Genomic DNA, 144,179 nt, shown 5'->3' with positions numbered 1-144,179 from the left:
GGTCTTACATAAAATCAAATAAAGTACAAACAGTCAAAAGTCTAAGGATGCTACCATTTGATTTTATGGGGGAGGGGGGGAAGGATTGAATTAAAAATGTTGTTCTGCATTTTTTTTGTAATCATAGGTGGAGGGTGCATTATTTATTAGTCACAGAACAAAGACAAAAAGAAGATAAAACCCATTCGATTCAATCTACAAAACACTACACATATTTATGCACTCTAACATTCATCTAAATCAAAAAAAATATACTACATCTTTCTAGTATCTTTCTTCAACCTTTATCCTCACAGGTGTAGAAAATAAACGGGTGTCTTCTATTCCGTCCGCAATTTTTGGGAAAGTAAAGTCTATCTTTATAATTATGGTTAAAACTGAATCTACACATGTATGATATAAATAGAGCATGTTATGTTTGCTTTATCAAATTTAAATTTCGAAGGGATAGCAAAATTTGTTATTTTCTTTTGTTGTTCTTTTGTCCTGTTTGTGTATCTTTCCGAATTTTTTAATCAAATGCAATTCTAAAATAAATTAAAAAAAAAAAAAAGAAAGTGTGGTGTTATTGAAAGTGACAAGTGAAAATCTTTCTCTTCAAGTCTCACTTCAAGATTATTACTGAATTAGTGTTATCATTCTTTATAATAATAAGGGGTCCAAAAAATAATGTGAAACTTGTAACTGCCGTTCTTTTAACTAAAGGAACCAGTTGTATCTAATGTTCATAACCTCAGCTCTATTTCATCTCTCATGAGCCGTGGTTCTTTGAACACTAGTTTTATTTTTTAATTTTTAATTGTATATTTTTGAATCTGTCATGCTTTTAATTTCAACAGCTCCTATCTCAAATCAAAAATCAGGTGTCAACCATCCCTTAAACCATCGGTGGTAGTTTTTGAAAATTATAACACGAATGGCTTACTATAAATAATCAATTGAAATAAACTGACTGAATCATAATGACTCATAACCCAAAACAATTAAACATACAGGGAACACATAAGTTTGATCTAAAACACATTAAAATTACAACAATGAATAAACAAAAAATGTAGGAACAGTATTAGAAAGACAATTAAAACCTATGACAAAATATCGTTGAATAAAACAAACTTCTCCGGTAATCTTTAATATAATAATAATTTTGTTGTTACTTGTAGAAAAAGAAACATTGTTAGATAAATAATTCTATTATACTTCACATCGGAGGTAATTATGTTAAAGTCTTTATTCGTGACTTCCGCATCAAACTCAGGCATTGGAAATATTCGACAGACTAAATGCTTAAAAGATTTTAACCGTCAACCTCATTTTCATTGTATGGTTGGGGTCAAAGAACGTTGGGATTTGTGTTTTAGACTGGCACTATAAAAAGCTCGCACTTAAAATTTTGATAATGTAACGATCATGACTACCTAGATTAAATAAGTTCCATAATCCACTGGTCCAATTTAAGAATCTATAGGGATGATATTATCGATATTAAGATATACATAAGAAAGGACACATTTTTGTAGGTATAATAGCTCCTATGTAATACTCATTTAATACAAGATTTAGAATAAAAAAAAAGATCAGTAAAGAACCGAAAAAAATATCGAATTGTTAACATACTGTACAATAGAAATATGGTAGATCACTAAAAAAAAGATAAGTTAAATAAAAACAAAAACAATAACGTTTCAACCAAGCTTTAAAGTCATATGAAACGAGTGACCGGTGAAAAATGTTTTTATTAAAATTCTTGAATCAATGCATACACACATCATAAATTTCGTATAATCGTTATTTTTTTTCAACCAGTCAGTAATGTAGTGAAAATATGGCAAATAATTAAAGTTCGTGTTTGAAGCCGAAGTTTACCGATTGTCACCTGTTTGTCAACAATCAACTAAAAGCATGGATATTGAGCACGTGTTTAACATGAACAATCAGATAATAGTCTATTTTAAGGACATCCATTCGTATTGCGGTCAGCGGGTTTTTACGAGATGGGTCACACTGAGGTCGTACGGAAAAAATGTCGGGGAAAGAAGCAATTAAAATAAAGTAAACTTCTTCTAAATATGAACAAATTAAACAATTTCTTTAGAAAAAAGGATATGTACACCAGTTTTATAATGACAACTTTCAATTGAGTTGTAAGAAAAAGATATGCATTATTTTGTTTCTCATTTTGAGGTTTCTTATGACTTTAAGAGGTGATTACTTTAATTGTCAAAACATAAGATCATACACAAATATTTTAATTTGAATATATAAAGATCTTTCTGAATGCATTTTAACAATAGAAAATGAAATCCTCACAATAGTATCTGCACAGACTAAACATACTACAAACAGTAATACGATATTGTGCATATGTTGTCAGTACGTATCCGCATGCACTTTTTCAAGATTTGACTGTCTATTTTGTAACGATGTAAGTTGAATAACGTTACTATATATAATACTATATACGTCAATATACAGTCTCTATGATATTTCATATCACCACACATTAAAAAGATATACACATTAATCATTGATCATGTTGCCAAAAAACTAATAGTAGACTGGAGACTTTTCACAAATAAAATCTCTGGCATATGCACACTGAGCATCGTTCCAATTAAAACTAACTTGATATCCAAGCATAATACAATGCTGGTTCCCGTTCTTATTATCAGGCTGATTCGTTCTCCAGTCATGGAAAAGATTACTTCCGGGCAAGTTGACAGGAAGACCCGTATGTTCCCAAATAAATTCTCCTTCCGTAGCTAAGTCAGATCCTCCGATGAAGTAGTCATTTGTTGGTCCTGAAAAACAACTTTGATATAACTAATCGTTATTCTTGTTCAGTATTTCTACCTTATGAGGAAAATTGTTATTTCATATTTATTTATTTTTTAATACAAAGAAGATATTATAAATGATAAAAAGAATATTTGCGCCAGACGTGCGTATTATCTATAAAAGACTCATCAGGACGCTCAAATCTTAACCAGTTGAAAAGGCCAAATAATGTATGAAGTTGAAGATAATTGTGGAACAAGTATGACCAAATACAGCTAACCTAACTATATATGTGCCTGTCCCAAGTCAGGAGTGTGTTAATCAGTGGTTGTCGTTTGTTTATGTGTTACATATTTGTGTTTCGTTCTTTTTTTGTACATAAATAAGGCCGTTAGTTTTCGCGTTTGAATTATTTTACATTGTCATTTCGGGACCTTTTATAGCTGACTATGCGGTTACGAGGTTTGGTCATTGTTGAAGGCCGTACGGTGACCTATACTTGTTAATTTTTGTGTCATGATGGTCTATCATGGAGAGTTGTATAAAGGTATTCTATTTCTGAGGGTAGAAAAGTCTTAGTATTTAAAATTAAAAAGTTTTGTAAGCAATTAATTTATATATTTATTTATAGATATGCCAATATTAATGATAATTCATGTCAACACAAAACTGCTGAAAACTGGGCTGGCGATACCCTCGGGGAATGAAAAAAAAAAGACTTCAGTTTGACTTATAACACATACAAGATTGCAAACTTAAGACGAATCGAAAATATTTATAATATACGATTAAAACCCGTTAGATTTGTACAATGAAATGACAAAAAGTTAATTCTTCAAGTTTAACCCAATTAATAAAAAAAACAGAGAGCATATACAAAAGGAATGAAGTCAAAAAAAACAGACGAAAACATGGCCAACAAGTAACTATATTGAAATAATACTTTAAAATGCACAGGTTTTTCAAGGAAAGACTAAATGTATGTTATTCATGTTATGAATTATATATTTGATTGCAAGACGAATTTGTATCGGTTACTATAGCACTTATATAGTGATTTACTATAATATAATACTGCTGGATTCGCTAATTGTGCAATAAATATCCCCTCAAAAGCATCATCGGATATTTTATATGAAATAAGTACATTGTTGTTGCAACATGTTGAGCAGGATCTATCTACCCTTTCGGAACATTTGCGATCACCCCCAGTGTGTGGTGGGGTTCGTGTTGCTTAGTTTTCTATGTTGTGTCTTGTGTACTATTAATTGTGTGCTTGCCTTTTTCGTTTTTAGCCATGGCGTTGTCATATTTTCCAATCTATGAGTTTGATTGTCCCACTGGTATCTGTCGCCAAATTTTTCTTGCGATTTTGAGAAATTATCTTAGTATAAGTGTATGTACTATACACTTCAAAAATGAATTTCAGTTCAGAATACAATACTACTTATGGTACCAGTTTTGTAGTGGTACCAATTTATACTAGTAGCTGCTACAAATTCGAGCAGCCAAACATGTGTTCTATTGAAATAACAAGTAAGGACTTGAAACATAGATATAGTTAAAAAAAATTGAAATACTGACATACTGTAAACCAACTTATTTTTGCGAGCTATTTATTTTTGCGACATATATTTATAAGTAGAAAAATAACACAAATATTATCGTTGAGAACAATGAGAACTGCCTTATTAAGCTACCACTACAAACCATTAAAGTCTGAAATGGCCTATATCTGTACTCGACCGTACTGATTTTTACTCGACCAGTCTGAATTGGTCTGACTTTTACTTGACATTACTCGACCCCAGTCTGAGCCATACTCGACTGTACTGAATCGTACTTGACCCTTATCTGTGCCGTTGAAAATAGTCTGAACTATTACTCGACCAGTCTGAAACAGTCTTAACCCATTCTCGACATGTACTTGACCTATTTTTCAAGTCTAAATTATACTTAACCAAAGGTCTGAACAATACTCGACCAGTCTGAACCATACTAGACCAAAAAACCTCTACTTTTTTAACTGTTAAAATAAATTTCTTTTTAACTGACATATATAACAACAGCCAACAAAGTTTATAAAAGATTTTAACCTTATAAAAGAAATATATCTCTGATTGTATTTAGGATAAAAAAAATATATTATATATAACTTATATCAAAAAGGGATAAAATTAAATAAATAAATAAATAAAATTGTTTTTATGATTAGTGGTGAAATATAAAGTATAACCTCTGCTTGGGGGCAAACTCATGAATAAGACCACACCTGGTCAGAGGCATTAAATTCTAAATAACATTGATTAAAAATTGCAACATCCTGTTTAAATTAAATAACAAGGCCTTTCGAATATACATGTATGTACTAGATAAGTAATACACGAATTTAAGAGAATATGGCTTTCTTTTTACCTGTAAAACACACATGTACTGAGGTAATTAGAACATATGAAAGTGTTGTATGTATGCCATGTTAATTTGACAAAAAATACATAAATTAATTGAAAATTTTTTTTTACTGTTACTTTGGAATACATTCCCTTCTTAATAAGGTTATCAAGGATTGCAATGGAAATTCTATTATAATGATTATATTAAATTCTTGGTTTATTAAAACAAAACAATTAAGCTCTCATTTTTTTAAAATTTATTAAGTTGTTTTATATACTATTTTATATATATCTTAATAAAAAAACATTCACTGCATTATTACCTGAACTCAATTGACACCATAAATCTATACTAGGCTTAAGTTAATGGTGAAAAAAGTCCAGTTACCATCAGATACTTCCGAAATATTCATAAAATTTTGAATAATATTGAAAATATTAGTCACAATTCATTATTTTAGATTATTTGATCAGCTTGTTTTCTTTATATTTAAAAAATTGATATATATTATTATGTAAGTGTTGATTAATATTGAGTTGAAGTTATATTATGATTGATTATTGTGAAATTTAAATTTCATTACTGTATTGAATACATTTTTAATTTCAAGTTGTTGTTCAAATTTCATTTTTATTAAAACAATTCCTAAATTGATAAAATTCAGTTGATAGATACAAATAATGGGTCTAGTTTGGTTAAGACTTGGTCGAGTATGGTTCAGACTAGGTCGAGTATGGTTCAGACTAGGTCGAGTATGGTTCAGACTAGGTCGAGTACGGTTCAGACTCGTATAAAACGGTTAAGTACTGGTCAAGTACACATTCAGACTGTTAAGTATGGTTCAGACTATAGTCGAGTATTATCAAGTAAATCTCAGACGAATTCAGACTGGTCGAGTAAAAATCAGTACAGTCGAGTACAGATATAGGCCATTTCAGACTTTTAATGGTTTGTAGTGTACATCAAGTAAATTAGAAATTTACGAAATTAAAATAGCCGTGAAATGGACTATAAAGGGTTAAACGCGAAAGAAAATATCTGCGAAAATAAAAGGATTTACTGTTTAGTGTTTTTGTAATTTTACTTTTTACAGTTTCTAAAATTTTCCTTACCGTTTTATTATGTATTTTTGTTTATTCATTTATGTTCGTAGATTACAATTTTCGTGGATTAAGATACATGTGCAATGTTGAGGTTATTTCAGGTTGGGGTGTAAGCGTACCACACATTTTGTTTTGTTGGACGTTTAAATGGGGTTAAGCTATAACTACCATCACACGCAATAAAATTGTAAACATCAAAAACAATTGTAATAATGAGTAAACAGTAAAACAGCTTATAATTAATAATATGTGATTACCTATAACAGCTACATGATCCTTGATGAGAACATTTTCCTCAGTAGTTTCAATGATTGCAAGATAACCTCCATTGAAAGAACAAATGTCCTAATAAATAAAAATTAGAAAAATATACATGAAACAAACAAACAAAAAATGCAAAACAAGAACTTCTGGATTCTTGTCTAGTAATGCATATTTATGATTGGCGATGGTTTGTAATTGCGAAAACGTTTGGCACAAAATAAAACATTTAAAATGTTTATAAAATGTATGTAGCTTTTCATGGAATCTCAAAATGAATTACTGTTGTGTCTATTGTAAAAGAATTTATTTATGAATGCACCCACATATTTCTAAATTAACAGTGCATTGTCCAGATAGTTTGACTGCAGTAAATATTATAATGCTAAAAATAGTGCTTCCTCAAATTCTGGTACGTTTACTCCTTTGAGATTTTATGCAAGTTTGCATGAGTGGTTTGGAAGTGTTTTCAGCAAATGAAGCGCAGCGACATGAATGTCTGATACATTTTAATGATTATATAGCTGCAAGGACAATACAAGTCAACATTGTCATACTTGTTTTAAAATCTTTAACAAAAGTATTACTTTTTAATACTCAGACTCTTCCGAAAGCAATACAAATATGGTAATTTTTTGGTTTAAGATCAAAGTACAGAAAGCCGGGTTTGACAAACCACAAAACCAGGTTCAACGCAGCATTCATTCTTAAAATGTTCTATACCAAGTCAGAAAAGTGGCAATTGCTATATTGTAGTTCGTTTCTGTGTGTTATACATTTAAATGTGTTGTTTCTGTTGTGTCGTGTTCTCCTCTTATATTTGATGTGTTTCCCTCAGTTTTAGTTTGTAACCCGTATTTTTTTTTCTCAATCGATTTATGAGTTTCGAACATGGTGTACTACTGTTGCATTTATTTGTGGTCATTGAGTATCGAATGTTCATACATAACACAATGCTAACCTTAAATCCGATGAAATTCATAACGTACTTTTGTTTATTCATCATATTCTTTTTTATTCTATTGTTTATAGTTTAAGTCATAAATTTTGTATCAACTTACTTTCTTTTCGCAGTTTTAAATGTACAATGAATTACATTTATAATAAATTAATTTTAGTTGAAAATTTCAATCAACAGTTCAATTAGGTGCATGTTTTAATGAACATGGAACACATGTTGAATTTTTCAGGTTTATACAATGACTGTTTAAATAATACGTTACTAGAGTTTTAGACTGAAATATATTTAACAAGAATGAGTCCTCAGTACATAAATGCCCCATCCGCACTATCATTTTTATGTTCAGTGAACCGTGAAAATAGGGGGAAACTCTAATTTGACATTTAATTGGACAGATCATATCATAGGGAACGTGTGTACGAAGTTTCAATTTGATTGGACTGCAACTTCATCAAAAACTAACTCGACCAAAAACTTTAACCTGAAGCGGGACAGACGGACGGACAGACCAGAAAACATAATGCCCATAAATGGGGCATAAAAATGTGATCACATTTATAATGAATATATATACTTATGCTATGTACACCGGTATGTAAACAGTACCACGTGTGTTTGTTTATAGCTATACACATGTTGAAAGTATATAATAGAATATAACAATTAACACTCAGAAACGTGTCCCTCCCCCCAAACGTGTCCGATTCCCCCAAACGTGTCCACATCGACGTCATTGAACTGCAAAACATGTATGGGCGCCCAAACGTGTCCATTTTCAACTAACCCCTAAACGTGTTCAATCCCCAAAACGTGTCCATATCAAGCTTTATTTGGTTATTGCTATTTCATTAGTTTAATAATTTTACCATTTCATTAAAAATAAACATAAAGTCGTAAGGTCTTTTTTAAAACCGGCAGTATAAACTTGGTAAGAGTGGGGCGTCATTTCGGCTATGTCGTATGTAAATTGTAAGCAAACATTTTTATATAAACTGTGCATATACCTGCTCAAAATGTCATTTTCTCTGCGCATTAGAACTTTTATCTTCTCTCAAAATATGCATAAAACAATTGGACAATACGCAATCAACAGTCTAAAGTTAATTTATACACTAGAAATGTAAAATCATTAAAACTTGTATGTTCTCTCTAAATATGCATGAAATACTTGCAACTGGACAATACGCAATCAACAGTTTAAAGTTAATTTATACACTACAACTGTAAAAACATTAAAACATTAAAACTTGTATGTTGTCTCTAAATATGCATGAAATACTTGCAACTTGAAATACGCAATTAACAGACTAAAGTTAATAGATACAGTACAAATTTAATTTGCAATTAGTAAAAATACATTTTTATTGTGCCATACTTATCTAGTGTCTGTTTATTTGAAAACAGAAGTCTGTTATATCATCTTTTACCATGTAAAATGTGCCTCGTCTAGGACACTTATCTATTTGTATTACTACACCTCTTCGCTAGAAACCGCTACTTAAAACAGCAGTCCCTTTGTTCATAGCAGGATTGTTTCTGTAATCAACGATATCTCCTTTATTGTAATATTTGTAGCTGGTCATATCGTCCAGGGAGTTTTACTAAACAATTCCACAGGATATATTTGTTCACTATCAAAGTACTGCGTGATACCAGTTTTGACAAATGTGGATTGGCTCCCGGTATGATAATACATTTGTAGAACCTATCTTATCTTTTAACATGATGTCAATCAAATAATGCATGAAATATTTGGCACTTGACGTTAGGTTTAATCGTGTGTCTTAAGTGATGCTCGAAACCTAAAATTTATTAAAAAAAAAAAACTGAATAACAGTTTATGATTTGATGAGCTTTTAAAATATCAGAACTGTTGAATAAATGGAAGTAAACTTTGATGAACGATCGCCGTCGGATTGATATAAAAGACATCACCGGAGTTTATAATACACAAACAATTTACACAGTAAAAAGCTAATTCAACTACCTTCAATTTTTTGTATGTTCACCATTAATGAGCATGAAATACTTGCAACTGGACAATAAACAATTTCAGTCAAAATTTAATTAATATGATAAAGATTAAATTTGCAATTATGATAATCATTAACAACCGGCATTGAACAAACTAATGCTAATAAATGGCTACCTCATCAATTGCTTCCCTCTTAATAGAATTGCGGTAAACGTTATCGATTTCATTTAGGGCATACATGTTTTAGCGCTAAAAGACGTGAGACGTTCTGGCGTGTATAATAGTGGACACGTTTTTGCGAATAACAATTATCGGACACGTTTGGGGAATATTGAATATTAGGGACACGTTTGGGGAGAATAGACACGTTTGGGGGAATCGGACACGTTTGGGGGGAAGGACACGTTTGGGAGTATTACAAATATATATACTTATGCTATGTACACCGGTATGTAAACAGTACCACGTGTGTTTGTTTATAGCTATACACATGTTGAAAGTATATAACAGTCAGGGGCATTACTTAAACAAGTAACATTTAAAATTACCTATACAAGTAATGTTGAAAACGAGGCTATTTTAAATATAACTTATATAAGTAACTTTTCTAAATATTATTTTTATAGGTGTCCAACTACACAGATTTTACTAGTTTTAACAAATTTTCACGGTCATCTGGTTATTTTTCCCATGAATTATAAAATCTAATCTTTCTGAAACACTAATTACCTTTCTGACGCACTTATCTTTCATATCGACGCTTTTGGGTCAAAGATTGGTCCCTTGGGACTATTAAAATATCATTTTCCTCAAAAATCTTGAAGGTAGACAGATATAAATAGATAGAAACTTGTGAATTAATTAAGACTTGAAGTTATTTATAATTTGTAACCCAAAACAATTACATATGTTCCTTAAATAACTGTTATTACTAATTCTTTCAAAGATGTATAAAATAGATTATTCAAGTAATATTTTTGTCATTATTTTTAAAGTAACCCTTTATCTCTATACTCCTCCTAAATCTAATAAATTCTTCATTTTATGATATAAAATGTTGAAAAAATTATGAAAACTACATTTAGTCCATGTTTCTAATGAAATTTAAAATAACTGTATTGAGTAATTTTATATTTTTTTAAAACAAAAAGTAACTAAAAAAAATTACTTGTTTAAGTAATGCCCCTGACTGTATAATAGAATAATGTTTTTCATTGATCGAGATGAAACTGACCATAGTAGTTTTATCAGGTCTATTCAAATATTTTGTGCTATACTTTTGGCGGTTATGTAAATTTGAGATAATGTCATTCGAGGTTCGCTTTTTGTGCAGTAAAGTTTCCCACCCCGGCTCCCACTCGGCTTAATGTATTTTTCCTGTCTTATATTTAATTAATTTGAATAATAATGTGTGAAGGAACAGAATCTCTAATTTGTTTCATAATATGCATTTGCGAGAAAAATGAAAGTTGATTTTGTTTTTGTCGATTGGTGTTTGTGTTTGTGATCTGCAGCGGCCTAGGCAGACCGTAACAGATAAACAATTATTACATGGCATTTGTCTTTAATAAAATTAAAGCTTTGCTGCACACTTTCAGGCGAGCTGATCTCATACTAAGGTGTTGAGTTTATTTTGTAAATGATTTATAGATATAGGAAGATGTGGTGTGAGTGCTAATGAGACAGCTCTCCATCCAAATAACAATTTAAAAAAAGTAAACCATTATAGGTCAATGTACAGCCTTCAAAACGGAGCGTTTGCTCACACTGAACAACAAGCTATAAAGGGCCTCAAAATTACAAGTGTAAAACCATCCAAACGGGAAAACCAACAGTCTAATCTATAGAAAACTAAACAAAAAACGAAAAACGAGAAACACGTATAAATTACATAAACAAACGACAACTATTATACAACAGATTCCGTTCCCTTAAAGTAATGAATAAGAACATAATTAACACAACCATCTGTGTCGTTCGAATGGATAAGTGTAATTCGTTCTTAGTCTGCATCAGGTACAAACGTTATAAAGTATCATTCAACTGTGTTCAAATCTGTATGCAACGTCACCCGGTTTAATTTGGGTCTAACGTTGATATAGCAACAAGTTCGTTTGAACTTTGTAAATGAAAATCATGAAAATGTCACGAAGAGAACACAGCTAACTATTTGATTTTAATGTAACATTAACCTATGAACACAATTGATAGTCTATGTTTTGTTATGAATTATACATTAAATCAGCTTTCAATCAATTAAAATTTATAACTTTTGTCAAATTTGTGGTAAGGCATCAAGACACACGTTTTGATGACTGATTTGTTTAATTTGTTTATTGATTACAAGGTCAATCATAAGTTTGTTTTTATACACTACATTGGTACGTTTGATTGGACAAGCTTGATATAATTTTAAGCATGCACAGACATTGATACGTTTGATTGTACAAACCTTGGTATAATTTTAAGTATGCACAGACATTGATACGTTTGATTGTACAAACCTTGGTTTAATTTTAAGTATGCACAGACATTGATTAGAAGAAAAAAAATACGAACTAATAAGATAAGGTGGTGAACCTTGCATTCTGATGCATACAAATAACTCTATGAATACGCAATATTTTAATTTGTTCCGAATGAATAACATTGATAGTTTTTGAAAACGATATGGTTTTATGGAATTGAAACTGATTGTTGTGTCTTGACAATAAACTGGTATTTAAACTTTGAATTCTTATTTGGGTATTTATATACATTTGTTCCAAGTATTGGGACTTTTCCAATTGTTCATATATTGCAGTTTTATTTAGGTGCATTATTTAATTAAAACGGAATTTTTGTTTTGAAACATATGTTGAATTTCCCAGGTTCATTCAATGACTGTTCAAATATTATGTTTAAAGGGTCTTGTGTGTATGAATTGGTCTAGTATTATTGTGAAATAAATATAAAAAAAGTGGAATGATTTCTTAAGGAAATATAGATAATAAGATAAATCAAGGCAATAGTAGAATATCGTTGTTCAATGATGAAACTTTATAAGGTGGCTTTAATATGGGGAAAAAATTGCATTAATCAAACTATTGAAATTTAAAAAATAATTCTCAACTTGCGTTTGTTCTTCGAATCTGTATGTGGCATCCCCATGGTTACTAGAACTTGAAGCCACAAATGGAGATAGCTAAAAGTTCCATTAAGGGTTACAGAACACCTAGGAAAAAATAACTCTTACTCATGGTCTGATTCATTGCTACGTTTTAAAATCACGTGCAATATGCAAGCTTTTAAAAGATCATGATTAGAATGCTTACATTATTGCTAAGAGTAGCTGTACACCTATTGTTATTCCTTTAATCTTTTAATCCATATCAAATTACTCATTTTCCATGAATGAATCTTCAAAGAGACATAATAGGGAAATTTCATAGTGAAATAAATTGACCAAAAGAAAACCAGGACGTTAGAAAAGGAGGGAAACAGAAAGGTCAAAGGACCATAACTGTTTTCGTTTTTTACTTGCCAATGCCTAGGTCTTATATAAAATCAAATAAAGTACAACAGTCAAAAGTCTAAGGATGCTACCATTTGATTTTATAGGGGGGGAGGGATTGAATTAAAAATGTTGTCCTACATTTTTTTTGTAATCATAGGGGGAGGGGTTGGACTGGGATCTTTTTTTAAAGCTCAGGATTTCGGGATCCGGAAATTTTTTATCTAATTTCGGGATGTCGGGATTTAAATTCATTTAAACTCGGGATTTCGTGTTTTTTAAGCTCTGGATTTCAGGATCAGGACCCATCCTACAATGTACCCTCCCTTATCTGACATCATTGTCCTGTAGTTTTATTTTTCATTCTCTAGGGACCTGCAATTTTCATTACTTTATCCTGAAATTGTTTACATAAATATTAATCTGCTTGTTATGCCAAATTATTGTTCCTGCCTTTGTTTGCTCAAAAGCCAGTCTTGCCTTTTTCAAAATTCATCCAAGCCTCCCTCCCTCTAACAATAAAAGTTTAACCAAATAAAAAAATAAACCATCTACAATTATACAATGCTTCTGTTCGTAGATCTTCGTACCAAAATCAAAACTTAATTGACTCCACAATACTTTAAACGTGCAATAAGAAGATACCGAAGGGGATAATCAACCAACAGTGCATTATTTATTAGTCACCGAACAAAAACAAAAAGAAGAAAAAAACCCATTCGATTCAGTCTACAAAACACTACACATATGTATGTACTCTCACATTCATCTAAATAAAAAAATATACTACATCTTTCTAGTATCTTTTTCCAACCTTTATCCTGACAAGTGTAGAAAATAAACGGGTGTCTTCTATTCCGTCCGCAATTTTATGGAAAGTAAAGTCTATATTTAGAATCATGGTTAAAGCTGAAACTACACATGTATGATATAAATAGAGCATGTTAGTTTTGCTTTATTAAATTTAAATTTCGAATAGATAGCAAAATTTGTTATTTTCTTTTGTTGTGCTTTTGTCCTGTTTGTGTATCTATCCGAATTTTTTAATCAAATGCAATTCTGAAATAAATAAAAAAAAAAAAAAAAAAAAAAAACAGAAAGTGTGGTGTTATTGAAAGTGACAGATGAAAATCTTTCTTTCCAAGTCTCACTTCAAGATTATTAATAAGGAGCCCAAAAAATAATGTGAAACTTGTAACTGCCGTACTTTTAACTAAAGGAACCAGTTTTATCTAATGTTCATAACCTCTGCAGAAATACTAAAAAAAATGTTTAACCATGTTAACGGACTTGATTTCACAGTATAAGGATTTTGCACAGTCAGCTCTATTTCATCTCTCATGAGCCGTGGTTCTTTGCACAATAGTTTTGTTCTTTAATTTTTAATTGTATATTTTTAAATCTGTCATGCTTTTAATTTCAACAGCTCCTATCTCAAAACAAAAATCAGTTACATCCTTTTTTCCCTCCTGGATTCCTAGTAAGTTTTTACTTTGCTGTCTGTTTAGTAGTTAAGTATGTACTCTGCGCTTCAATAGAAACTATTCCTTTTTCAAACTATTGTATGTGACTACATGTCCATTATGTATTCCGTGTGGATGGAATGGGTTGACATGTCATAAAATGTGTCTATATTGTTGTATGGTTGATTGAAGCTTGTGTAATATGATTTTCTTTTAAATTGACATGAATTCATAACTACATAAAAGTCATTGCCCGTACAAGTGTTTCTTACCAAAAAAACACAATTATCGTCCTCGAGGTCAAAGTTCAAGGTCACATGAAGGTCAAATTTTAAGAAGGCACACCACCTCATGATGATACATCGACATGCCAGAGATGTACGGCCTAGTCAGAGCTCCAGATAAGCTGCGTATTTGCGTGATCACGCAATAAAAATAATTAAAAACCCAATGCAAGTGCCATTGCAGGGTTCAATAACCAATGAATTCAAAGGAAAACCAAACTATATGCCAAAACCATGAGTTCTTAATGCTTTTACTCGCTTTCGTTTGCGTTATTTACCCTTATCTGATTACGGTCGTAGCGTAAATCTATTTTAGAATATTTATAATTGGAAATGTCCTATCGTTCTGAAAATAAAGTAGCTGAAATGGGTCCCTGTTGGAATATTTCGTTGCTCAACAGGTAAACGTAAATACGAAAACATTTCGATCTTCTCGGCATTAATCCAATTAGCGTGTGTCATGTTGTCATATTTTTTCGAATTGGTCGGGACTAATCATAAAATTGAGAATGGAAATGGGGAATGTGCCAAAGAGACAACAACCCGACAATAGAAAAAAAAAAACAACAGCAGGTCACCAACAGGTCTTCAATGTAGCGAGAAATTCCCGCACCGGAGGCGTCCTTCAGCTGGCCCCTAAACAATTATATACTAGTTCAGTGATAATGAACGCCATACTAATTTCCAAATTGTACACAAGAAACTAAAATTAAAATAATACAAGACTAACAAAGGCCAGAGGCACATGACTTGGGACAGGCGCAAAAATGCGGCGGGGTTAAACATGTTTGTGAGATCTCAACCCTCCCCTATACCTCTAGTCAAACAATACGCACATTAAAATTCAGTCCAAGAGAAGTCCGAGTCTGATGTCAGAAGATGTAACCAAAGAAAAAAAAAACAAAATGACAATAATACATAAATAACAACAGACTACTAGCAGTTAACTGACATGCCAGCTCCAAACTTCAATTAAACTGACTGAAAGATTATGATTTCATCATATGAACATCAGGCACAATCCTTCCCGTTAGGGGTTTAGTATCATACCATCATAACATATATGAGAAGAACATAACCCGTGTCAATAGCATACAATGATTTAAAACGAAAGTTAATGTCCGCATGTTTTCATCTTCTTTCTTTTTGATAGCTTAGGGAAAGTTATGATAATAACAAAACTCAGCTAGTGTTTTGATGAAGCATCAATCAAACGCACGTGCGTGTTTGCATACCTTAACGAGAACATTTCTAGAAAGATAAGCACGGGGTTACGTCAAAAATGAAATCAGTTGGAAAAAGTGAAAGGTATATCTCAAATCTGGGAACTACTTATTATTTATTTTTTTTGATAGTAGGTCTGGCAAATAGGTGAAAGTACTGGCAAAACTTTCTTACAGCACCTAAATTTCACATAAAAATCTAAACACTTAGCCGGCCCACGCCTAACCCGATTAAACTGTAGGGTGATCATTTGGGATTTACAAAGGTAATTAGTTACTGTCCAACTAGTGACACCAGCTGCAGTTTATATAAGTTGTGAGAAAATAAAAAACTGCACGGAAGAACGTTTAAAACGGGACATAAATAAATTGTACAATTGCTCGTCAGTGAATAAACTAAACAAAACAGCTAGCACATAATGAATATGGAAAAACATCTAAGGTTGATATAATGTGATTGTAACATGCCTGAATATTCAATATTGTGTTCACAGGCACTTGCCTCAGAAAAATTTTTCCTATATACTTTAATAAAGGTATGTAGGGGGGAAAATCTGAGACGAGTGCCTGTGATTGTGTTGATGGAAAAACTCAATACATAAAGGAGCTTAGTGGTTAAAAACCCAATTTGATATTTGCTTGATGGGTGAACTGAAATTGATAAAGCAATTAAAAATCTTTATCACCCAATTACGTTAAAAAGTGGTGGGTAAAAACCCCAATTTGTGAATTCTTATCTGGAGCTCTGAAGAAGTTGTGGCCTACATGGTTGTGTTTTTTTTGGGGGGGGGGGAAACAACATAAAGCTGACCTTGAGGTCACATTTGAAGGTAAAAAAAAGTCATCATGATGCAAGATACTTAAAGTCGTGATGATTCGTCCACTTGCCAAATATCTAAGGCCTAGTTCAAACGACGAAAACAAATATGGCCATTATGTACTTTTTGAATAGATTTTGCTCTTATTTAATGAACCAATTTGAGGATGGGGCGTATTTTAAACTTTAAATACCAAAAAATCTGATTTTTAAATTTTAAAAAGATTTTGCGAGAACAACCGACTAGTATAGCACTCAAAATGCTTATTTTTGTTGAAAAAAATAAACGACACATTTAAAAAAAAATTAAAATTCTTCAAATACCAGAAGCACAGCATTCAATTTTCGGGGCTGATTCTGATACCCCCTAATAAAGTTCTGGCAAAATTTTAAATCCGTCATAACAAAAAACTTACAAGAAAAGGGTATCAGTGAACTAATATTCACCTCAGCTATCATTATTAGCTATGCTTTAGGATTAGCTTTATTTTTTTAACCTATTTAACCCTATACTCATCAAACTAACGACAATTTTGTTTTGTTCGGCCTGTTATTATATAATATGTTTCACATATTACGACGCATATGTTTCAATTGTCCCAAATCGAGTCCTTTTTTCTAGAATGTGACTCAAACAAACTGGATCCCATGGATCAATGTCCACGTTTTAGTAACACTATTCTGTGTTTTGAAATTTGTTGTTTATCTATTTGTCGGCTTTAGTGTTAGCTACGGTGCTGTTAGTTTGATTTTGTATGACTTGAGAGTTATTACCTTAAAATTACCTTAAACAAAACAGAAACAGAAGGCCTAAAACGAACCCTGTCAAAAAATATGATTATTGTCTCGAAAGGGAAGGCTCATAAATGCACGATATGACGACAGCGTAATTGTATTTGACGAGTATAATCTTATTAAGAATCTTACCTTAGCATCTAAACACATGTGTCGTGATTTCCTAGTGTAAATTGATAACATATTACCTTAGCATCTAGCCACAACTGTCGTGTGCCACCTAGTGTAAATTGATAACATCTTACCTTAACATCTAACCACATCAGTCGTGAGCCCCCTAGTGTAAATTTAAAACATTTTACCTTAGCATCTAGCCACATTTTTCGTGATCCACCTAGTGTAAATTGATAACATCCGGTACCTAACATCAACCACCCAATGTCACACTCTACTGTCAGAGTCGACATGTCACCAGTGGTCGTTTCCAATGAAGTATCTATTTGTTTCGAAGTCTGTTCTTCAGCAGTAGTTGCATCCTCAGTGGTCATTTTCAATGTAGTATCAATATATTTTGAAGTTAGCTCTTCTGCAGTTTGGTCCTGGGTGGTTCCCTTCACTACAAATTCTGATAAAAAAAAACATATAACATATAACATGTAACAAATGGTTAATGTTTGTCATATTTGTTTTTCGTACACGGTTGTGTTATAAATTATGTCGTTAGTTTTCTCAATTGCACTGTGTTTTTTTTTCTTGTTAAAAGCAAACATTAAAAGTTAGTACATCAGTAAAATCACTAAAAAAATAAAATGTGTTAATGATTAGAATTCTATCAACAGGCATTTCATTCTACCTTTCTAATTTGAAGATGTTTTTTTCGTATTATACTGTCTATTAAAGAGTAATAATCAAAACTTGATTTTAATCAAAAGACAAAGGTCTACATTATCTTATATCATTTTTTTGTTTAATCTATAAAATGTAATTTGTATGGAATGTTTAGTGTCGTATAAGTAAACAAAAGAACCATACTAAGCAGTAAAGAAAAAAATGTTATTGGAAAAAGAGTCGGATTTTCGTGATAATGATAAGAACTACAAATTTATCTTTGCTATCACTGCATTGATGTCTTTTAGAAGTCACTTGCAAGTATACATATTAAAAAAAAAAATAACATAAATAATTAATGTCAAAATGGGCGCAAGTTGTGATGCAATTCTGACGATCGCTACTATTTTATGAAAAAAAATTAAGAAGATATGGCTAACTCGTCAATCATATAGTAATGTGGTCACATTGTTAACGCAGACATCGTTTGCATAGATCAATTTAATGTGTTTTTACATTCTTTTGGTAAACTTTGAGATATCTGTTAACCAAAAGTCATTATCAGAACACACAGAAAAGACACACTGATTATTCCAAACACCCAAATAAAACAGACAGATTCCTAAGAATTTTAGAAAAAAAACATGTTTTAAAACTCACTCTTCGACACATAACACAAGGTGTTATGAGAGCTGACACAGAGTGTAGTATTGTAAATAATAACACTGTTTAACTGACAATGTCTATCTCTGTTGACGAAAAACAAAACACAGTTGTCATTAAGAGCACACAGTTTAGCACATTGTAGTGTTGATGTTTGGTTATAGACCACGAGTAGTCCGTCGGCACATAGTTTGTTAATGATACTTTTGTTTTGTGTGAAACTACGTGTTTGCTTCACAAGTATATCGCAGTTAACACTAAGAAACACCTGAAGTAATAGTTGAAGTTTCCAATAATTGAACATTGTAATAACCAATTTGAATACAATTACTTCTTAGTAGAACATATTGAATGAATATGAAGATATACTGTATCCCATCATATCAAATACAAACGTGAAGCGAATAAGATCTTAATTTTAAATGTAATTCTTTTCAAGCCGTAAAATCCATACAGCTGACCTTGATCTGCTTTAAAAAGATCTGAAGTGTTGAAATTACACTTAAACTTGAATTTTAAGAAGGATAATTAAATTACTCGTAGAAGTCGTTCAAGTAATTGATTTTAAAATTATTTAACTCAAATTTGTAAATTGAAAGTTGATTCAAGCGTCGTGTAATACGTATAGTTTATGAAGATCACATGTGTTGCATCAATAAAACGTAACAAATTCTCATATAGGATGCCTATGGTTTCTAATACATATTATGATTATATAATGTATTCTGTGATTTTAATTATTGATTGGTTGGTGTTAAGCGTCAAATGGCAAATATTATGTTTATGTTCAAAACGAGAAAATACAATTTGCATGTCCCCGAAAAGAGGACACCATGTATTAAGGTCGGTTATATTGAATGTCATCTTAAAAGAGTATATATTGGAAACGAACAGACATTTATTTACCTTGCAACTTGTTAAGTCGGTCCCTTCAAATAGCTAGTCCAAGACGTTTTAACGTGCAGAGAGAGTTCAACATCTCTACACAAAGCATCTAGTTCAACGTACACAGTCATCAGCAATATACAAGACGTTTTAACGTGCAGAGAGAGTGCAATATCTCTACACAAAGCATCTAGTTCAACGTACACATTCATTAGCAATATACAGCAGAGAGAGAGTGCAATATCTCTACACAAGGCATCTAGTTCAACGTACACAGTCATCAGCAATATACAGCAGAGAGAGTGCAATATCTCTACACAAGGCATCTAGTTCAACGTACACAGTCATCAGCAATATACAGCAGAGAGAGTGCAATATCTCTACACAAGGCATCTAGTTCAACGTACACAGTCATCAGCAATAAACAGCAGAGAGAGTACAATATCTCTACACGAGGCATCTAGTTCAACGTACACAGTCATCAGCAATATACAGCAGAGAGAGTACAATATCTCTACACAAGGCATCTAGTTCAACGTACACAGTCATCAGCAATATACTGGTATCTGTTCAATACGATGAACATAGTAAGATTTTATGAACAGAAAAATACAAAATCAAAAATGAGTAAACAACAGGAGAATCTGACTTTAGACAGTCAAATTGGCATGCATATTGGTTTTTTCTTACCAGCAAATACAAACCATTCATAACTTGAAGCTAACATAAACTGAGAAGAAACTATTTCAACTTCCAAGTGATCACAATTGGGCTCTACTATGGTTAAAATTCTTCATCTGGATCAGACGTGTGTAGTTCTGATGTTCCTAAAATATTTAGTAGAATCAAATACGAGAGCTCCATCATTTTCTTTTTAAATGTAGACCCCGAACGAACACCCGAAACTGTTAGACGATACACATATTAGCAAAAGTACTCGGAATGCTGAAGAAATGAATAATAAGCCAAACCACTCTTATAAGACCAAACTATTTTAGTTTGAAGTATTTCCTTCTTTCCATCGATATGCAATATACGTGTTTTCCTTCTGTATATTGAAGTTTAAAAATTGAACTCTGGTTTTATAGCTACTGCAGTACTGAAATAATTATTTATAAAATAAAATCTTAATACATGTAATAGTTAGATAAATATTTGCATGTTGTTTTGTGTATTCTTCAATGACTTTATAATTGAAACCATCATTATTAGCTTTACAAAATAATAAGACGGAAGTGTGGCATATGTTACATGCCTTAAAATTTATTTGATGTGAACCATTTCATATTTCTTAGAGGATTCGACATCCAATATTTATCCAATAAAAACACAAAAAAAATCTTTTTGCAAAAATTACATAGAAGCATAAATACATGTTTTCCCTCACTCCCGAAATTCTATTCAAAGACACAAATATCCGTGCGATCTCATTACAAAAAGAACTTGTGTATATAAAAAAGAAGATGTGCTAAAATTGTATAGCCAATGAATTTAAACCTATAATTGGATGAAGTTTTAGCCGATTAAACTATCTTAAACTTATCTTGCAAGGTCCTCATGCCAGTCACACAGTTTTCATCTGACCTTATTTACATTTCATGACTCGGTGAACAAGATGAATCTTTGCCAGTCACACAATTTTCTGACCTTCACCACATTTCATGTCAGACTCAGTGAACAAGGTAAATGTTTCGTGGTCAAGTCCATATATCAGATACTATAACATGCATCAGCAATATGCCTTCAATATTTGGTGTATGGAATGATTGTAAGGTGTGCATGTCCAACTTACAGGTGTCATCTGACCGTGAAATCAATTGTCTTAAGGAATGTATGCAGACTTTGTCAAAACCATTAAACTAAATATCGACGAACAAACAAATTTCCCTCAAACATCGAAAATTGGTTACTATGAAAATAAATGAATCTACAGTATATATCCCAAAACTCCTATCATAATCACTGGGCTTGGTTCTGCTTTTATGATTTTCTTGATAGAGGGTTGTTGCTAAGAAGGAATCTATCAAAACAAGAGTTCCAAATGGTGAAGTTACAATCATCTCTTCGTAAATTTTACGGACGCCATTACAAGTTGGGTGACTGTTACTGAAAATGCGTTTATGCAGATGATATCGAATAGGTTCCTTGTGTCGTAACTACAATCCCGTTGTTCCCTTTTCACGAATGTGATTTAAAAACTAAGACGATTTACCGTTTTTTTAATGAGATGAATGACACGACGGATGCAACATGTGGAGCAGGATCTGCTGACCCTTCCGGAGCACCTTACATCACCCACTGTTTTGTATGGGTTCGTAAGTTTTCTGTTTTCTATCTTGTGACTTGATTTTTTTTTATTTGGCTGTTGCTTTTTCTAGCCATCAGTTTATTTTTTATCTATGAGTTTGAATGTTTATCTGGTGTCTTGCATCCTTCTTTTATATAAAATATTGCAAAATAAACATTTAATCTAATCAAAGCAGTAAACATTAAAATTTTATAAAATATCGAAGCCTTTCATAGCTGACTATGCGGTATGGGTTTTGCTCATTGTTGATCATTGCTGAAGGCCGTACGGTCACCTATAGTTGTTAATTTCTGTGTCATTTTGGTCTCTTGTGGTGAGTTGACTCATTTGGAATCATACTATATCTTCTATTTTTTAGTTAATTACTAGAAATCAAAATGCGTCATAAGATACAATCTGGAAAAGGACACCATAGTTTGAATACTAGATCATTAAACGATTATTAGTCGATTTAATCTTTTATCATACAGATCTTTGAACATGTGTCACATTTGAGTTGAATTACAAACATATTTTTCGGTCAACCACTTCGTCCACATCAAACGAATAAAAACACGGTCACATTCCTGACTTGATATACGCCTTACCGTATGTAGAAAAAAGCAGACAGTTTGGAATTCACACTCTGAGCATTTAATCATTGACTAGAGATTTCAATCAATTTGATGAAAACATCGAAAAGTCAAGAGTCAATTAAATCACATATATATCCTTTCATAAAGTCACTTAAGGTCTGTCCTCCTTTTTTCGTATGTGACTTATATGATTATACTTATGGTTAGTACTTACATAAGCAGCAAGCCAATTGTGCCTTCTATACTAGAGCACCTGAGACATCCCCAGTTTCAGCTGGTTTACGACTTGGGTATTTGTACATTCATTTGATTTGTTCAAAATATACATGTACAAATAAGACAAGTGTATTTCAACATATAAACGTTGGCAAAATCGGTGTTTTTTTTTTTAATTTATATTTGGAGAAGTTTCACTCCTTTGTCCGTAGTTTTGTAGACCGCCGATGTAAGTCATAGAGATATTCGAATTACATTGTTTACAATACATAACGTTTAATGATCTAATGATAAAACGACAGGTTCTGTATGTTATTATTTGAACAATGTAGTTGAGTAAATGAAAAAAAATAAAGTATAATAAAGTACATTTACAGTTCAATGATCATATTTCTAGACATTAAGATTGTTTATGTATTTATAATTGTCTACAATGTAACATATTGTGTCTGCAAACATAATCGAACGTTGTCGGAAGTGTAACACATGCTTAAAGATGTTTAACAATGATGTAATGCGCTACTAAAGTACAGCTACCAAAAACTTTTTATTTTTGTTATTTTAAGACAAATTTTATATGTACAAGTGTATGCTTTTTACTGTTACAATTTGTAAGAGAAGAAACTGAATAATAGCATTTTAAAAGTAAATCAGAAATATGATGTATGAATAATATAAATGGTGACATTTAAAGGAGTGATTTAATATTTTGGAAAACAAACAGTTAGTTTCAAAAAATGAAATGAAATAAAACACAGAAACGTAAAGAAAAGATTGTCAGACATATGCATTATACATGTGGGGATAAGTGAAGAATTGCCAATCATACGGATAATGCTGATGTCCCTTACCAACATCTATTCATATTCATCAGTAGACATAGAATGCATGAATAAGTAAATTGGATTGAAAAAAGATCGTCTATAAAACCAATGCGAAAGGTGATGAGCTATTAAACCCACTAGAAGTTGGTTAAACTTTGTCATACAGAAGTCTGCACACATGCAAAAAAAGTATTCGACTATCCGTAATGTCGAACATGTATAAAACGTTTAATCCCGCTGCAAATGTTTGCACCTGTCCTAAGTCAGGTATCTGATGTACAGTAGTTGTCATTTGTTTATGTTATTTATGCCTGTTTCTCGTTTCTCGTTTTTTTTATAAATATAAGACCGTTGGTTTTCCCGTTTGAATGATTTTACACTAGTAATGTTGGGGCTCTTTATAGCTTGTTGTACGGTGTGAACCAAGGTTATGTGTTGAAGGCCGTACCTTGACCTATAATGGTTTACTTTTATAAATTGTTATTCGGATGGAGAGTTGTCTCATTGGCACTCACACCACATCTTCCCATATCTATTACAGTACCTTAGACTGTGGGTGGTTAATGGTGTCTCCATGTGCACTTTTCCACCCATGTATTTATTTGAGTTAAAGATATGGTTAATAATAAAAACTTATCAGACATTCAAGATGTTTTCGAACGTGATTTAGGTCTTTTAGAATGCTAACTAAAAAACTATCTCAAGAGTGTTTATAAAGAGTAACTGTCATAAACAATAACTTTTATTTATCAGTGAATAAATGGGGTTTTCAACATTTGTTATAAGGGAATTTTCTGAAAATTTCATTAAAATTCATAAAGACTCTCATATGATAAGTGACATCTAGATACTTAAAACCTAGACTCTAACAAAATCTTAAGTTCAAAGTCAAAATTATTGGTTACAGTACTTGCAACCTTAGGCGTTACTGTTTGACGTGAACTTGACTGATCGGTGAATGATCGGTGACGGATGTTTGACTGATCGATGAGTGATCGGTGATCGGTGACCCATAGGATCCGTCAGATAGGTCAAATAACCTATGTGAGAGTTACCCTGACAACTGTCACCGATCGATCAGTAAATAAAATGTATGCACGGATCGGACGGATACGTATATATTTAAAATTCTTATGTAAACCGAACTCGACAGTGTTTACAATCGATAAACGCGGACCTCTACGAAAACACCTTAATTTACACGTTAATTTGTAATAAAATAAGTTGCAATAAAAAAAGTTAAAATAGTATAACAGAATAAGATGGTTAGAGCGTTAAATTGTTTGTGTTGATTAATAGTTTTGTTTTAAAGATTGTTAACATCAGAGACATATAATACATAATTATATTATATGACTCTGTTAACATAAACTTCTTCCTACGAAAACCGTAATTATTGACCGCCATTGGATTTTTGAACTTTTTATAGTTTCGAATAGGTTGTTTTTTGTGAAATTAAAATAATGTCAAAGAAATACTATTAAAATTTTGTTCACATTGTGTAGAATTACCAAAATAAATCTTCTTTTTATAAAAAATGATACTATTTTATTTGAAATCAGTTATTTTTACCATCTTGAGACAAGTCTGCTAATTAGAATTGAGATATACAATGTAATTAGAATTAAAATACTTACTTTTATTTTTGTGGAATAAAAATGCAGTTATTGATTTATTTTGATAGAAATTATTAACCATCATATGATTTCAGAACTTTTTGTACATCAAGATTGGCTATTCTTCATAAAATATGCTAACTTTAAGGAAAAAGATATCAAATTTTTGTACAAAAATGTATGCGCTGCCTAAAATGCAAATATTTCTTCATTTTACTGAAAATTATAGACCGCCATTGGATTTTTGTACTTTTTATAGTTTAGAATAGTTTTTTTTCATGAAATTAAAAGAGTGTCAGAGAAATCATACTTAAATTTTATTCACATTGTTTAAAATAACCAGAATTAGTCTTCTTTTTATTAAAAATGATGCTATTTTATTTGAAATTAGTTATTTTTAACATCTTGCATTCTTGAGACAAGTCTTTAAATTGGAATTGAGATATAATGAGAATTAAAATACTTAACCTTTTATTTTTGTGGAATAAGAATGTAGTTATTGATTTATTTTGATACAAATTATTAACCGTCGTATGATTTCAGTACTTTTTGTACATCAGGATTGGCTGTTTTTCATAAAATATGCTTACTTTGAGGAAAAAGATATTAAATTGTTGTACGCGTTGCCTAAAATGCAAATATTTCTTCATTTTACTGAAAATTTTTGACTGTCATTGGAATTTTGTACTTTTTATAGTTTAGAATAGCTTTTTTCCATAAAATTAAAAGAATGTCAGAAAAATCATACTAAAATTTTGTTCACATTGTTTAAAATAACCAAAATTCTTCTTCTTTTTATCAAAAATGATACTATTTTATTTGAAATCAGTTATTTTTACCATCTTGAGACAAGCCTTCTAATCAGAATTGAGATATAATGAGAATTAAAATACTTAAACTTTTATTTTTGTGGAATAAGAATGCTGTTATTGATTTATTTTGCTACAAATTATTAACCGTCATATGATTTCAGTACTTTTTATAAATCAAGATTGGCTGTTTTTCATAAAATATGCTTACTTTAAGGAAAAAGATATCAAATTTGTGTACCCGTTGCCTAAAATGCAAATATTTCTTCATTTTACTGAAAATTATTGACCGCCATTGGATTTTTGTACTTTTTATAGTTTAGAATAGTTTTTTTTTTGATGAAATTAAAAGAGTGTCAGAGAAATCATGTTGATATTTTGTTCACATTGTTTAAAATAACCAAAATTATTCTTCTTTTTCTCAAAAATGATACTATTTTATTTGAAATCAGTAATTTTTACCATCTCGAGACAAGTCTTCTAATCAGAATTGAGATATAATGAGAATTAAAATACTTAAAATTTTATTTTTGTGGAATAAGAATGCAGTTATTGATTTATTTTGATACAATTTATTAACCGTCATATGATTTCAGAACTTTTTGTACATCAAGATGGGCTGTTCTTCATAAAATATGCTTACTTTAAGGAAAAAGATATTAAATTCTGTACGCGTAGCCTGAAATGCAAATATTTCTTCATTTTACTGAAATTTTTTGACTGCCATTGCATTTTTGTACTTTTTATAGTTTAGGATAGTTTTTTTTTTCATGAAATTAAAAGAGTGTCAGAGAAAGCATACTTAAATTTTATTCGCATTGTTTAAAATAACCAGAATTAGTCTTCTTTTTATTAATAATGATGCTATTTTATTTGAAATCAGTTATTTTTACCATCTTGAGACAAGTCTTCTAATCAGAATTGAGATATAATGAGAATTAAAATACTTAAAATTTTATTTTTGTGGAATAAGAATGCAGTTATTGATTTATTTTGATACAAATTATTAACTGTCACATGATTTCAGTACTGTTTGGACATCAGGATTGGCTGTTCTTCATAAAATATGCATACTTTAAGGAAAAAGACATTAGATTTTTGTACGCGTAGCCTAAAATGCAAATATTTCTTCCATATTGGAAAATATAGTAATTTCAATTGCAATCAGTTGTTATAAAGGATTTTCATATGTTTTGTTGTAGAAAATGTTAATTATTGAAGAATTAATCTTCTGAAAATTATTTCTTTCTTTTTAAGGAATATATTTATGTTTACCACCATTGGATTGTTGTACTTTTTATTGTTTAGGAGTAGTTATTTTTTATTAAGGTTGAAAAAGACTATCTGAAAAATATAATGTAATATTGTATCCATTGTTTAAAATTATTCATATTTCTTGCTAAAAAAACAGCATTTACTTTTGTAATTTGTTATTTTAAAGGCTTCGATTGTGACAGGAATATAAAATCCGTCATTTTGATAAGTTGTTTTTAACGAATTTTATGATAAGGATACAAAAATTTAAAATATTGAAAAAAATACACTACATCTTTTAATAACTGATCTTTTCATTTTGTTTTTCTCGAGTATGTTTGGAAAAAAATTAAATCAAAATCGCGATGTAGACATCGTTTAAGAACTCGACGGGTTTGAAAATATAAAACAAAAAAGACCATTCTTTGATGATGATATTTTAATTTATGTTTTATCTGTACATTTCTTTTCATTTCAATTCATAAAACATTGCTAAATAATTAATAAACAAAATGTATCATTGAAAGTTCGATTTTCACGAGTCGCCATTTTTATTAAATTAAACGAAACTAAGATTCCATAATTTGTATTAGTTTATCATGTGACGTATTACAGTTCAATCCGTCATCAAGGTCGATCGGTTCTATCCGTCCGATCAGTCCGATCAGTCAATTACTTTTACTATAAGTCTGACGGATTGCTGACGTGAGTTTGACGCGAACTTGACTGATCGGTGACTGATCGATGACCGCTGATTGATCGCTGAAATAGTAACGCCTGAGGTTGCAAGTACTGTAACAAAATTCGGTTAACTTCTCTAGAATACTGCAGATGATAATCCCGGTTCGTGGTATCATGCGAGTTTCAAATGCAGTATTACGTTAATATAAGTAACTTCCCTCTCAGAACAATATCCTTGCAAAAAATCTAGCTGTGTCTACATTATTAAGTTTAAAAAGCTTAATTTGATGTTTAATGTTATATAATTCCATTCATGTTGCGTCAAGGACATCTTGTCATCATTTCGAAAAATCTAAATAAAAAATATTACCTATACAAACTACAAGTAATTGTTTTTAGGTTATATATGTCGAACACTTACTGAAAACAATTCCTTTTTTTTTATCTTAAAAATATAATTGTAATCATGGCACATACAAAAAGTACTAAGACTATTACTTACTGCATATTCTGTAGTTCACAGTGGTATATCAAAGGCACTGCATTATGTGTTGTGCTCTATGACGTTCACAGTAGTATATCAAAGACACGGCTTTGGGTTTTGTGCTATATAACGTTCACAGTGTTATATCAAAGGCACGGCTTTGGATTTGTGCTCTACAACGTTCACAGTGGCATATCAAGGACACGGCATTGGATTAGTGCTCCATGACGTTCACAGTGGTATATAAAAGGCACGACACTGGCTGTTGTGCTGTATGACGTTCACAGTGACATAACAATGGCACGACACTTGATGTTGTGTTGTATGACGTTTGCAGTGGTATATCAAAGGCACGGCACCGGTTGTTGTGCTGTATGACGTTCATGACATTGACCGATATATATCTATGGTTGTTGAAATTTTACCAGTCTATTTAATGTTTCGTATGCATAGTTGCTTGAATACTTAAAGACTATATTGACTTGCAGTGACGTCATGTATTTGACAAATTGTGTCATCCGCCAATATAACTATCAGACACTGGTTGCTGTAGAATCTACACAGATCTCATTCAGCTAGAAGAAGGATGATACATGAACATGAACTATTCATTTGATTATGTTTAAATTTGTATATACCAATATTTCATAAGTCATCCAGATATTATTGAACCTTATATATTAGAAAACAAGTAAGGTTAATGTAACTCCGGAATGTTTTTTATAGACTAAACGTTTTTTCACACAGTCTTAACAGCTCTACCACCATTTAAAAATCGATGAACATGTAATGTATAATACATGTTAAAATATTGTTCAAAACTAGCATCTTAAAAGTTAAAAATTGCTCTTTGTTGGGTATTGTTTTGTCGTTTTAAAAGATTCATTAATGAAAGATCAGTACAAACAAATATTTTGTAACTATAGTATTATTCCTTTGTTTCAAATATGATTAAATAAGAGTAGCTGTTTAATTCGCCTGCATCCAACTCTCTTTTTATTCATATTGATAATACAAAGCGTTACATGCAATTGTCCTCATCAGAAAAAAACTGACCGATTTGAATTGTAGCAATTAATTTTGTTTTGACCTTACATCATTTATCAGGTGTTAAATTCCATGATATAAAACAAAATTCATATTTTTAAACAACTTCTGTTAATACTAACATAATAAACATGTACATGTAATTTTAATTTTAACCATTACAGTGATGAAAGACATGCACTTTTGAGTTTTGTAAAAATTGATGTAAATATTTTCAATATTCGATTTTTGTATACAGCTGTCCATCATTACGTACATTGGTTAATCAGCTTGTGTTCATAACTTCTTCATTAAACTTTTGTATTTCATCGCTTTACCATTTTAAGTGTATCTGAGAACAGGTAATGTAATTATATATTTTTTAGGACATTGCTTTGCTGATTTTTTAAATTAAAAAATGTATTGTGGACATTTTCTCTTAGTTTTACCGAAGCTTTTAATTTTATTGTTTCTAACAAAGACGATTTTTTTTTAATAATTTAAGTTATCAAAGACCGTTTGAAAAGAAATAATAATCTGTTGATGCATTGGTTCAAGAACTTGCATATTTCATGCCGCAAAAGAGACCATCCTGGATTTTTTTGTATTTCTTTTTTTTATTTTAGACTGCATTTTTAGATCCTTCAAAAATGCTAATTATCAATTTCCCTAAAATCTATACGTAAAATTGAGAATGGAAATGGGGAATGTGTCAAAGAGACAACAACCCGCCCAAATAAAAAACAACAGCAGAGGGTCACCAACAGGTCTTCAATGTAGCGAGAAATTCCCGCACCCGGAGGCGTCCTTCAGCTGGCCCCTAAACAAATATATACTAGTCCAGTGATAATGAACGCCATACTAATTTCCAAATTGTACACAAGAAACTGAAATTAAAATAATACAAGACTAACAAAGGCCAGAGGCTCCTGACTTGGGACAGGCGCAAAAATGCGGCGGGGTTAAACATGTTTGTGAGATCTCAACCCTCCCCCTATACCTCTAACCAATGTAGTAAAGTAAACGCATAACAATACGCACATTAAAATTCAGTTCAAGAGAAATCCGAGTCTGATGTAAACTATATGAATGCAATGTTCAGCTTTTTTATCAATAAAGATAGTCTATGAATTTTGACCCATCATAAAATTACAACTGAATAATAATAAAACATTATGCAACACATTATCTTAATTCTAATAACTATCTGGAAAAAAAGAATAGGGTGAGGGGTCAATTTTCCATAACAAGGGGGTGGGTTCAGTTTATCATAGCGGTATTTTGATCCCAGGGACAATTTTCACTGTTATTAGAAATATTTTATGACAACGGGTAAAAATAAAAAATAAAATTCAAGGTCAGTAAACTTTTTTTAAACATGTATCAAACAATTTTGGAAGATTTGTTATCATAGAATTTATAGATTAACAAATATATAAAAATCGTATTAACGGTATTTTCAATTTTATTTTTAATAACTTATTTCGAAATTATTTTTCAAATCTTAAATCTGTTGTACAATTCAAACAAGAAAAAAATTAAAAAAATCAGAATTCCTGAGAAGCGACCATCTACTATTTATATGGACTTACATCATTTACAGATACACATACATACGTAATGTATTTGTCACATTCTTTATGTACAATAAAGATAAACGGTTTTACTAAAACACACGGTTGGTGTCAAACAAAAGAGTTGTCGTTTGATGGTCAAGCGCTAGTGATGTAAACACAAGAGTTGACAGTGTTAACTATAGCGCTGAAGACTTTACATAAAAAGGGCACGACTCTACATCTTCACCACTGGAATTTAGTGTAAGACTTTACATTTCAATTTATAGACTGTTAACATTCTACGCTAGAATTAGAAATTTCAGCGCTGGACTTTTTTCTACAGCGCTAGATTATAATTCATCAACGCTTATCCTGAAATCCTCAACACCAGACTATAACTCATCAACGCTAGACTTGAAATCAAATTTAGAATACGCTCCTTCAGTACTAGACTTTAATCTCTGGCTATAGACTTTAAATCTCCGGCTATAGTTTTTGAATCTCTGGCTATAGACTTTGAATCTCTGGCTATAGACGTTAAATCTCTGGCTATAGACTTTAAATCTCCGGCTATAGACTTTGAATCTCTGCCTATAGACTTTTAATCTCCGGCTATAGACTTTGAATCTCTGGCTATAAACTTTAAATCTCTGGCTATAGACTTTAAATCTCCGGCTATAGACTTTGCATCTCCGACTACAGACTTTAAATCTCCGACTATAGACTTTAAATCTCCAGAGATAGACTTTTAATTTCTGGCTACAAACTTTACTTTTCTAGTGCTACACTGTACACAGTGGTTGTGCTTTCGGTATTTTATTTTTACATAAATCAGACTGTTTTCTCATTTAAATTGATTAACATAATTTGTCATTTCATGGTCTTTTATGGTTGACTATGAGGTATGGGTTTTACTCATTTCGCAGGCCTATTGTTGTTTAGTTTTGGGCTTTTTTTTTTGTATCTTGTGGAGAGCTGTCTCATTGGCAATCATACCACATCTTTTTATTTTTATGTTATAAGTTCAATGTTTGATACCCTGATATCAATGTTAGACTAAATATAATATTGTAATTCATGTAATATTACTAATACTAATGACAATAATTCAGCACCATATCATGTCGAATTGTTGGCACGTGTGTATGTTTGCCCTCACTGTATACCATGTATCCAATGCAGGAAGTAAGTGACATTTTGTATATGACTGACCTTGTTGTTAACAGTGGTTACAGTACACCACAAAAATCAACATATACTTGATATACTTGGATGCTTAATAATAATGTGTTTACGACTAAAAACTTAAAATTGCATTTACATGCACTTCGGTCAAAAGTATATAATGTTTTACTGAGCTGATGTGAATTTTCCATCTATGAATATATTTATGTAATCTTTGGTCAAAACAAATACAATGTACATGTATATTAAATACACATATAAATATGTATCTATCATAATGATCTAATAATGAAATTTTATGCGACTATTATACAAGTGAGTGTAGACACATATTGAATACAATTATTTGCTCTTTTAAGAACTTACTCGTCAATGTGAGGCCTCGAATGGAAGATGCGGTGTGAAAACAGATTTAAGTTGTTATACCATTTTCGGTCCAGGATTTGTAAATAAAGGCAAATGCTGTAGTAATAGACCGTGTTGTGTATGTAAGTATGTAATAGCAATGTTATCTTATAAATGAAAGGATAAATGTGGGGCGTTGCCAACAAGTGTCATCGTTACATGTTATGTATGTGACTGTCTTTAGTCAGGAACCTGTAAATAAGAGATTGACGTTATTTGCTAATTATCATATTTTTTTTGCATTTATTCTGTTATCTGTAAAATCAAGCGTGTTTTTTTTCTCCCTTAAATTGTTTCATCTTTTATGATTTTGAGTCTTTTAACTGCTCGTTGTGCGATATGGGTTTTGTTCATTGTTGTAGTTGATTAAGTTGATGCTATTTCGTCCCTTGTAGAAACCGGTTTCAGTGACAATACTTTTAAATTTTCTTATTCCTTGAAATTACAAATGGACAATGTGATTCCAGTATATATCATTTGCATACGGCCACGTATTATCTACTTTGACACACAAAACAAATGGATACTGGATTTAATACAGATCAGATACTTAAATTAACAAGTTTTGATGTTCTTACAAAGAGGTTCGTATTTTACTCAGACGTCGATTTTTACCTTCAATAGTCTTTGGAGCTATTTATGTTTAATTACATTAATTAATTTATATGTCCTTTTATTTGTATAAAATGTAATCCATGCACTGTTTGTCACACTCTAAGATGTATGAACAAAGACAGCTTTTCGTCTCCATCTGCGACTATATTTCCCTGCATGACACTTAAATGCTTTCAGGAATGACAAAACTAGAAGACATAGGGCCGAAGAAATAGGGTCGACAAAAAACGTATGAAACACAAGGCTTATTAGGATTAATAAGCAGGCGCCTTTTTGTTTATACATTATTCATCACAGTTGTTTCACTTAATAAAACCAAATTTTCGACAACAGAGATGATGTCTGCATCCACATTGTTAACTTTCCATTTCTGTGTAGCAATATTACTGAAACGCCTATATATGAAGTATATATCACCTTGTCCTTGTTAAATAACTGCTACATACAGCATAGCTAGCTATTTATCACAGTGTTGAAGTTCAAATTATCCCTTCGTAAGTTTAACAAGAAAGGAACATATGGAATGAAAGTGTATTAATTATTTGTTAAAATAATATTTAGACTATGACTTTAATGTAAAGCTAATCTAAACGGTACATAAGTAGGATCTACTGCCACCTTTTCTTGCAAAAATGGGTATCGGTTACTTGGAAACAAGTTACTTACTTGTACTCGCAACGGGTGGAGTGAATTCATTCCTATATGATTTGGTACGAACTTAGTAAAACATATTATATTTTACGCAGTATAAACTATAAACCTTCACAAACAAAAAAAAAAAAAACATAAATTACTAACACTTAACTATATGTTAGTTCACGAAAGCTAACTGTCTGTGGTGTATCAACTATAATGAATATATGCATGTAAAACACGTATTAAGCTATATTAATATTTTCATTGAACAAATATTTCGTTAGTGCGCAAGTCACTTGCAAATTTAGGAAACACTGCTTAAATATTTTATGTCGTCATATACAAAAACATGTTGAAACGAGTTTTACTTTTGATCCTTTGAGTTTTTCTGAAAACACACAACATTTGCTCATATATTGTAAAACTAGTAAATAAAAACGAATTCAAGTCATTATCAAAAACAATAATCTTTCATATCTTGATTCTGTAGCAAGTGGAATTACTGTCGTAACACGCTTTGGTGGATCAAGATACAAATTCCTCCCTAGACTGATAAACTGGTCTACAGCAAAGGTATTCTTTTTATATATGTTAACCAACCACAATGGGAAAAGGGAGGGGGAGGGGGTAGTTGGGGTAGTATGATTGTATTTTGCTGACGAATTGGAGTTCCATCCCTGTAACAATAAGAATAATCTATTCTCCTATTATTTAAGTAAAAGAACAACATAGAGTCGAATCAGAGTCACAACTATGTGTTGTATATGCTGATATTTGTAGTCGTAAATTGTTCCTCATGTAGAACAGAATATGCTTACCCTTCCGGATCACCTGAGATTATCTCTAGTTTTTGGTGGGGTTCGTGTTGTTTATTCTTTATTTTTCTATGATATGTCATGTGTACTATTGTTGGTCTGTTTGTTTTGTTTTGTTTTTTTCATTTTTGGCCATGGCGTTGTCAGGTTATTTTCGATTTATGAGTTTGACTGTCCCTCTGGTATCTTTCGTCCTTTTTTTTTTATCTAGTGAACAGACACTTTACAACTTCCGGTCTTAATACATTAAGCAAAAAGTAAAATATCAAAAATCCCTATCTCCTTAGATTTTCTTAAAACTAAAATTCCATAATCAAACACATCAAATGCATGGATGACAACTGTAATATTTCTGATTTGGACCAGGCATTTTCTAATGTCGAAAATGGTGAAATAAACATATTTGTATACTCCGCTTAACATATCACTTATATGGTAGTGGCAAACGTTAGTTCTGCAATTTGTATTTCAAATATGATGATGTCTTTAATTTCAATAACCATGATTTTAATGCATGCATGAATATTATGCATCTCGGAGCTCTTAAGATTATTGACCTTGTTTAAGATCAGGTAAAGCATGTACAGGCCTGCTACTCATTTTTATTTTTTCACTCAACAAGGGAACAATGTCTTCAAATTATGATAAACATACTCCTTTATTTCCCATCTTGAAGCTGTAACATACCCTCTAGTCCATTGTATGAAGTTTACATATCTCAATTGACATAGAACGCTCGTGTTTCCAGTTTACACACTTAGTTATCATGGTTTACCTTACAAAAATACTCAGATAAAACACACAGGTACATTATCAGTCAACCAGTGTTGATTTCGATCGCACTTTCTGAAACTCAGAGTGACTCAAAATTCAAACTGTACACAATTATATCAATTAGGAATAGATACATCGTTGATTGTTTGATTTCCATCAACAAATAAAATATATTGATGGGTCTAGCTTTGAAATGAGGAGATAATCGAACTATTGATAATAATTACGTTTGCTTAGCTGAGTATTGTCTGCTCTAGGGTTATTGTAAATTTCAAGGCGGAAATCTGACAACAATTGAAACTAAGGAGGAAAATCATTTTTTTAAGATATGTAGCTACTTTGATAAAGACGACAGGAGAAATCAATCCAAGTAAATATTTTACAGCTCTGCAGGAAATCAATTAAAAGTTCTGTTATAAAAAAATTTTCATTGTTCATTGATTTTTTGTTTTTAAAAATTCAAAATGCTTTTGAGGTATAGCACAAAAGTTTATATTTGCAGATTGCTGTTTTCATTGAATTTAGCATACACAATGTGCATGACGGCTTTACGGCAATACACACAAACGTAAACAAAATTCAAAATCAAACAGTTTATTTTAATCGGTTATTCTCTTGTTACACAGGCAAAATTTGCTCACATGAATTTCACATGAATCTCGCATGAAATTCACATGAAAAATTTCACGTGAGATTCACCTCAATCGAGCTTATACATGAAACTCACGTGAACATTTCCATCTGAAGTGAAATTCTTCACATGAATTTCACGTGAAATTTACAATCTTTTTTTTATATTTTCTATGATTTTGATTAAATTTGAAAATTTAAATGTTATTTGAATAACTCTTTTTAAAAAATTCATGTGAATTTCACATTTAAAAAATTTACGTGATTTTCATGTGAAATTCATATGAGTTTCACATGAGAATCACGTGAAACTCACAAAAACTGATTTCACGTGAGTTTCACTTTCACGTGAGATTTACATGAATTTAAATTCACGTGAAATTCATTTTAGTGGAATTTGCCTGTGTAACATTAAAATAAAGGACATGAATTTTGATTTTTCTAGTCATAAGAAACATGAAAACTTCGCTAACAGAGATCATTGAAACCAACAGCACAATTCACTCGTTAACACATACATATAAACTGGAATAGACAGGCATATTTCACTCACATTAATTTCACGTGAATTTAAATTTCACCTCAACAAGCTGGTAAATGAATTTCACCTCAATCGAGTTTATACATGATTCTCACCTCAAACAAGCTTATACATGAAATTCACATGAAATTAGTTACAGTGATTTTCGCGTAATTCTCATGTGAAACTTGGGTGAATTCTGTTTGAAAATCAAATGTTTTTTTAATGTGAAATTCATCAAAGTACACAATGCATTTTAAGAGAGTTTCACGTGATTCTCATGTACACAATGCAGGTATTCGTAATACACTAATAGCGCTAGTTAAATTCATATCAATTGGTAATTCTGAAATTGTAATAGTTATTCTATGTATGTTATTCATTGAAATCATATTACTTTATAAGGAGAGACAAAGTGAATATGTAACTACTGGGGATGTATATTACATTACATTATTTATGAGTTTGACTGTCCCTTTGGTATCCTTCGTCCCTCTTTTACATACTTTACAAATTTTATATCTTCATACTAATCGTTTATCTTGTACTACTAATATAAGCAGTATTTATATAGTACTGATTTCTTTTATAAGCTGATTTCCATGTATAGTATTTATATGCATTGTAACGTTGATGTCTATATGAAGCGTATAATATAATGTGTAAGTGTCACATGCTTAAATTCATGACAATAATGAATATTTGACAGATTGTAAAACTGAACACTTTTTGAGGTAGTCGGGTGAAGCACTAATAGTCACTACATTGAATTCCTACTACATCAGATTGTTATCTCACCAAGAACGACTTTAAGTCGTTCAATTGGTGCATAGACATATGTGTTAATGCTTTCGTTCATATAACAAATGACTTTCGTGATTAATAGATATTTGTTTTTCCCATGAATAATATCTTGTCAAAAATTATGTTTAAAGAGCTATTGATGTTATTCCGAATTGGAAAATTACTACGATAAACAATCAATGTCAACTAATGATGATCGTATTGTTAGATCGATGGTGGATAGGTCTATCAGACGAAAAGATCGAAGGTTCATTTGAATGGATTTCGGGTCATCAACTATCATACACTGACTGGTATCAAGGTGGATCCAGACAACCAGATAATATTGATTCAACGAGGGGAACACTTAATGCAGATTGTGTTTCTTTATCTCCTCTTTACTCATTCCAATGGATGGACGAGGCGTGCTATCAGTTACTCAATGCATTTTGTGAAATTTGGTCAGTATTCATTCATATGCCTAAATAAGATATAACGTATACAGTTTTGACACCCTTGCATCCTTGAAATTCATTTCAGTTGTATCAAAATATTTCTTTTACAAGTTTATAAGCACTTCATAAAATGGTTGCTTTTTACACATTTTATTTTAAAAACGATATAAATATCACAAAAAACGTTTGATGTACAATTGGTTATGGTAAATATTTTCCATTACATACATTTTTCTGGGAATATGGAATAAAAAAAATAACTGTCTTTTATGTCGGTAAATATGTGGTTAAATTGACTTTTGACGAACTGATATTCACATTAACACCACATATATACTTCATAAAAAGGCAGTAATTGTATAATATTGATTTCATTTCACGTATTCATTCATTTAGTAATTTAAGTAAGTTTAACTTATTAAAAATATACTCATACATATATAAGCATTTTGTTTCTTTTGTAGATATCAGTAGCAGTCTTCGATTGAGATCATGACAGTCTAATTTGTTGTTTTAATAAATTTAATAAATCTATTAGCAAAGTCAATGTCGTGCATATCTGTTTCTTTTTTGTCTCCAGATATATTTATAGCTTATAAAACAAGATTAGTTTATACAGTTTCTACGGGATGTTCAGTATCCGAGTTTCAATTTACACAAAGGATGATACTTGCATTATCGGAGACATTAAACCTGTCTGACTCAATATTGAGTTCTCGCAATTTATTGAGATTTGTTTGCTTGCACATTCAATTTTTATTTGTTATCGATGTATGACCAGTAAGTTCTGACAATGAAGAAAGGAAAACAAGCATGAATACAAAACGTGTTATTTTGATGCTATCAGACAATAAGATGTGACATGAGTGCTAACGACACAACTATCCATCAAACTCACAATTTGTATAAGTAAACCATTCAAGGTCAGAGTACAGGGATTAGCAATTCTTTGTTTAAAAATATGGCTGATTTACTATGCAGCTATATAGATTTACAAAAGAAAGTGCAAATATGGTCAGTTTTTGGTTGATGCGGTCAAATAATTTTGTTGCACAACATATCTGATATATGTATGGTTGGTTTACGCATCGTTGTCAATATAATGGCATAATATGCAACTGTCACACAAGTTAGAGGTTAGCTAGCTCTAAAACCAGGTTCAATCCACCATTTTCTACATAAGAAAATGCCTGTACCAAGTTAAGAATATGACAGTTGTTATCCATTCGTGTTTGAACTTTTGATTTTCCAATTTGATTCACTGTAAAGTCAACAACAATGAGACAAACATATATCAGAAAGGTCATTAGGTAAAAAAATCTCAATCAAATGAGAAGATCAACATTAAACAAAATCTAAGATAAACCTCAATAAAAGATTGCAACTTGATAACTGACTTATAACTTTGAAATTCGAGAATTGTTTAAATGGCGTCAATTCACAGTATAATAAGGGAATATATAGAAATAAATTCATCATAGATACCAGGACTAAATTTAATATATACACCAGGCGCGCGTTTCGTCTACAAAAGACTCATCAGTGACGCTCGAATCCAAAAAATGTAAAAAAAAAAAACCAACTAAAGTACGAAGTTGAAGAGCATTGAGGACCAAAATTCCTAATAGTTTTTCCAAATACAGCTAAGGTAATCTATGTCTGAGGTAGAAGGCCTTAGTATTTCAAAAAAATTCAATATTTTGTAAACAGTAAATTTATAAATATAACCATATCAATGACAATTCATGTCAGCACAAAAAGTGCTGACTACTGGGCTTGTGATACCCTCGGGGAAATAAATTTCCACCAGCAATTGTATCGACCCAGTGGTTGTAACGAAAACCATCATAGATATGTAGATACCAGTCTTAACAGCTTTACCACCATTTAAAAATCGATGAACATGTAATGTATAATACATGTTTAAATATTGTTCAAAACTAGCACCTTCAAAGTTAAAAACTGCTCTTTGTTGGGTACTGTTTTGTCTTTTTAAAAGATTCATTAATGAAACATCAGTACAAACAAATATTTTGTAACTATAGTATTATTCCTTTATTTCAAATATGATTAAATTTTCTTATTCCTTGAAATTACAATTGGACAATGTGATTCCATTACATATCATTTGCATACGGCCAAGTATTATCTACTTTCACACACAAAACAAATGTGTAATGGATTAAATACAGATCAGATACTTAAATTAGCAAGTTTTGATGTTCTTACAAAGAGGTTCGTATTTTACTCAGACGTCGATTTTGACCTTCAACAGTCTTTGGAGCTTTATTTATGTTTAATTACATTAATTAATTTATATATCCTCCTATTTGTATAAAATGTAATCCATGCACTGTTTGTCACACTCTAAGATGTATGAACAAAGACAGTTTTTCGTCTCCATCTACGACTATCTTTCCCTGCATGACACTTAAATGCTTTCAGGAATGACAAAACTAAAAGACATAGGGCCGAAGAAATAGGGTCGACAAAAAACGTATAAAACATAAGGCTTATTAAGACAAATAAGCAGGCGCCTTTTTGTTTATACATTATTCATCACTGTTGTTTCACTTAATAAAACCAAAGTTTCGACAACAGAGATGATGTCTGCATCCACATTGTTTACTTTCCATTTCTGTGTAGCAATATTACTGAAACGCCTATATATGAAGTATATATCACCTTGTCCTTGTTAGAGAACTGCTACATACAGCATAGCTAGCTATTTATCACAGTGTTGAAGTTCAAATTATCCCTTCTAAACAAGAAAGGAACATATGGAATGAAAGTGTATTATTTATTTGTTAAAATAATATTTAGACTATGACTTAAATATATTATTGCAGTTGAATGTGAGGATTTACAGATTGAATACGGGAAAGCTAATCTAAACGGTACAGGAGTAGGATCTACTGCCACCTTTTCTTGCAAAACTGGGTATCGATTACTTGGAAACAAGTTACTTACTTGTACTCGCAACGGGTGGAGTGAATTCATTCCTATATGCTTTGGTACCAACTTAGTAAAACATATTATATTTTACGCAGTATAAACTATAAACCTTCACAAACAAAAAAAAAAAAAACAAAAATAAATTACTAAAACTTAACTATATGTTAGTTCACGAAAGCTAACTGTCTGTGGTGTATCAACTATAATGAATATATGCATGTAAAACACGTATTAAGCTATATTAATATTTTCATTGAACAAATGTTTCGTTAGTGCGCAAGTCACTTGCAAATTTAAGAAACACTGCTTAAATATTTTATGTCGTCATATACAAAAACATGTTGAAAAGATTTTTGCTTTTGATCATTTGAGTTTCTCTGAAAACACACAACATTTGCTCATATATTGTTAAAACTAGTAAATAAAAACGAATTCAAGTCATTGCCAAAAACAATAATCTGTCATATCTTGATTCTGTAGCAAGTGGAATTACTGTCGTTACACGCTTTGGTGGATCAAGATACAAATTCCTCCCTGGATGGATAAACTGGTCTACAGCAGAGGTATTCTTTTTATATATGTTAACCAACCACAATGGGAAAATGGACAGGGGGAGTAATTGGGGTAGTATGATGGTATTTGGCTGACGAATTGGCGTTCCATCCCTGTAACAATAAGAATAATCGGTTCTCCTATTATTTAAGTAAAAGAACAACATAGAATCGAATCAGAGTCACAACTATGTGTTGTATATGCTGATATTTGTAGTCGTAAATTGTTCCGCAAGTAGAGCAGAATATGCTTACCCTTCCGGATCACCTGAGATCATCTCTAGCTTTTGGTGAGGTTCGTGTTGTTTATTCTTTAGTTTTCTATGTTATGTCATGTGTACTTTTGTTTGTCTGTTTGTCTTTTTCATGGCTTTGTCAGGTTATTTTCGATTTATGAGATTGACTGTCCCTCTGGTAACTTTTGTCCCTTTTTTTTTTGATCTAGTGAATAGGCACTTTACAACTTCCGGTCTTAATACATTAAGCAAAAAGTAAAATATCAAAAATCCCGATCTCCTTAGATTTTTTTAAAACTAAAAGTCCATAATCAAACACATCAAATGCATGGATGACAACTGTAATATTTCTGATTTGGAACAGGCATTTTCTAATGTCGAAAATGGTGAAATAAACATATTTGTATACTCCGCTTAACATATCACTTGTATGGTAGTGGCAAACGTTAGTTCTTCAATTTGTGTTTCAAATATGATGATGTCTTTAATTCAATAACCATGATTTTAATGCATGCATGAATCTTATGCATCTCGGAGCTCTTTAGATTATTGATCTTGTTTAAGATCAGGTAAAGCATGTACAGGCCTGCTACACATTTTCATTTTTTTCACTCAACAAGGGAACAATGTCTTCAAATTATGATAAACATACTCCTTTATTTCCCATCTTGAAGCTGTAACATACCCTCTGGTCCATTGTATGAAGTTTACATATCTCAATTGACACAGAACGCTCGTGTTTCCAGTTTACACACTTAATTAGCATGGTTTACCTTACAAAAATACTCAGATAAAACACACAAGTACAGTATCAGTCAACCAAGGTTTGTTGATGACCATCAAACATGATTTGTGTTGATTTCAGTCGCACTTTCCGATATCCAAGAGTGACTCAAAATTCAAACTGTACACAATTATATCAATTAGGAATAGATACATCGTTGATTGTTTGATTTCCATCAACAAATTAAATGTTATGATGTGTCTAGCTTTGAAATGAGGAGATAATCGAACATTGTATGAAAATAGAAATACGAATGTGAACTATTTACAAAAACATAAACACATTGTTTTAAAATATGTTTGTTCTCGAATATATCAAGTACAAAACCATAGTTTTATAATAATGATATTATAAATATATTCATATATATAAACTATTGATAATAATGACGTTTGCTTAGCTGAGTATTGTCTACTCTAGGGTTATTGTAAATTTCAAGGCGGAAATCTGACAACAATTGAAACTAAGGAGGAAAATGATTTTTTAAAATATGTAGCTACTTTGATTAAGACGACAGGAGAATTCAATCCAAGTAAGTATTTTACAGCTGCAGGAAATCAATTAAAAATTCCGTTATAAATTTTCATTGTTCATTGATTTTTTTGTTTTCAAGAATTCAAAACTGCTTCTGAGGTATAGCACAAAAGTTTATATTTGCAGATTGTCTTTTTCATTGAATGTAGCATACACAATGTGCATAACGGCTTTACGGCAATACATACAAACGTAAACAAAATTCAAAATCGAACAGTTTATTTTAATCGGTTATTCTCTTGTTAACATTTAAATAAAGGACATGAGTTCTGATTTTTCTAGTCATAAGAAACATGTAAACTTCGCTAACAGAGTTCATTGAAACAAAAAGCACAATTCACTCGTTAAAGCACATATATAAACTGGAATACACAGGCATATTTCACTCACATTAATTTCACGTAAATTTAAATTTCACCTCACATTAGCTACAGTGATTTTCGCGTAATTCTCATGTGAAACTTTTTTAGTGTGAAATTCATCAGAGTACCAAGTGCATTTTAAGAGAGTTTCACGTGATTCTCATGTACACAATGCAGGTATTCGTAATACATTTATGGCGCTAGTTAAATTCATTTCAATTGGAAATACAATTGGTAATACTGAAATTTTAATAGTTATACTATGTATGTGATTCACTGAAATCATATTACTTTATAAGGAGAGAAAAACTGAATATGTAACTACTTGGGTTGTATATTACATACTTTACAAATGTTATATCTTAATAATTTAATTTTGGATGTAACGCGTCTTCTGATTGGCTGACGTTATTTTGTTATGAGCCCATAGACATGATTTAGTCATGTGACCGTGACGTCATCAACGTTTTTTCATGGTTTTCTACGGTTTAAAATAGAATTTAGAATTAAATTATAAGAAAGACTGTAATATTTTTTCTGTCTATTCGAAATAACATAACAAATGTGGTGCACACTGTTAAATAACCCGCTACGCGCGTTATTCAGTGTGCATCAACATTTTTATGTTATTTCTTCATAGACAAAAAAATATATTACAGTCATTCCTTAAATACCAATCGTTTATCTTGTACTACTAATATAAGCAGTAGTTATATAGTATTGATTTCTTTTATAAGCTGATTTCCATTTATAGTATTTATATGCATTGTAACATTGATGTCTATATGAAGCGTATAGTATAATGTGTAAGTGTCACATGCTTAAATTCATGACAAGAATGAATAATTGACAGATTGTAAAACTGAACACTTTTTGAGGTAGTCGGGTGAAGCACTAATAGTCACTACATTGAATTCCTACTACATCAGATTGTTATCTCACCAAGAACGACTTTAAGTCGTTCAATTTGTGCATAGACATATGTGTTAATGCTTTCGTTCATATAACAAATGACTTTCGTGATTAATAGATATTTGTTTTTCCCATTAATAATATCTTGTCAAAAATTATGTTTAAAGGGCTATTGATGTTATTCCGAATTGGATAATTACTACGATAAACAATTAATGTCACCTTATGATTACTGTATTGTTAGATCAATGGTGGATAGGTCTATCAGACAAAAAGACCGAAGGTTCATTTGAATGGATTTCGGGTCATCAACTATCATACTCTGACTGCTATCAAGGTGGATCCAGTCAACCAGATAATATTGATTCAAGGAGTGGAACACTTAATGCAGATTGTGCGTCTTTATCTCCTCTTTATTCATTCCAATGGGTGGACGAGGCATGCTATCAGTCACTCAATGCATTTTGTGAAATTTGGTCAGTATTCATTCATATGCCTAAATAAGATATAACGTATACAGTTTTGACACCCTTGCATCTTTTATTTTATTTCAGTTGTATCAAAATATTTCTTTTACAAGTTAAAAAGCACATCATACATTTACAATGGTTGGTATTTACACATTTTTTTAAAAACGATATAAATATCACAAAAAACGTTTGATGTACAATTGGTAATGGTAAATATTTGCCATAACATACATTTTTCTGGGAATATGGAATAAAAAGAATAACTGTCTTTTGTGTCGGTAAATATGTGGTTTAATTGTCTTTTGACAAACTGAATATCAATTCACATTTACAAGACAGTAATTGTATAATATTGATTTCATTTCACGTATTCACTCATTTAGTAATTTACGTAAGTTTAACTTATTAAAGATATACTCATGCATATACATGTATAAGCATTGTGTTTCTTTTGTAGATAACAGTAGCAGTCTTCGATTGAGATCATGACAGTATAACGTGTTGTTTTAATAAATATCAATTCACATTAACAAGACAGTAATTGTATAATATTGATTTCATTTCACGTATTCACTCATTTAGTAATTTACGTAAGTTTAACTTATTAAAGATATACTCATGCATATACATGTATAAGCATTTTGTTTCTTTTGTAGATAACAGTAGCAGTCTTCGATTGAGATCATGACAGTATAACGTGTTGTTTTAATAAATCTAATAAATCTATTAGCAAAGTCAATGTCGTACATTTACTATGCAGCTATATAAATTTACAAAAGTGCATATATGGTCAGTTTTTAGTTGATACGGTCAAATAATTTTGTTGCACAAGTCACTCTGATATATCAAAACTACTAAAATTGTATTACGTATCAATATATTGTATAAAAGGAGGACATACTGACAACCTAAATTTATGTGGACAAAATTATGTAGTTATTGTATTCCAAGTTTGTTGTAATTTGTATTATACATTGAATCCTGACATAAAAAAAGATATGGCTGGTTTATTTGTAGCTATATAGTTTAACAAAATAAAGTGCAAATATGGTCAGTTTTGGTTGATGCGGTCAAATAATTTTGTTGCACAAGGCAGTCTGATATATGTATGGTTTGTTCACGCATCGTTGTCAATATAATGGCATTATATGCAACTGTCACACAAGTTAGAGGTTTAGCTAGCTCTAAAACCAAGTTCAAACCACCATTTTCTACATGAGAAAATGCCTGTTCCAAGTTAGGAATATGACAGTTGTAATCCATTCGTGTTCAAACTTTCGATTTTCCCATTTTATTCACTGCAAAGTCATAAACAATGAGACAAAAATATATCAGAAAGGTCATTATGTTTAACCCCGCCACATTATTTATGCATGTGCTGTCCCAAGTCAGGAATCTGTAATTCAGTGGTTGTCGTTTGTTTATGTGTTACATATTTGTTTTTCGTTCATCTTTTACATAAATAAAGCCGTTAGTTTTCTCGTTTGAATTGTTTTACATTGTCTTATCGGGGCCTTTTATAGCTGACTATGCGGTATGGGCTTTGCTCATTGTTGAAGGCCGTATGGTGACCTATAGCTGTTAATGTCTGTGTCATTTTGGTCTTTTGTGGATAGATGTCTCATTGGCAATCATACCACATCTTTTTTATATTAGCTAAAAAAATGTCAATCAAATGAGATTATCAAAATTAAACACAATCTAAGATAAACATCAATAAACGATTGCAACTTGATAACTGACTTATAACCTTGAAATTCGAGAATTGTTTAAATGGCGTAAATTCACAGTATGATAGGGGAACATATAGAAATAAACTCATCATAGATACCAGGACTCCATTTAATATATACGCCAGACGCGCGTTTCGTCTACAAAAGACTCATTGGTGACGCTCGAATCCAAAAAATCTAAAACAAAACCAAATAAAGTATGAAGATGAAGAGCATTGAGGACCAAAATTCCTAAACGTTTTGCCAAATACAGCTAAGGTTATTTATGCCTAAGTTAGAAAAGCCTTAGTATTTCAAAAAATTCAAAATTTATTAACAGTAAATTTATAAATATAACCATATCAATGACAATTTATGCCAGCACAAAAAGTGCTGATTACTGGGCTAGTGATACCCTCAGGGAAATAAATCTCCACCAGCAGTGGCATCGACCCAGTGGTTGTAACGAAAATCATCATAGATGCTAGGAGTCAATTTAATATATACGCCAGGGGCGCGTTTCGTCTACAAAAGACTCATCAGTGACGCTCAAATCCAAAAAAGTTAAAAAGACTTGATAAAGCACAAAGTTAAGAGCTTTAAGGACCAAAATTGCTAAACGTGTTGCCAAATACAGCTAAGGCAGTCTATGCCTGAAGTAGAAAAGCCTTAGTATTTAAGAAAATTCAATATTTTGTAGACAGTAAATTTATAAATATAACCATATCAATGACAATTCTTGTCAGCACAAACAGTGCTGACTACTGGGCTTGTGATACCCTCGGGGAAATAAATTTCCTCCAGCAGTGACATCGACCCAGTGGTTGTAACTAAAATCATCATAGATACCAGGACAAAATTTAATATATACAACAGACGCGCGTTTCGTCTAATAAAGACTCACCAGTGACGCTCTAATCCAAAAAAGTTAAAAAGTCCAAATAAAGTACGAAGTTGAAGAGCATTGAGGACCAAAATTCCTAAACGTTTTGCCAAATACAGCTAAGGTAATCTATGCCTGAGGTAGAAAAGCCTTAGTATTTATGAAAATTCAATATTTTGTATACAGTAAATTTATAAATATAACCATATCAATGACAATTCATGTCAGCACAAAAAGTGCTGACTACTGGGCTTGTTATACTAAAATTACCGGTACCAATTTTCTTGCACCAGATGCGCATTTCGACAATACATGTCTCTTCGGTGATGCTCGTGGCCAAAATATTTGAAATCCAAAGCTTATATAAAAGATGAAGAGCTATAATCCAAAAGGTCCAAAAAGTATAGCCAAATCCGTGAAAGGAATCAGAGCTTTGCATGAGGGAGATAAATTCCTTAATTCATAATAATTTTTATCATTTTGTAACAGCAAATTTTAATAACACAAAAAATCCGTATTTTCATGCCAGTACCGAAGTACTGGCTACTAGGCTAGTATCGAAGTACTGGCTACTGGGCTGGTTATACCCTCGGGGACTAATAGTCCACCAGCAGAGGCATCGACCCAGTGGTAGTAATACAATTAACGGTACCAATTTTCTTGCACCAGATGCGCATTTCGACAATACATGTCTCTTCAGTGATGCTCGTGGCCAAAATATTTGAAATTCAGAGCTTAAAGGTCCAAAAAGTATAGCCAAATCCGCGAAAGGAATCAGAGCCTCGGGGAAATAAGTTTCCACCAGCAGTGGCATCGACCCAGTGGTTGTAATTAAACTCATTATAGATACCAGGACTAAATTTAATATATACACCAGACGCACGTTTCGTCTACAAAAGACTCATCAGTGACGCTCGAATCCAAAAAGTTAAAAAGGCCAAATAAAATACGAAGTTGAAAAGCATTGAGGACCAAAATTCCTAAAAGTTACTTAGAACTAGATTCAAATAACAAAATAAGTTCCTTTCGATAATATAACTTGATTTAAATTGTCTGTTACTGGCTCCTTGTTACATTTGTTAATTTATAGTGATTTAGACATGTTAGATGATAACACAATGTTGACTGCTGTACCGCTATTTTTTTTACTTTTTTACCTATTGTGTCTGTTTGTTTTGTTCGCGCATCGGTGACAATGTAATGGAAGTTGATGCGACTGTCATACAAGTGAGAGATTTAGGTAGCTATAAAACCAAGTTCAATCCACCATTTTATACATTTGAAAATGCCTGTACCAAGTCAGGAATATGACAGTTCTTGTCTATTCGTTTTTGATGCGTTTTGTTATTTGATTTTGCCTGTGATTATAGACTTTCCGAATTCATTTTCCTCTGAGTTCAGTATTTTTGTGATTTTACTTTTTACTAACTTAAGGAAAAAAAAACTCCTTTAATATAAAGGGTACACTCAGTATGACAACGTAGACGTGAATAAAAAAGATAATCAATGGCATTTACTTTACACATGTGGAGCAGTATATGCTTACCCTACGGGAGCATCTGAGATACTCCTTGTTTTGGTGGTGTTCGTGTTGTTCAGTCTTTAGTTTTCTATGTTGTGTTTTGTGTACTATTGTTTGTGTGTTTTTTTTAGCCATGCAGTTGTCAGTTTATTTTCGATCTATGAATAAATAAAGGCAACAGTAGTATACCGCTGTTCAAAACTCATAAATCCATGGACAAAAAAACAAAATCGGGGTAACAAACTAAAACTGAGGGAAACGCATTAAATATAAGAGAACAACGACACAACATTAAAATGTAACACACACACACACAGAACCGGACTAAGCATTAGACAAAATCCTTTGAGAATAACAAATATAACATCAAAACCAGATACATGAATTTGGGATAGATAAGTACCGTGACACGTCTTATAGTAATGTGAATTCACACTCAAAAATAAGAGAAATCAAACGACACAACGGAAACACAACGTTAAAATGTAACACACACAGAAACGAACTATAATATAACAATGGCCATGTTCGACCGGGAATAAATTTACAATTAATACAACACAAGTATGACTATAGAGGTCAATGTGCTGTAAGTCGAGGTCGTTTTGATTGGCTGGTACTGAGATGACCGGTTATGTCAAATTCTAGGTATCAGTTTAAAATTTGGCTGTGTTTGTTTCTTTAATTTCTAGATATTAATTTCTGGAAACCAATGAGAAAAGTATGGATTGTTAATGGAAAGAATATCATCAACATATATAAATGTAAACTTAACTTATCTAGTTTCTTTTGATCTATTTTGTTTTTCGCAAGTGCCGGATGGAACTTCTACTTAAATGAGGGCAAGGAGAGATGTACAGTTAATTCAGAATGCAGACAATGTGTTGTAAAGTCTACATCTATATAAATCAAATATGTTTTCAGTAAGAAACTCGCTTACTGATCACGTGTTCCTCTGTGTATTTTTGTCTTTTTAGTTCCACATTAACATGATTAACTAGATTTGCCGTATGGTATCCCAGAGTAATACATTTATAGTTTAACGGTACCAATTTTAAGATCAAATATGTGGAATATTACTTTCACGTTTTTCAATTTTACATGCGGAATGGTGGTGTAAACATGGTAAAGAGTTGATCAATCAAGATTTGATACAACTAGAATTAGATAAAGATCGATATTTACAACTATCCGGAGGTCATTATAGTTGTTTAGCATCCACATATGGTTATAACACTAAACAAGTAAACAGTGTCATTGAATTGAATATGTTGTAATTATTGACAAAGCAAATCGGTATTGATCATTTATTTTTGCACTGCTCGGGTGACCTTAATTAACACGAGCGACGTAAGGAGGGGTGGGGGTTGAGTAATCACGACCGTGCAGATAAAATGAAATACACCGATTTGATTTGCAAATTATTGTTTTAACACATGACGCCAACATTTCACGTGAAAATATTTTGGTAATATGCGGACGATATTTCACAATCCACGGTTCTCATGCAAGTTTCATGTAGGATAACGAAAGGGAGAAATACGCTTGTATGAAGCTAGAATTGTGTAAGTATTACATTATGAACTTTTTCATATTTTGACTACAAATAAATTGGTTATTGTGTATATAAGCTAATTGTATCCCCCCCTTTTATAATATGCTTTTAGATAAAAATTTACACACTTCTTTCTGTCCATGGGAAGGTCGACTATCCATATGAATAGTGGAGATGTACATAATTTAAAGATAAAAAAAATATAACAAAATCGGTGAAAAAAGGATTGATGTTGGATGCGTAGATGTAAGGTCTGTCGTTTTTATACAAATGATTTGAAATTTGTATAGTTTATACACCAATAAATTCCTTCTTTTTTTTATTGTTTGTGAGTGCATTGGTCAAGTTTATATACCTACACATGTATATCCGTTAACAATGCGTTTAATCCTATAACATTTACAGGGTAAATGTAATATACGAATTTTATATTCAGTTAGTGAATTATTTTCTATAAGATTTGTGTAAAAGCTGTGCACTAGTTTAACATGTTTAATATGATAGTTTGATATACATTCAAAAAAAGTTTAATGTTTCTCAGTATATATATGATTGATAACCTATGTCATAATCGTGATCAAACTGCAAACGCCATGCCAAAAAAAAGAGCGAAAAGACAATGTATGAATGTGGTAGATAAGAGAATATCACATTTTGGGAGAAGTAAATAATAGAGTACATAATACACCTATTTCCAGAATAAGAAATGAACTTCAAATACTTTCAAAGCGGTTTGTGTTTGTACCGGCCGACAAAGCAGCCAACAATGTGGTTGATGTATGACGTATATACTACACGGACGTTCTTAAGAATAAAATTTTTAATTCATCTACATTCAAGTCCATCCGCTTCACAGAGAGTCATATAGTAAACAAGCATATCACAACCATATCAAAGCTTAAGGCTTCTTCTGAACATTTGAAGGTCCATACTATGTATTGGCTACCTAAACTACACAAAAAACATTTAAATATCGTTTCATCTCGGCCTCTAGTAAGTGTTCTACAACTAATCTGTCAGTGCTCTTAACTAGTTCATTAACTACTATTAAAGAGCTTATCATAAACTATTGTAATAAAATATATGAACATAGTGGTATAAACCATTGTTGAAGTGTCAAACATTCTTTGTATGTTTTAGATAAATTACGGGCTTTTGATGGTCCTTTTGATTTTGATTTTGATTTTTTTACTCTTTATACTACACTTCCACACTATCTTATCAAACAAAAGTTTTCCTATTTAATTAAATGGTCGTTTGGTAAAGCTTAATGTAGATATATTTGCTGCAACTCATTTAAAGCCTTCTTCTCTAATGAGAAAGGTAAATATGATAGATATACTTACTGGAGGTGTGATGAGATGATTGAAGCTGTTAATTTTCTCCTTGATAATATTTACGTACGTTTCGACAACACAGTTTTTCAACAGGTTGTAGGTATTCCTATGGGCACTAATCGTGCCCCTTTAATAGCAGACTTGTTTTTGTACTGTTATGAATCACAGTATATGACTAAACTCAGTAAAGACCCGTCGAAATTGCATTTAATTGATAAATTCAACAACACTTACCGTTATCTTGATGATATTTTTTCGTTAAATAATCAAGAATTTTCTCAATATACGGCTGAAATTTACCCAAAAGGAACTTACTTTAAATAAATCAAAGGTATTCGGTAATAACTGTCCTTTCCTGGAGTTAGATATTTCGGTTTTAAACGGGAAACTACACACCAAAATTTACGACAAAAGAGACGATTTTTCGTTCCCCATTGTTAATTTTCCATTTTTAGATGCACCATCTTACGGTGTTTATATTTCACAACTTGTTCGCTATGCCCGTGTCTATTGTGGCGTTTTAGATTTTAACGAACTCAACCTATGTATTACTGGTAAATTATTAAACCAGGGATATCGTTACCATAAATTACTTTAAACCTTTACTAAATTTTTCAAGAGATATAAAGATTTGGTTTTGAAGTTTGGTTGTACCTGTAGAAAACTTATTTCAAACGGGTTAGCACATCCTCATTTTTACGGAAATGTTGTTAACCGTGCCCGGAAATTTAGAAATGATCCATGTAAACTTGTTGCTCCTTTAAATAAACTTATTCTAAAAGGTTGCCTATTCAACACTGTAATAAGATCATTGAATATTGTTTTTATAGGTATTAATATTGATTTTGTTATCAGTAGATTAAAAGCAAACTAAATATTACTAGTATGTTATATACATATACATTTTCATGGATCTACAATCTGTCGATACCTGTTACTTGGCATTGCACAAGGTCATGTTTTTCTCTGGCTGTTTACGACGTCTTTACACTAAATCCATTGTATGTTGGATGTGTACGGATTGATTGTTATGTTTTAGAGGCAATTTTTTTATTAACTGTTAGCGGCTTTGAACTAGCTGTCAGATAACTGCGAGTACTCTCAGATCTGTTCATTGTGTCTTTTTGTGTCGGGATGTATAAGTACCCGGCCACGTCTAATTGTATTTTTTGTCTATCTGATGAGTTAAGCCTTTTTTAACTGATTTTTATAGTTCGTTCTTATGTTGTACTGTTATACCACTATCCCAGGTTAGGGGGGAGGGTTGGGATCCCGCTAACATGTTTAACCCCGCCACATTATTTATGTATGTGCCTGTCCCAAGTCAGGTGCCTGTAATTCAGTAGTTGTCGTTTGTTTATGTGTTACATATTTGTTTTTCGTTCCTTTTTTTCACATAAATAAGGCCGTTAGTTTTATCGTTTGAATTGTTTTACATTGTCTAATCGGGGCCTTTTATAGCTGACTATGCGGTATGGGCTTTGCTCATTGTTGAAGGCCGTACGGTTACCTATAGTTGTTAATGCTTGTGTCATTTTGGTCTTTTGTAGATAGTTGTCTCATTGGCAATCATACCACATCTTCTTTTTTATATTCACAGCACAGAACACATATAATAGAAAACTAAATAGGGAGCAACATAATCTCCAATTGAAAGCAGAACCTGTTTAATATGTGGATTATGTAGTGTTACTCCTGTAAGTACAAACCCGTAGATAAGACTAACTGATCCTGGGCATGACAATTAGAACATACACTGATATATACGTCATTATCTGTTGAACAAACATTTACTAACATTTAACCAACAAGTGTCAGTAAAAGTTTCAAGGGTGGATCATTTCAACTTCAATACTTGGAGGTCTTGGTTTGATGGTCTCAAAAATATGAAACCTTTTTCAAGGACATCATGATGAGACATACAAGCTCTTGAATATCGTTACACCTGAGGCATATATACTCCTTATTCAGGCGCTGCTTGAATTTGGGGGCATACCAACAGTTAACAATTTTGAAGCTGCAATCAATTATTTTGTAGTAAACTTTTGTTTTCATCAGATAATCATTGTTAATTTCAAGATAAAAGGTACAATAAACTGTATCTGTTATCTGTTACTTGTTTTATACTATGTTCCATGGGAAAGGTGTGTTCAATATAAGTTTAATTCTAAAAAAAAACATTAAAAAAACAACGACTAATATTCCAAGAATTGTGTATGTGCTTTAAAAGCACCAAAACTACAAGACAATCAAAACCAGGTTTGTTCATAAGCATTTAAGGTGGTACCCAACACTTTCACTAAAATTAATTTTGCTCGTTTAATTTTCATAAAATTTTGACAAGTTATTTACTTTGACCCTTTTACAGAAATATAAAAAAATCAAAAAATTTGAACCAAGCGTTTTATCAGAAAAATTACACTGGTTATATAGCAGTTTGACAAACACTAATTTTGATCATTGTGAAGCTTTATACTGCCTTCACAAGGCAACATAACTAAAACGTTTAGCTGATATTACAGAGTTATCTCCCTGTAGTGTTAGGTACCACCTTAATTACGAAAGATCAGTCAGATTATAATGACAACTCAAATAAAAAAAAAACATTGAAAAACGACTAACGTTTATTTGACAAACAATTTTCACAAAACATGAAATTAAAGGCTGGCAAAAGGAAACATTGAATAACCGGAAGTTCACTTAACTGTTTCACTTGATTCAGATGTTGCTGTCGCACTAATAGTTGCCAAAATTATCTAATGCTAGAAAAATGAAAAGGATTTTTGTACACACTGAATATAATTGACTTATTACATATAGAACAGTGGATTAAGAAAAATAATTATCATTAACCTATATATATATATATATAAAGGGGGATCACGATTAATTTGATAGTGCAATCTCTTAGACAAAGGCGTTAAAACAAATTTCAAATCAGCTTATGATTATCAATAAACATTTTTAATCAGGTTGAAGTCAGATGTACGCTTCAGACAAAAAAAAATATACCTTACAATAATTTTAAACACACACAAATAATTAGCCTATTCGAATGTAGTAACACATGTTCATACGAAACCTCAACACTAACCAATGACCAATCGAGATGAGGTCTGCAATGAGGATGATATGATACAATTGACTTATACACATGGGTAATGGTTAGATGATACCTGTCAGATGGACATGTACATTTCACATTCATTTCATATACCAACTATAGTGTTACTTATGAAAATAGTATATGCAAAACGGATCAAAACCAAAAAAAAATAATAACATTGTCAAATTATAAATGCAAGTTAGACCAATATCAGACAAAGCTTGCCAGTGTGACATTACACCTTATGATCATTCCATACACCTAATATAGTGTATCTACTGCTTGTATTAAAAGTATTTGCGAACTGATCCCTAATTATGTAACTTTAACCTTTATTACTGATCCATGGAATAAGGTAAAGAGAAGGTGAACTCTGCTTGATAAATATGTAGACCTTTCAAAAATTCCTTAGAACAATGATTACTCACGATACATAAGCAAATCACCTAAAACAACATGAACAAAGCAGTCGATGAACTAACAAAATAAGGTCAGCCTTTTCCTGTTATATATATTTTCAGTGCAGTATGGAAATCGATGGAGGTTATATTGACTCATACTATGACGAATGAGTGACAATAAAAGAAACTAACAGAAAGCATTATACCCCCTGTTTTTTTAAGGGGAAAAATATATAAAGAAAAACCTATTTCAATTGTGCTATTTTTTTTTTTTATTTTTTTTAATCATTGTATAACCTGATCATTATAATTCAAAAGTAACTGTTATTAGCACACGTACTTTATAAAGTACTAGTTATTAAATATCACCATGATCATTATAATGAACAAGCAACTATGAATATCCAACAATCACTGTCATCGTTTTTTTCTGTTTTCTATTCACTCTCAATTATCTAAAAAAAGAAAAACAAATAGTTTTAAACAAAGTCTCCAACCTTCTTATGCGAATTTTCTTATTATCTAATGTCATATCGGAAGAGAGAATATTTATCTAATGCGTAGATTATGAACGACACGTGTATGTTTGTCTCTTTTTAAATTTTTCACTTTCTGATAAAAAAAATACAGAGCATATGTTCATATTCAGCATACACTAATCTGGTTATATCAAGTTCTACTTTCCTTTTACCGTTTAGAATTTTTAACAAATTATTGACGGTGTTTATCATTCCCATAAAACCCGGTGACCCAACTTACAAGCTTAACAAAATTTTGCAAGCCTAATGTTTTACTAAGTTGTGTAAGTCTATGATGAGACGGAATTATGCTTCTCGATTGATTTACTCAATGTGTAATCTTAATGTAATTACCTGTAACTACTCAAGGATGTTTCATTCAAACGTACATGAGATCAAGAGAAGGCACTATGAAAATTAGGTAAAAATCTTTTCACTGTACAACTAGTTTAACACCAACCTATTGTTGGACTTTTGAATTGCTTCTCTTGATATCTTGCATGTTTTTATGGATTTGCCCTTATTGATATCTGTAGAGGTTCATTGTAAACCTATTTTAACTCTTTAGGTTCAAAACCAAATGCATTGCATGCCTTTAAATACAGTAATGCATATGAATTTGGTATGGTTGAGCAAATTTTGATAAATCAATATTTCAGATAACTCGAATGTCCCACAATTGTCGATTTTTGCAGCAGAAAAAAAACTAAACCCATTTTTGTTTTGTTTTAAATAGAGTAATACACATTTTCCCTATTCTTACAATTAATCAATGTGTTTGTTAACACTTTAAATATTATAATTCATAAAAAAAACGGCAACTTTATTGTATTTATAATTGGTGTTATATTTGATTTTTTCTGACATCAAATTCTTTATGGAATATTTCAAAAACTTGATTAAAAACATTTTTTACATTAAAAACAACGTAAACTATTGTTCACTTGTAATCCACATTCCCCAATAAATGTTTGGAAAACATAGCTATGTATTTTATTAAAGTTATTTGTTATTTGGGTTATCTGTGAAATTTTACTTTAACTTAAAACTATCGCTGAGACCATCTTAATAAGTTAGTACGTCTCAGTAAGTAATAAGTTCTTATCATGAAATATGTATTATTTTTATAATGCAAATAGTATACAAATTCAACGCGATGTAAGGTGTACATCTATGACACTACAAATTAAAGAAACCAAACTGAAAGACATAAACATATCAATATAGTGTGACGCACCACATGCAGGGATTAACGACTTATACATGATAAACATGTGATATCAAGCATTTATCTACGATTCATTTTCAAACTGAATTTTTCTTTTAAGTCACTAAATGTTTACCGACAAATGTAAGCATCGGATGCAGTACAATTGGTGCCATCAATAGTATCAAAGAAAAAATAAATTTTCTCAACGATTGTAAAGAAATATTTCTTTACAAGTTATCTTGTTTAGATATAATTTTGTATCAGCGTATTTCTCCCATGACAATTTTGAAGTATTAAACATTTTAAATCGATTGTTCGGTCGATTGTTGTTGATAAATCTCTAGAGACATATATCAAAGTTTCCAATGCAAAATGAATTTAGTAAGAAATGGTCGATTAATTCCAAATGCAAAACATGAAGACATGTTTCCATTCAGTATAATACTTCTTTAGATGTTTGTCGGTTTTTTTCCCATTTTGTATTCAGAACGTTTTTTTTTTTCTTTTTTATATATTTGAAAAACACGCAACATCATTTTTGATCATGTAACTATAGTTCCTTCTCTTTATTAAATGGAAATAGAAACAAAGATCCATTAGTTTAGGCTTAACATTAAAAAGAAAATATTTCATGAATATTCATGATAACGACAATAATAAATTAATACTTACTAGTACATGTACCAGATTTGAGTATGATATCATCAATAGAAATGTCGTCCTGGTCACCTGCCTTCCGAGTCGCTTCAATGATGATCTATAACATAAAACATTTGTGAATAATTTAATTTTGGATGTAAAGCGACTTCTGATTCGCTGACGTTATTTTGTTATGAGCCCATAGACATAATTTAGTCATGTGACCGTGACTTCGTCAACGTTTTTTCATGGTTTTCTAAGGTTTAAAATGGAATTGAGAATTAAATTATAAGAAATCACTGTACTATTTTTCTGTCAAATCGAAATAACATAAAAAATGTTGTTCACACAGTTTAACAACCCGCTACGCGCGTTATTCAGTGTGCACGAAATTTTTTATGTTATTTCTTCATAGACAGAAAAAATATTGCAGTCATACCTTAAATGGTATTGCAATACACTGTCACAAACTTTATTGAATATGTTGGTACTTATTTTTCACTTTTACGTTTTAAATAAAAACTTTTTTTTAGATGTTTTGTTAAATGTAATTTTTTTTTTTTTTTTACATTGAGAAAAAGGAGTAGATTCAGTAAGATCACTTTTTGGCCCAAAAAATACAGCAGTTTTTGAAAATTGTGAATACGCAATCGTTAAGATATTTATTGAAAAGTAGAATACTTCTGCTACATAAATATGGGCTGTTTTTGACAATACAGTGCACATATATTGAGAACTAGCATCATTAAGTCATGCTAAATTACTGAAATCTTCACAATTTAAGCATTTTTGTTAATTTTTAGACGGTTTTCGTCTTAAATGAAAATGGCCGCATTTGTGTTCATCCATATTAAGTTAAGTTGTATTTGATGATAATACATAATATATATAAAGGTTGAGGATGAACACGGATGCAGCCACTTTCATTTTTGACAAAAACCATCTGAAAAGTGACGGTTTTTGGCATATTTAATAGATTTTTCATATGTAAACTTGAATCAGAGCGTTTTTCATGACTTAATCAGTAAAAATCTTTCACATAAACTAATTGAATCAATTAAAATAGACAAATAAGTGTTTAAAAAGTGTCTAAAATCTTTCGTTAGATGAACTTGAAAATTGAGGCCCAAATCAACCCCTTACCGGACATACTCCTTTACCTTAATATTTAATTTATTTTCTGAATGGCTGCGTGATCTTGATCTTTTTTGTTTTGTTTAAAAGAATTAGCAATATATACCAATATCTTTTACTGAATTTGAGATATCAAGTTTCAACAATTAGTAATTACAGTGAATATATTACTGATATCATGGAACTAGAAAAAGTAAATGCAGTGAACATATCTGTGAAATATCGATCAGCAAGCTTTTCATGGATAACACAATACTTACTAATTGATAATTTAATTGGGGTATATCAAGTTACACAATAATTACCGATTGATAATTTAATTGGGGTATATCAAGTTACACAATACTTACCAATTGATAATCTAATTGAGGTATATCAAGTTACACAATACTTACTAATTGATAATTTAAATGGAGTATATCAAGATACACAATACTTACCAATTGATAATTTAATTAGGGTATATCAAGTTACAAAATACTTACTAATTGATAATTTAATTGGAGTATATCAAGATACACAATACTTACCAATTGATAATTTAATTGGGGTATATCAAGTTACATAATGCTTACCAATTGATAATTTAATTAGAGTATATCAAGATACACAATACTTACCAATTGATAATTTAATTGGGGTATATCAAGTTACACAATACTTACTAATTGATAATTTAATTGGAGTATATCAAGATACACAATACTTACCAATTGATAATTTAATTGGGGTATATCTAGTTATACACAATAGTAACACGATGATAACTAAAGTATGGTATGTCAAGTTAAACAATGCTTACAAGATAATAACTAAAGTGTGGTATGTCAAGTTATACAATACTTAAAGGTTGATAAATAAAGTGTTGTATGTCAAGTTACACAATAGTAACAGGATGATAACTAAAGTATGGTATGTCAAGTTACACAATAGTAACACGATGATAACTAAAGTGTGGTATGTCAAGTTAAACAATGCTTACAAGATAATAACTAAAGTGTGGTATGTCAAGTTATACAATACTTACAGTTTGATAAATAAAGTGTTGTATGTCAAGTTAGACAATAGTAACAGGATGATAACTAAAGGGTGGTATGTCAAGTTACACAATAGTAACAGGATGATAACTAAAGTGTGGTATGTCAAGTTACACAAAACTTACAAGATAACATTGAAGGGTGTTATGTCAAGTTACACAATAGAAACAGGATGATAACTAAAGTGTGGTTTGTGAAGTTAGGCAGCAACCATTTGATTTTCTGGGGGGGGGGGCTATGGTTTTTTTTCTGGACAAAAACAATCTATTTTTTTTCGCGACAAGTCGAAAACAATTTTTTTCTTTCAATTTTAGCATTACATATAGTGGCAGGTGAGGGGGAAACAAACAATTTTTTTTTCTCAGAATCAAAAACAAATTATTTTTTTCTCCAAAAACTGGAAACAAACTTTTTTTTCCAAAAAAAAACCATAGCCCCCCCCCCCCCCCAGAAAATCAAATGGTTGCTGCCTTACACAATAGTAACAGGATGATAACTAAAGTGTGGTAGTTCAAGTTACACAAAACTTACAAGATAACATTGAAGGGTGTTATGTCAAGTTACACAATAGTAACAGGATGATAACTAAAGTATGGTATGGCAAGTTACACAATAGTAACAGGATGATAACTTAAGTCTGATATGTCAAGTTACACAAAACTGACAGGTTGATAACAACAGTGTGGTTTGTCAAGTTACATAATCCTTACAGGATGATTTAAAGAGTGATATTTTATAAGTTTCACATACTTGCAACATTGATAATGAATTGTTGAAAGTCTACCAAAGCAGTTTTTAGTTACGTAACAGATATCAGGTAACAGAATACTTACGACATTAATATAACAAACAGATCAAAGGAAACCATTATGAATGTTCGATTTAGTTCAGTGACGGTGTGTCATTTCAATTTGGCATTCATGTTTGTGTTCGTGATATTAATCCATGTCATTTGGACTGATGGATAATTTTCTGATTATCAATCATATATAGATACCACTTTTCCGCTTTTCCATATAATGGGTGCTTTTTACATTTAAATGGCAATATGACACACTTTGATAGCAATTTCTGCTAAAGGATGTACTTAAGTGAGGGTTTGTGGAATTCAAAAATCAAGAATTTAAAATTGATACCTTAAGTCAGAATAGCGTTAGTTAAGGAACAAACTAAGCTAAAATAGCGATAGGTCATGGATCTCCTTTCGAGGAAAGCTACATGTAGCTCGGACTTTTATCTCATATTGCATTGGTATCATTTTGGTATCAAACTAATAGAAAAAAATCTAAAATCTACTTAAATTTAACCAAATGACCCTTTATGGCCTATTAAGTCTATATAAAAAGATAAATTGCTGTGAAAGGGTAAAATATTTTACATTGTATTGTATGAAAAAAAAACAAGGAGTCTGAACATTTGATACAATTTCCAAAACCTCACGTAAGTACATCCTTAACTCTTATTTTCATACATTGTTTATAAATGAGTCGTAGTATACATACACGAAGATTACTATATTGTGGGATATTTATGGTAGCAGTTTTCCAAGAGTCAGGATTAGGTTGCGGTCCTGTTTTTTTCCATACGTTACTCAAAAAAGATGATTTCTCTCCTGCATATACTTGCAAAGTTCCTATATCTGGTCCGTTCATATGGTACTGGAAGGACAGACAATAAGGAGAGGCTGGAAAAAATCAGTAAATGATCAATATACTGAAACGACATCAATGAGACATGAAATTAAGATGTGAAGAATGAAATATTATTCACGTGCCTGTTTTGATTACTTATTCGTTCATCTCAAAGGTAATTTCTCATCGGCAGATAGTTTTAAATTAAATATATATGTTGTGTTTTTCTTTCAGAAATTTACCATGTTTACTGAAGAGGTATTATTATGTTATATTGTAATATTGACGTCTGGCGTAACTGACGTATAATTGAAAATCAAATTGCAGAAGCTTTTGTTTTATAAAAAATACGAAGTCTATAAAAAGGACCATGAATGCAACCAGCTAATTCAATACAAGTAACCTAGATTATGATTGTTAAACCATGACAGTACCGAAGTAATTATATGGCCTTCAAAATACCGTTTTGATTCATTACATCTCTGAAGAGGTTTTAGTTGTCGAAATTCGGATATGATGTACCAGTTTTTTGCACCTCATGTTTGCAGTATACCATTTGTTGATCAAATTTATCATGTGTTTATTGTTTTCTGTTGGGTATAAAATTGATAATTAAGCACGTTTCGTTACTCTGGTGATCCGTTAATTTGGCAATCGAAATGACAATCAGCAGGGTTTAAGAGCATCCGTGCGTTTTGGTAAAATATACTTTTCCACTTTTCTACTCTTTTTGAAAATGTTCTGTGCTGTATTGAGACATCACTACCAAGATGTTTTTTTTTTTACATGCAAACGTATAAAAATTGTGGTTTTTATCCGACAAAATTATAAGTTTGAACGATTTGAATGCTTATAAATTCATTCACAGAAAACAGCGATTTAATATTGCTAAACAAAAAAACAACCTAAAAAATGTTAGACAATTTCTGTTAAACCATTGTAATAAATAATTTACAAACACAGAAATTATTACGTTGCGTAATCACTGATATTAAACTTAAGTAGAATTTTAATATACCATATTGTTTGCCTCAATGTTTTGATCAAATACCTATGTAGGTTACAATACACCATTAGATTGAATGGGCGTAGCCATTTTATGAGCATAACAGAAATGACAAGTCTTTTTAACGCTTGGACGAGACACGTTTTTTAAGTGCAAAATTGATAGGCATGGGAGATAAGTACAAAATACGTTAAGAAAAGCAACGCGAAAATATATTATTTGGACCAAAAATTACTGTCCGAATAACTTTTCTGTAAATCTAGCAAGGTTTTGTTTAAAAAATCGACTTTCTAAAGTCTGTATCCCAAAAACGGCTTTCAATGTCGCCTATGGGGAAATTAATTGTTTATTTCATTCTGTATGTTGGGACGTTTCATTAAACAGTACTAGTGTGGATGGTAAAGGATCTAGAATAGTTAATTGTTACTATTTAAATTCATAAACATAAAATTGCCTTTTCACTCATTTCCATTTTTGGTGACATTCCTAGTTCTTGGAAATTGCTGTATTTAAACATAGTTCATGTTTTCCCCACTGTCTAATTTCCTGAAGCTTGCGGTTCACCCTTTCAATTTTATGATTTACTAGTACGTAGCTGTTTGCATTCAAACTATTATTCATACATGAACAAAAAGAAATGTTATTAGATGTTGGAACGGTTTCATGATTAATTTATCACCATTATTTTATCGTATGCTGTCAGATATACGTTTCAGTGTCAATAACAATAAAGCACTATCCAATTACGATGACCCTCTCATTTTTATACCATAATTACGATTATCATTTTTCCGAGTTACGATTACCATCCCAAACTTTTCAACAGCAATTTTCGATGAGCTTAGACAATTTCAGAGCACCGTTAAGATTCAAATATGATGTAATTGTATAGAAAAACCTTGCAGCGGAGTAACTATGTACAACAAAAATTTGCGAAAAATTGCTGTACAGATTTTACCTATATCTGCCGTCGCCATATTGGGATAGTCATAATTTTAGTTACGATTATCACTTTTATATCGGTGGTAATTAAGGCTTGGACTTTATACCGACGCGAAAATCTCTAGGACAAATACCCTTAAAGATGTATAAATAAAATTCGCAAGAACACTGATTAAAGCATTTCTTCTATGATTAGAATACTGTGCTGCCACCTAATCATTTATTTACAGAAAAGTCAGAAAATTTAGTGTTCCTAGTTTAGGTGACAATCATATATAACGCTTATTCCACACAAAAATGGAACTTCCATATTAAAAACCAAATAAAACCCCCAAAAAATGACAAAAGAAGAATTGCAATGTCTACGTACTTCAAAACTCATTCAAACAATTACTAGCAATAAAGCAGATAAAAACTGCTGTTGTTTTTATTTTTGGTCGGGTTGTTGTCTCTTTGACACATTCCCCATTTCCATTCTCAATTTTAACATTATAGTAGTTAAACAAAACGACGACTGCGCCAATGAAGGTGAATGTTAGTCAAACGACGAAATAGACTATGTTAAAAAAACTAGAAATCAACATAATGTATGTGAAGTTAGCAGCCGGTTCGTTATTCGATATTCAATATCCAACCGGCTGCTAGCAGTCGTTTGGATATTCAAATTTTGTTGAAAATCATAAAAAAAGAATTACTTGATAACATTAAAAAGAATATTTTCATAGTTAAGAGGACTGATACGATACGTAGGAAATCGTAAAATGACCTCTTGAAGCTGTTGTAAATTCTCGTTGTACTCGAATATAAACTCTTTTTTAAGTTGCATATTTGTCTTTATGAAGTATAAATTTTGTCAATAAAACGACTTCAAAGATGAACTTTTGTACATGGTATTTCTTAAAACAAAAACAAAAACTGATAACTCTAGAAAAGTTCAATAGATTGAAATATTTATGGAAAGCCAAAAAAAATAATTTTCAGCCAAAAAATTTCAAAATATTAGGACAAAGGGCACAGGGCAATGGTGAGAGCTCCTGATCTCTCAATCTTTCTAATATTATGCAGACATTTAGTCAATAGGTAGTTACAATGTGACCTTAAAGAAATTTGGGTACACTTCATGTCTTCTATGTTTCCGGAGCGCCCAAAGTGCAAGTTTAATATTCAAAATATATACCAAAAACCTACCCGAGACCGCTGAAATTAGTTTGAGACACCCCTGGTCTTTAAATGTCCATTAAATTCAACCAAATCATAGATTCTATATATATTAAGATTGTTTTAGAAGGATAGTCTAGAATAATGTCATCTTCGATATCTACGGAGCACTTTTTATCCAAAAAAGGTCAAACTTTTAGGACAAAGGGCACAGGGCAATGGTGAGAGCCCCCTGATCTCTCAATCTTCCTTATATTATGCAGACTTTTAGTCAATAGGTAGATACAAACGTGACTTACAGAAATTTGAGTACACTTCCTGTCTTCCATGTTTACGGAGCACCCAAAGTGCCAGTTGGATATTCGAAATATCTACCGAAAACCTACCCGAGACCGCTTAAATGAAGTTGAGACCCCCCTGGTCTTTCAATGCCCATTAAATTCAACCAAATCATAGATTCTATATATACCAAGCTTCTTTTAGAAGGGTTTTCTAAAATAATGTCATCTTCGATATCTACGGAGCGCTTAGATTGTCACGTGTTTGCCAAAAAGGTCAAAATTTTAGGACAAAAGGCACATGGCAATGGTGAGAGCCCCTGATCTCTCAATCTTTTTAATTATATGCAGACTTTTAGTCAATAGGTAGATACAAACGTGACTTAAAGAAATTTAGGTACACTTCCTGTGTTCCATGTTTACGGAGCGCCCAAAGTGCCAGTTGGATATTCAAAATATATAGCGAAAACCTACCCGAAACCGCTTAAATGAGGTTGAGACCCCCTGGGCTTTCAATGTCAATAAAATTCAACCAAATCATATATTTTATATATTTTAAGATGGTTTTAGATGGATATTCTAGAATAATGTCATCTTCGATATCTACGGAGCGCTTAGATTATCACTTTTAAGCCAAAAAAGATCAAACTTTTAGGACAAAGGGCACAGGACAATGGTGAGAGCCCCCTGATCTCTCAATCTTTTTAATTATATGCAGACATTTAGTCAATAGGTAGATACAAACGTAACTTAAAGAAATTTTGGTATACTTCCTGTCTTCCCGGTTTACGGAGCGCCCAAAGTGCCAGTTGGATATTCAAAATATATAGTGAAAACCTACCCGAGACAGCTTAAATGAGGTTGAGACCCCTGGTCTATCAATGTCTATTAAATCTAACCAAATCATAGATTCTATATATATTAAGATCATTTTAGAAGGATTTTTTAAAATAATATTATCTTCGATATCTATGGAGGGCTTAGATTGTCACTTTTAAGACAAAAAATGTCAAAATTTTAGGACAAAGGGCACAGGGCAATTGTGAGAGCCCCCTGATCTCTCAATCTTTCCAATATTATGCAGACATTTAGTCAATAGGTAGATACAAACGTGACCTTAAAGAAATTTTGGGCAATTCCTGTCGTCCATGTTTACGGAGCGCTCAAAAGTGCCGGTTGGATATTCAAAATATATAGCGAAAACCTACCCAAAAACGCTTAAATGAAGTTGAGACCCCTGGTCTTCCAATGTTCATTAAATTCAACCAAATCATAGATTCCTTATGTATTAAGATTTTTTAGAAGGATTTTTTAGAATAATGTCATCTTCGATATCTACGGAGCGCTTAGATTGTCACTTTTTATCGAAAAAATGTCAAAATTTTAGGACAAACGGCACAGGGCAATGCCGAGAACCCCCTGATCTCTCAATATTTCTAATAATATGCAGAAATTTAGTCAATAGGTAGATACAAACGTGCTTCAAAGAAATTTGGGTGTACACACTTCCTGTGTTCCATGTTTACGGAGCGCCCAAAGTGGTAGTTGGATATTCAAAATATATAGCGAAAACCTACCAGAGACCGCTTAAATGAGGTTGAGACCCCCTGGTCTATCAATGTCCAGTACATTCAACTAAATTATAGATAATTTATATATTAAGATTCGTTTAGAAGGATTTTTTTTAGAATAATGTCATCTTCGATATCTACGGAGCGCTTAGATTGTCACTTTTTAGCCAAAAAAGGTCAAAATTTTAGGACAAAGGGCACAGGGCAATTGTGAGAGCCCTCTGGTCTCTCAATCTTTTTAATTATATGCAGACATTAAGTCAAAAGGTAGATACAAACGTGACTTAAGAAATTTAGGTACACATCCTGTGTTCCATGTTTACGGAGCGCCCAAAGTGCCAGTTGGATATTCAAAATATATAGCGACAACCTACCCGAAACCGCTTAAATGATGTTGAGACCCCCCTGGGCTTTCAATGTCAATAAAATTCAACCAAATCATAGATTTTTATATATTTTAAGATGGTTTTAGATGGATATTCTAGAATAATGTCATCTTCGATATCTACGGAGCGCTTAGATTGTCACTTTTAAGCCAAAAAAGATCAAACTTTTAGGACAAAGGGCACAGGGCAATGGTGAGAGCCCCCTGATCTCTCAATCTTTTTAATTATATGCAGATATTTAGTCAATAGGTAGATACAAACGTGACCTTAAAGAAATTTGGGTACACTTCCTGTCTTCCATGTTTACCGAGCGCTCAAAAGTGCCAGTTGGATATTTGAAATATATAGCTAAAACGTGACTAGTCAATAGGTCAAACGTGACTTAAAGAAATGTGGGTACACTTCCTGTCTTCCATGTTTACGGAGCGCCCAAAAGTGCCAGTTGGATATTCAAAATATTAAACAGATATATCATGTTAAGGAGGGGAATTTGCGGAAAATACCAGTCGAGAGAATGTTAAAATTCGCGAGCCGTAAGGCGAGGGAAATTCTTTCTCAAAACTGGTATTTTTCGCAAATACCACTCATGAACATGGTATATCTGTTTAATTACACCGAATGTTAATGTTCAAAAACGCATTGATGATCAAGACGTTACAAGCGTCCAGTCGGATAGAGTATTTTTTTGGCAAATACCACGACAGAGAGGGTAAAAAAGGCATATCCTTTTGGCAAATACCCCGGCGGCGTTAAAAAATGAACGATATTTATTTGATAACAGTAAATTAGTGAAAATACACTAGCTATCAACCAATCAAAATATATGATTCTTACATAAGGTGTAATTAATAGCGAAAACCTACCCAAATCCGCTTAAATGAAGTTTAGACCCCCTGGTCTTTCAATGTCCATTATATTCAATCAATTCATAGATTCCTTATATCTTAAAATTATTTTAGAAGGATTTTTTTAGAATAATGTCTTCTTCGATATTTACGGAGCGTTTAGATAGTCACTTTTTAGCCAACAAAAGGTCAAACTTTTAGGACAAAGGGCACAGGGCAATGCCGAGAGCCTCCTGATCTTTCAATCTTTCTAACAATATGCAGACATTTAGTCAATAGGTAGATACAAATGTGACTTGAAGAAATTTGGGTACACTTCATCTCTCCCATGTTTAGGAAGTGCCCAATGTGTCAGTTGGATATTCAAAATATATAGCGAAAACCTACCCGAGACCGCTTAAATGATATAACTTTAGTTTAAGTAAATAGAAATCTATGAAATTTTGACACAAGATTTATGACCACTAAAGGAAGGTTGGGATTGATTATGGGAGTTTTGGTTCCAACAGTTTAGGAATTAGGGGCCAAAAAAAGGGCCCAAATAAGCATTATTTTTGGTTTTCGCACAATAACTTTAGTATAAGTAAATAGAAATCTATGAAATTTCAACACAAGGTCTATGACCATAAAATGAAGGTTGGGTTCGATTTTGGGAGTTTTGGTCCCAACAGTTTAGGAATAAGGGGCCCAAAGGGTCCAAAATTGAACTTTGTTTGATTTCTTCAAAAATCGAATAATTGGGGATCTTTGATATGCCGAATCTAACTGTGTATGTAGATTCTTAATTTTTGGTCCCGTGCATTGTTGATCGCCATTTCACACAGGCAACTTAGGGCTCCAACACCTCATGCTGACATGAATTGTGTTCGCCAACATAGGAAGGGCTCGCATTGCCCTTTCCGCTAACATGGATAGGAATCCACTTTCTTTTTGAATGTTTTTCTTCAATTGGTTAGTGTTTTTTCCAGAGTCATACCACTAGAACCATTTTGTAGGAGTTTGGTGATCTTTTCAATCTGTCGCGGGGTAAGCAACATCTTGTGTTCACCTTGCAGGTTTGTATGGGATCAACGAATGGTGACCGGGAAACCTTTTTTGTCTGCTCTCTGTAATATTTAGCTTGACCTTTTATAAAGTTCAAACCGTATTTCGATAGACTATTTCTTCATGCCTCGCCAAGATGGAAGCGGATGGTGAGATGTTCTCTGCGGAGATTGCGGAGGATCGCCGTCTGGATCGGTGAGGTATGCCTGCATGCGATTGATGGTTCTCAAGATCACGGGTAAGTACACCATGTTTTTTTGGGGGTTTGAATGATCTTTACCCCGGGATCGATTGCCGGGGGGGGGGGGAGCTTCAGAGAGTGGACTGTTGGGTGCCGTGTATGTAGCTTCTATTGATGATGCCACTGTTCACCAGGATGCTGTTTATGCTTCTGATGCTAACAATGTATTCACCCTCTTTGTAACATTTGTTGCAAGATCAAATGTATAGAGCTGTCGCTTAAATCCCAATATGGTGTTCGATTCCTTAAATTTTAGTTATGGGAGGGGGTTTGAACCGGGTAAAAATGCAACTGTCGTTTCCAGAGACAAGGATGGAAAACCCTTGTTTTGGGTCTGTGTTGTCGACGATTTGCTGCAACATGGTGGTGTCCATTTATTTATTAAAACACGACGTTCAACTACTGACCGACCGATTCGAACTGGAGGCCTAGGACTCCTACGGAGATTGGAAGTGCAAATGCTTCGGTGTTGGCGGTAACATTACGCTCGAATTCCGCTCGAATCTGGATGTCCGCTCGGACTGATGACAAACAGCGGCTATATGTCAATGAAATCAGAGGGGTTTACACCACCGTTAATGAGGAAGGTGTCAATGTTGTAGAATTTCTTTCTGAGGTCTACATCCTCCTTGAACACTATGGCAACCTTATTTTGTGAAAAAAACCGGCATTAAAGTCGACGGCTGAGTAGCGTTCAGCTTTGAGGGTGATATGGATATTTTGCAATCGACAGTGATTGAACACGGAAGCATTATGGGTTTTGCCATTATCTCTGTCGGTTTGGAAGGCAACGATAATATATCTTGGCTTTTCGCGACCACTATTGGCAGCTAGGCGGCAGTTAAACTGTGAGGCTTGGGGAACGGCTTTGAAATCACACTGTCTCATGCGAAATCCACAGTGGATCATGGATTTTTTCTGGATGGTTTTGTACAGTTGCATCTTGACAGTTGACGCTCCAGAGTTGGTAAGTTGGGCGCCGGCTTAAGGTTCGAATTCGTGAACCTAGTATTAATATTTTTGAAGACTTTCATCGAAGGACAACCCTTCTGTGATTGTAAGGATGTCAGACATTATGTATTTATTTATAGCATTGGAGGAAGTTGGGATGGTACCGATGCCACGACCAGAGATGAGATTGTGTAACTGGTTTTGGTTGTTGGGCTTTCTGCGTTTAACACTGAGCTGTTGATTGGGCTTGCTGGGTTTTCGAGTGCGGGTCACTTTGTCAACGACATGGTCGACGACTACCACCTTCCACTCCTATCATGGCTGCATTGGTGGCAGTGCTCATAGGCTTACTTTCCAATGTCTTGGCAGCAGAGGAGGTGAACATGCGACCAGCGATACTGGCGATAGTGTCAAAAAACTTCAACCACCGTATGCATACTTTCGAGCAAAACCTTTCTTAATTCAGGATATTACGATGGAGTTGCTTATATTCCTTGGTGCTGATGTGTTCACCTTTCTTTATGGCATCGCGGATCGCCACAATCGCGTTGCGCACACCATTGTTTCCAGCACGGTATGCAGTGTTGCACAGATCCAAGCGATAGAGGAGCTGGTCAAAGTCGGAGGGTAGAAACAAGGTTTGAAGTCCGCTACAATGCTTATCTTGCTTTAGATGTACGACACAATCTTCGTCCACTTTTAGATCTTTATCACCTTAGGGTTCTCGAGAGGGTTAATTGCCTTGATACATGGCACCGGAACTGTTCAGGATCTCTGCATAGTCGACAAGGTCTTAAAAACTTCGGGCTCGAAAGATTCTGGTTTCTTCTTCACCATGAGTTCCCAGAGGTCAAGGGTTCCTTTGTACCTCACACCATCCACGAAAATATCATCGCCGTCAGAAGTAACTGGTTAGCTTCCGATGAAGCTACCATCATTTTCAGTTCGCGATCCAAAGGTGTGGTCGGCGAAAGGATCGTTACTGATCAGCAAATACTGCTGTGCTCGAAGTCCGAGAATGGTGTCTATATGTGGTGCAATGGGTAGTGGGTAGTCAAATTTGGGCGGTGGAGGAGGGAGGGCTGTCACTGCTGCAGGAAGGTAAACGATCGTTTAGGTGATCGGTGAAGCTGCCTCTCGCTGAGCCTCAACCACAGGCTTAACACCTTGGAAAGGTCCCGGTTGAGTCCAATCTTCACGCGGCGATGCTGCATGTTACTGGCTTGAATCTTCCGCTTGATCTCTTGCAACTCCATGCCGAGCGCCTTACACTGTTTAGGATGTGTAATCTTTATAAACGTTCATTTATTTATAGCGTTGACGTGAACCTTCCTAAGCGAAGGTTTGAATACTTGTAAGCGTTTGTTTGAACGCCCCTAAGCGTTGGTGTGAACAGTGGTACCTTTCCTGAAACTATAGGCATATTTCTATCGAAAGGTTAAAAAAAAAACACACATGCATTTTTGCTCGTTTTTCCATAAATTGAATTGAAAAGGTCGAGCAATAAATATTTGTTGATAAACACTACAATAATTTATGGACCTATGGGTGGTACGGATAGAAAAATACGGACTGTCAAACAGATAAATACCATAAAAAACATGCTAAAACAATCTAAATGTTCATATAACCCCATTAAGGAGGCTATATTATTCTTCAATTATCTAAAAATCTATTTTATTGTACAAAAACTTTCATATTTAAAAAATTCACCATGGTCATAATGCGACACTAAACTTCTAACTGTGTATTGCTACAGAACCTTATCGTTTTTGGTTTCAACCTTATCGGTAAATCAAAGCACTCAAAGTCCGCGTACACTACGAAAGGGACTCTCATCGAGTGGGTGTTGTTGATAAAAGTCAGCTGGTATGTCCCTTCTTTGGGCAGCTCTGATCTTGACTGCCTTGTGGTTGACGCAACACTCTTTGTTGGTTTCCAGAACTTCCTTGCTATAAAAGTGGTTCAAGCACATGTAGCCTTCGATCAGCAGTAAGTTGAGTTCTCTCTCCCGCTGTTCACCAACGTTTGAAATGTGCAGCGGGTATACTTCACTATCATCTATTCTAAATACATTAACCGCCAGGGTGGAAATTAATATTCTTAAGGCTTACCAGATTGAGCTCTGTGTAACCCTGTCCGTTTGTTTTGGGTCTACCTGCAAGGCCGAAAGTATGGCCCACTTGAAACACTCCTCGTCGTGATTTTTCACATTGAGTACAGCCTTCTTGGCTTTGATCCACGCCGGCTAATCAATGTACTGTGACCCACCCAGCGGTCGTTGGTAATATTGACTTGAAGTTTTACAATTGCTTTCGATGTCCAGTCACTTTTTTCAGAGGTCCACTGTGCAATCTTCTCTCCAATCTTTTCATCCATCTTCTCAAGGGTTTCAAGCAAGTCCGTGGTTGAGGTGAAAATCTGGTTTCCCGAGTTAAAGTATCCCACGTTCTCATCATCCATCTTACCTGTTGGGTTAATCTTCATAGTGCAGCATCACATTGACTTGTTATCCTTTCAATGCCCAATCGTCTATAAGTTCCACCCTTGACATCCGAGAGACCTCAAGGAAGGTCTGTCCATCCATGTCAATAATAGTGGTCATCTTTCAGGTAGTAAATACATCTTTAAAGGCTTTCTTCAGTGGATGTACCTCAATTTTATCCCCAATGATTTTCTATCTTCTCTGATCTTTTCCTGTAACTTCTCCAGTAGTCGATCTTTCGACATCCTGCTAACCTCTATCAACTCATGCTGTTTGGCTTGGGTGATTATATCCTTCCTAGTATAGGGTTGGGACAACGCTCAAATAATGTTGGTTTTCGTTCCGATGAACTGATCCAACTGATCCTTCCTCATCAGGGAGTACCATCGGAGGTGGTTCATTTTGGCAATACCTCTCAGGGTTTTGACGTTTTCAACAACTAATTCCAGCTATTAATAGCTATTGGATCGATGTCTTAATCCTAACAATCCAAAATAAAATCAATTTATTTCACCCAAAACCAATATCCCCGATTAAATGGTTTTTAGACCCGGTTTTTGATCTTTCGATCCTATCGTCCATATCAAAATATATAAAATTCGTGGTAATCATACCCGGTGTGCCTGGTTTTTTCATCCCATAGCTCACAATTTGCCGAGCTCAATCGGTCTCTCTCTTTGTCAAGACGGTGGTCAGCTGCTTGTCTCTCACAACCCCAAGTAGGGATAGTTGCCCCCTTCCAACATAAGGTTATAATTTCTGCCTACCTATTAACTAAATGTCTGCATAATATTAGAAAGATTGAGAGATCAGGAGGCTCTCACCATTGCACTGTGCCCTTTGTCCTAAAAGTTTGACATTTTTTGGCTAAAAAGTGACAATCTAAGCCCTCCGTAGATATCGAAAATGACATTATTCTGAAGAAACCTTCTGTTACAACCTTTATATATACAGAGTCTATGATTTAGTTGAAATTTATGGACGCTGAAAGATCAGGGGGGTCTCGTTCCGTATACATACAAGACAGGAAGTATTATCAGTTTTTCTTTTTGTTTTAAGAAATATCATGTACAAAAGTACTTCTTTGAAGTCGTTTTACTGACAAAAATTTTATCAGATAAAGACAAATATGAAACTTAGAAAAGGGTTTATATTCGAGGACAACGAGAATTTACAACAGCTTGAAGAGGTCATTTAACGGTTTCCTACATATCTTATCAGTCCTCTTAACTATGAAAATCATGCTTTAAAGTTATGAAGTATTTCTTTTTTTTATTATTTTCAACAAAATTTTGAATATCCAACTGACTGCTAGCAGCCGGTTCGATATTGAATATCGAATAACGAATAACGAACCGGCTGCTAACTTCACATACATCTTTTAAACAAAGTACTAAATTAATGAAATGTGTGCAACATGAAATACTTAGACAAAATAATATAATTTAATTAAATGAAAATGAATTTCATTTATTGAATTAACATATACATGTATTGAAACTCGACAAATCGAGTGGCCCTTTACTCTTATTATGCTAATTTGAGCATGTGATAGCCGAGTAGTAAAATTCCTTGCAATTTAACGGTCACTTTTACCTTGAAAATCGAACGGAGAGGACGATAACAAATTAAGTTCCGTCCTCACCCACCCTTATAATTGAACTTTGTTTGCTGCTGGTTTTATTTATTTTTCAGATGCTCCAGTCTTCATGCAAATATTCGTCATGGAAACATGCTGAAGCACAGTCACACAACCGGACCGAAATTTAATTCATTTTATGTACAGTATAGATAGAACAACTGCTAACTCTGAAATATTGCTGAATGGGCCACCCTTCAGTACACCAGCTTTGGGTCGCCCAGTTGTGATACAATAATTAGTTTAATCGTCATCAACATTTTATTGATTGACAAATGTTTGTTGTGTACTCTTGTTGTTGTTTGCATGAATTTTGATTAAATGTTGCCATGGCAATTCAATATCCAAACAAAATCAGTGTTTGTTATTTGTTGTAGTGAAATACAAATGAAGGCATCAATGGCGTCTGTTCGTCAGTTCTGATATTTGGTTACTTTACACCAAGTGATAATTTTGATCAAATGTTACATTGATTAATATCGAAATACATCAAATACGAAAACCAATATATAAAAACACCTTTTGCCTACTTTCTGCCTACAATCCATAAACTGGATAACGAAATACTGAAAGACATATATGAAAAACAAACTGAAAATATATTCTAAAAACCAACAAGTTGTATCATTTCACATTGCAACGTTCAGTTAAAAAAAATCGAACAATAGTTGGAATTCTACTTATTACCTATCGTTCAAACACGAACGACTATTTGTAAAGAAGATTTGTAGATACTTTTATTCTTGGGTATCAATTTATGATGTTTGACATCAATTTATTTTATTAAATCATTGAGCATATATCATGTCCATTTAAAGGAGTATAAACTTTGTAAACTAGTAATCTCAATATCTTTTACTCCACTCTTACTGGCTAAAACCTGTTCAAGCGGAACAGAATGATGTCCAATACTAACTTATATAATAGAAATACTTGGGTAATAAGCGGGAGGTAGTGCAGGATAAACTGGATATTTCATTTGTGTGATCAACTCTAAAATATTTAGTCTAAAATATTGTGAGGTACTCTTATTGGTTTTATCAAAAAGCCTTTGGAATCCTTGGTTGCTTTATGCATGATATTTATGTATTATTGATTACTGATATACAATTTCTTGAGTTTTTTTTCTCTCTAACCAAGATTTATTTCGGCATATTTTTGTATTAACAAATAATCCATTAATCGAAACCCATTTTAAATATTTTAATAGCGAAGAAAACTTTTACAAAACCCCCGAAGAAGAGGTGACGACGTCAATCCCAAACATTCTTCTAAAGTCAGGGTATAACCTTCATACTTTCTGGTAGTCTATTATTTCGTGAACATAAAGTAAAATGAACAAAATAACTGGGGAAACACAATAACCAGTTGCTATGAAAGTCCTACCTTGAAAGCTTGTACTATTTGTATCGAGGTCTGCTTCTGCAAATTCTCCAGTTGCCTCTATGAACATGTAGTGTATCCCTTCGGCTGCTGATCTGGGACCAGTGCCATTGGTAGGGGTAGAACCCTAAAGCGACAACAGTTAAAACATAAAAACCAATAAAATTAATATTTATTTCTTTCGACGTTCTTTGCTTTATTTGCAGAAAAAAAACATGTTGAAGGTGTACCTTATCAACTTAGAAACTAGCAATCATTGTACAAGAGGGACGAAAGATACCAGAGGAACAGTCAAATTCATGAAAGGGAAGGCATTTGGCGAAAGAAATATATATAACGATTTATTTTCCTCCATCTTGTTTATTTACTTTTTTCAAGTTTCTCGGACGTTACCCGATCAGACAATACTCGGAATTCACCTTAACCTCATTAAGATTTGGACAGAAAATCAATAATCAGCTGATTGCATTTTATAGCTATCGACAACAAAGGACTAATTAATAAAGGTGTTGATTGAATTGTTTGACAAAATGGTTACGTTAAATGGCTTCTGCTAAATATACAGAATTTATTTACTACTTTGCGACGCAAGTTTTTAAAGCAAACTTTTTACGTCTCCTCTCCTTTTAAAGATAATTTAGAAAAGAAAGCTGTTGTTGTGACAAAAAATGTTCAAAAGCAAGATTTTCTTTTACTTTAATAGGTAATTGATTAGGGAGACTACGTATATACTTTAAAGTCGTTTGAGTGACACACGTGTTTCAAGCATAGTTTTACGTCTCAACTTTTTCATTTACGATGGTCAAGAAAAGAAAACTGTCGTTATGAAGAAATCTGTTAAAAAGGTTTGGAACAAGCCCTCAAATGAGAGTAACCCTGCAATGTAATGACTACACATAAAATGAGGGATCAATTTCATGTGATAAAAGCTATAGTTTTGTTGTAAAAACCACTTCTTAGTACAAAAGGATACATCCGTATTTTTCTTTTAAAGAAACTTTCCCTACGAACTATACTGGTATCATATGATTAAAACATGTCCATTAATTTTGTTAGATTCCAGGACTCGTATCAACTTTATTATTAAAAGTATAGTGACCCTTTCATTTACAAAAGTTGTTGAAAACACAATGAGTATTTTTCCCTTTTAAAGGGGCACTAGCTACGAGATATATAAAAAATCTAAAGTTTGATTTTTTTCTGTTCAATCAATAATGAAAGTGAAATTATAGTGAAATAGCAATTCGCTTTTTGCAGCCAAAAAGGTTCAATTTTGTCAAATTACGCTAAGAAACATTGATAATTAGTAATTCACCTGCAAGTGAATGAGTCGACCTCTTTAAATCCGTATTTATGTGAACTTCAATTTAACTCCTAGCTAGTGCTTGACAACGCATGCATTGTACGTGTACTGGTTATTTAAAGAAAAAGAATGTCAACAATGAAAGTGAAACTACGGTAAATCATTTGATTACTAATTCGATGCACATAAAATCATTCTTATACGGTTAAAAACATTGAGAAACATCTATTTTGAATCTATAAAATAAAATCAAACAGACCTATAAAAATCCAATTGCACGTGTTAGTTGAATCTATTCATATCTTTATTTATGTTGACATCGCTGATATGGTCATGTGTGGTCAAATCAATAGTTTATTTGATGACGTCTGAATAAAATACACAGAAAACGAACCTATATATTATCTACCCCATGCTCTGTAAACTGTTTATTTTGGACTTTTGATAGTTAGGATAAATGTTTTACATTGTTATAAATCAAATATGAGAATTTGAGTCAAATCGGTGACCATGAATTTGACAGCTAGTGCCCCTTTAAGGTAGATAGGCTGTCTCCTCAGTTTTGGATTTTGAAATACCAGAAAACAAGGTCTAGATTTTTGATAAAATGTGCAAATTTTAAATTAGCAGGTGATTCATGAGTAAGATTTTTCATTATAATAAAGAATATGCCAAGTTTTATCATATTTATGGTTGTATTTTACCAAAAACAAACAAATACTTTTGTTTGATTCATTTTTTTTCTAACTTTGCCAAAGAAGGGGAAACAACTCAACTGCAAGGGCAAATAATTCAGATAGTGTTTCTTTTACAATATGATGTCTTTGGAATTTACCCATTTTATTATGTAGCAAGAAAACGAGTCCGGTGACCCAATTTTTTCTTCTTCTTATCTGAAAGAATACTATTGGACAATTTTGCACAACCTGTAGTGTGAAAATAAGTCCGGTGACCCATTCTTTTTATTAATGTTCTTAGACAAGCAGGATATTAACTACATTTTGGCAAATTATTAAGAAATTCTATGGATTATAATTTAGACACCCCATCTACCTTAAGTTAAAAAAAAGTTCTGATGTTTTAAAATAAAATTATATGTGTTTATTCATTAAAATGTAGACTCCACAATAAGTTTTAGAGAATGATCACAATGATGCAAAATCGTCTTATTTCAGGGAGGGGAAGGGGGTGGGTAGTAGAAAAAATGTAAATTTTACACGAAAAATATATTTATGTTACTTGGGGGAAAAAATAATCAAGTGGCGAAACATATATTGTTTAGGCGAAAGAGGTGGCAAAAAAAATAAAAATTGACGCAGGGGAAACCCTGCAATACACTCATCATAGATACCAGGATTAAAATTTTGTCAACTAGATTAATCAATACCGCTCGAACTTAAAAAAAATATAAAGTACGAATTTGCAGGGCATCGACGACCAGTTTTATTTTTCCAAAAGGGTGTTTCTTATACAACATGTACAATTTAGAAATAAAATTGAGAATGGAAATCTATTTCAGGGGTTGAAACCCTTTGGTTTTGAAAATTCAAGCCATGAGCATATAACTTAATCAATTCATACAACTAACGTGTAAAACAATGTACATTTCTCAATCAATAGACCATGACTGATGAAGTTATGTCATAGCAGGTTTATCGATACAAAATGCAAAAAGACTTATACAACTGTATACCCAATAAAAAATATAAGACCACTAATTCAGGCCCGGTCGGAAAGAACATACAACAAAGTTATACATATTCTAAACAATATATGTCCTACACATAGCTGTATCACTGTCAATAGGTTAAATAAAAATAGTTTGTTAGTATCAAATGAAAGCTTGGGGATTATGGATTACTGTAGAACCCTTCTTAGGAGTATTAAAAAAAGTATCTAAAACTATAATAAGAAGGGACATTTGCCCTGTTGTACAGATAACGAGTACCTGGTGTTTTGCACTGTCAAACATCAGGGAACAAGTACACTCGAATATCCAATTAACGGCATGTTGAATTTTTCATCACAAGTCAGGATAAGGTATAGTTTTGACATGAAATGAATGCCATTTATGCTTGAAATTGCATATTTTAACATAAAAGGCTAAGGGGCTATACATTATTGGTTTCATACCGTACCACGTTTCTCTTACTATTACAGTTGTTAATAAAATTAACGGTACCAATTTCGACAATACATGTCTCTTCAGTGATGCTCGTGGCCAAAATATTTGAAATCCAAAACTTATATAAAAGATGAAGAGCTATAATCCAAAGGGTCCAAAAAGTATAGCCAAATCCGTGAAAGGAATTAGAGCTTTGCATGAGGGAGATATATTCCTTAATTTATAATAATTTCTTATATTTTGTAACAGCAAATTTTAAATACACAAAAACATCCGTATTTTCATGCCAATACCGAAGTATGTCACAGGTTATGTCCATTCTCGGTCAAGCAAAGTCAATCTCTTGCTTATTAGTAACTAATATCATTGAAATTTTTTATTCTAGATTTGCATTTTAACCCAGATTCGGTAAAATGCGACCACTTTGATCGTCATTTAATAAGAGTATTCATTTTCTACAGAGTATCCAATTTTCTCTCCATTTACTAGGTATTTATTAATCAATTAAAGTTCTGATAGTGGCGTTTAACATACATAAACAATCAACCAATCAACCAATCAAAATGAGTTTTTAAGCCGTTTTGTGCTGAGATAGCGTAAAGCAACAAACAACTTAGCAATCAGTTTAGATTTTGGTGGGTAGGCATCTAGTTTTTGCATCATTGTACAACCTCCTATTCTTTTCATCTAACGCTTATTTGAGTTGTTAAAGATAGCAAAATTCTAATCAACATTCTAATCAACTTATGCATTGGCTAGAGGTATAGGGGGAGGGTTGACATCTCATAAACATGTTTAACCCCGCCGCATTTTTGCGCCTGTCCCAAGTCAGGAGCCTCTGGCCTTTGTTAGTCTTGTATTATTTTAATTTTAGTTTCTTGTGTACAATTTAGAAATTAGTATGGCCTTCATTATCACTGAACTAGTATATATTTGTTTAGGGGACAGCTGAAGGACGCCTCCGGGTGCGGAAATTTCTTGCTACATTGAAGACCTGTTGGTGACCTTCTGCTGTTGTTTTTTTTTTCTATGGTCGGGTTGTTGTCTCTTTGGCACATTCCCCATTTCCATTCTCAATTTTATTGTTTTTTTTAATTCGAAAGCGTTACCAGTTAGTTTTAAACTTAAGTGTCTAAATATCCATATGATATCTCCCTCTCTTTTTAAAACTATACATCATGGAGACATGGTCGAGAATTGTACGACTTTTTGTTAAAAGTAGACTGTGTTTAAAGAACTTACAGATCCCCGAGTCCAATCAAAATCATCCCAACTAACTTGTTTGAAAAAACATTGTTCAGTTGTCTCAAATCCACAGCTATAGCTTATTTCTGGTTTAACTGTAAATGATATAAAATCGTATTATGTTTAAGTCGATGGAATCATGTATTAATAAGATCAATCAGTGTTAACTGTATATCTAATTCAGGGGTGTCCTTGTGTATATTTTGATTTATATATTACTAAAACATGCGTACAATGTAGCATGTCAAAAAATATAATAAAAACTGTTCATATTTGTTGCTTTTAATTTTGCATTTGTTTCAACCAATAAGAATATACAAATTGAAATGATTATTTGTTGATGGTTCTGTGATTCAGGAATCATTTTTGCTAAATTTATTCTACTACTACTATATTTGATCACTTAATTACCAGTTAACGTTACAGTCAAAACAAATAAAATAGCAGTATAATAAAATAGCAGTATGACATCATTAAGGACAAGGTCGCACTATAAGCAATCTACCTGAATTGTTTGGTATTCAACGAGAAAAGTGCAAATCGTATATAGTTTGTATAAATATGTGAATTTTAGATTTACAATGACGTTGTGGTCGGATCCACTAGTCGCCACTCCTTTGAAGTCGAGTAAAAACTATCTATGAAGGAGGAGGAAACACTTTTTTATGAATTGTTTCAAAAACAACTTTTACAGCTCAATATTATTTGCAACGTGGCAGCATGGTATTTTATTTAAACACTTGCCTGTGGATTCCTCCTCTCCGCAACATGGCTTTTCGTTGCAGCATCTGCCCTTATTTATCCATCCTTGTCCGAACTTTTGTTCACACGTTAGACCTTTTGTTCCACATTTACCATTAGAAGCCAGACATTGTCCAGTGAGTACTAAAGAGAACAGTACATCGATACAATATGATAGCATTCGCTCTTGTTTATACAGTGACGATGTGATACATGTTTTAATACTAAAGATATAAGTTCATGAAATGTAAACAATTCCATTATTGGAAAAGTGCTAAATATTACCGTCAAAATGATGAAATTTATGTCGGCAGTTATTTTTATCAAATAGATAGAGATATACTCTCCAAGCTCTAGTATATCTAATCATCAGATCAAACATGGTATTTCACAGAATTTTGAGGGAAACATGGGAAAAAATACATCTAAAAAAGAGGATGTGGTATGATTCACAATCATATTTTCTATATTAGCCACGTAAAATATAGAACATAAGTAAAATGTGGTATTTTTTAGAAAAATGTTGATTTTTAATGTGTTATGATATTGTGGTATTTATGATTTCTTGACAACCACATCTCTCATTTTAATCTCCGCTGACGAGTTTTAAAGCTGAAATCAGAATGTAAGTATCTACCTCCGTGTTCTTCAATTACTGCTGTAACACAACACCTTACTTACACGCAAATTACGAGTTAAGGTTCAATAGCCAATTTGTTCGAATTGTTTATTATGTGCATACGTATGTATCTAAACAGGTTTTTGTTTCTGGTGAAATGTATTGAATTGAATATTAAACGTAAATTGATTAATATTTACTTTAAACATCTTATTCATCAATGTCAGCATCCCCAATAATGAGGTTCTGGTATATTTACAACGCTCATGCGCATATATCTGGTGAGTCTTTCGAACATCAACACTTGTCGACTTGAGTTTGTATTCCTCTTTAAATGTCTCCCAAACTCTTGTGTTAACAAATGAGTTAAACAGTTTATCGGTTGCAAGCAATCTTGTACGCTAATTCTATTTTAATTTAACTCTGTTTAGCTTGGTAAACTAAGTTCAAAGTTATCTTGCAAGTGGACCTTGTTTTGACCCTCGCTCCAAATCTCAGCACTGTACATGCCGAAACATATTTTTATGTGGTCATAAAAGCAATTCTAAAAATTCGTCTTTGATCAAAGAGCGAACAAGCTATACTACATGTAGTTATGACATACTTACTGCCACCATTAGTCACATAAATTGTGCAGAGGATGATTACAATCAAACAACAAAACTTCATCATAATTCTGAAATTGATATTCTTCTATATTAATTCTAAATTCCGGATAATTAAGAAAGAGCTAATTGCCAGAAGTAAGTGCAATGCACATGTGTTCCTCATTGATCAATTTTGATTGCTATTTCAAGCTCAAAAAAAACTAAAACTAAAGTCTAAACTTACCAATAAGGACAACCTGAAGGTTTCGGATTGTTTAATATAACACGTTCAAGGTAGAATGCATTGAAGCGGTTTATACATCATCTACATTTTGCTTTCGAATTATTTTAATACCTTATTACGACATTTTTAAATCAATTTTCATATGTTTAAAGAGGAATTCGTTAACCGGGGTTTGCAATTAGTCTGTCGAATGCCAAAAATATTAAAAATATTGAGATCACCTCTTGCTTGGTTAAATGGGTTTTGCATGTTAGTTTTAAGAGGTGTTCTTTGTAGTTTGTTTAATGTCTGAGATGCCTAAACCGATTACAGTCGTGTTTATTATTTATCATTTAAAACCGTGTTTTGTTTATACGTCAGACGCGCGTTTCGTCTATAAAAGACTCATCAGTGACGCTCGAATCCAAAAAAGTTTATAAGGGGCAAATAAAGTACGAAGTTGAAGAGCATTGAAGACCAAAATTTCTAAAAGTTTTGCCAAATACAGCTAAGGTGATATATACCTGAGGTAGAAAAGCCTTAGTATTTCAAAAATTAAAAATTTTGTGAACAGTAAATTTATAAATATAACCATATCAATGATAATTCATGTCAGCACAAAAGTGCTGAAAATGTAAAAACACAACCAAGCTCGCCAGACGTGTGTTTCATCTACACAAGACACAACTGTGACGCTCAAATCAAAGGAGTTGGAATGCCAAGTAAATAAAAAAAAAAATGTAATCAATTTCTAAATAATTATCAAATGAATACAACCGATAAAACCAAATATGTTTGTTGGTATTGACTTGATTAACAGTTGTTTTCTAGATAGTTGTACAGAGAATGAAGTATCGAAACGGATGAGAAAAAAGGTTCGTGCAAACGTGATGAATATATAACTGCTTGTTTATCAATCATAGAAGGTCATTAATAGATACATCATGAATAGAGAACTAGTGAAGCACCAAATAGATTTTGCAGACCAAGAAGAGCAATTTGTTTTCCGTATCACTAAAGCTTTAAAACCAAGTTTATATGTTACAGGGAATTTGGAAAACCAGGGATTTTGTAAAATCACTGGACTATTCAGTGATTTGTAAACTCACTTACAGTTTCAGTGGTTTTGTAAAATCCCTGAAATTGTTAGGGAGTTTCCAAAATCACTGAAAATAGGGCTAGGGATTTTGTAAAATCCCTGATTATAATTAAGTATAATTTGCTTTTAGAAATGTGTTTTTCTTAATATAAAAATAGACTAATGATCACTAATATTTTTGAAATATATTTGTTTAATAAACACTATGAGCTAGAAATAGTGTAAAATGATAATGACTAAAAGGCATATAAACGAATATTTAGACCACTGAGAATTTAATTATTTATGCATGGCAAGTTTGGATAACATCTACTGTTACAAAATTGCCCTGCTTTTCGATGCAGGTCTGTCTTAAATCAACCTGTCATTCGGAACATTGAACTCTTATTTTGAAGGCAGCACATTTATATAACACAACATTTATTTGCTTTTTTATATATCAATTTTCATGCAACAACAAGATGCTCTTGCTCTGATATGTATTTTTCACAGAAATTCTTACTAACGTGAATGAATTTATTTTACAAATTCATGAATTTAATCAGTGAATCTGTAAAAAAGATCTAAAGATTTCAGGTTAAATAACTAGTCAAAATCAGGGATTTTATAAAATCAATAATCAGGGCAGTGATTTAACAAATTCCCTGATTTTTCAGTGGTTTTTTCAAATCTTTGATTTCACAAATTCCCTGTAACTTTTTATTGTCTTTTAAAAGGTCTTTTTTATCAATAGATTATGTCGTAAATGAATCTAGTCTTCACTCGGAAATAATCATAAATAAAGGCAACAGTAGTATACCATTGTTCGAAATTCTTTAAGTGATTGAGAAAAAACAAATCCGGGTTACAAACTAGAACTGAAGGAAACAAATCAAATATTTTTAGGAGATTTACGACACAACAGAAACACAACACTAAAATTTAATATACACAGAAACGAACTATAACATAACAATAGCCAATTTCCTGATTTGGTACAGGAAATTTTTAGAAGAAAAAAATCGTGGGTTGAACCTGGTTTTGTAACAAGCCAAACCTTGGCAATGTTAACTCAAACATTCAAATGACAACATTAAATGATTGGACTACAATACAAATAAATGGCGGAACATACAGGACAAAGAAACACACAAATAATAGCTATCAAAAGGTTCCAGACTTATTATTTAATACGCAAGACGCGCGTTTCGACTACATTTTAATACGTCAGACGCGCGTTTCGTCTACGTAATATTCATCATTGACGCTCAGATAAAAAAAAAAGCTCGAAAGGTAAAACACATTCAAAGTTGAAGAGCATTGATGACCAAGAATGCCAAAAAATTGTGCCAAATACGGCTTAGTTAATCTGCCTGGGATATGAAAATCCTCAGTATTTAGAATTAATTCCTATTTTTCCAATTGGTAAATTTATACACATGACGTATATATGATTATATATAAAAGATATACATGTGAACACCGAAGTTGTGACTTACTACAGAATAAAAACGAACACGTAAAACACCCTTAATCAGCACATAAAAAAGGACAGCCGAACAATGTATTATATGTGAGCCGAAGAAATCGACCCACACAGTGACGTCACATTTAAATTTCTTAACATTTCCAAAAAATAGGATAGAGTTCAAGATTAGGTTTGCAATACTGACCATATTTAACATGTATTAATAACAATGTAAATTACAATACTTATCAATATAAAATGTTGGTAGTGATAAGACATGTTAGATAATTAATTTTATTATCTAGCTATGTCGGTATTTGTTCTAAATCAAACAGTAAACCAAATACATGGTATGAATTTTGTTGACCCAAACCAAAAACCGTGTAAATGAACTCGGTGATTAATTATCGTGTCCGTAACACGCGAAAAGAATAGAAAAAAACGATAAGACATTTGACAAAATCCGTTGAGAATAACAATCATATCATCAAAACTAAATACATGAGTTTTGGATAGCAAAATACAGCGACAGTTCGAATTCACACTCAGAAAAACATTCACAATCGGGAATAAGTCACGTTCGGTACTTTAAAGATCACAACACGTAATGACAAACCTCAACCTAACACGTGGTAAAAATGTCCTTAATTAGTTTGGACAAAGACACATAGTATAGATCAACAAATTCGTGATGGTGTCCATAAAATTTACGGAGTGTCATTTTAGTCTGTCTTCCTCGTAACTTTGTTGCAGCAGTTTCTGTGTTAGTAACACACTTTTTGTATATGAAGTCTGTATAGTGTGAACATGCACGAGCAAAACGTATAAACTGAGATATGCAAAACACCATACAAAGCGGCAGAAGATATGTTACTGCTGACAAATAGGAATATGATAAACGGGAAGTTGAAATCGTCCTGCTCATCATAGATTTTCGTGTGAAGTCGTTCATCTGTGTCAAAAGGTATGAATCAGTCCTTCTAGTGTCAGTAGTATCCCAAATTTCAAATTCACTGGAATATATGGGATGTTAATTTTGACTGAAATATGGTTTATTAAATGATAGGACATCACCAATATATTATATAAAAGAAAAATTAAAGAATTTCGCAAGGTGCTTTTTCTGTTTGTCTTTTAGAAGGTACTGAATGAATTCTGCTAACACTTCTACTTAAGTCAATACTTTTATAACGGCAATTAAATTGTTGATAAAAAATATTTAGCACATTAAATGGACCAGAGCGATACTGTTTTTTAGTTAATGTCCACTACAAAATGGGTCATATCTCCTTCAGTCTGTCTTTAAAAATTGTGAAATTCTAAAGATATCACTGTACAGCTTGGTACGTGCTTTGAAGAATAGAATAATTTTTGTTACTATTGCAATCACTTCAAACTGCTCAGAGTCTGAATTTGCCAGTTTTTGTGCTCGCCCAGTAAAATCGAGCACACATTTTACTCGACTGTTCTTAACTGTACTTAAGTGTACTCGACTAGGTCTCGACTTTACTTAATTAGTCTGATTCAGTACTTGATGATCTTGGTGTAGTCTGAAATGATCTTGACCAAGGCTCGACCTGTCCCGACTAGTCATGACCTTCAAATTTAGTTTACACTGGTGTAAATACGCACATCTGTAACTAAATTAAATATTGATCTTACAAAATTCAAGCTTATTTGGTAGTTTCATTTATTGCTGAGAAATGAAAGAATTTAATTTTACAATTGATGTATTTTACAATATATAAATTCAGATAGGCATCTTTATTTTTTTACATAGCTTTTTCAAATCAACTTGGATTTTTATCCAACTATGCAGCTTTCTTAGATGTATACTAGGCTTACTGAATCCAAAGTCATTTTGTTATTTGTTGTATTACTGTCAAATAAGAATTAAACTAATCTAGGTAAAAAAAAGTTAGGATTTGCAATTCGAACAAAATAGAGATAGTACATTTTATTTTTTTTTTATAACTTTTGCAAATCAACTTGGATTTTCATCAAACTATACCAGTTGTATACTGCTACCTTGGTAATAAATTAATCTTACTGAATGCCAGGTTGTTATGAAGTTTGATGTATTGCTGTCAAATTTAAGAAATGATTTAATCTAGGTAAACAAAAATAGAATTTGCAGTTTGTACAAATTAGAGACAGTACACTTTAATTCTTTTCATAACTTTTTCAAATTAACTTAGATTTACAACAAACTCTTAAGCTATCTTTGTACTATTTAATCTTACTGAATCCTAGGTTGTTATCTAGTTTGGTATATTGCTGTCAAATATAAAAATCAAATAAATCTGGGTAAAAAGAACTGGAATTTGCAGTTTATGCTATATTCAGATAGTACACTTTGATTTTTTCAATAGTTTTTTCAAATCAACTTGAATTTTCATCAAACTCTTCAGCTATTTTTGTAATATATGATCTTTCTGAATCCTGGGTTCGTTTTTTTTGGGGTTTGGTGTATTGCTGTCAAATTTAAGAATTTAATTAAGAGGCAATGCCAGAGAAAACCAGGCAGAACTTTGAAATTTTGTTCAACAACCTTTTTGAGATAAATGTGTTTTTGTATTGTATTCACCTTGTTTTGTTGGGAAATGACATTTTTAAAAGTCATATTGTGTTATTATGTATAAAAAAAATGAATTTGATTTTACATTAAATTTGACTGCTTATATAGGGAAATAGGGGTATCAATTTCTCAACAAAAACAGCCTACAATATAACAATTGATATGTATTCTAAAAGATGACCATGAATACAGCAGGAAATGATAATAACATCTCTGGTATCTGTTGATATGTAAATGTTCTAATGCAGTAAACTGTTTAAAAACAGCAGTTTATTTTCGACTTTTTGGTGTTTAGACATACCAAAAGTGATGCTCTTCAATTTAAAAACCGATAAAGGTTGTAATCAGCTGGTACTGTTTTGATTGTAAAATGAGCTTCTGTTGTATATTCTTAAAGATGATTGAACATTTTGATAAGATTTAACAAAAGTATATAACTTTGTGGTGTTGGGAAACTTATTTCCCTCATCAGAAGATTGTGGCATACATGTACGGGTGATCAATTCTAGACAGAGGCAGTTACAAATTCTGTACGGGAATGAAGATTATATATTTTATGAGACTGAAGTTATTGTTTTATTTGCTGGAAATGTGGAATATGAGTAATTTAAAGCCATCTGTGAGTAGTTTTTGATGATTCAGCTGGACAAATGCTGGAAAGCATAGTTTGCTCCCACCTTAAAACAGTACATGGTATATCATGGACACCAAAAGCAAAGAAAGATCTAAATGTCATAATTTTGAGCATCTTGAAAACTGGAAAGGCGGATCACTTTGAAGCAGATGATAGTTATAGTGTATAAAAGAATTCTTTGCGACAGTTATGCCAGTTGCAACAGGTAATAATTTAAATTATGGAAGTTTAAAATTACTTCTGGGATAAATCATGAGGCCCTTTCAATAATTTCAATAAATCCCCCCTTTCCCCCATATTTTTAGTTACAATGTGAAATTATTATCTGCAAATGTATGATCTGTCCTGAAAGCAATTTTATGCATAATGTTCAAACATTATTTGAATAGGATAATAATTTAAAATAAAAACAAAAAATTAAACCATCAGACTCAAAAGTTACAAAAAAAAGAAGATTTGGTTATGATCATGATGATTGCCAATGAGAACATCACATGTACATGTACAACTATTCTCCATATACACAACAGACCATACTTGTCTGTCACCTTATTTATTATGCTTATCATTAATATGTACTTGTCAGTAATGTATGTTCATGTACCAAAATGAATGTACATGTAAGCAACTACAAATGAATACATTTGTATGTACATGTAGAATAGATAAATGTATAAAAGATGTGGTATGAGTGTCAATGATACAACTCTCCATCCAAGTCACAATTTATAAAATAAAGACAATTCTACAGTTATCAGGATAGTCATATATGTTTATGTCAGATATGCATGTAAACAGTAAGCTTAATTTGTTAAAAAGCAGGAGCAAATTGTTGCTTTTTAAATTATGAGAGTCAAATTTAAATTTTCTGTAATTTTGATTGCTACATATACAGTGTACCTATATTTTATGACATATGAAAGACACATATATTGTAAAGTGGTTATCATAATTGCATATATATCTATTTAAAAAAAATAAAACTTGTATATCAAATCTTAAGATAATTAGATTCTTAATCTACTATTTAGATGGGATCTTTTGGGACGGCAATACCTTTGTTTCATAAATTTGTTGTTTATTGTCCTTTGTGTCGTTATAAACTAAATCTAGACATATGATATACATGATACAATTGCAAGGATTTCAAACTTTTAACATTTAGTACAAAACTGATTTTTTTTTTAAATAGCTCATTTTTAGATCTTGTCATTAGAATTTAGATACATTTGTACATGTACACGTGTGATCCTGAAGCGCATAGCATATAAGGTTAATTTGACTCAAATATATCAAGTACATTTGTTTAGTAATAAGTTAATCACAATTTACCTTTCTGCTTTAAAGTGTTCATTTAGATCATTTTATACATTAATCTGTCCATTTAAAAATATAATTAATCATACAAAAAAGTCTTGTAACTTTGAATGTTTTAATGTAGTAAGATGCTAACAGATCATTATATATTTTCCACTGGTTCTTAAGATAAGAAAATAACTAATTTGATTTTAAATACAATTTTCCAAATTCAATTCAAAGAATAATTGATCACTTTATAATCTGTTATTTCTTTAAACAGATAAAAGATGCATCAGATGACAGACTTACATGTAGAGGAGCCTATAATTAGAGAAATGGATTAACTTGATTTTGAAGTTAACCTACTGCATTTATATGAAAATTCAAAAGTGAGTACCATTATTTCTTCAAGTACATTTAAGGGAAAAAAAGTCAAAAATTGTATTTTTTAAAATAATTGTGTTAATATTCCTGTGCTATTTAGAAATATGTACAACAACAAAAAATAAACGTTAATATAAGACGTATCAATGTGGTATGCCCATGTTATTCTTTGTTTTGTGCAGTACATGCATTTGAATCATGATCAAAATTTATCGATTGAATAAACAGGATAAACTAATTGTTATGTTAACACTTTAGCTAAGTATATGTCACATTTAATCAGGCCAAGTTATCCGTCTTATTAACAAGGGAGATTTGATATGATTGCCAATTTCAAGGCTACATGTGTCACAGTTCTCTTTAGGCCATAATCAATGTGACGTATGGGAATTATTCTCTGTTGTCATATTCTGACTTTTATACAAACCAAGTGATGAACGGTGCTTCTATTTCCAAAGGTTTTGAAGAAACTGCTATGGAACACAATAAAAATCAAAAGATGTAGTATAACAGTGGCGGATCCAGAAATTTTCATAAGAGGGGGCCCACTGATTGACCTAAGGGGGGGGGCTCCAGTCACGCTTCAGTGTTTCCCTATATAAGCCCCCCTGCCCCCCTAAATCCACCTCTGCATAATTGTAATCAGACAACTCTCCATTAAGAGACCATACAATGTAAAAGTTTATAGTAATAGGTATAGCCTTCAATAAAGAACTAAACCACCCTGCATATCATACTTGATTTTGCAAAAACCAAGAGCATGTTTATTTGTAGATTTTGTCACTATCAAGTATATACATGTATTTACTAATGTATTCATGTGGTGTCCGTCCTTGATTTGAAATCCTCCCCCCCCAAAAAAAAAAAAAAAATAAAAATAAAAATTTAAATGGCCAAGATCCATGGTCATGATGGTCATGCCAGTTGGGAGTTAAGAATATATCAGGTTAACAAATGCGGATCTAATCAGTTATTATACGACCGCAAACAATTTTTGGGAATGTATACTGGTATGATGTCGTCATTGTTGTTTTCTGAAAACACCTTGGTGTCGGACAATAACTTTAGTTTAAATTAATGAATTTCTATGAAATTTTATTAGAAGGTTCAATACCCCAAAAGAAAGGTTTGAATAAATTTGGGGATGATGGTCCTTGGAACACAACACATTGTCTTGAGGTGCTGCACACAAATATCAAAAGATTTTTTCAAAGGGTAAACAGATCATGCTCCCGAAACAAAAGTGTAAACAAAAGTCATCTTTTTAATTTGAGGTCAAAGGTCAAAGTACAGCAAATATTGTATTGTAGGTCATGTAGGTATCTGTGGCATTGACTTATGATCTACATGCCAATTCAATGAGAATTTTCTTGTATCTTCCAACTAAGTACTTTCATGGTGAAAATTTGTACAAAAAAGGCCTACAGGCAATGAATAGTGTACATTTTATGGTTGCTATGGCAACAAAATGAACAAAGTGGCGACAAGACTACAACTTTTTTCCTTATTTTTTTTCATGAAAAACTATCACTTAAACATGATAAATACAATAAAGATGCAAAAGTTTATGGTATTTTACAACTTAATCCATATAATACCATTTTGGTTTTTAGTCATAAGTGTTGTTTTCCTCTGTTGATGGATAATTGAAAACGGTTAGAAAACAGCTTTTCTCAAATTTTCTCAATTTTCCCTATTTTAGCATTTTTTTACCTTATTTTTTTAAAAAAATCAAAATGTTACCAAAAATTTTTTTTTTCATTATTTTTTTACACCAACATAGTACTAGACCTCCATATAATTATTAGGCATAAGTGTTGTTTTCCTCTGGTGATGGATAATTGAAAACGGTTACAAACTGGCTTTACTCAAATTTCTCAATTTGCCTTATTTTAGCATTATTTTATCTTATTTTTTGAAAAAAATCAAAAGATACCAAAAATTTTATTTTCATTATTTTTTACACCAACATAGTACTAGACTTCCATATAGATAGTTTAGTCATAAGTGTTGTGTTTCTCCTATGATGGATCATTGAAAACAGTTAGAAACTGTTTTTTTCCCATACATTTCAATGAAAATTCGCAGTTTGAGTGCTTATATTGAATTTCATTAAAAAAAAATGTCAAATTCACAAAAAATTAAAAAAAAATTATATATTCCCAGTCAGTATGTTATACTGAAAGGGTAAAATATATGTTTTATTTGTTTTTTATTTAACAGTCCTGTCTGGTGCTCTCTGACATTGCCTCTTAAATCAGATAAAAAAAACTTTGATATTAGAAAGATATCTTTCCTTATAATTTGGGAAAAAGTACGTATTATGAAATAGTTATATAATTTCTTTAATGTGTTATTCCTTTTTGATATATATTATATAAATATATCAAAAAGGGATGAAACATTAAAGAAATTATCAAAATAGTTCTTCTGATTTGTGGTGACTTATAAAGCAATACCTCCAGCCTGTTGCAAACTTATTAAAAAGATCCCATCTACCAGAGAGTTTTAAATTCTAAATAACATTCATTCAAAGTTGCATCATCCTGTAAAAATCTAAATCGCAAGGCTTTTTGAATTCACTAGATAAGTAATACACGATTTAAGAAAAGTAGGGCTTTCTTTTTACCTGTAAAACTCACTGTACATTGTACTGATGTAATTAAGCCATGTACAGTGCCATGTCATTACATTTGACAAAAAAATATTTTAAGATTTGATTAAAACGCATTTTGACTGTAACTTTGGAACACATTTCCCTTTTTGAAAGGTTATCAAGGATTGTTTCGAAAGTTCATGATATTAAATTCTTGTTTAAAGTTTAAACAAACAAAAAAATATGTTTTTTTTAAGATTTCATAACTTTTTTGAATCAGCTTGGATCGTAATAAAACTTTTCAGCTATCTTCATTATATTTCTCTCATACAAAAACCAAGGTTGTTATGTATGTTGGTGTTTTGCTGTCAAATTTAATGACCTAGTTAATAGGTAATAAAATTTTCAGTTTTGACTAAATTTGACAGCAATAATCTAAATTACCAAATAACCCGTTTTTTGTTAGAAAAATATATAATAAAGATAGCTGTAGGTTTGAATGAAAATCAAAGTTGCTTTAAAATAATCTAAAGTGTACTATCTGAATTTTGTCTTTTTACTACATTAATTTAATTCTTAAATTTGTCCACAATAGTACAAATTGCATAACGACTTGTGATTCAGTAAGATCAATATATTACTAGGACAGCTGTATAGTTTAAAGAAAATTTAAGTTGATTTGAAAAAGATATGAAAAATTTTACAGTATACTATCTCTATTTTGTCCGAGTTGCAAATCCTAGCTTTTGTTTACCAAGATTAATTTAATTCTTAAATTTGACAGCAATACAATAAAAGAAAAATGATCTATGATTTAGTAAGATTAATATGTATCTAAGATATCTGCATAGTTTTATGAAAATCCAAGTTGATTTGAAAAAGTTTTAAAACAAATTAAAGATGCCTATCTGAATTTATATAATAATTTTTATTTTTACCTATTGAAAAATTAAATTCTTTCATTTTTCAGCAATAAATCAAATTACCAAATAAGCTTGTATTTTGTAAGATCAATATTTAATTAAGTTAGATGTGCTGATTTACACCAGTCAAAACTAAATTTGAAGGTCAAGACTAGTCGAGACAGGTCTACCCTTGGGCAAGACCATTTCAGATTATACCAAGATCATCAAGTACTGATTTAGACTAATTAAGGAAAGTCGAGACCTAGTCGAGTACACCAAGTGCTACTTTTGGTCAAAAATAATGTATTCGGAATGGGCGTGACTTTAATCTTACGATAGATGGCACAACATTGATATCACAATTGTTACCTCAATTTCATGTCATTTTCATCAACATAGAATAGGGTTGATGTCCACTACGAAAGTTTTTGTCCACTACGAAACGGTTTTGTCAACTATGAAACTCATCAAATTGTCAACTACGTTACATGAGTTGTACTGAAGAACTGTCTAATCTTTATCGATAAAAAATGGTTCTCCAATTCAGGAAAAACGAAATCTTTCAAGTATATAAGGTAAAACAAACTGTAATGTCTACAGGAGACTTAAAGTGCAATATGATGTCGTTTAGAAGCAGTTACGTGGTGGACAATTGTCCCCTACAAAACAGTTCATACATTATGAAAATTATATCATTTTAAAGAGTATTTATGTCACCCGATCGACAATGTCGGGTGACATATTGCTTTTCCTCCGTTTCTTTTTTTATTATGGCACCCTCAACGGAGTTGGGGTGACGTATTGTTATTCTACGTTTCTTTTTTTTCTTATTATTATTATTTTTCTTGCAACAAATTTTGTCCAGGTGATTTCTCGAAATCCAATGAACCAATGTTGATGGAACTCTACTATAGTAAGGACCCCCAGTTGCAGAGTTGCAGGAAGCATGGAATGGTTCAAGATGGCTACCGTTTCCATGGAAACAGAACAAATGTGAAAAAATCCAGTTTTTTGTTTTGGTGAACTGTTTGGATATGCTTTATCTCAGAATCATATATTTTAATACAATGTAGGTGCCCACTATATACAGGTGTTGGATGATTTTGGTGATCATTGGAACTACTATGTTGCCATGGAAACTACACCAAAAATTTCAAAATTCTCAAAATGCTCCAAACTTCAGGAAACTTCACAGTAACGATGAGCAACATTGGAAGATGTGGAATTTGGTGTTGGAATTTCCAAAATATCTGTTGTTACCTTGGAAACAATGCAAAAAGGTCAAAACTTTGGATTTTCACAGAACATTCCAGAACATCAATGTTAAATTTATTCTAGAGACATTAAATGGTATATGATTATGGAGGGAAAAAATTGCAGCAGGGGTTTGACTTTGGAATATTCAAAATGCCCGCCGTTACCATGGAAACAGCAAAAATGTCCAAAATTTCCAAATGCTTCAAACTTAATGAAACTTTGCAAAAATGTTACTAGACATCTGTAGATGCACTTTTTGACTTTGGAATTTTCAAACTGGCTGCCGCTCATCTGGCAATGGGGGAAGGGTGCCATCCGTTATTGCTAGCAATTACAAATCTAGTTAAGTCACCAAAACGGAGTTTTGGGGACTTATTGTTTTTGTATCGTTTCTTATTATTATTATTCTTATTCTTCTCTTTCTGACCCCTTAAACTGTCCTACCATTTTCTTTAAAGCAGTAGAGGATGAAAACTTTATATTTATTCTGGGTATAGGTCTGCATCATGGGGGTTGCAGAACCCAAAGTCCGTGATACCAGGGTGTCATCTTGGCATAATTAGGGGGGCTCAAAGATGGGTGGGGTCAATTTTTTTTTACATTTCTTAAATTTCCTACTGTATGTAGAGTAGATGGAATAATGATTACTTCTATGAATATAAAGAGACACATGTCTGCTTCAACATGGAACTTTTTTTATTTCAGTAGGGGGTCTCCTGGCATAATTTTAGGGGGGTGAATTTTCATGGAACATTCCAGAACATCAAAGTTAAATTTATTCTAGAAACATTTAATGGTAAATAATGGTATATAATTATGGAGAGAACAATTTGCAGCAGCACTTTGTCTTTGGAATATTCAAAATGGCCGCCGTTACCATGGAAACAGCAAAAATATGAAAAACTTCAAAATGCTTTTAATTTAATGAAACTTATAACTATTGTTGACTAACTTGTGTAGACTTTAATTTTGAGTTTGAAATTTTCAAAATGGCCGCCGTTACCATGGAAACAGCAAAAATATGAAAAAAATCAAAATGCTTCAAATTTAATGAAACTTATAACTATTGTTGACTAACTTGTGTAGACTTTAATTTTGAGTTTGAAATTTTCAAAATGGCCGCCGTTACCATGGAAACAGCAAAAATATGAAAAAAATCAAAATGCTTCAAATTTAATGAAACTTATAACAAATGTTGCCTAACTTGTGTAGACTTTAATTTTGAGTTTAAAATTTTCAAAATGGCCGCCGTTGCCTTGGAAACAGCAAAAATGTCCAAACAAAATAAAATTCTTCATATTGAATTAAACTTTACACACACATTATTTGGCATCAATGATACCGCAGAACAATGATGTGGGGTCCGTTTTGGTGACTTTTGTGTTAGCATCCTAACACAGGATTACTTGTTATGTCACCCTGACGGAGGTCGGGTGACATATTGTTATTGTACGATTCTTTTTTTTATTCTTATTATTATTATTCCACACATTTTGTCCATACTATTTCTTGGAATCGTATGGACCAATTGTAATGGAACTATACCAGAATGTTAATGACCATTGTCAGAAGTGCAGTCGAGGTTGGCACTTCCAGGATGTCTACTGTTACCATGGAAACAGAAAAAGAGTGAAAAAATGAAGTTTTAGTTTTTGGTAAATAATTTAACTATAACAAAACATTTAATCATCATATTTTTATACACTGTAGCTGTCCTCTATATACATGCTGTGGATGATTTTGAGATTCATTGGAACTACCATGTTGCCATAGGAACTGATCAAAAATATCAAAAATTTGAAAATTCTTTAAAAATATATAAAACTTTTACACAAATGTTGCCTGGCAAATCTAGATGTTGCATTCAACTTTTGAATTTCCAAAATGGCTGCAGTTACCATGGAAACAAGGCAAAAACATCAAAATGAGAAAATGTGATGGAACATTCCAGAACATTAGTGTTGTACAGCTATTAAATGTTATATGATTGTAAAATATTATGGGGAGTACAATATGAAGCAGAAGTATGACTTTGGAATTTTCAAAATGGCCGCCGTCGCCATAGAAACAGTAAAAACATCAAAATTTTACAAATGCTTTAAACTTTCTAAAAATTTGCAAACTGATGCATTGTAAAGTAAATTAGTTAATTTAATGTTAACATTTCGAAATGGCTGCCGCTTAGTGGCAATTGGTGGACCAGGGTGACATCCGCTATTGCTTGCAATGGCAATTCTAGTTATGGCACCCTCAACGGAGTTGGGGTGACATATTGTTATTGTACGTTTCTTTTTTTTCTTATTTTTATTCTTCCACACATTTTGTCCACGCTATTTCTAGAAATTGGTCATACCAATGTTGATGGAACTATACCATAATATGAACCTCCATGTGAAGTTGTGCAAGAGACATTGGAATGGTACAAAATGGCCGCCGTTACCATGGAAACTAAAGAAATGTAAAAAAAAATCAAAATTCTAAATCTTTCGTTTCAAGAGCCAACCTAATGAAACTTTATGTAAATGTTGGCAGTGGTGCCCTGAGGTACCAACAGTACTTAGCTTCTGCAAAATCTCTACCATTGCCATGGAAACTGGAGAAAAGTTTAACATTGAACCTATGGGGAAAAAGATCAAACCAGCCTTTTCTAAAGGAATATAAGATCAGATTCAAAGAAACTTTATGAATATATAACATGGCATAAGTCGATGTTGAAACTGTTGCTGGAATTTTCGAAATGGACACCGTTACCATGGAAACAGCAAAAAATCTCAAAAAAATCTCAAAATGCGCCAAACTTAATAAAACTCATTATAAATTACCAATGGCAGATACAGATGAGACATTGGACTTCGGAATTTCCAAAATGGTCGCCGTTGCCATGGAAACAACAAAAATTTACAAAAATTCCAAAATGCTCCAAAATGGAGGAAACTTTACAATAATGTTAACAGACATCTGTAGATGCGGTCTTTGACTTTGGAATTTTCAAAATGGCTGCCGCTCACCTGGCAATAGGGGAAGGGTGCCATCCGCTATTGCTTGCAATGGCAAATCTAGTTATTTTTATTTTTCTTCCACACATTTTGTCCGCGCGAGTTCTCAGAATCTAACGGACCAATGTTTATGGAACTCAACTATAATGAGGAACCCCATTTGAAGTTGTGCACCTTGCTATGGAATGGTAAAAGATGGCCGCCGTTTCCATGGAAACAGCACAAATGCGAAAAAAATCAAAGTGTTCCAAACTGGAAGAAACTCCACAGGAATGTTAACTGGCATGTGCTGATTTCCAGTTTTACTTTGGAATTTTCAAAATGGCTGCCGTTACCATGGAAACAGCTAAAATATCAAAAATTCTAACTCTTTCGTTATAATATCCAATTGGATGAAACTTTATGAAAATGTTCTCCAGTATGCCAAGGTGTCAAGACAATATTTGGATAGTTCAAAATGGCCGCCGTTGTCATGGAAACAGGGGCCAAGTTTTGCATTGACCCTATGGAAAAATGCATAAAATCAGCATTTTCTCAGAGAGTAGTGCACCAAAGTAAATGAAACTGTATTGATATATAACATGACATGTGACAATGAGATGTCTGCTTTTATAATTTTGGAATTATCTACTGTAACCATGGTTGCAGCACAAATGTTCAAAAAAAAGCTTGTAGTTAACGTTGATACCAGTCCACGTTTAGTAATATACGTTAACCTGGTACGAGTTTGTTATAGTATGAATGGACTTCCTATCCAGGAAGGAACAATATTCATCGGTCCTACAGTACGAAAGTAATGAGACACAGATCATTAAAATGTTAACTTCTACGGGGATCAGGGGTGAGGTCCGACTGACCTTCCCATAGTTCAGGTAAATGACCCCAACCTTTACCCTAAGTCCATGATGTCACTCCATACCAAGTTTGGTATAAAATGACAGGTGATTATACAACAGTTGGTCAAACATTCGTGGGCTTTACACTGGTTGAAAGATGTATATGTTTTCATTACAATAAGCAACAAATGAAATTTTTTATCGGCCCAGAAATATTCAAAAGATAATTCAAGTGAATTCGATTAACCTAGATTCATATTTTTTCATCAATAAAATTTATAATAAACAAGAAATAACTGTAACAGAATGCTGTAACGAGGTCTTCCAAAAAAAGCTGCCATAATTCGTACTGCCTATGGTCGCCTGACTTTGGGTAAAGTCTAGTACTTAATGGTTCTGTGTAGATAAACATGGTATAGTGATATGCATACATTTGTATGTGACGACTACGAGATTGACCCTGTATGTCATTCAATTTTTTTTGAAATGACAAACAGAAATAAATATGGTTCAACCATTTACAAGTTCTAAAAATGAAGGGGGTTTGGAGACCCCATTTTGAATTGTCCCATATAATATATGTGGCTTAGGGCGGGGACCTCGACCGTTTGCAACTTCTCAAACAGGAGAGATAGGTTGTTCCACATTACGGCCCCTATATTTTATTTGATTTGTTATATTGTCGAATACATGAATATATATATAGCTTATGGGTAGGGATATCAACTGCTTACAAGTTCTTAAACATGAGTGGGTTGGGGACAGCCAAGGACTCTCCTTATAGTTTATTTCATTTCTTATTTTGTTCCATACACGAATATATATGGTTCAGGGGTGGGAATTTCGATAAAAGCCAATTTAAAAAGAATGAATATTAGAAATATCGAACACCCAGGAAAATTCGAAACAGAAAGTCCCTTATCCAATTGCAAATACATTTAAGATAGGTAGGGGGAAATATTCATATGAAATATAAATAAGCAAACTTGTTAACTCATAATACATTTTTAATACAAATTACAGCCATATATGTGCAAAATAATCAATAATATTGACTGTATCAACAAATTGTACAAGCAATTTTACTTTTTTTACTCGGAACACGTCATAGAAATAAATTATTAGTAGATTTCACAGTTTGTATTAAAAAAAACAGTTTAACCAAAGCTGACAATATTAACACTTGATTATGACAATGAAATGGCGGTATCACAAATAAAAAAAAAACAAATTTCAACTTAGAATTAAGAGAATCAGTGTTTCTTTCTTCTTTCGATGTACTGCACTATCGCGAAACATACTTTCTTATTTCATGATGGTTTGTTTTCAACCGAATATAGGACTGCATCCTCTCAAACTGACCATATTTAAATTAGTTTATGGAAATTATATGACGATATTATAAATCAGTAATTAATCCAACCCAAGACGAATAGTAAAATAAAAGTAATGTTTGTATCAACTTTTGTCTCTCAGTTGAATTTTACAAGTGCATTGGATACCTTTGTTGTGATTTCCAAAAGCCCTTGTCAAAAAACTTGAGCTAAATATTATTTGAAAAAATACTGCAATCTCCGAAACAGCGGTTGCGTCTTATTTACTACGCTAGATTGACTTTATAAATGTTAGGCGAAGCAACGTCACCACTGTTTTGATGTTCGAAAATACTGTTGTATTACCTCAATTATTGAATTTAACAATTTGAAATCACAAGAACTTTGTATCTAAGAAAATATTTCAAAACTTACCACGAGGTGTAAAAGAAGACCTGTTGATAGAAAGATAACTTTTAAAATGAATTGCCTATTGATATATCAAGATGCACTAAAGAAATTGATGAACAATTCTGCAAGATGTGCAACAAAGATTAGTGACATATGTTGTTTTTCTTCCTTACTTAGCTGACTACGCAAATATGTTATGAATGTGTAACATCTTTTCTCTGTTGTTTATACTTTTTCACTTAATGATCGATTTTGTAATTTGTAATCAGCAAATTAAGAATGTCTCTTTCAAATAAAAAGGCAAAATATATCTACACGAAAAAAAATAAATAAATAAAAGAACACCTATATGTAAATGTAAGTAGTCCTATAAGTTTCAATGAATATTTCTGATAACATATTCACTGTTATTTCTTTTTTAAAGAATGTTTAAAATATCGTTTTAACATTTCAAAATGTAAAAAATAACATTTTGCAAGATTTTTCGTTATTTATCTGTAAAAGAGGGACGAAATATACCAGAGCGACAGACAAAATCACATATCGAAAATAAACTGACAACGCCTGGATGAAAATGAAAGAAGACAAACAGACAAACAATAGAACACATGACAAACATAAAAAGGTAACCTCATTACGACACTCATACACATGACTCATTCAGTGGAGCACGAATCAGAATACGAATGAAAAAAGATGAGTATCATTTATAACCATATTGTTCTGTCGAATCCTCGATTTATTTAGTAAATGTTCCCACACCAATAAGGAAAATCACTTGAGATATTGTCTATTTATTGACTAACATAGTAAAACATGCCAGGTTACATAATCGTTAAACAGGAAGAGAGAGAGTTAATGTTAAATGTCAAACACACATCGAAAAACCGCTTCCAGAATATGTGGATGATTCTTTAATCGTTGTTCGTGTTGAGCAATAATTAAGTTTTGATCGGTGAGCGGTATTTGAATATTTGAATACTGATCTCTCTGTGTCCACATTTCTAGTGCAGATGATCCTCGGTTTCGAATACGTGTATTCAGTCGAGCTGTGACAAGTGATTAGTGATTAAGCGTTAATGGTGTTAATACTGGGGTTGACGGGTTCGAACGAAGTATTTCATCGTCTAGTTCCTGAATAGCTTTCTCAGCAACGGGGTTTTTATTTACATTTTTGGGACGGCCTAATTCTATAGTGATGCGTTGTCTAGCTAACAGTTTGTCTTTTACTAAAGTTTTAAAACCAGATCCAGGGTCGTTCCTGATAACAGCATGTGGGCCGTCTAGTTGGTGGACTTCAGCAAGACGTTGAATAATTGCATCTCGTAAATCGTGATGGCACTTGGTATCTAACAGTTTGGTAAAGGTGTAAGAAGTTACACATTCTCGTAAAACAAAACTAACTGACGCTCTCGTTTTAAGACATCTGCGGCAAATGCTGAACCAATAGTTTCAGGGGCTCTGCTGAATTCTGCTCTTCGCGGACCTTTGGGGTCTTCAACAATGAAACACACTAATGACAGCTACTAGTTAGATTCGATAGCCTTGTCCGTGTGTAATGCGTAAAAGTATGGTTGTAATATAGACTTCATCTGGTGACACGATGGATGGTCTAGTTTAATGTGAATTGAAGTAATTAATTCATCTTATACTTGCCCCGGTACAATTATTAATTCACGACAAAGTGTAAACGGAAGGTTTCTTTTTACTACTAAAAGTCCATCGTTATCTAACGAAGCTACATTCAGGTAGCGCCTTATGTCCTTTATGTTTGTGAGTTTCCCCTGTCGTAAGTGAGCCACCGTTCGCCGGAGGTCAGAACATTCGGTCTGGTTTGAGAACGATGCTGTCCTGCTTGTAAAGGGACGCTTTACTGTTCCGTTTAGAATATCTTCAGTTGTTACGTGACGCACAACACATTCCTCCTGAAGATGTCTAAAATTGCAAATTTGACAGGCAAGATTGTTACAATTGGGTGCAATATGGCTTGAATAGTCAGATGACAGTATTGCTCATCCAGAAACATGTCTTTTAGATACTTGGAAGCGACTGGCAGTCGACAGATCAGTAGAAACTCGAGGGCTTGATGCAAATTCACCTCTACATAACTTTTTAAAGGCTTGAGCATACGGTTTACTATCAGTTAGAACAAATGCTGAAGATAACGATTGAATAATTTACGAACTAAAATGTTTGATAGAAACCGCAATTGACAAGACCTGAATTTCACATGGTAACCACTGACGTTGAGCTTGTCTAAGTTTCGCGCTGAAGAATCCTGCAGGAAGAAGTTTGTCGTTTCTGTTAATGTACAACGTAGCTCCAAGTCCGCATCTGTAACTAGGAGCTGTCATCGACATTACGTCCCACGTTCTTCGTACAAAAGTATGTAAGTCATTACGTAATAAAACCATTACTGTGAACGCAAGTGAACGACAACATAAATATTATCCCAACTTGAAGCATAGCTAGTTACACCTAGGCACCGAAGCAGTGGTGCTTAACAAAGATTGAAACTGTGAACACTTTTGAAAACTGGCGCCAGAACCTTATATACACATTTTCTTTAGACAAAACTTTGCACCTTTTCTTGTGTCTGGTATCAAATGGGAAAAGAAAACAAAAACAACAACTCAGAGGAGGTTTGCAAATGTTGGAAAAGAAGTCCCAGAAGCCAACAGAAAAACACGAGATCAAAAAGTTAGCATGCTAGAGCTTATGTTAGGACAGCAGCTGGACAGATTACCAGCTACTGCCCAATAATTTCTAGGAACACTATTGTTAAAAACTTCACATCGATCGACAACATTTGGCAAACCGTCCGCCTCCACTATGGTTTCCCGATTACTGGTGCGCATTTTGTTGACTTTGATGCTATTCACTATGATCCAGGGGAGAGACCTGACGATTTGTACCAACGGTTAATGGCCTTTATTGAAGACAGTCTATTAAGAAAAGATATGGGTATCAGTCACCACGATGAAGACATAGAGGACGACGAGGAGCTATCACCTACATTAGAAAACCTCTTGATATTGACATGGCTTCGTCTCATCCACCCTGAGCTACCTAAACTAATAAAACAGAGATATGGTACAGAGCTTCGTGAGAGAACACTAGCATCTATAATGCCAGAAATTCACAGGCTCTAAAATCGCATTTAGAAGAGTTACGTACGACAGAGGATGCCAAATCCATGAGAGCAGCCGTCAAGCGCTTTCCAAAGAAAAAACAATCTTCGTGTGCGCCCGCTCAAACTTCAAGTCATGCCCACTGTCCAAATCAGCAGGACGACCAAACCGTCATTTTCTGTCAATGCACATACTTACCAAAACAAGATCGACAATTTATGGCTAAAGCTTGTGCTGTATCTGGAATTCATGATGTTGACGAATACGATTCTGATAACCATGACAACAATGAGTCAACCATTCAAGACCAGTACCATGTAACATCTAACAGAGTTCAGATACAACAATCACCTTATATGAACGTTTATTATGGCCACAATCCTACAAGACTTACCATTGACAGTGGTGCTACTGGAAATATGATTCGTGCCTCTGCCGCTACCAAACTTAACGCAAAAATAACTCGCAGCTCACAGTCAGCCCATCAAACAGATGGATCATCACTTTTAACTGTTGTGGGAGAAACTAGACTCGCATTTACGAGAGATAAACACCAAATGTATTTTGAGGGACAAGTAGTTGAAAACTTAGATTCTGACATATTGGCCGGTATCCCATTTATGGAGAAAAACTATATATCTATTCGTCCCGCATGCAGACAGGTACTTATTGGGAATGATTGTGTTTACAAGTATGGTTCATCCGCTAACGGAACTTCTAATTACGCCGTGCGCAAAGCAAATGTGACACGAGCACCATCTGACGCCACAACTTGATGGCCAGGAGACTACATTGATGTAAAAATACCTACAGATATGGTTTCAAATGATTCTGATGAAAATCTCAGTTCTTGGCCTGAACCCAGTCTAGTTTCTAGCGTTGCAGGGAACCTAAGAATACCTAACCTCACTGATGAACCTCTCGTATTGAAACGTAATGAACATTTCTGCAATGTACCCTCTACCTATTCACCGGAGAATAATGAAATTAAAAATCAAGATCATGCAGTTGCTACTAAATCTTAACTTAATAAGGCTTAAGTACTACATTCCGATCTTGTTCGAGTTGACCCTGATGGTCTATTACAACCTTGTATTAAAGAAAAATTTAAATCTTTACTTCGACAGTATGACAATGTTTTCAGTCCAACGTTTAAAGGCTACAATGGAGCAGTTGGAGCCCTAGAAGCAAAAGTTAACATGGGACCAGTTCAACCACCACAAAGAAAGGGACGGATACCTCAATATTCAAAAACGCAGCTTGTTACTTTACAGGAAGAAAAAGGGTTAATGTTAAATGTCAAACACACATCGGAAAACCGTTTCCGGAATATGAAACTACCTGGCGCTGTAAAAATTACAAAAATATAAAAACAAAATGCATTTATAGAAAAGAGTGGGACCGTTTCTTTATTTATAAATATAATAGCATGTTCTGGATAGATGCAGATGATCTTTTACTAATTGTGTGGTCGATTTATTTTAAAGAAAGTGTTTATTACAAAATAATGATAAGTGTTGAAAATAAACGTGTAAGTATGTACAAAATTCATTCACCTTATCTCTTACAAATATTTTAAATAATTTGTCCCGATCTTTATACATGGTTTTATTCTCGAAATCTATGATATGTCTTTAATTATTTATTTAATGTGTTGTCGTTACATTAAGAAAGATTGTACTTCTCTGAATCTGTAATATGTTTTTCTTTGATCATTTAAAGTGTCTTCCTTGCATTTATAATGGGTGTGCTTTTTAAATCTGAATCTGTGTTTCTTTGCTCATGTAGGATGTTGCCTTTACATTAATAAAGGTATGTCCATTTAGATGTAAATCAGACATTGTATGGATCTGTTGAGTCGAGCCCTTATCAACGGATGTTTATATTTTATTTATATGTTGTGCTGTTACACCATTGTCCTAGGCAAATTGAGTGTTGGACACCTGGAAAAAAGTTTAACCCTGTCATATTACATGTATTATGTATATGCCTGTTCCCAGTCAGGAGTCTGTTATTTAGTTTTTGTTGTTTGTTAATGCATCATCGTTATGTACATAAATACGGGCGTTAGCGTCTCGTTTTAATTGTTATACTTTTTGGAATAAATTTTGCTCATTGATAAAGGTCGTACTGTGACGTATGTTTTTAACTCCTATGTCATTTGCTCTCTTGTGGAAATTTGTCTCAATGCAAAAATACCACCTTTAATTTTTAGTTGTAGCAAAAGTTGCTGTAACATTATTTAATTATATTATGTTTAACATTTAATGTATTAGACATTTTAGGAAAAAAAATAAAAATACATTAAGATACGGAAAAGGTGGGCGAAATTGATTTGTGACAGACTCTGCTTTCCTATGTTAATCTAATTGATTATGCAATTTCTCATCTTTTTAATGATGCAAATGTTACGTCTATAATATTTTGTTCAAACATTTTATTTGCCGATTGATTTATAGTTATATTATGCTTACGTCTGTGAAATGTCACATGGTTCTTTCAAAGAGGACATGCAATATAAATGTATACATTAAAGGTTCCTTGATACAGGAATTGATACATGGAAAATAAATTACCAATAACTAATAGAATTATATAAAAATTATAAAATCGAGTTTTCTGTCACAAGCGCATTTGTCCATTTGTGGGGAACTGTCAAGATTATGTAAAAATTGTCAATGAAGAGAGAAGAGGAGACTATGACTTATACCATTGTTTGATAGGAAGTTCAGAAACTCTTGAACTAAGCGTTTATTTTTAGCTGATGTTAAAATATCTTTCTTAAATAATGTTCCATTTCATATAGGTATATTTAGAACCACCTGTTGAAAAATGGTTACATTTTAAATGTTCCATGGACTCACGTTTCATTGTGTATTCTCAATATAACTTGCCTGTATTTCGGATGCTATTTGTTCTTGTGAATTCGGACCGTTTCAATTTATTTTCCAGTTTAGCCTAAGTAAAGTTCCTTGCAGTTAACACAATCAATTTTATTGATTTCTTTTTCGAATATACATTAACGGAGAAATTCTGCCGAATGTGGAAATATTTATATTTCAGGTCTCAAAGATAATTATCATTATGTGAAGCACGCACAAGTTTTACTGCAAATCACTTTTGGTTCGAATCATTTTTAATTACATACATTGTTTTCAATTGATAAGCTGCGGTAGCTTGTATATATCTAACTATGTCCAAGAGGCCATTCGCCAATTAGATGATGACCGGTTTTACAAAAAACTTAATTCGGACCCCACCCTCCAATTCAGCGAGGAAATAACAGAATGTTTAAAGGAAATGTGTGACAATAACATCATTGATATAGATACTCTCAAATATTTAAAACCTGAAAATTGAAAACCTGGGCGATTCTACCTGCTCCCTAAAATTCATAAACCTGGTAACCCAGGTAGATTAATCGTCTCAGCTAATGGTCATCCCACCGAAAAAATATCCGAATACGTTGATTACTATCTTCGACCACATGTAGAAAACTTGCCATCTTTTATTAAAGATTCTACAGATTACTTACTAAAAATGCAGGATTTAAACCCTCTACCTGCCAATACTACTCTTGTCACTATGGATGTCACCTCTCTCTATACGAATATTCCCCATGCTGATGGTATTGAAGCATGTAGAGAAGTTTGGGACTCTCGATCTCTTAAAATTCCACCTACTGATTGCTTAGTTGAAATGCTTACTATGGTCTTGAAAAAGAACAACTTCACATTCCAAGGAGAACACTATTTACAGACAAATGGCACTGCTATGGGTACAAAAATGGCTCCTTCTTATGCCAATATATTCATGGGTAAATTTGCAAAGCAACTGCTGGAGTGCTCCATCGAAAAACCGCTTTCCTGGTATCGATTAATTGATGACGTTGACATAAAATGGGACAAGGGAGACCAAAAATTACAAACTTTTATAACAAATGCTAACAATCAACACCCTACCATCAAATTCACCCATGAAACATCTAATTCCACCATAAACGTCCTTGATACATCTAGCACCCTCTCTGTAGGTATAATAAACACAGATATATACTCTAAACCTACAGATACTCATCAATACTTGTTGCCTGAAAGTTGCCATCCTCCACACTGCACAAAGAGCATTCCATACAGCCAAGCTCTCAGAATAAGGCGAATCTGCTCCTCTGAAGACACTGCAAAACAACGTCTGGGGCAGCTCAATGGACATTTGAAAAGAAGGGGATATAAACACAAAAACATCACAAATAGTTTTCGAAAAGCGGAATCCATCCCCAGAAGCAGTCTGCTAACTTACAAAGATAAACAGAAAAGTAAAAGAATCCCATGTGTGCCCACCTACCATCCATGCCTGAGAAATAGTTTCAAGACCATTCGTGATCATTGGACAGCAATCGAGAAACATTCGAAGTTATCCAAAATCTTTCCTGAGCCTCCCATGATTGCCTTCAAACAACCTAACAGCCTGAGAAATATACTTGTCCGTGCTGACCTTTCCAAACCTAACCATACTGTAGGTAATTGCCAGCCTTGTGGGGATAAGCGCTGTTAATGTTGCAACCAATTGCAGCATTCATCAACATTTCACAGTAAGACCACAGAAAAGACATACAAGATCTTCTGCAATGTCAACTGCAAAAGCTCAAACGTGATTTACGTTCTTGAGTGTCCTAGATGTGGTCTTAAATATGTTGGATAATCTATGCAGCCATTTCACAAACGCCTCAATGGCCACAGGAGTGACCTCACAAAAAAAACGTATATTCCTGTCAGCCAACATTTCAGGTTACCAGATCACAATCTGAAAGATTTTGATCACATGAAGATCCTTGTGATCGAACAGGATTGTACATGGCAAAATAGGCAAAGAGAAAATCGGGAGAAGTTTTGGATAAAAACACTGGGTGTCCTCCATCCAGATAGAATCAATAGGAAGAAATAATTAAATTTACAATCTAGTGTTTACATTATTATATTCAGGATTTTGGATTAAAATCAATCGACCAAAACTTACCTGTATTATTAGTGATCTATGGTTACACCTTATACATTATATATCATTATTGTTAAAACGTTTGTCACCGAAGAAGGCCATTTGTTGAGCCGAAATATTTGCAATTATTGTATAATTTATATCATCAGTTCAGTTTTTCCATCTTTGTGCAATGATATTCAACACTTTTTAGTGTTTTGTTTTCCATCTATTTATCGGTATTGTTACACAATCTTTCAGACTCATATATATATATATATATATAATAAACAACTCGTCTAAGCATCAACCCAACAATGTTAGATCTGTAAATTTGCTTTTGCAAATTTTTTGTTCTTCCCTCGCCGGGATTCGAACCCATGCTACTGAGATATCGTGACACCAAATCGCCTGCACTGTAGTCGTCCCGCTAGACCACACGACCACCTGGGCTTCACAAAAGAAAAGCTTTCGGTGGTCGTGTGTTACCTTTCCCCGTCAGTTTTCATCTAGCGGCGTACTACAGTACTTGATATATAAGGCATGGAGATGTTATTGTTACAGATCAGCTCAATTATCTATAGTAAAGGATCCTACAAATTAATGCAAGATAAAGTCACAGAAAATAATTATATTTATAAGTACGTCTTAGTCAGTGACAACTCTACAACAGATTTATACATTGTATCACCATCAATGGTGGTGATACATGGCTGTGTACATTATGTATATACAACTCGTCTAAACATCAACCCAACAATGTTAGATCTGTAAATTTGCTTTCGCAAATTTTTTGTTCTTCCCATTTGTTTTATTGTCCTCATCTCATAACTGAAGAGTCCATGTATCTATCACTTACTGTCTTCGAGTAATAGTCATATGAAAATAGAATCCCATAGGGTTCTACAGTTAACTCTGTCAACTTTAGGCCCCTCAAAATACCCCTCAATTGTCCCGAATGCACAAACGAAAAATTGATGGCTCCCCTAGTTAGTCGTACATTTTATGTAATCCTACAAGCGGTCCGAGTTGTCATCTTAGACGGTCCGACTTGTCTCTAGGACGAGTTGTTTCGCATTTCTTAAAACATCGATCTGATTGTTCAACGTTTTGTTCATGCATAAAATAACAACAAAGTCAGAGATAAACAGAATAATTTGATAATAGAAAGGAATTTAAATGTGCATACATTTAATTGAAATCAATCAATCAAATGAAATATACGTAAATTTCACAGTTTGTATAAAAAAAAATACAGATACCCAAGCTGACAATATTTACAGTTTATTTTGACAATGATATGGTGGTTTCACAAATCAGAAAACAAATTTCATCTTAGAATTGAGAGAATCAGTGTTTCTTTCTTCTTTTAATGTACTGCACTATCGCGAAAAATACTTTCGTCTGTCATAGTGGTGTGATTATAATCGAATATAGGACTGCATCCTCCCAAACTGACCATATTTAAATTTGTTTATTGAAATTATATGACGATATTATAAATCAGTAATTAATCCAACCCAAGACGAATTGTAAAACGACAGTAATGTTAGTATCAACTTTTGTCTCTCAGTTGAATTTGACATGTACATTGGATACCTTTGTTGTGATTATCAAAAGCCCTTGTCAAAAAACATGAGCTAAACATTATTTGATAAAGTACTGCAATCTCCGAAACAGCGGTTGCGTCTTATTTACTACGCTAGATTGACTTTATAAATATTTGGCGAAGCAGCGTCACCACTGTTTTGATGTTCGAAAATACTGTTGTATTACCTCAATTATTGAATTTAACAATTTGAAATCACAAGAACTTTGTATTTAAGAAAATATTTCAAAACTTACCACGAAGTGTAAAAGAAGACCTGTTGTTAGAAAGATAACTTTTAAAATGGATTGCCTATTGATATATCAAGATGAATTAAAGAAATTGATGAACAATTCTGCAACGTGTGCAACAACGATTAGTGACATATGTTGTTTTTCGTCCTTACTTAGCTGACTACGCAAATATTTTATGAATGTGTAACATCTTTTCTCTGTTGTTTATACTTTTTCACTTAATGATCGATTTTGTAATTTGTAATCAGCAAATTAAGAATGTCTCTTTCAAATAAAAAGGCAAAATATATCTACACGAAAAAAATAAATAAACAAAAGAATACCTATATGTAAATGTAGGTAGTCCTATAAGTTTCAATGAATATTTCTGATAACAAATTCACTGTTATTTCTTTTTTAAAGAATGTTTAAAATATCGTTTTAACATTTCAAAATGTAAAAAATAACATTTTGCAAGATTTTTCGTTATTTATCTGTAAAAGAGGGACGAAAGATACCAGAGCGACAGACAAAATCACATATCGAAAATAAACTGACAACGCCTGGGTGAAAATGAACGAAGACAAACAGACAAACAATAGAACACATGACAAACATAAAAAGGTAACCTCATTACGACACTCATACACATGACTCATTCAGTGGAGCACGAATCAGAATACGAATGAAAAAAGATGAGTATCATTTATAACCAAATTGTTCTGTCGAATGCTCGATTTATTTAGTAAATGTTCCCGCGCCAATATCACTACACAAATGTACGACTTGAGATATTGTCTATTTATTGACTAACATAGTAAAATATGCCAGGTTATATAATCGTTAAACAGGCAGAGAGAGAGAGTTAATGTTAAATGTCAAACACACATCGGAAAACCGTTTCCGGAATATTTGGATGATTCTTTAATCGTTGTTCGTGTTGAGCACTTATTAAATTTTGATCGGTGAGCGGTATTTGGTTATTTGAAAACTGATCTCTCTGTGTCCACATTTATCGTGCAGATCATCCTCGGTTTCGAATACGTGTATTCAGTCAAGCTGTGACAAGTGAAAGCGTTAATGGTGTTAATACTGGGGTTGACGGGTTCGAACGAAGTATTTCATCTTCTAGTTCCTGAATAGCTTTCTCAGCAACGGGGTTTTTATTTACATTTTTGGGACGGCCTAATTCTATAGTGATGCGTTGTCTAGCTAACAGTTCGTCTTTTACTAAAGTTTTAAAACCAGATCCAGGGTCGGTCCTGATAACAGCATGTGGGCTGTCTAGTGGGTGGACTTCAGCAAGACGTTGAATAATTGCATCTCGTAAATCGTGATGGCGCTTGGTATCTTACAGTTTGGTAAAGGTGTAAGAAGTTACACATTCTCGTAAAACAAAAACTAACTGACGCTCTCGTTTTAAGACATCTGCGGCAAATGATGAACCAATAGTTTCAGGGGCTCTGCTGAATTCTGCTCTTCGCGGACCTTTGGGGTCTTCAACAATGAAACACACTAATGACAGCTACTAGTTACAGATTCGATAGCCTTGTCCGTGTCTAATGCGTAAAAGTATTGTTGTAATATAGACTTCATCTGGTGACACGACGGATGGTCTAGTTTAATGTGAATTGAAGTAATTAATCCATCTAATACTTGACGTGGTACAATTATTAATTCACGACAAGGTGTAAACGGAAGGTTTCTTTTTACTACTAAAAGTCCATCGTTAGCTAACGAAGCTACATTCAGGTAGCGCTTTGTGTCCTTTATGTTTGTGAGTTTCCCCTGTCGTAAGTGAGCCACCGTTCGCCGGAGGTCAGAGCAATTGGTCTGGTTTGAGAGCCATGCTGTCCTGCTTGTAAAGGGAAGGTTTACTGTTCCGTTTAGAATATCTTCACTTGTTACGTGACACACAACACATTCCTCCTGAAGATGTATAGAATTGAAAATTTGACAGGCAGGATTGTTACAATTGGGTGCGTTACGGCTTGAATAGTCAGATGGCAGTATTGCTAATCCAGAAACATATCTTTTAGATACTTGGTAGCGACTGGCAGTCGACAGATAAGTAGAAACTCGAGGGCTTGATGCAAATTCACCTCTACATAACTTTTCAAAGGTTTTGAACACACGGTTTACTATCAGTTAGAACAAATGCTGAAGATAACGATTGAATAATTTACGGACTAAAATGTTTGATAGAAGCCGCAATTGATAAGACCTCAATTTCACATTGTAACCACTGACGTTGAGCTTGTCTAAGTTTCGCGCTGAAGAATCCTACAAGAAGAAGTTTGTCGTTTCTGTTAATGTACAACGTAGCTCCAAGTCCGCATCTGTAACTAGGAGCTGTCATCAGTGTGTTTCATTGTTGAAGACTTGTGTAGTGATTTTCCTAATTGGCGTGGTGGCAGCGAGATTACGTCCCACGTTCTTCGTACAAAAGTGTGTAAGTCATTCCGTAATAAAACCATTACTGTGAACGCAAGTGAACGACAACATAAATATTATCCCAACTTAGAGCATGGCTAGTTCCATCCGGGCACCGAAACAGTGGTGCTTAACAAAGATTGAAACTGTGAACACTTTTGAAAACTGGCGCCAGAACCTTATATACACATTTTCTTTAGACAAAAACTTTGCACTTTTTGTTGTGTCTAGTACCAAATGGGAAAAGAAAACAAAAACAACAACTCACAGGGGGTTTGCAAATGATGGGAAAGAAGTCCCACAAGCCAACAGAAAAACACGAGAGCAAAAAGTTAGAATGTTAGAGCTTATGTTAGGACAGATTGCCAACTACCGCCCAATAATTTCTAGGAACACTATTGTTAAAAACTCCACATCGATCGACAACATTTGGCAAACCATCCGCCTCCACTATGATTTTCAGATTACTGGTGCTCATTTTTGTTGACATTGATGCTATTCACTATGATCCAGGGGAGAGACCTGAAGATTTGTACCAACGGTTAATGGCCTTTATTGAAGACAGTCTATTAAGAAAAGATATGGGTATCAGTCACCACGATGAAGACATAGAGGACGACGAGGAACTATCACCTACCTTAGAAAACCTCTTGATATTGACATGGCTTCGTCTCATCCATCCTAAGCTACCTAAACTAATAAAACAGAGATATGGTACAGGGCTTCGTGCGAGAACACTAGCATCTATAATGCCAGAAATGTCACAGGCTCTAAAATCGCATTTAGAAGAGTTACGTACGACAGAGGATGCCAAATCCATGAGAGCAGCCGTCAAGCGCTTTCCAAAGATAAAACAATCTTCGTGTGTGCCCCGCTCAAACTTCAAGTCATGCCCACTGTGCAAATCAGCAGGACGACCAAACCGTCATTTTCTGTCAATGCACATACTTACCAAAACAAGATCGACAATTTATGGCTAAAGCTCGTGCTGTATCTGGAATTCATGATGTTGACGAATACGATTCTGATAACCATGACAACAATGAGTCAACCATTCAAGACCAGTACCATGTAGCATCTAACAGAGTTCAGATACAACAATCACCTTATATGGACGTTTGTTATGGCCACAATCCTACAAGACTTACCATTGACAGTGGTGCTACTGGAAATATGATACGTGCCTCTGCCGCTACCAAACTTAACGCAAAAATTACTAGCAGCTCAGTCAGCCCATCAAACAGATGGATCATCACCTCTAACTGTTGTGGGAGAAACTAGACTCACATTTACGAGAAATAAACACCAAATGTATTTTGAGGGACAAGTAGTTGAAAACTTAGATTCTGACATATTGGCCGGTATCCAATTTATGGAGAAAAACGATATATCTATTCGTCCCGCACGCAGACAGGTACTTATAGGGAATGATTGTGTTTACAAGTAGGGTTCATCCGCTAACTGAACTTCTAATTGCGCCGTGCGCAAAACAAATGTGACACGAGCACCATCTGACGCCACAACTTTATGGCCAGGAGACTACATTGATGTAAAAATACCTACAGATATGGTTTCAAATGATGACATATATTTCATCGAACCTCACAAAAATGATTCTTATGAAAATCTCAGTTCTTGGCCTGAACCCAGTCTAGTTTCTAGCGTTGCAGGGAACCTACGAATACCTAACCTCACTGATGAACCTCTCGTATTGAAACGTAATGAACATTTCTGCAATGTACGCTCTACCTATTCACCGGAGAATAATAAAATTAAAAATCAAGATCATGCAGTTGCTACTAAATCTCAACTTGATAAGGCTCAAGTACTACATTCCGATCTTGTTGGAGTTGACCCTGGTGGTCTATTACAACCTTTTATTAATTAACTACACTGTTATTGGACTTAATATGATGAAAACTGCCTTTGCAATATAATGTGTAAACTAGGCCAATACAGAATAACTCGGCCAATACAGATTTTTTTCTGTATTGGCCGAGTTGACACAAGTACAGGAATTCGGAACGTCTCTAGATTTTACATCGAAAGTCACGATAAACACAAACTGAAAGTAAACAGTTGTTTTGAAGACGCAGTTGTCATTTAGTGATCTTAAACATGCTGAAAATGTCAGAATGGCATACATTTCAGGCTAAAGACGGTTACATTCATTTAAAAGGTATTTTGAAAGCAGACGATAGAACTATTTCAGGTTTGGGGAACGAGTAGATGCTACTAAATCTCAACTTAATAAGGCTTAAGTACTACATTCCGATCTTGTTCGAGTTGACCCTGATGGTCTATTACAACCTTGTATTAAAGAAAAATTTAAATCTTTACTTCGACAGTATGACAATGTTTTCAGTCCAACGTTTAAAGGCTACAATGGAGCAGTTGGAGCCCTATAAGCAAAAGTTAACCTGGGACCAGTTCAACCACCACAAAGAAAGGGACATTACCTCATAATTCAAAAACGCAGCTTGTTACTTTACAGGAAGAAAGAGGGTTAATGTTAAATGTCAAACACACATCGGAAAACCGTTTCCGGAATATGAAGCTACCTGGCGCCGTGAAAATTACAAAAAGATAAAAACAAAATGCATTTATAAAAAAAGAGTGCGACCATTTGTTTATTTATAATTATAATAGCATGTTCTGGATAGATGCAGGTGGTGTTTTACTAATTGTGTGGTCGATTTATTTGAAAGAGAGTGCTTATTATAATGATAAGTGTTGAAGATAAACGTGTACGTATGTAAAAATTCATTCACCTTATCTCTTACAAATATTTTAAATAATTTGTCCCGATCTTTATACATGGTTTTATTCTCGAAATCTATGATCTGTTTTTAATTATTCATTTAATGTGTTGTCCTTACATTAAGAAAGATTGTACTTCTCTGAATCTGTAATATGTTTTTCTTTGATCATTTAAAGTGTCTTCCTTGCATTTATAATTGGTGTACTTTTTAAATCTGAATCTGTCTTTCTTTGTTCATGTAGGATGTTGCCCTTACATTAATAAAGGTATGTCCATTTAGATGTAAATCAGACATTGTATGGATCTGTTGAGTCGAGCCCTTTTCAACGGATGTTTATAGTTTATTTATATGTTGTGCTGTTACACCATTGTCCAAGGCAAATTGAGTGTTGGACGCCTGGAAAAATGTTTAACCCTCTCATATTACATGTATTATGTATATGCCTGTTCCCAGTCAGGAGTTTGTTATTTAGTTTTTGTTGTTTGTTGATACATCATCGTTATGTTCATAAATACGGGCGTTAGCGTCTCGTTTTAATTGTTAGACTCTTTGGAATAAATTCTGCTCATTGATGAAGGTCGTACTGTGACATATATTTTGTATGTCATTTGCTCTCTTGTGGAAATTTGTCTCAATGCAAAAATACCACCTTTAATTTTTAGTTGTAGCAAAAGTTGCTGTAACATTATTTAATTATATTATGTTTAACATTTAATGTATTAGACATTTTAGAAAAAAAAATAAAAATACATTAAGATACGGAAAAGGTGGGCGAAATTGATTTGTGACAGACTCTGCTTTCCTATGTTAATCTAATTAATTATGCAATTTCTCATCTTTTTAATGATGCAAATGTTACGTCTATAATATTTTGTTATGGACGCACGTTTCATTGTGTATTCTCAATAGAACTTGCCTGTATTTCGGATGCTATTTGTTCTTGTGAATTCGGACCGTTTCAATTTATTTTCCAGTTTAGCCTAGGTAAAGTTCCTTGCAGTTAACACAATCAATTTTATTGATTTCTTTTTCGAATATACATTCACGGAGAAATTCTGTCGAATGTGGAAATTGTTTATATTGCCGGTCTCAAAGATAATTATCATTATGTGAAGCACGCACAAGTTTTACTGCAAATCACTTTTGGTTCGAATCATTTTTAATTAGATACATTGTTTTCAATTTATAAGCTGCGGAAGCTTATATATATATATGACTGACTCAGACGTACTTATGAATATAATTATTTTATGTGACTGTATCTTACATTAATTTGTAGGATCCTTTACTATAGATAATTTAGCTGATCTGTAACAATAATTTCTTCATGCCTTATATATCATGTACTGTAGAGTGCCGCTAGATTAAAACTGACGAGGAAAGGTAACACACGGCCACTGAAAGCTTTATTATTGTAGAGCGCAGGTGGTCGTGTGGTCTAGCGGGACGGCTGCAGTGCAGGCGATTTGGTGTCACGATATCACAGTAGCATGGGTTCGAATCCCGGCGAGGGAAGAACTAAAAATTTGCGAAAACAAATTTACAGATCTAACATTGTTGGGTTGATGTTTAGACGAGTTGTATATATATATATATATATATATATATATATATATATATATATATATATATCAATTATTGGCGTAAAAGTCAGCATTTCGTGCGTAAAAATGACCACCAAAGTAGGCACGGGGTTTAACTATGCATTTCCCTGCATACTTAAACTGTAGCGATATATTTCTCTATGAAAAACTTATTTGTTCATTGAATTACGGTATTTATCTTAAAGGCTTTTACATTATCTTCCACATGCACCAAAAATTAGCTCAATTGCGTTTATTTTCGTGAAATGCCGACACTTCGAAATTTCAAGACGTATATATGATGACCTATGCGCTTGCTTCAAACATATAACTTAAGAGTGCACGGTCTTTAATCATATATTTCTCATTTAAACTGATATATATATTGCTTTTTATTTATGAAATAGATAAAGTGTAAAATACCTTAATTTTTGGTTAAATTATATAAAGCCAACTTTCTTAGTTAAAAAGATATATTTAATAAACCGATATATACGCCTCGTTAAAAGGGTTTTCTTTTCTAGCAATGAATCTCACGTGATTAAATACGTCACATGTAATGTGAAGGACATTTGATATCATGTACAGTCTGTAGAAAATGGAAGTTATATATTTTGAGATTTACACTATATTACGAGTTTATCAAGGTATGAGAATTCCAAATAGGATTTTATTTGTATTATTTGTTTATTGTCAGTATAATAGATATAATAGATAGGTATTAAATGCATTTAGTTGTTATTTTTGGCTAGATGAGCTCTTGACCTACTTAACGTAATAAATAACAATAGCTTATTTTGATTTAAATTTATCACAGACCCTGGCGGATCTAGAAATTTTCATAAAGTAGGGGCCCTCTCTAGTCAACTTTCAATTATTCCACAGTGGCGGATTCAAAAGCGGTAAGATTTTGTGTTCCCTATATAATCCCCCCTTTTTTGTCCTGGGTTGGGAACCCCTTTTTAAAATGGCTTGATCCGCCTGAGTTCCCTTAATATTTAACCACTTTTCAGAAATAGAACCCTGCGCCCCCTTAAATCTACCTCTTGGCTCTGGGTTATATCTCCAATTGAGGTCATATTAGAGAAATCAGGTGTACAAACACCAAAGTAGGCACGGGGTTTAAGTATGCATTTCCCTCTATACATAAACTGTAACGATATATTTTTATATATGTATTGCTTTTTATTTATGAAATAGATAAAGTGTAAGATACCTTAATTTTTTGTTTAAATTAAGTAAAACCAACTTTCTTAGTTTAAAAAGATATATTTAATAAACCGATATACGCCTCGTTAAAAGGTTTTTTTATTGCAATGAATCTCACGTGATTAAATACGTTTTTACAATGATTTTTATAGTTGTTACAATAATGAAACAATAATGACACAAATCATAAACATGAATTTAACTATTTCTTAGATGTTAATCTACAACCAGATCAGAGCCATATACATAAAAAGGCACAACAATATATTTATTAGCTAGATGAGCTGTTGACCTACTTAACGTAATAAATAACAATAGCTTATTTAGATTTAAATTTATCACAGACCCTGGCGGATCTAGAAATTTTCATAAAGTAGGGGCCCTCTCTAGTCATTATTCAGTGATTCCACAGTGGCGGATTCAAAAGCGGTAATATTGTGTGTTCCCTATATAATCCCCCCTTTTTTTGTCTTTGGTTAGGAACCCCTTTTTAAAATGGCTTGATCCGCCTGTGTTCCCTTTATATTCAACCAATTTTTCAGAAATAGTTCCCTGCACCCCCTTAAATCTACCTCTGGGCTCTGGGTTATATCTCCAATTGAGGTCATATTAGAGAAATCAGGTGTACAAACACCAAAGTAGGCACCGGGTTTAAGTATGCATTTCCCCTCTATACATAAACTGTAACGATATATAATTATATATATATTGCTTTTTATTTATGAAATAGATGTAAGATACCTTAATGTTTTGTTTAAATTAAGTAAAACCAACTTTCTTAGTTTTAATAAACCGATATACGCCTCGTTAAAAGGTTTTTTTATACGCCCGTTAAAATTTTGACGGGACGTATTATGGTATACAAATGTCTGGTGTCCGTCCGTCTGTCCGTCCGTCTGTCCGTCTGTCCGGCGTAAACATGTCGCACCGTAACTTGAGAACGACTTATCCAAATTTCATGAAACTTAATATAGTTGTTTCTTATGATGGTCAAATGATCTGTATACTTTTTGGTGAAAATAAGATTTAAACGTTTTGAGTTACGGCACTTTGTAACTAAAACAGGGGTGTGCTTTTTTCACATGTCGCACCGTATCTCAAAAACGTTTCTTGATTATTGCTTAAAACTTTACACACTTCTTAGTTATATTAATCTTAATATCTGTATACTTTTTGGTGATGATTCAAAATTTCCTTTTTGAGTTTTTGAGTATTTTGTTAAAAGGGGGAGGGTTTTTTTTACATGTCGCGCCGTATCTCAAAAACGATTTATGATTATTGCTTAAAACTTTACACACTTCTTGTTATATTAATCTAAAGATCTGTATACTTTTTGGTGATGACTCAAAATTTTATTTTTGAGTTATTGAGTATTTTGTAAAAAAGGGGAGGGTTTTTTTTACATGTCGCGCCGTAGCTCAAAAACAATTTATGATTATTGCTTGAAACTGTACACACTTCTTTGTTATACTAATTTAAAGATCTGTATACTTTTTGGTTTGATTCAAAATTTTATTTTAGTGATATTTGTAAAAAAAAACAGGGTGGGAAGGGGGGGGGGGTTCACATGTCCCGCCGTGTCTCAAAAACAATAAATGGTTATTGCTTAAAACTTCCTCAGAAACTATTTATGATTATTGCATAAAACTTCCACACAAGACGTCGGGCGTAAGCTGTTTATTTTTTTATAGCAATGAATCTCACGTGCTTAAATACGTTATTACAATGATTTTTATAATTGTTACAATAATGAAACAATAATGACACAAATCATAAACATGAATTTAACTATTTCTTAGATGTTAATCTACAACGAGCCATATACATAAAAAGGCACAACAATATATTTATTAGCTAGATGAGCTGTTGACCTACTTAATGTAATAAATAACAATAGCTTATTTAGATTTAAATTTATCACAGACCCTGGCGGAAATTTTCATAAAGTAGGGGCCCTCTCTAGTCATTCTTCAGTGATTCCACAGTGGCGGATTCAAAAGCGGTAAGATTTTGTGTTCCCTATATAATCCCCCCTTTTTGTCCCGGGTTAGGAACCCCTTTTTAAAATGGGTTGATCCGTCTGTGTTCCCTTTATATTCCACCAATTGTTCAGAAATAACACCCTGCTCCCCCTTAAATCCACCTCTGGGCTCTTGGTTATATCTCCAATTGAGGTCATATTAATGCAGTTTTCATCACTTATTTTTCAAGATTCATTATAACACAAGTTCTTTATCTAATAATGTATATGGCTGAATCCGCCCCTGTAGAAATTATCTTTCTGAAACACAAAATGCATTTAACTTTTACACATCTAGTGTATGACAGATCTTAAAACTTTTCCAACTGAAGCCAAAAGCCAGAAAACTTTTTATTCTCATAGTGGTGTGAACATGATTGTTGTTCCCATAATACTTGTTCCCCCTGGAACAAGTCTTTGAATGGTAATAAGTTCTTTGGAACAAACATAACATAATTTTATTTCCACCTTCTTAAGATATTTTCCTGGAACTAAAATGTTATATGGTTTCATAATATCTGTTCTTTTAGAGAGAGTGTCATTTGATCTTTTTATACTTGATCACACCTTAGTTGATATTCACCTCACATTTCATTTACCTGGACATGAAGTACATACAAAGAACATGGAGAGTGGGCTAGAAAAGGGGAACGTGAACCCTGGAACACATATTTTTTTTTAAAATCTCCGGACTGACTTTAAATTTAGTCCCTGTTTATTTTTTAATAGACTGTGAGAGAAATCAGGTGTACAAACAAGAAACACGAGGCCGGGATAAGGTACCGGTACATCATGTATCTCTAACAAATGTAAAATTCAAAAAAAATATTATAACACAAAAAAAAAATTATAAAAAGAGATACTGAAATGTTTTATTTAGTGTATAAAGTGTTTTTTCAAAACTAATATATTTTCTCGTTTCAGCTGAAAGTACCTCTCTAATAACTGTTTATGTGCTGCTTAAAAATATATTGCAGCACTTCACAGTTGCTTGAAAGGTTGAAAATGTCATCATGCAGAAATTAGAGCAGATTCCTCAGATTAAAATCATTGAAAATGGATAGATGCACTGGTCCTGGTGGTATACATCGATACAATTAATCTTAATTACATTTGGAATGAAAATTGTCTTCTTTTTTGGTTTTTTGCACGATAAAACCAATATTTAAAGTGAGTCACTCGTTAAAAGTAATGTTTATCCCATTCTTAAACCAATGCATGTATATCATCAACTTAGTCTTCTGTGCATTTCTAATGCAAAATAAGGCAAAATGTTTGGTCCGATTTGATTCTGTTATTACAAACTTTTTAAACAAATTACTTCCCTTTGTTAATCTGAGACTGGTTCCATACCGGACAATTTGGCTTTTGCCAATGCAAAGTATGATGGATTGAAAATGATGTATCGGCGGTTAAACTAATTTTGTTTGAAAAATAATTTCTGATGTCGTAAGTATTTATCTAAACAACAAGAGGGACGAAAGATACCAAAGGGACAGTCAAACTCATAAATATAAAACAAACTGACAACGCCATGTCTAAAAATGAAAAAGACAAACAGAAAAACAATAGTACACATGACACAACATAGAAAACTAAAGAATAAACAACACGAACCCCACCAAAAACTAGGGGTGATCTCAGGTGCTCCGGAAGGGTAAGCAGATCCTGCTTCACATGTGGCACCCGTTGTGTTGCTTATGTGATTACAAATCCGGTAAATAGTCTAATTCGGTAGGTCACATTCATGAAAGTGTTATTCCATAACGGTCAACCAACTCGTGATGGCGTCCGTAAAATTTACGAAGGGATGATTTCAACTTCACCATTTGGAACTCTTGGTTTAATAGCTTCCTTGTGAGCAGTAACCCTCTATCAAGAAAATCATGATAGGAAATGCAAGCACGGGAATATCGTTTCAATTGGGATATATATACCCCGTATGCAGGTGCTGCTGGAATGTTGCTACTTAGAAATGGAAAGTTCACAATTGGAAAGCTGAAATCATCTCTTTTGTCGTAAAGTTTTGTTTTCAACCGACCCTCATTGTCAATTTCTAGATGTAAGTCAAGATATGAAGCCGACTTAACTGTATCTGTAGTATCCTTTATCTCCAATTCGATGGGATAGATGCGTTCCACATAGTTACCAAATTTTGAATTGTTTAGTGAAAGAACGTCATCTATATAGCGGAAAGTAGAGTTAAAGGATATTGCTAACTTCTTATCTTTCTTCCTAAGAAGTTCCTGCATGAAGTCAGCTTCATAATAATAAAGAAACAAGTCGGCAAGTAGAGGGACACAGTTTGTTCCCATTGGGATGCCGACAGTCTGTTGAAAAACACGTCCTCCAAACGTTACAAATATGTTGTCAATCAAGAAATCAAGCATCTTGATAATATCGGTTTCAGAGATTTTTTTGTCTGAATCAGAGTGATTCTTTACAATATGATTTATCCCTCCCTAAGACAAGATACTTGTATCTACGTTGGCCGTTCTTTTTTATGAAGCAAAGTAATACCAACTCTTTCGTCTTTTAGTTTGGAATGTGGAATACTTGTGTAAAGAGTAGAAAAGTCAAATGTTTTAACACTGTTACAAGATGAAAGAGAGTTAGATTGTATGTACTCTAAAAGATCTTTGGAATTTTTAAGTATCCACATCTGATTCACGCCACCTCTAGAATAGGCAGTTTCACAATAACTTTGAAGCCCATCTTTGATTGCTGATAAAATAGATGTTAATAATTTAGAAAGAGGTTTCGTGGAGCACTTGGAAGTTTTTAACAATAATTTCTGATGTCGTAAGTATGTATCTAAACAACAAATTAATGTAATTAAAAGATTTCAAAATCTAAGATTACGCACAGGTAAATTTGCTGTTCCTGCTAGCTCTCCATTGTAATAAAAAAAATGAATGTCCCTCATAATGGAGACAACTAAAAAAAGGTATCTAATTACAGGGTCGGGAATTGGCAAATGGACTATAATAATGCTTTTTTTCTGCTTATCATGTTTGTGGCTTTGATCTTTTTGTACGTGGTTTAACATGTTGATGATGGAAGTATTTAACGACATTGACTGGATATACATCCCGCGGGCAATTGGTGAGCTTTAGATATTTTCTGCAGTTGGTAATCACAAGGATTTGTATAGTAAGACTTACTATACAAATCCTTGGTAATCAGCAACAGGTTGAAGGCCGCTATTTTGGTGCGCGGCCATCTTGGTTATGCTGAGTTATTTTTGGTTTGTTTACTCTTTTGATGTTTCTTTTGTACTTCACAACGGCTACTTTCAGGCCCAGGTTGGTTAGCTTGATAGCCCGCTAACAACGATGATGGCGTACTAGTCTACGAGTTTCTGACGTAGTAATAACGATGACAGGTAGCATAATCAGTACCAAAGTCGTGAGACAGTTAAATGAATGTCCATTATTCAACACCTCGGTTACAGCTCTCGAGCGTTTGTCGTCATAACACTCCCCCATCAAAAATGAATTTTGGAGTGTATGCTGACGCGGGTTGGTTTCTGTCATCGAAAGAAGTTAGTCGTTAATACATCTAATAATAAAAATTCCTAATTTTTGAAGCAAGAATAAAACTAAAATTTTCATCGCACGAAATTAAAATAAAATATAGTGTACGAAATTAAATGAATAGACAACTTTCGAGTTCGATGCATTTCCGTCAAAAACTCTAGTTTTAGTGAACGTCATTTGTGCGTTTAGGGGCGTCGTCACTTCCATTCCAATATTGAGCGAGTGGTTGGAAAACTATACTTCTATATTGTACGGCAAATTGAATTCTCAAAATTGACAATCAGCACTACTGTCATTCGGAATTGTCATTAAGTACCTATATAACAAGCATTATTTCTAGTTTATCCTGCATAATGACGATCACTAAGACGCTTGATGAACGTTAATAGTGCAGGGATACAGGCGATCCCCTCTATCTGGTAAATGACGTCATAAAGGCGCGTATAATTGACGAGTTTTTTTCCGGTGACGGATGAACTCGAAAGTGGTCTATTGAATTAAAATTTCCAAACTATATATGTAGATTTCTCATATTTCTCGACTGTCTTCAATTATTACAAACAAAAAGAAAAATGTTTATTTAGCGGGTTTTTTCTAAAACAATATATCTTCATTGTTTTTTGATATTTCAAAAGACATCTTATTTTGTTTGTTTGCCAAGCTTACTTGTATGCGGTTAGTACCATCACTAATAACTCCTAACTATTAAAGACCAAATGACCTAATAAACAACAACAAATGGAAGTTTTTAACGACCTTGACTGGCTAGGCAAAATAAACCTGATAATTGGTATTCAATATATATAATCCTAGGTCATGCCTGACATATTTCACAAAAACGGCCGATGAAAACTTCGATAACTCCTTAAATGTTAAAATGTTAAAATGATTTTATCAAAACAAAAATTATTAGATGAAGAGTTATATTATCTATCGAATGCATACCTTCACAACACACTAAAACATATATTTCATGTCCTGAGTGCAGTTTGTTTGTCCTGAGTGCACTCAGGACGTCCTGAGCGGTGTTTAGACGTACCGGTGTCTTTTGTTTAAGTGTTTCATTTTTTTACATTGTCATTTTGGTGCCTTTCTTAGCTGACTATGCGTTATGGGCTTTGCTAATTGTTGAAGGCCGTACGGTGACCTAAAGTTGTTAATTTCAGTGTCATTTTGGTTTCTTGTGGAGAGTTGTCTCATTGCATGGCAATCATACCGCATTTTCTTTTTTATGTTTGTAAAATTTAACGCACGACAAATGATGAGAATTATTCACCTAGCCCTGGTGTCAGGTGAGCTAAAACATTTGCATTCAAGTATGACTACATATTTTGGAATCAAAACCAGGACACTATTGACTATTGGGCGCGGTTTTTATATAATTATCCTTAAAAGTGTTTTGTGTATGTTCAGTGGAAAATATTACAGAGTAATGAAATGGAGTTTTGAAAACGATCTGTAAAATGTCGAAACATATACAAGAAAAACATACAATCTTCACGCTATACAATAATTTCTACGGAATTGGCTTGTACAATTTCTTTCGACAGGCTTGTAAAATTCTTCTTTACCAGTCAACAGAATTATAATATACATTGTTTAACGCAAGCGTACATTGTAGATAAATAAATTAAATTGTAGTGACCTGGGGTCGTGTCATCGAAGGTGTCTTAGGACTAAGACATGTCCCAAGACCATCGTAGGAGATTTTTTTGCTATTAGCCATGTTATTGAAACGATCTTATTTTAAGAGATGTCCTAATGGTGGTCCCAACTTTAGGGCTACTACTAAGGTCTTAAGGACATTTTCACTTTAACGATAACTTTATGAAGTCTTAGCATATAAAATTAAAGAACCTTAGTGAGCACGCTCACATACCCCACGTCCCCACATTGTCACTGGAGAAATTGAATAAGTGTAAGAAAAAAAAATTGTATAAGAAAAAATAATGACTAATAATTTCCTGTCAATATGCACATCTACATACAGTGAAACCTGGGTAAACCGAACCCTGATAAAACCGAATTTCAGTTTAAAACGAACAATTTTCAAAGTCCCACACAATTTCCCTATTAATTAACGTTAATCTAACCTGAAAAAACCGAACCCTGTCAACACCGAATTCCGAACGCTTTTTGAAGGCTCGTTAGTAAATTTGTATCTAAAAATTACCTGTCAAAATCGATCAATACCAATCAAAACAATAAAATATAATTAATTATTTGCATGATTTAATTAAACAAACACAGGGTGGCAGAGTATCCCCGAAGGTATTTGAGGTTTAATGAACTTGTGAGTTGTTATTACAAACTAATTAGCATGTTTGTGTGCATGTATAAAGTGATTTTTTCGTAAAGAAACGTTAAACTGGTCAGTTACCCCCATCGCCGATAATGACAAGAAAGGAACTTTCCCTCAGATCAATTAAATGAACCTTACTCAAATAATTACGGCCACAAAATCGAAACTGCCATTCTGTAGCTAAACTGTTTAATTAAATAATAGTTTGAAAGCCTTTCACCGGATTAAGAAGTCGTGCAACACAACAAGGTCAATGGATTTCGATTGCTGGATTCCCATTAGAGGCCCTATATATTTGATTCGAATGCTCCCGAAGACTTCCGTTAGTTATTTAGCAACGATAAAGTCCGAGAATGTCATTGTACACACGAGTTCTCGGACTAAACTGGTCACCCGCTGATTGATACTTCGGCACACGATAACAGTGAAACAACAGCAGGGGTCCAGTTTATTCTCGGAATAAGTTCAAAGGGGCGTAACTCCTAGAAAAAAAATTGAATCGTAATTTCCTGACGATATGCACATCTAATAGTATGTCCTTATTATCTAAAAAGGTTTCATGAAATTCTGTAGTGTAGTTTTAGAGGAGTTGCGATGACAAACTGTTGCAGTAGTACATTGAAGCAAATAAGTTCAAAGGGGCGTAACTCCTAGAAAAAAAAATTGAATCGTAATTTCCTGACGATATGCACAACTACATACTATGTCCTTTTCATCTAAAAAGGTTTCATGACATTCTGTTGTGTGGTTTGAGAGGAGTTGCGATGACAAGAAACAGGACTGACGGACGGACTGATGGACTGACGGACGGACGGACGGGTCAAAAACATTATACCCTCCGCAACTTCGTTGCGTGGGGTATAAAAATGAATCCTGCAATTAGCCAACTATTGTACAAATAACAGGTACATACAAATAAATGTTTGCTTTTTTGTACTTGTCCTGTTACCCCAATTCCACGTTGAGCAAGCAGTAATATGAACATTTCTGTTTCCAAACCAGTTCATTTTGGGGTCCTCTTCGCGGTCCGTGTTTCAACGATGTCGATTTTGTGAAATTAGAGACAATGATTTTGATTTTATAACTAAAGTTTCAAGTGTTGGGAGTAAATTCAGGATTCCTCTTATATGCGTTGCGGAATATATCGACTGTATACCTTTTGTTCCTCTGTTAAAAAGCTTTCGAATGAGATATAGGGTATATCTATAATTAGAGCTAAAAGGTCGCAGCAGTTCATTCCATTTTTCAAATTATTCATTTCATTATTCAAAATTTCTTATTTTTCTTAATTTTCACGCGTATTTTGGCATTTAGGTCCTCCGTAACCCCTCTAATAGTCAATGCTGCACATATCGTTTATACTCAGTTTATTCCATTACCAATAAGCTCTCATTTGGTGTATTAATTTTGTCTTGATTAGGGGCAAACGGCTTGCAACAATCCATTCCGTTATTCAAAATAAGCTATTTCTTAATGTTCAAACGTATTTCGATGTTTTGTTCCTTCTGTACTCCTCTAATATGCGTTGCAGAACATATCGTTTATCCTCAGTTTATTCCTCTATCAATAAGCTTTAATTTGTATACAGTTTGCCTTGATTAAAGGCCTAGGCCTTGCATCAGTCCATTTCATTATTTAAAATAAGCTATTTCTTAATGTTCGAGCGTATTTCGATGTTTAGATCCTTCATTACTCCTCTAATATGTGTTGCTGAACATATCGACTATTTATCTTGTTTTCCTCTCTTAATAAGCTTTCAAATGAGGTATAAGGTATATCAATAATTAGGGGCTAAATGGTGGCAGCAGTCCATTCCATAAATCAAGTGTATTTCGATGTTTAGGTCCTTCGTTACTCTTCTAAAATGCGTTGCGGAACTTATCAACTATATATATTTTGTTTCTCTCTTAATAAGCTTTCGAATGAGGTTGAGGGTATATCTATAATTAGGGGCTAAAGTCTCGCAACAGTCCATTCCATTATTCAAAATATTCATTTTATTATTCAAAATTGGCTATTTCTAAATTTTCACGCGTATTTTGGCATTTAGGTACTCCGTAACCCCTTATGGTCAATACGGCACATATCGTTTCAAATAAAATTATTCAGCTATCTATAAGCTTTAATTTAGTGTATCAGTTTTGCCTACATTAGGGACTAACGGCTTGCAGCAGTTCATTCCGTTATTCAAAATAAGCTATTTCTTAATGTTCAAGCGTATTTCGATGTTTAATTCCTTCGTTACTCCTCTAATATGCGTTACTGAACATATCTACTATATATATTTTTTCATCTCTTCATAAGCTTTTGAATGAAGTATAATGTATATCTATAATAAGGGACTAAAGGGTTGCACCAGTCCATTCCATTATTCAAAATATCCATTTCGTTAATCAAGATTGGCTATTTCTTAATTTTCACGCGTATTTTTGAAATTAGGTCCTCCGTAACCTCTCTAATGGTCATTACAGCACATATTGTTTAAACTAAATTTATTCCTCTATCAATAAGCTTTAATTTGGTGTATTAACTTTGCCTTGATAAGGGGCTAACAGCTTGCAGCAGTCCATTCCATTATTCAAAATAAGCTATTTCTTAATGTTCAAACGTATTTTGCCGTTTTAAGGTTCTTCGTTATTCCTCTTATATACGTTGCAGAACATATCCACTATATATTTTTTTTTCCTCTCTTAATAAGCTTTCGAATGAGAAATAAGGTATATCTATCATAAGGGACTAAATGGTCGCATCAGTGTATTTCATTATTTAAAATATCCATTCATTATACAAAATTCGCTAATTCTTAGTTTTCAAGCATATTTTGGCATTTAGGTCCTCCATAACCCCCAAATATAGTAATGGTCATTGCTGCACATATCGTTTATCCTCAGTTTATTCAATTATCAATTTTCTTTAATTTGGGGTATTTTTTTTTGCCTTGAATAGGCTCTGACGGCTTATAGCAATCTATTCCGTTATTCTAAATAAGCTATTTCTCAATGTTCAAGCGTATTTCGAGGTAAAGTTCCTTCTTTATTCCTCGAATATGCGATACGGAATATATCGACTGTATACCTTTTGTTCCTCTGCTAAAAAGCTTTCGAATGAGATATAATGTATATCTATAATTAGAGCTAAAAGATCGCACCAGTCCGTTCCATTATTGCAATCATTCATTTTGTTATTTAAAATTTCTTATTTGTCTTAATTTTCAGGCGTATTTTAGCATTTAGGTCCCCCACAACCCCTTTAATAGTCAATGCTGCAGATATAGTTTATACTCAGTTTATTCCATTACCAATAAGTTCTCATTTGGTGTATTTATTTTGCCTTGATTATAGGCTAACGGCTTGCAACAGTCCATTCCGTTATTCAAAATAAGCTAATTTTTTTTATGTTCAAGCGTATTTCGATGTTTAGGTCCTTCGTTACTCTTCTATTATGCCTTGCGGAACTCATCAACTGTATATATTTTGTTTCTCTCTTTATAAGCTTTCGAATGTGGTTGAAGGTATTTCTATAATTAGGGACTAAAGTCTAGCAACAGTCCATTCCATAATTCAAAATATCCATTTCATTATTCAAATTGGCGATTTCTACATTTTCACGCGTATTTTGTCATTTAGGTACTCCGTAACCACTCTAATTGTCAGTACGGCACATACAGTTTAAACTAAATTAATTCCTCTATCAATAAGCTTTAATTCCGTGTATCAATTTTGCCGAAATTAGGGGCTAACGGCTTTCAGCAGTCCATTCCGTTATTCAAAATAAGCTATTTTTTAATGTTCAAGCGTATTTCGCTGTTTAATTCCTTCGTTACTCCTCTAATATGCGTTGCTGAACATATCGACTATATACCTTTTGTTCATCTCTTAATAGGTTTTCGAATGGAGTATAATGTATATCTATGATTAGGGACCAAAGTCTCGCAACAGTCCATTCCATTATTCAAAATATCCATTTCATAATTGAAGATTGGCTATTTCTTAATTTTCACGCGTATTTTGGACATTAGGTCTTCCGTAACCCCTCTAATGGTCATTACGGCACATATCATTGATACTCATGTTATTCCTCTATCAAAAAGCTTTAATTTGTTGCATTAATTTTTCCTTGATAAGGGGCTAACGGCTTGCAGCAGTCCATTCCGTTATTCAAAATAAGCTATTTCTTCATGTTCAAACGTATTCCGATGTTTAGTTCCTTCGTTACTCCTCTAATATGCGTTGCAGAACATATCGTTTATAATCAGTTAATTGTTTCATCAATAAGCTTTAATTTGGTGTATACTTGCTGCATTGATTACAGTCTGAGGGCTTGCAGCAATCCATTTCATTATTCAAAATAATATATTTCTTAATGTTCAAGCGTATTTCGATGTTGAGATCCTTCGTTACTCCTCTAATATGTGTTGCAGAACATATCGACTATATATCTTTCTTTCCTCTCTTAATAAGCTTTCGAATGAGGTATAAGGTATATCTATAGTTCAGGCTAATTGGTGGCAGCAGTCCATCCCATAAATCAATATCCATTTCATATTCAAGATTGGCTATTTCTTGATTTTCTTATGGCCATTGTCGCACATATCGTTTATACTCCGCTTATTCCTCTACCAATAAGCTTTAATTTGGTGTATAAATTTTGCCTTGATTAAGGGCTAATGACTTGCAGCAGTCCTTTCCATTATATCAAAATAAATTATTTTTTTATGTTCAAGCGTATTTCGATGTTTAGGTCCTTCGTTACTCTTCTAATATGCGTTGCGGAACTTATCAACTATATATATTTTGTTTCTCTCTTAATAAGCTTTCGATTGTGGTTGAAGGTATTTCTATAATTAGGGGCTAAAGTCTCGCAACAGTCCATTCCATTATTCAAAATATCCATTTCATTATTCAAAATTGGCGATTTCTACATTTTCACGACTATTTTGGCATTTAGGTACTCCGTAACCACTCTAATGGTCAGTACGGCACATATCATTTAAACTAACTTTATTCCTCTATCAATAGGCTTCAATTCCGTGTATTAATTTTGCCAAAATAAGGGGCTAACGGCTTACAGCAGTCCATTCCGTTATTCAAAATAAGCTATTTCTTAATGTTCAAACGTATTTTGATGTTTAATTCCTTCGTTACTCCTCTAATATGCGTTGATGAACATATCGACTATATACCTTTTGTTCATCTCTAAATAAGCTTTCGAATGTAGTATAATGTATATTTATGATTAGGGACTAAAGTCTCGCAAAGTCCATTCCATTATTCAAAATATCCATTTCATAATTGAAGATTGGCAATTTCCTAATTTGCACGCGTATTTTTGACATTAGGTCCTCCGTAACTCCTCTAATGGTCATTACGGCACATATTATTAATACTCATTTTATTCCTCTATCAATAAGCTTTAATTTGTTGTATTAATTATTCCTTGATAAGGGGCTAACGGCTTGCAACAGTCCATTCCGTTATTCAAAATAAGCTATTTCTTAATGTTCAAGCGTATTCCGATGTTTAGTTCCTTCGTTACTCCTCTAATATGCGTTGCTGAAAACATCGACTATATACCTTTTGTTCATCTCTTAATAAGCTTTCGAATGAAGTATAATGTTTATCTATAAGTAGGGACTAAACGGTCGCACCAGTCCATTCCATTATTCAAAATATCCATTTCCTTATTCAAGATTAGCTATTTCTTAATTTTCACGCGTATTTTGGACATTAGGTCCTCCGTAACCCCTCTAATGGTCATTACGACACATATCATTAATGCCTGATATGCATATGATGAAAACATAATCTTTTTATCAGTTTAATTGAGATCCGGAGCTGGCATGTCAGTTAACTGCTAGTAGTCTGCTGTTATTTATGTATTATTGTCATTTTATTTATTTTCTTTTGTTTCATCTTCTAACATCGGACTCGGACTTCTCTTGAACTGAATTTTAATGTGCGCATTTTTATGCGTTTACTTTTCTACATTGGCTAGAGGTATAGGGGGAGGGTTGAGATCTCATAAACATGTTTAACCCCGCCGCAATTTTGCGCCTGTCTCAAGTCAGGAGGCTCTTGTCTTTGTTAGTTTTGTATGATTTTTTATTTTAGTTTCTTGTGTATAATTCGGAGTTTAGTATGACGCCCATTATCACTGTACCAGTATACATATGTTTTAAGGGGCCAGCTGAAGGACGCCTACGGGTACGGGAGTTTCTCGCTCCAATGAAGACCCATTGGTGGATTTCGGCTGTTGTCTGCTCTATGGTCGGATTGTTGTCGCTTTGACACATTCCCCATTTCCTTTCTTAATTTTATCAATTGATTCCTCTATCAATAAGCTTTAATTTCGTGTATTAATTTTGCCTTGATAAGGGGCTAAAGGCTTGCAGCAGTCCATTCCTTTATTTAAAATAAGCTATTTCTTAATGTTCAAACGTATTTCGATGTTTAGTTCCTTCGTTACTCCTCTAATATGCGTTGCAGAACATATCGTTTATACTCAGTTAATTATTCTATCAATAAGCTTTAATTTGGTGTATACTTGTTGTATTGATTACAGGCTGAGGGCTTGCAGCAATCCATTTCATTATTCAAAATAAGCTATTTCTTAATGTTCAAGCGTATTTCGATGTTGAGATCCTTCGTTACTCCTCTAATATGTGTTGCAAAACATATCGACTATATATTTTTCTTTCCTCTCTTAATAAGCTTTCGAATGAGGTATAAGGTATATCTATAATTAAGGGCTAAAGGGTGGCAGCAGTCCATTGCATAAATCAATATCCATTTCGTATTCAAAATTGGCTATTTCTTGATTTTTTTATGGCCATTGTCGCACATATCGTTTATACTCCGCTTATTCCTCTACCAATAAGCTTTAATTTGGTGTATAAATTTTGCCTTGATTAAGGGCTAATGACTTGCAGCAGTCCTTTCCATTATATCAAAATAAACTATTTTTTTATGTTCAAGCGTATTTTGATGTTTAGATCCTTCGTTACTCTTCTAATATGCGTTGCGGAACTTATCAACTATATATATTTTGTTTCTCTCTTAATACGCTTTCGATTGTGGTTGAAGGTATTTCTATAATTAGGGGCTAAAGTCTCGCAACAGTCCATTTCATTATTCAAAATATCCATTTCATTATTCAAAATTGGCGATTTCTACATTTTCACGACTATTTTGGCATTTAGGTACTCCGTAACCACTCTAATGGTCAGTACGGCACATATCATTTAAACTAACTTTATTCCTCTATCAATAGGCTTCAATTCCGTGTATTAATTTTGCCAAAATAAGGGGCTAACGGCTTACAGCAGTCCATTCCGTTATTCAAAATAAGCTATTTCTTAATGTTCAAACGTATTTTGATGTTTAATTCCTTCGTTACTCCTCTAATATGCGTTGATGAACATATCGACTATATACCTTTTGTTCATCTCTAAATAAGCTTTCGAATGTAGTATAATGTATATTTATGATTAGGGACTAAAGTCTCGCAAAGTCCATTCCGTTATTCAAAATATCCATTTCATAATTGAAGATTGGCAATTTCCTAATTTGCACGCTTATTTTTGACATTAGGTCCTCCGTAACTCCTCTAATGGTCATTACGGCACATATTATTAATACTCATTTTATTCCTCTATCAATAAGCTTTAATTTGTTGTATTAATTATTCCTTGATAAGGGGCTAACGGCTTGCAACAGTCCATTCCGTTATTCAAAATAAGCTATTTCTTAATGTTCAAGCGTATTCCGATGTTTAGTTCCTTCGTTACTCCTCTAATATGCGTTGCTGAAAACATCGACTATATACCTTTTGTTCATCTCTTAATAAGCTTTCGAATGAAGTATAATGTTTATCTATAAGTAGGGACTAAACGGTCGCACCAGTCCATTCCATTATTCAAAATATCCATTTCCTTATTCAAGATTAGCTATTTCTTAATTTTCACGCGTATTTTGGACATTAGGTCCTCCGTAACCCCTCTAATGGTCATTACGACACATATCATTAATGCCTGATATGCATATGATGAAAACATAATCTTTTTATCAGTTTAATTGAGATCCGGAGCTGGCATGTCAGTTAACTGCTAGTAGTCTGCTGTTATTTATGTATTATTGTCATTTTATTTATTTTCTTTTGTTTCATCTTCTAACATCGGACTCGGACTTCTCTTGAACTGAATTTTAATGTGCGCATTTTTATGCGTTTACTTTTCTACATTGGCTAGAGGTATAGGGGGAGGGTTGAGATCTCATAAACATGTTTAACCCCGCCGCAATTTTGCGCCTGTCTCAAGTCAGGAGCCTCTTGTCTTTGTTAGTCTTGTATGATTTTTTATTTTAGTTTCTTGTGTATAATTCGGAGTTTAGTATGACGCCCATTATCACTGTACCAGTATACATATGTTTTAAGGGGCCAGCTGAAGGACGCCTACGGGTACGGGAGTTTCTCGCTCCAATGAAGACCCATTGGTGGATTTCGGCTGTTGTCTGCTCTATGGTCGGATTGTTGTCGCTTTGACACATTCCCCATTTCCTTTCTTAATTTTATCAATTGATTCCTCTATCAATAAGCTTTAATTTCGTGTATTAATTTTGCCTTGATAAGGGGCTAAAGGCTTGCAGCAGTCCATTCCTTTATTTAAAATAAGCTATTTCTTAATGTTCAAACGTATTTCGATGTTTAGTTCCTTCGTTACTCCTCTAATATGCGTTGCAGAACATATCGTTTATACTCAGTTAATTATTCTATCAATAAGCTTTAATTTGGTGTATACTTGTTGCATTGATTACAGGCTGAGGGCTTGCAGCAATCCATTTCATTATTCAAAATAAGCTATTTCTTAATGTTCAAGCGTATTTCGATGTTGAGATCCTTCGTTACTCCTCTAATATGTGTTGCAAAACATATCGACTATATATTTTTCTTTCCTCTCTTAATAAGCTTTCGAATGAGGTATAAGGTATATCTATAATTAAGGGCTAAAGGGTGGCAGCAGTCCATTGCATAAATCAATATCCATTTCGTATTCAAAATTGGCTATTTCTTGATTTTTTTATGGCCATTGTCGCACATATCGTTTATACTCCGCTTATTCCTCTACCAATAAGCTTTAATTTGGTGTATAAATTTTGCCTTGATTAAGGGCTAATGACTTGCAGCAGTCCTTTCCATTATATCAAAATAAACTATTTTTTTATGTTCAAGCGTATTTTGATGTTTAGGTCCTTCGTTACTCTTCTAATATGCGTTGCGGAACTTATCAACTATATATATTTTGTTTCTCTCTTAATACGCTTTCGATTGTGGTTGAAGGTATTTCTATAATTAGGGGCTAAAGTCTCGCAACAGTCCATTTCATTATTCAAAAAATCCATTTCATTTTTCAAAATTGGCGATTTCTACATTTTCACGCGTATTTTGGCATTTAGGTACTCCGAAACCACTCTAATTGTCAGTACGGAACATATAGTTTAAACTAAATTAATTCCTCTATCAATAAGTTTTAATTCCGTGTATTAATTTTGCCAAGATTAGGGGCTAACGGCTTTCAGCAGTCCATACCGTTATTCAAAATAAGCTATTTCTTCATGTTCAAGCGTATTCCGATGTTTAGTTCCTTCGTTACTCCTCTAATATGCGTTGCTGAAAATATCGACTATATACCTTTTGTTCATCTCTTAATAAGCTTTCGAATGAAGTATAATGTATATCTATAAGAAGGGACTAAATGGTCGCACCAGTCCATTCCATTATTCAAAATATCCATTTCATTATTCAAGATTGGCTATTTCTTAATTTTCATGCGTATTTTGGACATTAGGTCCTCCGTAACCCCTCTAATGGTCATTACGACACATATCATTAATGCCTGATATTTATATGATGAAAACATAATCTTTTTATCAGTTTAATTGAGGTGCGGAGCTGGCATGTCAGTTAACTGCTAGTAGTCTGCTGTTATTTATGTATTATTGTCATTTTATTTATTTTCTTTTGTTTCATCTTCTGACATCGGACTCGGACTTCTCTTGAACTGAATTTTAATGTGCGTATTTTTATGCGTTAACTTTTCTACATTGGCTAGAGGTATAGGGGGAGGGTTGAGATCTCATAAACATGTTTAACCCCGCCGCAATTTTGCGCCTGTCTCAAGTCAGGAGCCTCTGGCCTTTGTTAGTCTTGTATGATTTTTTGTTTTAGTTTCTTGTGTATAATTCGGAGTTTTGTATGACGTCCATTATCACTGTACTAGTATACATATGTTTAAAGGGGCTAGCTGGAGGACGCCTACGGGTAAGGGAGTTTCTCGCTCCAATGAAGACCCATTGGTGGATTTCGGCTGTTGTCTGCTCTATGGTCGGTTTGTTGTCGCTTTGACACATTTCCCATTTCCCTTCTAAATTTTATCAATTGATTCCTCTATCAATAAGCTTTAATTTCGTGTATTAATTTTGCCTTGATTAAGGGCTAATGACTTGCAGCAGTCCTTTCCATTATTCAAAATAAACTATTTTTTTATGTTCAAGCGTATTTCGATGTTTAGGTCCTTCGTTACTCTTCTAATATGCGTTGCGGAACTTATCAACTAGATATATTTTGTTTCTCTCTTAATAAGCTTTCGATTGTGGTTGAAGGTATTTCTATAATAAGGGGCTAAAGTCTCGCAACAGTCCATTCCATTATTCAAAATATCCATTTCATTATTCAAAATTGGCGATTTCTACATTTTCACGCGTATTTTGGCATTTAGGTACTCCGTAACCACTCTAATGGTCAGTACGGCACATATCGTTTAAACTAAATTAATTCCTCTATCAATAAGCTTTAATTCCGTGTATTAATTTTGCCAAGATTAGGGGCTAACGGCTTTCAGCAGTCCATACCGTTATTCAAAATAAGCTATTTCTTAATGTTCAAGCGTATTCCGATGTTTAGTTCCTTCGTTACTCCTCTAATATGCGTTGCTGAAAATATCGACTATATACCTTTTGTTCATCTCTTAATAAGCTTTCGAATGAAGTATAATGTATATCTATAAGAAGGGACTAAATGGTCGCACCAGTCCATTCCATTATTCAAAATATCCATTTCATTATTCAAGATTGGCTATTTCTTAATTTTCACGAGTATTTTGGACATTAGGTCCTCCGTAACCCCTCTAATGGTCATTACGACACATATCATTAATGCCTGATATTTATATGATGAAAACATAATCTTTTTATCAGTTTAATTGAGGTCCGGAGCTGGCATGTCAGTTAACTGCTAGTAGTCTGCTGTTATTTATGTATTATTGTCATTTTATCTATTTTCTTTTGTTTCATGTTCTGACATTGGACTCGGACTTCTCTTGAACTGAATTTTAATGTGCGTATTGTTATGCGTTAACTTTTTTACATTGGCTAGAGGTATAGGGGGAGGGTTGAGATCTCACAAACATGTTTAATCCCGCATCAATTTTGCGCCTGTCTCAAGTCAGGAGCCTCTGGCCTTTATTAGTCTTGTATATGCTTTTTAATTTTAGTTTCTTGTGTATAATTCGGAGTTTAGTTTGACGTCCATTATCACTGTTCTAGTATACATATTTTTTAAGGGGCCAGCTGAAGAACGCCTACGGGTACGGGAGTTTCTCGCTACATTGAAGATTCATTGGTGGACTTCGGCTGTTGTCTGCTCTATGGTCGGGTTGTTGTCGCTTTGACACATTCCCCATTTCCTTTCTAAATTTTATGAATTGATTCCTTTATCAATAAGCTTTAACGTCGTGTATTAATTTTGCCTTGATTAGGGACTAAAGGCTTGCAGCAGTCCATTCCTTTATTCAAAATAACTATTTCTTAATGTTCAAGCGTATTTCGATGTTTAGTTCCTATGTCATCCCTTAATATGCGTTGCGGATCAAATTGACTTGATAACTTTAGTTCCTCTCTTAATAAGCTTTCGAATGAGGTATAAGGTATATTAATAATTAGAGACTAAAGGGTCACAGCAGTCCATTTTATTATTCAAAATATCCATTTCATTATTCAAAATTGGCTATTTCTTAATTTTCACGGATTTGAAGGGTTTTTCAGGCCCGGGCCCCCACTCTTATCGAGATATATATATATATAGTGAAGCGCCGTAAACACACACAGAGTTGAGTTTTTCAAATGCAAATAATGAAGTTTAAAGATCTTATATATGTGGTATTTTACTTTATTTCTTTAAAGACTGCCAGGTATATTACTGTAAATTCTTAAATTATTGCGAGGTTTTTAATTATTGCGAAAATTGCGACAGAGTTGTAAACGCAATAATAAGATTCGTAAAAGTTAAAAATCGCATTTAAGTCTAAAATGACAAAATCGCAATAATAAATGCACGCAATGATTTCTGAATCTACAGTAAGTAGTTATATAAAATCCATAGTCCAAGTTTAAACCATTTTCACTCATCACACCATTTGTTAATAAACAAATAGTTAAAACCCAAAAGTTTTGTGTTGTTAGATTGCTGTCTCGTCGATGTATACCTACACCACCTATTATTCAGATCTCTAAGAGATATAAATATGCTAAAAGGTCATGTGTGTGAGAAGTCACCTTAAAACAAATGTCTAAATATTAAAAGAAATAAGAAATGCATGCATCTATTTGTTTTAATTATATTATAATTGTGCAGATCAGAAGATCTTTCTATATAATGATATTTCCCAGTTCCAAGTCTTTTTATTAAAACCATATATTTAACACCAAAACGAAATTGTTCTCCAAATTAATACTCAGATACATGTACAAACACTTTGGTTTGTTTTGAGACTAAGAAGGAGCGGGAAATGTAACTGTAAGCTATACATTATAAATCAGCATATGTTAACCCAACTAACATGTTTATTTAGATAGTGTCCAAAATTGTTAAATGATGATAGGGCGAATGAAGCGGGAAATATAACTGTAAGCTATTATACATAACATGCTGATCACGCATTTCTCACGGATATTTGATACAGGGAAGGTCGTTGTTTTATCATCTCTACCACAAGTACACATTCCATCCTCTAGTTTCCGCTGCAATTTATAATTAATCTGACAGTGCTCGACATCATTCTAAAGTATTTTGCTTCACCGATAAAGGATTAGATATAAAAAAGAATCAAAAAATTATTAATATGATACTTTAAATTGCAACAGTCTTTTTTTTAACTATTTTTAAACATCGACCATCTTTTCATTTATAAAAGGAACCATGTATATTGAAAAAAGGGAATATGTTAGTTTGTTCCAGGGCGTTTTATCCTTCGATTTGGAAAACAAATGTTTGTTCCGAGCAAATATAACTATACCCCCTTGAAAAAATGAATGTTGGGGCTAAACAAATATTTGGTTTTCATTTAGAAAAAAAAAATAATTATGAAGTTCATTTCATGATTCAAAATAAGCTATTTTATGCTTTTCACCCGTATTTCGATTTTTAGGTACTTCATTACTCCTCTAATATGCGTTGCGGAACATATTTATTGATCATCTTTTAATAGGCTTTCGAATGAAGTAAAAGGTATATTTGTATTTGGGGGCTGAAGTGTTGCAGCAATCTAATCCATTATTCAAAATATCCATTCCATTGTTCAAAATTGGCTATTTCTTAATTTTCACGCGTATTTTGGCATTTTGGTCCTATGTAACCGTCTTGAACGTAATTGTGGGTTTTCTATCAATAGCTTTCACATGGTGTATTTAAAGTTTTTCTTATTTAGGGACTGAGTTACTGCCTCTAAATAAAGTTTTATTACTGACGAGTCACAGCAATTCATTCTTTTCTTAAAAAGAACTATATATATGTCTTAATTTTATATAAAAAAGAAGATGTGGTATGATTTCTAATGAGACAACGGTCCATAAGAGTTTTAAATGACACATAATATGCATTATGTATTTTTCGACATGTTAGATCCTCCGTTTCTCCTCTAATATGCGTTGCGGAACATACTAACTACATATATTTTGTTCTTCTATTGATAGGCTTTCGAATGAGGTATCATGTAAATATGTAAGTATGGGTTGAAGGGTCGCAGCAATCCCTTGCATCATTCAAAATTGGCTATTTCTTAATCTTCACGGTTATTTTGGCATTTATGTCCTCCGTAATCTCGAGCTCTCTAATGGTCATTGCGGCACATATTATTTATAACCTAAACCATTTTGTTTCTCGATCAATGAACTTTCAAATGGTTATAACGTTTTCCTTAATTAGGGGCCGACAGTCTCAGCAGTCCATTTCATTATTTAAAATAAGCTACATTTGTACTTCTTAATGTTCACATGTATTTCGATTTTTAGGTACTTCGTTACTCATCCGCGTTGCGGAACATATTAGCAATATACATATTATATACCTTTTGTTCCTCTATGATTAAGCTTTCGAATGAGCTTGAAGTTCTTTCTGTAATTATAGGGCTGAAGGGTCACAGTAGTTCATGTCATTATTTCAAAATATTCATTCAATTATTCAAAATTGGCAATTTCTTTCTTTTCACGCATTTAAGTCCTCCGTTACCTCTTTTATGGTCATTGAGGGACGTATTATTGATACATTTTGTTTCTCTATCAATGAGCTTTCACGTGGTGTATAAAGTTGTCCTTCATAAGGGGCTGAAAGGTCGCATCAGTCCATTCCATTATTCAAAGTAAGCTTTTCCATAATGTCCACCCCCATTTCGATTTTTAAGTCCTTCGTTACTCCTCAGATTTGCATTGCAGAACATATTGACTATATATCTTTTGTTCCTCTATTAATAGGCTTTCGAATGAGATATAAGGTTCATATGTAATTAGGGGCTGAAGGTTCACAGCAGGCCATTGCATTATTCAAAATATCCATTCCAATTTTCAAAATTGTCTATTTCTTAATTTTCACGCGTATTTTGGTATTTAGGTCCTCCGTAACCCTTCTAATTGTCATTGGGGCACATATTATCAATAAAAATTTTGTTCCTCTATTCATAACCTTGCAAATGGTGTATAAAGTTTTCCTTAATTATAGGGCTTATGGGTTGCAGAAGTTCATTTCATGATTCAAAATAAGCTATTTTATAATGTTCACCCGTATTTCGATTTTTAGGTACTTCATTTCTCCTCCAATATGCGTTGTGGAACATATTAACTATATACCTTTTGTTCCTCTTTTAATAGGCTTTCGAGTGAGGTAAAATGTTTATTTTGATTAGGATCTGAATTATCGAAGCAATCAATTCCATTATCTAAAATTGGCTATTTCTATTTTATTTTCACGCGTATTTTGGCATTTTGGTCCCCTGTAACCCTATTAAACGTCATTGTGGTTTCTCTATCAATAAGCTTTCACTTTGTCTATAAAGTTTTCGCTAATTAGGGCCTGAGTTACTGCCTCTAAATAACGATATTGTTACTGACGAGTCGCAGCAGTCCATTATATTATTAAAAAAGCTATATTTCATAATGTTTATGCATATTTTGACATTAAGATCTTTCGTTACTCCTATAATATGCGTTGCGGAACATATTAACTACATACATTTTGTTCTGCTATTAATAGGCTTTCTAATGAGGTATTATGTATATCTGTAATTAGGGGTTGAAGGGTCACAGCAATCCATTCCATCATTCAAAATTGGCTATTTTTAAATCTTCACTGTTATCTTGGCATTTATGTCCTCAACCTCTTTAATGGTCGTTGCTGCACATATTATTAATAATCTAAACCATTTTTGTTTCTCTATCAATGAACTTTCAAATGGTTACAACGTTTTCCTTAATTATGGGCTGATGGGGCGCATTCATCCATTTCATTATTTAAAATAAGCTACAATTGTATTTCTTAATGCTCACATGTATTTCGATTTTTGTCTTTCGTTACTCCCCGCATTACATTTTAGCTATAAACTTTTAGTTCCTCTATAAATAAGCTTTCGAATGAGGTTAAAGGTATTTCTGAAATTAGGGGATGAAGGGTCGCAACAGATCATGTCATTATTCAAAATATCCATGCTATCATTCAAAATTCTTTCTTTTCACGCGTATTATCTGTAATTAGTGACTGAAGGGTCGATGTAGTCCATTCCATTACTTGAAATATCCATTCCATTACTTAAAATATCCATTCCATTATAATCAAAATTGGGCATTTCTTTCTTGTCTTGCGTGTTTTTGGTATATTTAGGTCCTCCGTAACCAATGTAGTAATCATTGTGGCTCAATCGACATGTTTTATAATCAGGGGATAAATAACAGCAAATACATAAATAAAAATAACCTTAATCATATGGGCACAGGACGTTTGCGCTTTTTTACCTGTAAAACGATACGACATTTGCGCTTCAAATACTATGGACATTTGCGCTTTAAATTTTGATTCACCAGTATTAAATTGACCGGACATTTGCGCTTTTGCACCTATTGTCGTCTATCTGTAATTTTAAAGAGAAGTAATTATTGCGTAAATAATTTTAACTTATATTTGGCATTAGTACGACAAATGGTCCAGAATCATTCCCTGTACATTATAATGAACAGTTCTACTCGACTCATCCTGATATTTTTATCTTTTTAAAGAGCATCATTGAACAACAGTATGTGAATCACATTAGATTCGTTATATTGATGAAGAGGCACCCCTGTCAAGAATTGGGAAAGAGAATATTGAATATATATTTGAAGTGTGTGCGAAATGCCAGTCTGAACAGATAAACAGAGCTAAATTTGTCCAATCCTTGGTCTTCATATATCAAGCGAAAACTGATCTGTGATGACTGTACGTGTTTTTGGTCTTTAGAATGTTTACCTTTAGCTCAGTGTATATAGACTTTTAAACACATATCAATGTGCTATGAAATGAATGTGCTATGAAATGTGCTATTAAATGATTTTGTTAAACCTTTAACCATAAAGAAAAAATATTATTCTGCCAGTATTAAAGAGGAAGATATGATAGTCATAAAAATCAAATATTGCAAAAGGGCAAATGTCCTATGTTAACAGCGCAAATGTCCTTTTTTAAAAAGCGCAAATGTCCTATGATTTGAAGCGCAAGTGTCCAAAAAAATAAGCGCAAATGTCCTATGAAAAAGCGCAAACGTCCCGCGCCGAATTATATATATGTCTTGGTTTTCAGGTTGTCCATACATTGAACCTTCACTTTTTATCTTGAAAACAGAAATACAAACTATATATCATTATTCAATATACATCACTTAACATTGAATTTTGACTACTGAAAAATTAATAATGGACATACATCAGTGCAATGCTTTCTGTTCTTAAATTGTCTGATCTAGCCAAGAAATCCTTGCTAAAAATTCTGTGGACCTCCTACGGCACCTATTAGTAGTTAAAGATTTGTTTTTACTAAACAAATTAATTTAATGTATGACCTGCATGTACGTATCGCTTAGAAAACGGCCATATACCATACGGCGCGGGACGTTTGCGCTTTTTCATAGGACATTTGCGCTTTTAATTTTGGACACTTGCGCTACAAATCATAGGACATTTGCGCTTTTTAAAAATGTACATTTGTGCTTTTTACATAGGACATTTGCGCTTTTGCAATATTTGTTTTTATGACTTCCTTCCTCTTTTATACTGGCTTGGGACCGACAAGTCATATTTTTTTAAATGTTTAAAAGTTTATATACAGCTAAAAGTTAACATTTTAAAACACATAAAACACGAACAGTCATCACAGTTCATGTTTCGCTTAATATCTGAAGCCTAAAGAGTCAAAATAAGTAGCTCTTGTTATCTATTCTGACTGGTATTTTGTCCACATTTCAAATACAAAAATCAAGTTTTTCTTTCTCAGTTCTTGACTGGAATGCCTGATCATCAATATAATGAATCTCAATGTAATTCACTGAGTGTTGTTCAATGATACTCTTCAACAAGATAAACATAGCAGGATGAGTCAAGTAAATCGTGATTCAATTGTCACATAATTTTTGCAGATAGTCTGCAAATTAATTTGGAACATCCAAGTTCACTTATACAAAGGTAAAAAGCGCAATTGTCCAATCAATTTAATACAGGTGAATCAAAACATAAAGCGCAAATGTCCATAGTATTTGAAGCGCAAATGTCCTATCGTTTTACAGGTAAAAAAGCGCAAACGTCCTGTGCCCATACCATAAGGTCAATATTAATCATCGATGTAATTTGCTCTATTGGATGTTTGAAATTTCAACGGAGGCAATTTCTTGGCATGACAAGCCAGCCTCTTAGCGATAAAAGAATATTTTTGAAAGAACTTAGCATTTTGCTACCTTTTTATTCTTCAGTTCGTTTTTAAAACCTCTTTGTTTCTCCAATTTGAAAAATTCAAATAAA

The 144,179-nt window shown here is 32.9% G+C and overlaps 1 protein-coding gene and 1 long non-coding RNA gene across 3 annotated transcripts; one reads left to right on the top strand and one right to left on the bottom strand.

The window, feature by feature from the left end:
* Positions 1–55,619: 55,619 nt before the first annotated feature.
* Positions 55,620–110,045, bottom strand: LOC143054733 (MAM domain-containing glycosylphosphatidylinositol anchor protein 2-like). Of its 2 annotated transcripts, none has more exons than XM_076227763.1 (8): positions 109,997–110,045; positions 82,090–82,157; positions 80,866–81,006; positions 80,119–80,216; positions 75,452–75,575; positions 61,391–61,572; positions 57,751–57,835; positions 55,620–55,805 (listed from the first exon to the last, which is right to left on the bottom strand). In XM_076227763.1, exons 2-8 carry the CDS (start codon positions 82,151–82,153, stop codon positions 55,798–55,800), a joined length of 702 nt encoding a protein of 233 aa, XP_076083878.1. In that variant the 5' UTR covers positions 82,154–82,157; positions 109,997–110,045; the 3' UTR covers positions 55,620–55,797. The 2 variants fall into 2 exon arrangements, with proteins under 2 accessions (XP_076083878.1, XP_076083880.1); XM_076227765.1 differs by lacking the exon at positions 109,997–110,045 and adding an exon at positions 100,071–100,172.
* A 6,798-nt stretch (positions 110,046–116,843) lies between these two features.
* Positions 116,844–121,104, top strand: LOC143055243 (uncharacterized). The gene is made up of 2 exons (XR_012971972.1): positions 116,844–117,397; positions 120,904–121,104. It is a non-coding gene; the product is annotated as an uncharacterized LOC143055243 (long non-coding RNA).
* Positions 121,105–144,179: the final 23,075 nt, after the last annotated feature.

This window comes from Mytilus galloprovincialis, chromosome 12 (genome assembly GCF_965363235.1).
Source record: "Mytilus galloprovincialis chromosome 12, xbMytGall1.hap1.1, whole genome shotgun sequence".
Classification (NCBI taxonomy): Eukaryota; Metazoa; Mollusca; class Bivalvia; order Mytilida; family Mytilidae; genus Mytilus; species Mytilus galloprovincialis.
The sequence above is the reverse complement of the archived record's forward strand: the minus strand, read 5'-3'. Positions and strand labels throughout refer to the sequence as shown.

Bases quoted from the DNA above. Each gene is read 5' to 3' on its own strand.
- LOC143054733 (XM_076227763.1), bottom strand. From the start codon at position 82,153: ATGATGAAGTTTTGTTGTTTGATTGTAATCATCCTCTGCACAATTTAT. The intron at 81,007-82,089 runs GTAAGTATGTCA...TGTTCTCTTTAG, and splicing joins TTATGTGACTAATGGTGGCA to TACTCACTGGACAATGTCTG. The intron at 75,576-80,118 runs GTAAGTTCTTTA...TTGTCGCTTTAG, and splicing joins TTGATTGGACTCGGGGATCT to GGTTCTACCCCTACCAATGG.